Here is a 144,179-nt window from a genome sequence, read left to right as displayed (position 1 = left end):
AAATTTGACGCTGCGTGGGCGAAATTCGACCACCCAGCGGGTGCGGGCCATAGTCCGAAAGAATATGGCACTTTCATCAACCATTCTTTCACGGTTATAAATAAATTAGCATATTTAGCATTAGCTCAGAGGCTGTCCGGACCCGCCGTGGTTGCGAATAGTGGCTATGGCGTTGGCGCTGCTGAGAACGAGGTCGCGGGATCGAATCCCGGCCGCAATTCGACGGGAAGTGAAACGCAAATAAACACCCGTGTTTACCGTGCATTTGGCGCGCGTTAAAGAACCCCGGGTGGTCAAAATTAATCTGGTGTCTCTCTCCCCCTCCCCCTCTACCACGGCGTGCCTCCTAACAAAATCGTGGTTTTGGCACGTAAAAACCCCGGAATTTGATGAATTCATCAAAAAGTGTCAAATTGCTCTCCCATTTCCAACTCGCTAAGAATGAGAGAAAAGACGGGGAATGCGGGAGATGGCATACTCAAGACGAGGAGCAAAACGCGAACAAGGTGAACGCAGGAGCCAACGTTTCGACAAGTGGACTTGTCTTCTTCAAGGCCTTGAAGAAGACAAGGCCTTGAAGAAGACAACTCCACTTGTCGAAACGTTGGCTCCTGCGTTCACCTCGTTCACGTTTTGCTCCTCGCCAAGAATGAGGAACTCGCGCGTCCCGCGCCCTTCCCCACTACTCTGCATACGCCGTCTCGTATCGGTAGCACTGGAACACCAGCGGCAACAACTCCCTGCCCTTATCGCTCATTGTCCTCGTGAACAATGAGTGATGTGCCACTTCGCGCACTGCGTGACATGGGGCCGCGCCGCCAGTACGATGCACTCCAGTTTAGCGCAGCTCTTGTTCTGCGCATCCCGCGCGGATCGGCGAAGGAACGAGGAACTTGTGTCTGGCGTGATATTCGCACGGGTGTGTGCAAGCGCCGATTGCTTTGTCCGTGAGGGTCACGCGGTGCCCCTGAAACAAAGAATCAGCGTCTCCCAATTCAAGGTCGTCAGTGGTGACAAAGTTAAACAACAAATCGTGAGTCGTACGTGCCCCTGTGACGGCGTTCTCGGGGACGGGGTACTACGGGGGCGTGGAGCTGCGCGAAAGGGCGCGACAGGATGTTCCTCGACCCGCCAGCTGGTGCAGTGTCTCTAAACCCGCACCCTCTTTCCGGTATTACCCGTCTCCCTCGTGTCGGCGATTTTAACTCCCTCTGCGGCATCCCCGTGTTGATCGAACATACCTAAACGAATGGAGTTTCTCACTACATTACCTAGAGGGAAATCTGGCGCTGCTGCGCTGTGGTATGCATGGGAATGCCGGTATATTGTGGATTCGGATTGGCATCGTTCTCGGAGAGACAGGACACCTTGAAGACGCGCTTGGCAAGCACCATTCCGTCGGTCACAATATTCATTTTCTGCTAAAACAGCACGTCAAAAGCTGTGTTGGTTTTATTATTACGCGAAAACATGTTTTGTTTAACTATGAGAACTTGTTATTGCGTGTACGATTATATGTTACGTAAAAAGTATCAGCGGGCCGCTAATGTTGGAGGACAGACGGCAAGGTTTGCACTCGCTTTGAAACAGTTTGTCGTCTGTTCTTGCTTTTCTTCGCTTGGTCATGCATTGTAGGTGAGTAAAGACGTAATATGCGTGAATGAAAACATTTTATGAAGATTTTACTTTGAGAACGCGGTATTTGTGTAGCCATATCCACATTTTAGACGAAGCCTCTTACAACACCAGCCAACACGAGCCTCCCAGACACATATGCCGTCATTCCCATCAACGTCCTTAGACATACTTCAGTTTCGCAGCTCCGCTTGGGAGATGGCCGAAGTGGTGGTCACGCGAACTAGCGGCGCTGCGATCGCGTCTTTCGTCACTTTTTGTTTCGTTTTTGATAGAAGTTGCTCCATTTCTGGTAGATTTCCGGTTTAAATTTTGAGTAGTAGTTATATCACAGTTCTGAATTTTGAACCTCTTTGTGAAAATTTGTCATATCTGAGCTGGGTATTGTAAATGCGTTTCTGGTAATGAACTGGAAACATGACTTCTGCTATCACTTCTGGTTTCATGTTGGTTGCGCTGCATCGTCTGTCATTATCGTTCTCCGTTTTGTAGGTGTTGTGTGATGCGTCGTGATTTGCTCTCTTGAAAAGCTTCTTGAAGAAGCGTTTCTGCGTCTCATGACAGCAAGAAGTTCCCTATGCCGTGCTGTTTTGCCCCCGGCTGCACCAGCAGCCTAAGACACGATGCCGCTGGTCACCATGTTTTCGACCCGCCGCAAGACGCTGGAGAGTTTAAAAGTTGGGAACGGATGCTACAGCGAAAAGACAAACGCCTCACAAACAAATCAACAGTGTGTGAACTCCACTTTGAGAACGACGACATTTTGAAATACTACAAGCATGTTATGGGTAACAAAGAAATATTGATTCCTCGCGGGAAATGGATGCTTGTTCCCGGCCCACTTCTTCGGCTCTTTCCTGGGCTGCCTGAGCACATCTCGAAGCCAAAAATGTGAAGCGAAAGCGACGTCCACCAAAAGAACGAACGCAAGTGCCGGCAAGTACATCGGGCGAAGCTTGTAGTGACAGCGCTTCAACTAACCTGCTGTTTGGCTTGGAAGAAGGAACTTGAGAAATATGCGCTACACACATGGTGCTCAACGAGCTCACGAAACGTGACAGCTGCCTTCTGCGCTCTGGAAGTTCGAAATTGTTGAGGACGACACAACACAGAATTAAGCGATGCGGAATATTTTATATAGAGGCAACTGGTAGCCAGGCATCTGCGAGTAATGAAAACTATTGTGCTTGAAGAGGATGGTACGGCTACAGCAAAATTCACAGGAAGCTATTTCGAGCTGCGACTAGCATTGCAAGTGTGGAAAGAATCCTGAGAGAAGCAGAGAGCTTGAACATGTGTGCGGGCGTGGAAGCAGGCCAGCGTGACACGGTGACATCAGATAATATGCACCACAAGCAGTGCAATGTACTTACAAAGCAACTAGTCTGCGCGCGTTGTCTCCGTCTACAGAGGAAACTTCGACTGAGCATTAAGGCTCCGAGCGCAACGCTCAAGCAATATCAGAAGCTACGCATTGCGAAGAAGTGGCTGCCTAGGCCAGCTGCTGCGCATCAAAAGCAAAAGAATGAAATCTTGGCTCTGAAGAAGGCTTTCTGAAATGTCCGATAACAGAATCGAGGAAGCGTCGGCCGAACTTCCTTGCATATGACATCGTTTAAACAGTTGAAAGCAAAGTCTCCTACGTGTGGCGCGCGGTACAATGCGGACTGGCTTCTTAATTGTTTAATGCTGAGGATATTAGCGAGCCCTCGAGCATATAAGCTTCTATCTGACATAAATATGCTGCCCTTGCCCTCCATGAGCCGTGTCACACAAATTCTGAAAGGAATACCATGCAAGTATGGTTTCAATCCTCTCTGTATGGAAGCTATTAGAAAAAATTAAATTATGGGGTTTTACGTGCCAAAACCACTTTCTGATTATGAGGCACGCCGTAGTGGGGGACTCCGGAAATTTCCACCACCTGGGGTTCTTTAACGTGCACCTAAATCTCAGCACACGGGCGAAGCTATTGGAAAACAGCTGGCAACAGAGCAGATGGGAAGAAACTCGGAACACTGATTTTGGATGAAATTAAGTTACGCCAGGCGTACAATTTCAACAATTTCAACAAGTCAACCTCCAAACTTGATGGATTTGTGGACTACGATGGTATTTCAAATGAAGGAACTGACCAACTTGCAGATCATGCGCTCGTGCTGATGTTCGTACCACTTCTGGAGAGCTGGGTGCAACCGCGTACGTGCCACCTATAGCTTTGCCACGAAAGGTGCTGCGCCTGGCAGGATTTTAGCAGAGCTGGTGTTGCAAGAAATAATGCAATTGCATAAACGTGGTGCTGTGGTTATCGCCGTAGTCAGTGACGGAGCTGCGAACAATCGCTCGATGTGGCAGCAGATGGGAATGAGCGGCAGCGTAACCTCACCTTCTCACAAGATTCCACATACATGCCTGCCTGAGCGCGCGTACCTTTATTTCCAGTGTGATGTGCCACATGCCCTGAAGTGTGTACTCAACCATTTGCTGAAGCACAAATTTGGACAGGTGAGCTAGTAGGTTATTTCATATATAACCTGTGCTGATTGGCGTCGATAACTCGCTGACATAGCAGGTGCAAGCAGCCAGAAAGAGGGCAAAATTGCTTTGAGCAAAAGTAGCTCAAAATTACATTTTGTGCACAAAGTAAATAAAAAGTGCCACTGTGTTTGTTGTTTGTTTTGTTCGCCAAAAAGAAAATGAATTAAACTTTGACATAAATATGTTCATAGTATTTAACTTCGTCCTCGTCACTGCTCACAGATCACTTCCAACTCATTTGGACGTCCCATAATATCCGCGGACAACTATAGAAAATACATGTGTCAATTAAATTTATTAGGCGAAGAAGCGTTGACGGGGGTGGATCAATTCACCACAGCGTTATCTCAAGCGACTGCTGCATGGGCGTGATGCGTTAACGTCCCTACGTCTGCACAGGCGCTCGCCGTCTTTAATGAATACACATATTAAGAATAAGCAGCAAAAAACAAAGCCCCCGCTGAAGGGAGCACCGTGGCGCTTTTATAGGGGAAAAAAAAATTGGTTTAAAAGCGGAATCGAAGTGCACGACCTCTCATTTGCGGTGTAGTTGCAGCTTCTAAAGACTAGCTAGACATGTCATTCAAAGGTCCTTGGCATAAAATACTCTTCGGCCAGCCAAAACACAGTCGTCGAAGAGCGAACGGCACAGGCCAGTTGGGGAAAACGACCCACCGCAGAGATGACATCGTAGGAGTAGACGATGCGCGCTGCGTGAGAGATATGTCACTGCAGCGCCGATAGTGCACAGACACCGTGAAGTCCCCGTTACTTACGCCCGGCAGGTTTGTCGCAAAACTTATACTGCGTATCTAAACTACATTTACCGACGGAAAAGCGCCTACAGGCCTGTTGGTGCAAACGACGCATCGCAGCAGGAGCAGACGACGCGCGGCGCATGACGAAAGACCCGACTGCAGCGCCGGTAGTTTCAGTGACAGCCGTTTCGGCCACGTCGGCCAATGGGCTCGCATAGGGAGCTGTGAAACTGAAGTATGTCTAAGAACGTTGATTCCCGTGACGGCACGGTGCCCCCTTAAGAAACTCCCACAGGCGGTGGCGCCAGATTTCCCTCTAGGTGTTATAGTGAGAAACTCTATGCCTAAACGGACATGCTTTCACTCTAAAACATAGTAAAAATTTGGAGGACGCTTAAGCTTCGTCTTTAAAACTGGAACGCGATAGATTTCAAAGATTCGTGGCTACTTGTGACGCTTCCTGGAAACCGCAGCTTTCTTGTGGACGCGCAGAGGCGAGCGCGATGGCGTTCTTGCAAGGAGCCGAGCGGGCCGTCCCGCTCGGAAAATGGGTTTGCGTTTGAGTTTCAGCCTAACAGAATTTTGTTTTCTCGTATATTACAATTACAGTCCGAAGCTATCATGTTTGTAGGTTGTGCTTAGATAGGACTTTACGATTTTTCTGATCTATCTTAATTTGAGGAATTCGTTTAGTTTAGTAATACCTCTGCGCCACACGGAGGGCCTACGTGGTTATAGTCCGGAATGATTTTATAGCTAGCGACGTCTGACGCCGTCATTAATGTTTTTGTGCGACAGGGGGCTATCACGTTAAAAGAGCATTGCCACATTTAACACTTGCAAATAAATAAATAAAATGTGCCACCCCCTACCGTTCTGTGCAATAAGGTCGAAGTGAAAACTGCGTGTGCAGCTAGTTTTGTTTTGATTGGTGCCTACGTATGTGGCTCAACCCACTACACGGGGGTAGGCCATGAGTCGGGCGGCAGTAGGTAAGAAGGGAGGAATACTTAAATAGAATTTGCAATTAAAAATAATAAATGAATCTCGTTATTGTCAGCTGGACGCCATGACATCACTAGAGGTGAACCGACATCGTCGTCCTCATAAAATGCGCATATTTTTCACGCACCCGCCAAAATAAAAACTGGCTGTACCTCCTTCTGTATTGCTTTGAGGGAATGCTAACTTTAGGACGAAAATCTTTTTATTTTTTCATGGCACACTGTAGAATATCAAATCTATTACTCTGATAGTGTATAATAGAACTGGGTAGAATTGCGTAGAATACAATAGAGTAGAGTAGTACAAAGCAGAGCAGAATAGAAGTACAGTAGACTAGAGCAGAGTCGAAGAGAGAGAGAGAGAGAGAGAAACGAAAAAGGAAAGGTAGGGGAGATTAACCAAGGACGTGCCCAGCAGGTTACCCTAAACTTGGGGATGGCGTAAGGGGAAGAGTCGATAAGAAGGAAAGTAGAAAGATAGCTTGTTAGATAATAGACTGCTCTCGGCCACAAAGGTCACAAAAGGCCTTCTGCAATTATTGAAGGCTACTAGACAGTAGGAGCACTTGTGACAGTGGCCATTCCTCTGCGACCGACTCTGTTAAGGACAGAGTAGAATAGAATATGGTAGAGTGGAATATGGCAGAGTGGCGTAGAGTAGAATAAAGGGCAGTAGAAAAGAATAGGGTGAATAAGGTCAATTAGATAGACAGAGAGAGAGAGAGAGAAAACGAATGGAGCAGAGACGAGCGGTGGGCTAAGGTGTTTTCCTCTAAATAGCTACTCGGCGCTGGGAGAAGGTAAAGACAGAAGAACAAGATGAAGTGGCGACTAGGAGCGAGAGAAGAGGCAAAACACGTAACAGCCGCATTCACTCAAAGCCTAGAGTTCAAATTTAGTGAATTTGAACTCTAGGCTTTGAGTGAACGTTCACAATGTTCCGCAACGTCTTGTCTTTTAATAAGCTTTACTTGGTTGGTGTGCGTCTTTCTTTGTCATGTCTCATCCCGACCAGACGGGCTTCCGTCGAACTCTCGATTACGTATTGGGAGCACAGTACACGGTCCATAGTCATTTAGCACGTGGCACTGCTCGCAATCCGAAAACTCAGTGAGTCATAAAAAGCGCAATATCCGCATAGTTTGAAACGTGAACCAGTCAACGGCTAGTTTGCTTTGTTGCGTTTTCTGGCTCGACCGCTTTTCTATTCTTGACTTAATTTAGGTTGAATTTGGTTAGAAACTCTCGGCGGACTGACTGGGCATCGCACTACCACTTAGCTGCGCGTAACACTTGTTCTGATGAGTTTTTTTTTTCTTTCGTAATTGAATTTGTGCTCATGGTGCTCACCAGCCTTTATGCACCGCTCCTAACCTAAGCATTTCAAAACACGAATTGCAATTCTTTGGTTAAGGAGGGCAGGCTTATTAAAGAAAGAAAATTAACAAGAAAAAGAAAAACTAGAAAGAAAGACAACGTTTTCATCTTAAATTCTGGGCCAAAGCTGTGGCTCTCACTGTTTAAATGTGACGTCACTAATGTCATGATATTTCGCACGTATTAGGAGCGTTTTGAAAAGTTTCCAGGTGGCGTCTTGTTTACTCTCGTGTCCTGTGTAATCAATATTAGTACGAGATTAACTAGCGTTGTGCAAAAGCTATTTTATCTATGACGTCTCGCATTGTCGGTTCGGTAATCCTTGGGTGCTGTCGTCATTTGTCTTTCTTTAATGCATTCTTCTGGGCTTTTTAAGCATTCACTCTAGGTAAAATTATCTTTCATTCTTTTTTGGAGGAAAGGGGGGGTGGCTAGAGAGTGTCTACGGAAGAATTATTGCAGCAATCTAGCTAAAAGCGTAAGATATTTATTTCTCTCTGGTATGCCTTTAATGAGATACACCTTAACAAAGAGAGGCTCATTTTTTAGAGTGCAATAAAATATAGGTCCTGCCGCACCTAGCCAATACGTTTCTCCTCCATTAACATTTTTTTCGTGGTTCAACTTTACCTGTAGAAGCTTTGCAGCATGCAAACTACAAACGCGCACGTGAAAGAAAGGAATGAAAAAAAAAAGATACAGAGTTAAAAAAAAGAAGATAGAAACTTTTATGAAACTTCTGAATCGTTAACATGCAAAATTCTAACATAAGTGCAGTGTAATTAAATAATGAAATTATATGAATGAAGAGTGACAATCGTCAACGATTATTACAGTTCAATTTTCTTAACAAAAATGTTTATATCAATTATAGTTTCTCTTTCGCTTTGTGTGATGGTTAAGGGAGATTCTGATTAATTGATTTGAATGAAATTGGAATTCTTGGCAACAATTTCGTCGCTTCTTCTACAGGAAGAGTAAATTGTTAATTGTTACATAATTAAGAAAGAATGAAGTGCTGTAAGTGCTGACGTGATATGAGAAGATTGCGTCAAGAAATCAGTCATATATATATATATATATATATATATATATATATATATATATATATATATATATATATATATATATATATATATATATTCTTTCATATTTAACACAGCGACACTTTCCGTACTTTCTGGGATGGCAGGCATATAATTCTCGTATGGGTTGCAGCCGATCTTGTCTGACCGAGGCGGCGAATGGACTCTTTCCATCTGGCTTGGAAAAATTTTCACATTGTATAACCAAAAATGTATATATTGTATTGCTAACACTGTATAACCAGGAATTCCATGTATGATAACTAGGAACTCCACGCAAGACGTCGCTTTCGTAAATTATCTGGTAACATGTTGCGCATCCAAGAATTTCTCGCGCATTTGTGAATCCCATACCACTCCGCTCTCTGACGCCTTCGGGCCTGCTGGAGGGCGTAAATTAAAGAGTAAAAAAAAAACGATATATAAAATGCAACCTCCGACGATGAACGTCAGTCAACGTGTGCGTCATCGTCGGCCAGCTCCTTGTGTTTCTGCCCGCCTTAAGTTTGCGGCTTCCGCTCTTTCATGTCTTCGATGCGCCGACAACAGCCGTTTCGCGTTTCACGCACGCGTGATTTGTCGGCAAAACATTTGCCGACGCAGTGAGTAACGTGCGTGTGTCCCGGCGTCGGTCGCCGATCTCGTGGCGTCACGCTGCTCGGCGTTCGCAAAGAGACGAGAAAGAATTCGAAACACGCGCCCCGCCACCTCTTTTTCTTTTTTTTGTTTGTAGTCAAACCTTTGCCGCGCCGAGAGATGAGAGTGGGTATTTTCCATAATGTTCCCCGTGTCACAGCTTCTGTGTTGAAAACGTGCCTGGTTCCCAAAGCGAAATAACTTTTTTTTCAAATGCGACGCGTTCTTTTTTTGCCCTCATTCTTGGCACTTTGCCGTGGGTGGGTTCCTGTCTCGCCTCGCTTTGAGTAAAAATTAGACAATGTGTGAACGAGGTGGATGTCGAGCCTCTGTCGTCGAGCCCAACATCCGAGTGCTGTAACCATTAGGTCACGTTTCTTCTTTCTTTCTTTCTTTCTTTCTTTCTTTCTTTCTTTCTTTCTTTCTTTCTTTCTTTCTTTCTTTCTTTCTTTCTTTGCACGCATTGTTCGCTTCGTTCCCAGGCCAGCCAGCTGTTCCAAACACGCGGCGCTTGCGCCCCTTGCCATTTTTGTCGTCTTCTTTCCTCGCAGCAGCTCGCGCTTTGAGGCGCGCCGTGTTAGACTGAACAATCACCGGGACCGGCCCCCTTTGCCCAGTAATTTCCTCGCAACAGCTTACGCTATACTTAGACACCGCGCGACGTTGTACGGACTTCGTGATTGTTCGAGTTAATAATGGTTTTCGACACTTCTTCGCCGGAGCACAAATGTCATTGTCGTTCTAACACGTGCCGCTTCAAATAGCCTTATTTACGCACGATTGTGTAACGCGTAGGCGCCGATGACGTCGCACTCCGTGTTTCTCTGGCTTACGTTCCTCCAGAACCTACGTAGAACGCAACTCGTTCCATTGCCGTCATACGATCGTCTACAACGTGGCTGTTATCGTGCTGTGTGTATAATCCCCATTATCGTGCTGTATGTGTGTATAATCCCCATTTGTAATCTGATTATTATGCAAATAAAGAACTCTCTCGACATCACGCACACGTACGCTCTCGACGCCACAGACACGCAGCTACTCAGTTTACAGGAACACACTTTGGCCCAGCTAGCATGGGTTTGAGGAACCCCGAGCAATGCTGCTTAGCCAGGTACCTGAAGAATGCTTCGCATAACAGCGTTCTTATTTTAAATTACCTTCATGCCTCTAGCGTATAAACTACAGGGTGTTGATAGTATAAGATTTCTCATTTAGGCCGACGACATCACAGAGTGGTCCACTCACGGAAACCTTGAGGTACGACGTAAGCAACTGCAGAACGATCTCGATGTGTCGCGCGAGTACGTGCAGTCCGCTGGACTCTAGACATTTAGGCAGAAATCTCGCTACGCACACGTTGCCAACAAACCGGGAAGAAAGTCAGTTTGCGATAGCGACTTCCATCTCAAGATTGGCTCAACGCTGATTCCACAGACTGAAGAGCCGCGGGTTCTTAGCCTGGGAGTTCACCACTCGGGGTCCAGCGTGAAAAGAATCACGAAGAGAGCAAGACATCAGCGGAAACAGTTCACCTCATTCGCATACTTGCCCCACGGTCCTGGTAGGGCTTGCACTGACGTGGCCCGTTGCCTCGTGCGCTCCGTCCTGCAGCCTGGCATTGCATATCAAGCGCAGTTCGCACGACTGACGGCTCAACAATGGGACAAACTTCAAGTTATCAACAGAAGTGTCATAAGCGCAATTACTGCCTTCGCTCGTCTAACACCTATACCAACGCTACAAGAGCCCGCACAGCTTAACGCCGTTTCTAAGCTCACTGAGCAGCGAAAGCAAGCAAGAAAGCTTAAAAGATGCAACATACCGACAGTCACGGCACTCCATTCCTATTGCTACGCAGATTGTGCCACGACTACGAACTTATCCAATCTTCCACCATGGAAGTATACATCACTAACCAATAACAAGACGACAAAGCTCCGCAGGCAGGTTCAACCGCTTGCAACAAGTGAAACGACCGTACCTACGGGACGCTGTGTGGTGTGAGTAGACACGGCGGTTAACACAAAATGAGAACAAATAGCTTTTTCAAGTTGTACGCACCCTGAGATCCAAGCCCGTCGCAGCTATGCAACGGGCTTTTCAGACCCCGTATTATTTGAGCTGCAGGCTATACAAAATGCGACAGAAACCTTTCGCAACTTGCCTAACATCAATGAAGCCCACATCTATACTGACAGCCTCGATGCAGTTAAGAATCTCAAACAAGTAACCAAAACGCTGCCTATTTGTGAGAATGCAGATACACAAAATTCATAATCATACACGTGCGAGTATTACTGTCCACTGAGTGCAGGCACATGGTCGTGACCACAGCAATGGCCTTGTGGATCTCTCTGCTCACTCCTTCTCGACACCCGTAACTTCTACTCTTTCCCTTCCCTCTGGGCCCGCTCTGTCTTCGTTTCCCGAAAATCAATCTTCAGGCCTGACACCCGTGCCCTCATCCCCTCCCCTTCCCCCCGGATCTTCTCCCTTCCCCACAGTCTTTCCCGAGTGAAGAAACTCTCTCTCCGGAGACTTCGGGCCGGGACGGCCCTTACTCCCGTCATAATTTGTGCTTGGGGCCAACCACACGAAGGCGTTGTCCAGGGTCCGAAGTGCTCCGCCCCTGCGTCTGCGAGAGAAAGACAATTCGGGAAAGTGTGCTCAAAAGTGTAAAATTGAACAGTGATCAAGCTGAACACTATGAAAGATGGGCTATGCACCACACATTTTACGAGTCAGCGTTGCAGTATCTCCACGAAACGGGCCCGCATGCTTATATAAAGCTCGATTATGACGTTATGCCACGTGGAAAGCCAAGTGACAAAACAAAACAGTGATTTCCACAGGGCGTGGCATCTGCGCAATTTTTTCTTGGTGTTTATTTTAGGGAACGAATGACTTTTCAAACAGACAAACAAGCTAATGAGTATCTTCCACTTGCATGGTGACGCACAAATGTAGTGGGAGCCCCATAAAGTTCATATTCGTCCTCGAGACATGCTGCTCAGGTCATAGTCGAGCTTTACAAGAAAAAAACTAAAAGGGTGTGAGTTGGAAGTCACGCATTTCCCAAGTCTATATTTTCAGTCACCGGATCATTGACATAGTACCGTAATCCAGGAATCTTTGTCAATAGTCAAACGTGGCTAACTGACTCGGCGGACTTGACTGACTGACGTGGCTAACTTGACTAACTGGCTGACCGACTGGGTTTACAGTCGAAAAACAGCAGCTCTCTACTGAAAAGCTTGGCAGGCAGGTGTTACATTCTGCTACAGTGCCATATGTTCTCGGTTTTCGGTACGAAAACGACACGGACTTGGTATCACTTGCGTGTATCTTCCCTGCGAGTAACATGGGAAACATATCAGGATGAGTCGTAGGATATATCTCGAGCTACAGGAGCCACCACAGTTGATAACTATGAATTAGTTTTGTCCACGAGTGCATGGTCCTTTTATGACAGTTCTCGCGTGCCCACCTTATCGTAACGCGGCTCCTGCCGCCGGTATCGAACGAAAAACCTCGTTCTCGAAAAAAAAAGAACATAGCTATTAAAATAAAATAAAACATTTTACCAACCAGTATTCACGTGCCACTCAAGTTCACATTGCTAATCCGTGTTGACTGACGTCATTTCGTTCGCAGTTCGGGAGACTATAAATAGCCAAAATGACCATTTCATCGTGCTCAGCAGGGATGGATTGACTTTAAGACTTTGACTCAGAGACGATATGGCCCTACGGACTTTGTTGATCCGGAATTAATCCGGTGAAATTTGGTGTGCTCCAAAACAGGTTATGTTACAGGGGCAGGCATTTGAGCTCTCCGATAATCGCAATCTGACCATGGACGTTCCGCGCTTACTCTGATGAAACGGCCACTTGCCTTACTGATATCGGAAGCCCCGCAGGCTATCGGAACTCTCGAAGGTGGGCTGGGTCACTGCTTACCGGTTTATTTCGGGGCCTACAAGGAGATTTCTAGGAACCTTCTTTGGAGCCTAAGTCGCATCACTGGCGTCCTCTAACTTGCTTGAAAATGCCTTGCGTTGTACGGAAAAGTACTGTTGCGTTACATTTATAAAGCATCATTGTTTTCCAGCTGGTAAAGAGTATTCTCTGCTCGCCTAATGTGTTTAGATGTGTGTGTAATCAGTCGTCTCTGATACATTATTCAGTGATGTTAAAGAATACTTAGTATTATTTAGTTTGAAGCAAGGCTAAATGATTTCGTTGCCTATTATTATTATTATTATTATTATTATTATTATTATTATTATTATTATTATTATTATTGGATGGCTAACTCCACCGAAAAAAATATTACCGCATCAGTTGCACAGTATACTTTGCTGCGAGAATAAAATGGGATTGATTGATTGATTAATTATTTCATTGTTAGCGTACGCGGTATTCTAGTTCTATAGTAGCTCTGGCACGACGTGATCACACTGCTTCAAACAACATTAATGTATATAAGACGCCTCGTGCTTCAATACGTCCATAATTTTGGGTGACATATGGCGCTGTCTTTCACGCTTTCGTTTGCGTAAGCTGCTGAGAATTTCAATGTCAGTGTCAATCAATCAATCAATCAATCAATCAATCAATCAATCAATCAATCAATCAATCAATCAATCAATCAATCAATCAATCAATCAATCAATCAATCAATCAATCAATCAATCAATCAAATATTTAAGCGCCTGGCAACAGCAATGAGACTTTTTGGCGCTCTGAACTATAAGGCATTTTGTACAGTGTATGAAAAAGAATCACAAGTTTTAAATGTATTGAAAATAGTAAACAACACGAAAAAATAAATGCAGCAGCACAGTTACAGAAGCAGGTTTTCGGACTAGTGGCTGTAGGCATTTAGAGCATTTAAACTGCATGTCGGTCATCACAAGACGAGCAACATCAGTACACTGTAGAATACTTGCAAGCCCAGTATGTTTTCAGGATAGTCTCTCGCAAAATCTATCCTGAAGAGCTTCAATAGATTATCAATAATATCGAACTTTGCAGCCTTATTCATTAAGCTTTCTCGAAAGAGTCTAATGAGAAGCTATGGCAAAAGTAATCCACTGGAAAAGAGTTATAATCGGCGTATCCGATTCGGGGGACGCTGCAATGCGAACTCCAGAAAGGAGATTGGACCAACGGAGCTTTCTTTGCAGAAACTTGTGGAGATGCACCATTTCCGCGTTCAAGGGCTTCGATATGAGAATAGGAAGTGAGAACATTGGCCTGGGAGGAAAGACGGTGCGCGTCGACTGTTAAGAATTTTCTTTGCACGTTCCTAATACTGTAATTACTTCCGTTACCAGTACCGTTATATACAACCGAGACGCATTCCAGTACCAGACGACAGACTGTTGTATGCAATTAGAAAAAAAAAGTGTCAGAGCGTCCAAAATGCTTTTTTACAACTGACGGATATTCTGAGGCATCTGAGAGCTAGTTATCTAAAAGCTTCAACGCATGAAGAGAACTTGAGCACGCATTACTCGTCAGAGTGATAGGGAAATGAGAAGTAGAAGGAATGAAAGGAAAGGAAACACAGGAAGGTTAGCGATTGTAAATATCAACTGGCTTGCCTGCGCTGAGGAAAGAAGTAAAAGGAATAAAAGGCGGTAGAAGAACGCAACGAACGAACACAATGCAACCCGTCCCAACGTTTACAGTCGGGGTGCACACGCTCCACATGTCCTCGTGCAGCGGAGCGACGCGTTTGAAGTCTTCCGCGTTGAAGTGTGTCTCGGCCAGTGTCCCAGGATCTTCCAAACCGTCGAGAGGGTCGTCAGAGGTTCTAATTAATGAACTGTATGAAATGTTCAGGCGGTGCAACTGCCGGCTAAGCCCGCCAGGCTTACTCCGCCTGCTGCTACACCACCGCCACCACCACTATCTGACTATGCGCCGCTCTTCAATCACCGTCTTTGTCGCCATCTTGGGTCGCTGGGTAAGTGCCCTTGTTCGACAAACCTATCCGATGCCCATTTGGGTCACTAGTTATGCATCTCTCGGTATGGGCCACGTTTCATAATAATAATTATATAAAGCATATGTCATCGGCAATTACCCGCCAACCACAAGACAGATCGCTGATAGCATTAATGTCGCCAATGATCTCCAAAAGTACAGATGGATGCGCCGCTGATATTTGTTTTTTCAGCTCCTATAGTATCGTGAAAGACCCGCAGCCCCGTGAAAGACGGAGCTGCGGACGTCGATCCAAGCTCCGAACACGCGCGATGCTGAATTCGTTTGATTTCCACAGGGTCAGTGTAAGTTCGCTCAGAGTGGTACAGAGCGGGGCAGAAAATGAAGGTCAAGGTAACGATGTCAAACAGAAAAGCGTCTGGTTGGCTTCCCTGCCGTAAGTTGGGGGGAACAGGGTAATAAAAGAGAAAAGATAAAAGATAAAGGAGTGAGAGAGGAAAGTCGTGGCGAATGTGTGAAAACGCTGTGACAGCACCCCGCAAGCAGACGCTCTAAGGAAAATAAGTGTTAGCAGGGGACTCGGCGCTGGCTTTCATCCAGTTTAAGGCCGAGTCTCTAATGTATGCCCCTTCCTGTTTAGATTAGCTCCTGTCTTTTTTTTTTATTTGCGCGTTTGTTTCTTTTGTTGCGTGTTATACTCGCCGTTTCTTGGCATTCAGTGCGCGTCTTCTGTACTGGCAAGGGGAAGCGACGGGATCGCCCGTAATGTTCGTCGCCTTTTCAGAGCGGAGGCTATATGGATACATGCCGTGATTACCTGTTTGTGTTTTTGGTCGCGGTGGCACCAGACGGCGTGTAAATACAGACAAACAACGTGGAAAGCCGAAGCAGCATCTCGTCCAATACAAGCGTGTGGAGTCTTTAGTTTATTTTTTTTTAATATTTATCATTTGAATGAGCAGTTCTCCATTTGTTCAATGGGGAAAGGGAAGCTATGAAAACATTTTTGAGTGGTGTGTTTTATGTTTCTGTTTTCTGGGAGAGTGGTAGACGTACGGCCAAAGAGAGGACGAAAGTGCATCAATATTCAAAACGTAGGGATTTGATATTTAAATTTTCACGTGGTTTAGCTTAGTACATTCTGAATTTCGAAATGATAGGTGGGACGACGCAAGAAAGAAATTGACGAGGGTGATGGCGTATGATTCCACTCGGTCACGATACTTAGGGTGGTGGAAAGTTTTCGCTTTTTTTCCAAACACAAACAGGGTATGCGAATGGAAATCGCGATGTAGTGTCATGCAAATGTGGACGTATTACGATAAAGTAAAGCTTTGTGCTTAATCTTGAATTGAAGATTCTAGAGCTTCTGTTTTCAAATTCTAACCCAAGTTTTCTTGTCTTGTTGTTTGCTATAGCCTCTTCTAAAGAAATTTTGGGGCGTTTCTTCTGATATTGTAAAATAATATAAAAATATATATAGCCAAAGCTGCTGTCTCTCATACACATACTTGCTTTTTTTCTTTGGATTTTATATTTTGAAGGAAGGACAGTGAAAGAGAATACGTGTGCCGGAGAGACTTTCTTTTTCTTTCTTTTTTCCTAATTTAAAGATTTATCGCAGATGCTTTGCAGTTTTTGGTATCTATTTGTTTCTCACTGCTTCTTTTTAAACACTCGAAATTTTCAAATAATGACTAAACAAACAAATAAATAAATACAAAACTAAGTAAGTAACTCACTCAATAAAATAATAGGTAAATTATTGATGACACCATAGCAATGCCGTTGTGGAAACCAGAAACGTTCTGAATGAACACGGATCTGAAGACATTCAGAATGATAAAGCAAATTTCGGTAGAACCAACGTTGGGTTGATACCTTCGCAAACATTAGTTTTGTAAGGGTTTCTCCGCTTATTATGTTATGTACAAACTGTACAACCTCCCCCTCTCCCTATTATTGTCTTGTACAATAGCTTGCACAAAAATTATCCGTGTGTCCATCGTTTTCTTCTTCCGTCACATTTTTTTCTGATACCTCTTCAATACGGCGCTGTTAATATTGTATTAAGATCCAACGCACATGTTCGTATCAAAGTGAAGCGACGCTTTGTTTATTGGAGATACCTATTTGGTGCTATAAGAAAGACCTGTTTGATTTCGTTTTATGCAGGAATCGTAGCGGGACACGCCGATTCTGGAGGATTTGCCAATAACACACACATCTGCTGGCACATACAGAGTGGTTGTATGAAAGAAAAATTTAATAAATTAAAGAATTTGTTAATTATAATCGGCTATTCTATCAACAGATCGGTGTGCATTAGGCATGCCTGTGAGCCGACGTTGTATGTTGAGGTTTAGTGTAGGAAGCGACCCGCCGTGTTTGTAGAGTGACTGGTGTTTCGGTGCTCAGCGCGAGGTCGCCGTGTCGAATCTCGGCCACGGCGGTCGCATTTCGATGGGGGCGAAATGCAACAACATCCGCGTACTTAGATTTAGGTGCACTTTAAAGAACCCCAGCTGGTCAAAATTAATTCGGAGTCCCCCCACTACGGCATGCCTCATAATGAGGTCGTGAGTTTAGCACGTAAAACCCCATAATTTAATTTCCTTTAAAAGTACGAAGTTGTATTGCTTTGCTACGCAGGGCCGAAGAGGGCAAATCGTTCAGCGTACAAGGATTATATGTATTAGCCCGTCCACTGGTACTTTAATTTGTCGCCTGGTAGCGCCTATAGTGACACCCCGTGTCCCAAGTTGGCAGCGCGCCAAGGACCTTGCATAAGTGTGTTGTAGGGTGCGATAGCGGCATCCTTTTTGCCTGGTCATCACCGCGACTTCGTGCGGTGCCTGTATAGTCCACTATCTCTCCTCGTCTTGCCGCGCTGTTTCGGACTCGGAAAGCACGCGGTGCCAAGCAGCCCAACGTCACTAAGCCAGGTCATTAAACGTGATCATTCAGTGCACAGGCGCGGCCACTGCTAGTGGGAACACGGGAGCTCGTGGCAACCCTCAGTGGAGTGCCACCAACTGCACATCAAGAAGTCTTGGCAGACGACTCGCCATAGCAGACGACTCCATCGCCGGGCGTTTCGTCAATCGCTTTGATTTCGCATGCGCCGCAAGGCTTCACGAGGCGCCGGTGGTGGGGCTCTCCACATAGTGATGCCACGGCTCCCGCGTTCCCGTTAGCAGTGGCCGCAACTGTACACAGTACGACTGTGCCTGTGATTTCCGTGTAGGCGCACACGTCCCACGGCATCACTGCATAATTACGTAAATGCCTTTGCCACGCTATCGTTGTACTTAACCTTCACGAACTTCTATACATTCAACATCGTTGCATATAATGGTACAATTCGTTTATGCGTGACTGGGTGTTTCTGTTCTTCTAAGTAGTATTATGTCGGCGATACCGTGCGGACTATGACATTTCTGCGAAAACGTGCCGTGTGCGTACAGTACTCAGTGATATGTACACGCTATCGTGCGGGTAGCAGCGTGCAGTCATTTCGTCTCGAAATGCTCGCATCGCCTTTTGTTGGAACAAGCTTTTTTCTAAACAGTAAAACGGCCATAAATTGACAATCCGGAAAGGGGGAGGCGAAGCACCTAATAGTTAAAGAAAGCTATAGCTTTAATGAAGCATGAACCACGAGAAGGCCTATCTTTAGGAGAAGTGAAAGGGTCTTGCGGTTTCCGCGTGCAATTCTGCGCCCGTATATGGCCAGCTTCTCCGTCCCGGCGTCGTTCTCTGATAGCTGAAGACAAGCGCGAGCGGACGTGTCGGCTGACGCGTGCTCGGCCCCAGCCCCGTATTGTTTGTACAATTGTTCCGAGGTGTACATGGACAGGGCTATATTTAGTTTCACCAGAAAGGGCTTGCCGCCGAGGAAATGAAGCGGCCCGGCGCAAAAACTGGATGCGTGTCTGGCAGTCCCGGCTTTACACGCCGAAGTAGGAACAATGGAGCATCGAAATGTAGAAGTAGCGAGGAGGCGGTCAACTTGAGAGTGAAAGGAAACGAGCAGGGCCATATATATATATATATATATATATATATATATATATATATATATATAGAGAGAGAGAGAGGGGTCGTGCGTGCGAGTCGCGAGGACGGGATTGATGTCCGTGAACGGTCCCGTGCCGGTGACGTGGCGAGGGATGCCAGGAAGCACGTGGTTGCCGAAAAACGAAAGTATATTGATTAAGAAATTACGGATTGGAAATGTTGGCATCGACCACGATGTGGTCGCTGGCTTTTTTCACGACGTTAAATTGTCAAACGAACAAAGGGCGATTATCGTACGAAACGAAACACTTCCGCAAACTTGCCGTTTGCAGCCAAATGCGGTGCGGTCGGCTTTTTTTTGGCTGAAAAGTCTATCGTCGCGTTCGTGTAAACGCCAGAGCCGACTTCAGTCAAACCTTCTGCGAGTAAGGGGTTGGTTGACTCGCGAAACCCGCCAGAAAAGATCAACGGAAACGCTGTCGGGTCGAGCTGGGTCAGCTCGACGTCTAAGTCCACCCGCTATAACGTCGAGTTCACGTAAACGAAGCTACAGCTCAGCCCGGCCGCGTTTGCAGGTATATTTTCAACCACGAGTAAACCCACCTCTTGAGTCGTATTGACCAAACTCGCCTCGACGCTCGCTCAACCCGAAGACCGGTTTTCAGCGCATCAAGTCGACCCGTTCTCTGTGATCCGTGTGTAAACGTAGCTGTAAATTCACGTGCGTGCTTGTGTGCGCGTGTAGTTGTAAGGGAAAAAGGAAACGTGGTCACCGCTGCTGCCTGTTGAGGCGACGCGGGAAGTGTCGGGCAGCGCGAAAGCAGCTATATAGAGAGAGCGAAAAGAGGAGGCAAGGTGGTCTGAAAGGAGCAAAGACGGGGTGTGGTTCCCAAGAGATATCCAATTCAAGCGCCATGAGAATCGATCACGCTTCGCACGTGCGAAGGGCAAGCCGAAAGGCTCGTTCCGACGGCTCCCTCCCTACTTTCCACGTCTCTTTCCACATCGCGATAGGCACGACATGGAAAGGCCGTGCCTTCAATTACCCCCGTGGAAGACGAAAATAGACCGGCCGAACACCGTACTACACTGCTTGACTCCGTAGATCGCGTTTATCGTCGACATCCTGCGCGAAAGCACTGCCAGGGCCACTTTTGCTTTGGTGAAAGGGCATGCAGTGTGGACGATGCAATTGGACTCTGGCAATGGGTATAAAAAGAGTGGGGAGGAAGTTTTATTTTCTGGGTACACGTTTCGGCTATGGAAGACGAATATAATACTAAAACGTGATGGTGACCAGTGCGGCGGGCCCCACGAAATTTACAAGAATTAACTCTTAAAGAATGTCCCTGTAAGCAAGAAAGAAATAAATCATAATGAGGCATTGTAGAGACCTCGGCACGGTTTCTCCCGAGTGTTTCGCTCTTAAACTTGGAAAATAGAGTGAATGCACTATAACTTTCACTTGCTTTTAGTTGCACAGACTTAAGAAAGTGGGTGTAGTCGTCACGGGACCGGCGTTATATTTATGGCTGGCAATAAGTTAGATGAGATAGATATACGCTGGCGCGTAGAGGGAATGGGCAGTTGAATGGTATAAGAAGTCAAGGTAGTCCAACGTCCTCGTTAACGGCACCTTGCTTCGGAGACTAACACTAATCTAGTAATGATCGTCCTGGACTACTGAGCTCTTTTCAGAGAAGGCGTAAAAAGTGCCCATGAAAGTTGAAGTGACGGGTGTTTTTTGCGCGCTGTCAACGTGTTTTACCGTTGCACTGGTCTCTGGAGCAAGCGGCCGTTCAATAAAACGTTGGACAATCTTATGTGTAGCAGCTTGTATGTAGTGCCAGAGGACGAAGAAGGCGGGTTCGCTGTCTTACTGCATGACCTACTACTTACTGTACAAGACCTGTAGGATGTCATGCAAATCATAGTAACAAGTTTGTATACCGCCATATACGAGTAGTTTATAAAGTTCCGTTTAGCGTTGCGTCGCTATTATGTATGGCAGAATTTTCATTGAACGAAACAGTGATTAACTAAGGGGAAAAAAAACCGATTGTTGTGTGGTGGAACACCGTCTAACCTTTCGACGCGCCGCAGCTGCTGCAGGTGGACACCATGTTACGGTCGAGACGCGGCGTAACTGTATCACGTGCTTAAATCTGACTTCGATCATCTTCAGTAAAAGTGAGCTTTCATGCTTAAATTTTTATCATACGAGAGTGTCAACGTGTATCAATGATTGACAGGTTGGCCCGGCATTCTCTTGAGCATATGCGCAGGTAGTTCTTGTTTATTCCTTCTAGTCCGCTATTGTTGCACCTTTCAGTTTACTGTTGGCGTTTGTATTGTTCTCGTTATTTTTTGTGCCCGTGTGTTTGTGCTCCTCCTGCCTTTCTTTACCACGGATACCGATTACCGTACCAACTTGCTTGGCTTTCTATCGTTCTCGTGTCTTTTTCGGAGCTATGCAGGGTAACCAAAGCACAGAACTTTGCAAAAGGCCCAGTGTTGTGGGGTGGCAGGTGGCCTTGACCTTCTGCTACGGAGCACGAGGTCGGAAGTTCGACTCCCTGCCACTTGCGGCCGCATTCCCGACTGCGAGCTTGGGCAGACTACGAAGATACCTGTGTAAAAAAAAAAAGAAAAAGAAAACTTAGGGTGCACGTTATAGAATCCCTAAGTCTTCGACATATTGTTCCGGAGCCATTTATTACGGTGCCTCTCGTAGCCTCAGCACTTCTATGCTTCGTAAAACCCAGCAATCGGGTCTGTTGTGACGCATCTTTACCAGAAAAACACCGCGAGTACGCGGCAACAGCTAAATGACGTAGAACCGCCCTGAACTCCCGCGTAATTTAGCCCGCACTGTTCCTTCATCGAGAGTAGCCAGCAGCTAAGCCATACGGGACTCCTCCCGCAGTAATGACAGATATGCCAACAGAATGTTGGCATATCTTTTAATTATGCATCGTCAAGTGTACGCGACTTTCACTTTTATTTACGTATTGCCAAGTGTATGTATTGTGGTGGTGCGTAATATCTGCATTAGTTTTATTTGTCCTTATCCCATTTCTTTGTTGCTTTTTTGTTTGTTCCGTTATAGAAAATTCTCTTGAATTGATTGATGATTGTAATTATTATTTATATGTAATGTTCTTTGCGTACGGCTGATTGCGCTACTCACTGCCACCATGTAACACGGGGGCTAAGGGCACCTCAAGCTGCCTCATTGCAGCTTTTATCTTATAGCCTCCATCATTGTATTTTAGCAATGGAAACAAATAAAGAAAGAAAGAAAAGAAAGAAAGAATGACTGAACAATGTGGATCGAACTCCGAGGCGCTCCGCCGCAAGGTAGCATCGAGCCTGTTGCAATTCGATCAGGAGAGAGCAGCTACACGGCTACCGCAGCAACCGAGAAGCCACTCCCCAGTAAAAACCTCGACGGAAACGGCGGCAAGAGCGCGGCAAAAGCGGAACTGTTTTCTCTTCTGACGCACGGCGGCGACCGTATATCGCGCTGTGCGATTCGCACGCACGCACGCGCGCCGGGAGGAGGAGGAGGGAGAGTACGCGAGAGAGGGAAGGGCGCGCCGTTGGGCGCACCTGAGGCGCAACGGTGCAGCAAGCGACGTCGCTGCTCGTGTAAAAGGTACGCACGGGGCAGTAGAGGGAGGAGGCGCCGGAGGCACATCACATCGCCACCTCTGCTCTCTCTCTCTCTCTCTCCCTTTCCACCACGCGCGCGCGCGCGCGCGAGCGAGCGCTCCAGCTTCGTTATAAACGCGTCGCCGCCGCTCCGGACAGCCTAGAAACGTAAGGACGTGCGACAGAGATAGGCGCACCCGGCGGCATCGCGGACGCCTTCGTTTGTTGTTTTGTTTTGCCGCTTCACTCAACCCTTTCGCGCGAACGACGCCGCGGGTCCTGTTAAGTGACTGATCCGCGTACACGGTAGCAGCCACGCTACCAGTTCCCCGGTGCAACGCACCGTCGCCTGCATCCCGACTAAAGTTCCCGAGTGGAAGTGAGCGAACTAAAACTGCGCGACAAAGCGTCGGCTGCGTTTATTGCTTCGTGCGGTCCGTCCCGTGCTGGCCGTTGTTTTCTGAAGACCCCCCGTCCCTTCCGTGAATGCTGGAACGGAAGAGGCTGCCGTCCTTTCCTCCCTCGACGACGAAGACGACCGAGAAAGATCGTTGCCCCCCGACGAATACAACATTTGTGCGCGAGACGACGCGATCGGTGCGGACAGAACGCCTCGTCCTTGTTTAGTGCGTGAGTGAGTGAGTGCGGTGTGATAGGGTGTTCTAGTTCTCTCGCTTTAGAGCGGTGTCCTATATTTTGGGGGAGGCGTTTAAATCCCGCCCTTTGGTTGTGCGTTAAAAAAGAAAATCCGGCATAAAAGTCATCATGGAGGAAACGGCGGGTGACAAGACGTCCTTCAAAAGCGTCAACTTGGAATCGTGGGACATTGTGGTGATCGTCGCGTACTTCGTGGGAGTGATGGTCGTTGGCATCTGGGTGAGTGTGCGATCGTCTCCCCGCATCCTCGTGATTGACGCGTCAAAAGCCGCGCGGAGTGTGAGTGCACTAATAATAACAATAGAAACAAAAGAATAATTGCAGCGACCTTCGAACGCCGTCGGACGGGCTCGCAGACGTGCTTTGCGCACGCTAGGAAGCATGAAAACAAACATGCCGCGATGCCTCCGTAGAACAGGCGCGACAATTGTACAGCCACCGTACCTAACCCGAACAATGCATAGACACATCGATAGCGACTTAAATTTAGCGAACCCGTGAAGTATGGCGCCCAAATCGAATGCTGTGAAAGAAAGACGCGTTAAGCTATAGTATGCGTTCAAGGCTCCTCGCCAGAGTTCTCTGGCACCATCCGTAGCAAACGCATACACACACGAACACACAAGAGGGGGTTTGCGTGAGGTGCGTTTTGATTAAGTATGTCGGCGGCTGTATACGAAAGAACGGACACTCGGATGCCCGTAAACTTCTGTGTCATCCCGTCATTCATTTTGAGTGTGTGCTCGACCTTTGCTCGCGCTCGACTGTTTTGCGCCGCTTTCATCTGTCCTGGTATCACCGCACTACTTCGGTCAAAAAGTTTGACTAAATGTTTCGCGGATTCAATAAAAAAAAAAAAGAGGGGTGAAGAGCGATATCTGCAGCGTGACGTTCCCGATCACGAGTAAAACAGTTTATGAAAATAATTTCCGGTCGTCAATGGGCGTGCGGGTATACTTTCGCGTTTCTTGACATGTCGCGAAGTTGCCGCGTTTTTTTCTCTTCTTCCCTTTGGATTCGGCCAGAGTCGCATTGCACGGTTTATGTGCAACGAAACGCTGTCAGACTTGTTAGTTTACGCGAAATACCCGAGAGTTTGCTCCATCGAGAGAGAGAGAGAGAGAAAAACTTTATTGGTTCTATCAAGGAGGTTAGCGGTGAGCCGTCTTGCGCTTGCTGCCTGGCTTCTCAGCATGGGTGTGCCCCTATTCCAGGGCTCCACTGAGCCTGGCCACTTCGCACGCGTGCTGCACGATCGCCCTTTGGGCGGTGAGCTCGCTGCTGGTGAGCAGGCCCTCCCATTGCTCCGCACTCGGGTTTTTATGTTTATGGAATGTGTAGTTATGCTTACATTCCCATGTTATGTGGTAAAGAGTTGGTATTTCTCCGCACCATGGGCAGGAGTTTCTGTATTGTGTCGGGTACATTTTACTTAATATGTGTAGATTATAGAAAGTTCCGGTTTGTAGCCTTCTCCAGTCGGCTGCTTCCTGTTGTGTAAGTAGTGTGTGTGGCGGAGGATATTTGATTCTCTGCCCTCTATAGTAGTTTAATATTTCCGCACACGTCGGCTCCACCGTTGTAGGGTTCTCGAGAGGCTCTATCTGTCCAGCTCGGTATGTGATCTCGCGAACTAGACTGTCTGCTCTCACGTTCCCTTCTATCCCGGTATGGGCCGGTATCCAGAAAAGTTTGTGTGTCACTTTATTTCCGAGGGTTCCTGCTCCGAGGAGGATTCGCAGGGCCTCTTTACAGACTCTTCCCTGCATGTAATGCCTGCATGCAGCTTTGGAGTCTGTTAATATGGTCAATGATCTGTTACTTCGGTAGCCTTCGGTCGCTGCAAGCGCTATGGCGACCTCTTCCCCCTCCGCTACCGTGCAACTCCATCGAAAGAATTGACGAAGGGACGTAATGGTGGACTTCGCGACCTATGCACGTTATTGTTGCACTTAAATTTAACCGGTCGCGTTGAAGAGTTTACACGTACAGAAACGGCGCCGCATTTGCTACTCTTGCGTGACCTGAGGCTTGACTGTGTCGAGAGCAGCGGCAGGTGAACGTAACGCTGGATCGAGCAGATGCACTACACGTATGACCTCGTGTGTGGGTGTTCCAGTTGGTGTTATATGCTTTGAGAGAGTAGAGGATATTTAAAACTGGAAAGAGTTCTTTTTTCTTTCTTGTTTCCTTACCGGCATGAATGAGAGTGCGGTGAAGACACGGGTTGTATACGTGGCAAGGATAACTGGCATTTAAACAGACAAAGTTTATGATTGTGCATAACTTCTGGAGGCGTGAAAACTGTTCACTTGCAGGTGTGCGTACTCTTAAACTGCGTTTTCCGCTTCCAAATATCTAAATAATTATTTTTGTCGTTTAAAGGGGGTGTTCATTCTCGCCATGGGGCCGGTTCATTCTTTAAGCACTTCTTACCTTCATTTTACTGACAATGTTGTTTCTACAGTTTCCTATGAGCGTTGTTGCAGTTAACGTGGTTTCAAATGACATGACGGCTGCGCGATGAATATGGCGACTATCGTACGTGTATGGCAAAAAAACGTTTGTGCACGTGATGTCCGCTCGAACTGCTCTGCCCTTCTCCCGCATCGAGACATTGGTCGTTTGCCCAAGCATAGGAATAACCCGTGTCCCAATTTCTTATCTTCGTAGTCCAGCCGATTGTTTTCTTTCTCTCCAACAGTGCATGCCTTCCCTTTAGACGCATTCCGTTCTTCGATAGGCAGCCGCATATCTGTCTCACTCGTTACGTGTTCCGTCCAGCCCATTTATTTTTCTTAAGGTTATCGTGAAGGTTACCTACTTGAATTTGAACTCTGAACGATGCCGCTATCTCGTTGTCACTTAGCGTGCGCGATAGTTACGATTGCGAAAAACGACATGACACAGTTGGAATAAGGGTTGTACGTAGAAGGGCTGGAACAATAAAGTTTTCGAAGCGAAATGAATAATGTTCTGGAAAAATTTGGCTCTGAATTCGGAATTTAATATAAAATATATATATATATTTTTCTCTACGTAGCGGGACCAGGATACAATGAATTAAAAAAAAAGAAAGATAACATAGATGCTTTCGTCGGAGGTAAATCAGGGGGAACTCAACTGGCCAGCTCCCGAACGAACGCGATTAATCATGGACGGTTAACGCAATTCGTATATATTCGGGGCGAAGTGCGAAAACACCCGTGTACTTAGATTTAGGTGCACGTTAAAGAACGCCAGGTGGTCGAAATTTCCGGAGTCCTCCACTATACGGCGTGCCTCACAATCAGAAAGTGGTTTTGGCACGTAAAACCCCATAATTTAATCATTTTTTTTTCAATTCGTATAGTTGTAATCGCTCGGGTGTTGATTGCACGAGACAGAAAAAAAAAAAAATCCGGGGCCTCGTTAACAGGCTGTAGTGATTTCATTTGCGTCCGGTGGGCGGCCAAATCGATTACGCGAAAATGTCAAAAGTTTTAACCGAATTGCTCTGCACGAACGTAAAAAAAAAGAAAAAAAAACTAGAACTATCTTGATTCGTGTTTGAGATCACGAACATTCTCCACAGCGCAAGCCGAAAGAGTAGCTATAGTATAGTAGCTATAGTATAGTAGCTATAGTATAGTAGCTATAGTATAGTAGCTATAGTATAGTAGCTATAGCTATAGTAGCTATAGCTATATAGTATAGTATATAGTATATATAGTAGCTATAGCTATAGTATAGTAGCTATAGCCTTCAGTGACGCTTCCTGAAAAAGAGATAGCTTTTCTGAAGCGATAGGGAGGTCGTGATGTCACGATGGGCCATTCTTGGTTGCATCTATTTAAAGTTCTGTTTCTTCAAAAAACATTTAGTTGGAAGTAGCGCCTTGTTTGTCGTACTTGTTATTCTTTCGTCCGCGTCTTCGTAGCGCTCATTTCATCAAGTATGCGTAACCGACTCACCCACATCAAGCTTCTGCTAGCTATAGGGGGTTCGCGTAGGTCGCCAGCACGTACGCAGGGCTGCCGTATCGTTCCCTCCGCCTGCCGCGAGCCACTGTCGAACTGGGCGAGGGCGAAGGGAATCGTGCCTAATGACGCGCACTGACCGCGAAGCCACGCTGCTTAGCCGAAGCGGTGCAATCTTTACAGCCGGCGCACTAAGTGCTCTCGCGGAGAGCGAGGTCGCCCACGTGTCGCGAGCATTGCCCATCGGTTTCGCTTGGTTCGAATCGAGGCAGGAAAAAACAAAGAGCGAAGGAGGAAGAACGTGGGCTGGTGCCTTTGCAACCGATGTTGCCGAGCAGCAAAGGGGTGTGCGACGTGTCTTGGTTGACTCTTGCATGCCTGTGGGAAGCTCTCCTACCGTGCGCCCGTTCCGAGTAGAGGAATTACGCGGTTGCCAATTGTAGATCGGATTATGTCGGTGCGAGGAACCGCGTAGCGTTTGCAAATGTATCGGAATCGCGCTTGGTGATTGTAAACAAGGACTGTAGACACGTCAAGCTGTTGAAGGATAGCTTTCTTATTTACAGTCCCTCCATCTGCAAATGTACAGGAGTGCAAGTAAACAATTTAATTTCATTTCATAGTGTAACGCTGGTTCTCAGGCTTCTAGCGCTTCCATACCTCCTCCTCCTTCTTCCTTTTTTTTTTTACTGCGTAAGGCAGCGAGAACTTCACCTTGGTGCCGTTTGTTTTGTGTTTTGTGTTTTATTTTCTACTGCCAAAACAGGGCGGGGGGTGGGGGTGGGGGTGGAAGCAATGATTGTCATACTAGGTATCGGTTTATCGCGATGATAAAGACCCGCCTCGGTGGCGTTCTGCTGCCGAGCACGAGGTCACGGGTACGATTACCATGCCAACCGCACTCCGATGGAGACGGCATGTAAGGACGCCCGCTCACCGTGCTTTGGAAGGACGTTAAAGAATCTCGTGTGCCCCTAAAAAAAAAGTTAATTCGTAGCCCTCCTCTAAGGCGTCCCGCATAAGCTACTGGGCAGCTTCGGGACGTTCAAGCCCAGAATTTATTTCGGCTAGAGTAGATATAATTTAATTAGATTAGATAACGTGGCGCTAAAGCGAATGTTGGGAGTAGCTCGCCGTTAAACTGTTGTCGTGCGTCGCGCTTTTTTGCGCTCTTGCGTTTCTTGGTTTTGATTTCATTTAATTATTTTTTGAAAGTGCCTAAAAACAGCTTTACGCCTTAATATTGGTGCACTTGTGTTGCGCAAAGAACATAAAACCGGCTTTAGAATGCACGACATGTCACTGTGTATGAGAAAGAGGGGAAGTGCATTTTTTTTTAATGATCGCTAACGAGGTTTCCATCCAACGCGAAGCGATCCAAGGGGGAAGGTCGTACCGTTTGTGTTGAATAATGCATTTTAGTTTATCCGTACACAGAACACGCGTACAGCGTGTAGAAGCGCGGTGTGTAAAGTATATCGCCAAGAAGCCCGGTGCAACCTTGTGTGTTCTTGGCAAGCTTATTTTGTGTTTCATCGCGTAGCTCTGTTGGCTAGAATGATAATGCATTACACCTGAGTGGCTACAACCGGAAAAATATGGTGTGAACCTCGCGAGACAGAATGAGAGCTTTAATGACTGGAAAAGAAGCGGTGAGCTTGGTTTGAGCCGGTTTGTTCTATTCTAGGCAACTATACTCGCAGTCAGAATAAAGGGGGAGATCAAAATAAGATTGAAATGAAGGAAAGGACGATGAAGGCGTTTAGGAAGGAAACGATTTTGATGCACGTGAATGAAGAAGAAAGCTGGAATCACTTTTTACAGTCCGAAATGAAGCTCACCGTCAGAAAAGCCTCAGTGGCCTTCATGGGGTGGGTGGCAGAAGAAGACTCCGTGTCGGGTTCACGTGTCCGCGTCGTGGTGTCAGGATCACGGGAAAACCCGTTATCGATATAACTTCGAGAACCAAACAGTCTTTACAGCCGACAGTGTCAGAGAAAAAAAAGTGAAAGTGGCACCAAGTGGTTGAGCCGTTCTTGCTGGAGAGTGTTAACAACTACAAACACTGAAAAGCAACGTCGCACTGTGGTCTTCTTTTTTTTCTCTTTCTTTTTGGGGACTCCGATGCGCTGAAGTCACGTGCTTTCCCACCACAAGAGAACACGTGGGAAAGTTTAAACAGGATCTGTAAACTACCCTTTGCAGGTGTTTACTTTCATTTCTTGTTCGTTCGTTCGTCGACACTTTTGCTTCTATGAATCTTTGACGGTCGTAAGTATCTACTCGGCCACGAGTGCACTTAGCTCTTGTCTTCTATCAATGCCAGTGGTATTTGCATATGATCTCCATTATTGAGGTCTTGTCAGCCTAGTAAATCAACGCCGAAACCTAATTACAATGTAGCCACTCGGTGAAGCTGAAGGGTTCTGTGACGGAGACCTGTTATCTTTAGCGATGACGATCTTGCCATCATGGAAGAGGAAGTATAACATCACGTAAACTATGTGCACTTGTTTCCCCACTAAAAAAACGTTTCTTAACATTTTCTGCTCTGAATCTGAGAGGCGGGACACCAGCATCAGGGTCGGCAGGCATCCCGTGTTTTTCTTCTCATTGTGCCCGATGCCCTCAGCTTGACAAAATTGAGAACCACGATTTGCTTTCTTAAGAAAGCAACGAACAAAAACAAACCCTACCAGGACGCTTATCTCACCACAATTGAAGGAAGACTTTTGCACGGCAGACCGGGCGTCCACAGCTGCCAGTGTCCCAGTCGTGTCCACAAGGCCGGGCCAGAACACCGGTTCGAGCATCACATTAGATGAGCTCTTGAGAACTGCGAACTACTTGCCTATTGTCATCACTTCGCAAACTTTAAAACGCTTCGAGCATCATGCAGCATACACTATACTCCGTCGAAGTGCCATTAAAATATCTTGCTCTTACAGAAACTGTGAATTAGTTTGTATGTTTCCGCGCTGACAGCGACATGGTCCACTGGACTGGTTCGGCTAACGAGTGTTCTACGACCCTGCGCGACGGCATGCCGTGTGTAAAGAACGGGTTCTCTGCAACGACTCGATAACGAGGCCACGGCGATCAAAGTTTGCATGCGTCGGTGGTCGCCCTTTTCTCGGCGCCGCGATGTTCCCACGGGAAAGCATTTGAATTCAAGGCCACTGCATCACGACTTGGATGAAACACTAACGTGTGCATTACTGTTTGATTCAATATGACAAAGACAAGCATAGCCTGCTTTTCTTCTCCTCGTGTAAGAGCGGATTCTCGTCATTCACCGCTCGTTCGTTAGTCTTTCCGACAAGTTATTGCTTGTGCCTTGTTTTCCGAAATTGAAGTTATACAAACCTTCTTTCAGCCGTCCTGGAAAGATTCGAATGCGGCTGTCAACAACTGAGATTTTGCAAACTCCTGGTAGTTGGCTGCCCGGCAGAGAACCGCTATGACAGGGAGCTTTCGTCCACGTTAGTTTCTTTATATTAAAAGGTGCTTTCTGTAAGCAGTCTGTTAATATGTATGATTTCAGTTCTGAACTGTCAAGACCCTAAGGCCTTTGCCCAGGCAAATGTGCCCAGCATACTTTAAAGGACGTCTGCCTCCGTCGGACGCCTGCTTACGACCAGACGATAATTGTGGCATTGGAATTCTGACGAGAGCAACAGAAGACAGACTGCATGACCACGGTGCCAGCACTGCACTCTATCGACCGTTCGCGTAGGGCGGCGCGCCATGCTGCAACCGCCAGACGCACTCGTCCTTTTCGTCTCCATTCTCTTCGTCCTTTGCTGCCGCAATGACGTGAGTGATTACGAGTCTGCAGCCGCTCTGTCATATCTTGGGGCAGCGTGTCTTCTTTTTTTCTTTTTTCTTACGCCTGCGACAGCCTTTCAAGGCAGCTTCCACCGCCTCGCGTCTCGCTGCCTATCGCACCTTGTTATCAGTGTGGGCATAAGCGCTATCGGGATCGTGCTCGTCATTCTGGCAGTAGGGCTCTTTTGTTTTTAACGAACAAGGTCTCATTTGTGGCAGGGAGAACCTGCGCTCACCAGCGCTCAAGTATTACGGGAAGTTCAAAAGATAATGTCGTCGTACCTTGCTCTTCAGGCCCAAGCCTCCCGCGTAAGCCCATCGGGACACTATCTGTAGATCTTTAACTTGGCCGGTTGGGCGTGGGTTGGCACGAAAAATATGTTTGGCTTACCCATCGCAATGGATGGACTTCTTGTGGTTACTGAAACTACAGCTTAATTGAGGCGTCGAACTACCGCACCCGGCAAGCCTCTGGGGTGCACATTATCTGCTGCCAAATTCGACGACAGCATGTCGTTGTCTGCGGCAGGCTGTTGAAGTTTGCGTTTATACCCACCTGTATCAGAAGGTTACTGAGCGCTGGATACTAATTCCGGCTGCCTCAGCTCCCGATTTGGAATTCGGATTGTACAGGTTGCTTACTAAAACAGATTACCTTAGGTAATGTAGATTAATAGGTATATAGATAATACTTATTGCTATATTACCTTATCCTTTGATCATTTGGAGTGTCCAATTAGTTCAGGTCTGCTATTAGACTTGACCGTAAAAGAAAGCTTGCTTTAAGAGGAAGCTTTAGCTCGAGTGCTCCTATCTAAATACATGTAAAAGGAGAATTCGTTTTTCTCGGCAACCACTGCACTAAATTTGACGAGGTTTGTTGCATTTAAAAGACACACTTAAAATCTAGTGACTGTTGGTTTTGAATTTTCGAGTTAGGTCGTCAATTTTTTATTAAAAATTGGCAAAAATCGTAAATTTTGAGAAAACGAAACTATCAAGTTTACAACTCTGTAACTCAACGACTAAAAATGATAATACAATTCTGTGAATTGCATCTAATAGTACATCTAAAGCGGACAAAATTGATTTGTTACACATGAATATAAAAAATTTAATCATAGGGAAATAAAACTTTTGCAAAACCCTTGTAACCAACGTAACAAATTCACGTAAGATGTAAAATGACATATTGAATTTGTCCGCTTTAAATGATCTAATAGATGCCGTTTACAGAACCGCGATATCAGTTCTTGATGCAGAGCTATGAATTTGTAAACTTCGTGCTTCTATTTTTTTCAAACGGTCAAATATTTGAGAATCGATTTAAGAAAATTCAAGCCCCAAATCGAAATTCCGCTTCCAACAGTCACTAGAATTTAACTTTCTCTTTCAAATGCAACAAATGTTATCAATATCGGTGCAGGGGTTATCTCATAAAAACGTTTTTGCGTTTTACATGTATTTGAATAGGCCGCGTCGGAGTTGGGCCCGAGCTAAAGCTTCCTCTTAACGAGGAGTGCGGAAGAATAGTCAGTTTCTAGTAACCGCACCAATTATAGGAGCAAGCTTTACACAGTTTCTTATTATACGCACTATGTCCAGTATATCCACGCTGTCACATACACGCAGAGTGTTCAATGCTATCGTTACACCCCGACCAGCGCAGAGCGGCTGGTTTCACAATGTGGAAAAACAGGACACGTTCCCTAACTATGGCTATCTGAGATGATCGCCGCGTGAATAACGTTGCGCAGGACGGGTGCGCGAGGGCGCATGCGCACACACCAGTTTCCCTTACGCGGAATGCGCAAGAATGAAAAGTGGGGGAACGTCCTGGCATTCGATTAACCTCTACACACGGATCCTAAGATGCACGTCGGATCCGCATTTTTTTTTTGCGCCTCAAATTAGCGTTTTCAGCACTAGTTCGAAACGAGCTGGTTGTTCAAGTGTGTTACTCGCTAACTTAAAGCGAGTTTTACACAAGGAATTTCAAAATTTCATTAAATTTTATTCTTTGGTAGCGCCGCTCCATGTGATCTTCTCGAGAAGAACTCGTGAAATGAATATTTCCTTTTGGCGGGGGCTCATCGGTCTTTAAAGAAGCAACGTTCTTACTCTGAAATGAAAAAAAAAAGAAACCGAAACCAATAAGTCGTCCTTATTGAGTTCTGAAGGAAGTCCTTTCATTTTTTGCATCGCGTTTACCAAATAACGTCGAAAACGTGCTTCCCGCGTGTCACAGAAGACGTAAATGTTGATGTGAGCCAATAGTTCAACTAACACAGCCACTTCGCTGAGGGAATAACGTACGCAGCCAATCGTAACTAAAGCACCGTTCTCAATTAAAGGCACTGCGAAACTGCATCTTAATCTCTCATATAGGATTTACTTATTAATGAAAGGAAAATAAGACATCCAGTCAAACGTAGCTAAGTGATTTATTTACCACACGGAAATTAGACTGTACACTTCCTTATGATTTCTTTTCATGCCAATAGAGGGCTTGCACATGAAATTTCAGACCTCATGTTCGTCTTCGAGTGCGCTTGTGTAGATGGGTGAGCCTGAAACAAGCAGATTAAGCGTAGCCTTTTGCCATACTGGTAGTACTCCCAACATCGCTGCTGCGACTCCGAAGTGAGACATTATGCCAAGGTCTTCGCAGAATAACTTACCTTGCGTTTATTTTGCATGAGGTTGATGCCCGGTTGAACCATTTTCTATCTACAAAAAGAAATTAAAGTTCTCTGCAACTTGTGACACCACGCTGAAGGAGGAGAGAAAACATGAGGTGAAAGGCAGAGAGCTTACCCAGATAAAGTGTCTGGTTTGCTACCCTACACAGGGATATGGGGTAAGGACAGGAAATATAATAAAACAGGAGAAGACAAGTAAAAAAAGAATGCATCAGTTCGCACATTCTACAGTTTTTCAATGAGTCCCGTTTCTTTTAAAAGGCACACTAGGGATTTTAAAGCAGTTAGAGCCGATGTAGGCGGGGACTAGGGTCCAAAACTTCTGGCTTCCATAAGGGGATGGTTGTGAATCTCGTCGAGCGCGGTGCTGATGACCTTTCTTTCTGAATTGAAACGACGATAGCTACACAGAAAGTGCGCCCTAGCGTCTAAATGCACCCGCATACTTCACATTCTGGACTTGTGGCCATTCCGATCAGGTAGAAGTACGCATTAGTAAAGGCTACTCGAAGCGACAGATGACAAATGAGTTACCTCCAGTCGTGGCACGCGACGTGGAAGGCATAGCTTCAGATCCAGGGAACAAAGGTCCTGGCTATAAGAGCCTGCCGAATTTCCCCGGGCCAACTTAAGCTCGCAAGCGAGGGCACGGAGCTTTCCAGCTGCGTCTGTTCTTCACAACTGGATAGCGGCGCAAACGCCACTGTTATGTGAGGACCGAGCGTCTGAGTCTGCTGGCTCGTTTCCAAGGATACCGCCATGGCAATGGAAACTATTTAAATACGATGTCATATCCTTTTTGAACTGCCAGATGGTAAATTTCTCGTGTTTCCGCGCTGACTCTTTTGTGGAGTCCACTGCGTAATGCAGAGAGCGAACTCTGGAGGGCGACCTTGTGTCACAAAAACCCTACACTTGTCGCTCGCCGATCCGGCTGCCAGGCGCAAGCCGACGGAGCACAGGGGGTCCGCTTTACGCTTCGCCCCGGCCTACAAGCGAGAGGTCTTTGCACAACATTTATTTATTCAGGGTTGGTCAGCCCGAGCAAGACGCCCGTGTATCGGTGCGTCGGCAATCACGAAGCAACTCGTTTAAGGGGGATAACAAGCATTTAATCATACACAAAACTGATCACGGACAATAAGGTAACAAAGAACTCAAAGTAAGAACGAACAGAATTGGCGAGAAGTACAGACAATTGGGAACACGACAAGAACACACAATAATCAGGCAGGGTTACAACAACAGTAAACCAATGAGTTTAGAGGCAAACGAGTCGTTTATAGTTAACAGAAAAGAAGAAGAGGACAAGCCGGCGGACAGACCATATCGGAGCTCAGCGAAGAACGGGGACGGCTCGTGTGGCAGTCGTTGCGGCGATGGCTCGAAGGCGGCGGGCCCGGTGCGATGAAACGCGCGCCTCGCCGTCAGGAATTCGGCCCCGCACGCCGCAAGGACTCACACAACCTTCTTCACTGCCTGTCTCCAACCGACTGTGCCCCTTCCCACCGAACTGCCAACGAGCTGGCGGAGGGAAGACGCTGGTGAAAGGCAGTGCTGTGCCCATCGGTTATTTACGGGCGTTTTTTTCTCGGCGCCACCGAAGACAGCATGCGCACTGTCGATTTATGGCCCCGGTCGTCTCCGCGATCCCGACCAGCGGAAGCGACCGAACAGTGGACACAGGGCGCACAACTCTCTTCGCCGTGCGCTCTGCCTGCTCCACTCTGGTAATTTTACACCGCGGCCAAACCCCGACTCCGTCGAAGGGGACAGCGAAGCCGCCTCTGAAGACAGCCGCTTGCGCGGCTCACAAAGCCGACCGTCTCCAGATGCCCCTCGACCCCGGGCAGTCCTCTCCGCCCTCTCTCGCGGCCTCCTCCCGTAGCCTCTGACGGGATGCCCGAAAACGCACTCTAAAGAAATATATATATATATATAACATGGTTCGCGCCGGCCTGTGACACCTTGGAATCGCAGAAGTCGGACCATTTCTGGGGCGTTTCCTGATTGATCAATTCAATTTCGGCACTCAGAGCTGCAAGTTCGATGCCCGTCGTTGATGTCAAGTGCGATTTCCTGAATTTTATCCCTGGAGATTTTTCTGGGACAAATACTGCAACTGCTGAACTAGAGTGCACGACCGACCCATGGGCCTAAACATGTGAGCGGTCACTGTGGACTTCCTGCAGTGGCAATAGTGCTACTACAATAATGCTACTAGTAGCAAAATGCCTCCTTCAGTGCTGCTGGCGACATTTGCGCCTTCTTCTTGGTGCCTGGAATGGTAAGGCACAGTCCAGGCGAATGCAGAAATCCCAGTGGCAACGAAGGCCATGCTGCTGGGACGTAATTCGATACTAGTGATGCTCCGCGAGTAGTCTGGAGACGGCTAGGATTCGTATGGGCCTAGTTGTTGACAGTCAAGCAAGATGGGGAAAGAGTATCCTTGCGACATACCCAATTTGTCGAATAGCAGGTGTGCAATATCAGGCAGCTTGGTTTCGTACATGGCAGTCGACGCTCTAAGAGACCACGCTGCCGGATATTATACATCTGCTATGTTGTTACCACCACTGATTTATTCTTTGCAGGCCTATGGTTACGGCACGAAAACTGCCTGGCAACCGATTGCGTAAGGTTGTGTCGCCATAAGTTTCGCGTGAATTTTACTTATTTTTTATAGGAAAGCGTTCGGGCTTATTTCCTACTCGCAGCATCTTATATCGTGCTTTGAAGCCATGCAACGACTTTGCATTTGGAAATTTTCCAGCTGTGCCCGAGGGCTTTTCCATCCGTTTGCGTTCTTGCTGTTTACGCACACGCAGACACATTTCTCCCAGATCTATCTGACAGAGGACAGATATAAGATGAAATAAGATGAATTCTATAACGCTTACATCATGGTTATTCTACATTCAGTTTACTGCGTTTGCTTCTTCCAACTTCAGCGTTTTATTCATTCCTTTCCTTCTTTTCTATTCTTTTTTTACGACACTATTGCGAGGAATCCTCACCACAGTTCTCGTTTATATGCATGACTGCTCCGAAACGGGACGTTTTGCTTTTTCTACCCGTTCCTTCGCGCTGCAGAGAGCAAGACATGCTCGTTGATATTGTAACTCGCAGCTGACAAGGACGAGTTTGATTACACTTTAGCGCTACATTTTTCGGGCGGCAAAGCAGCGAAACAAACAGAAATAAAGAACGTGTGTGAACAAGAGGACTCGCACCTATATCTGCTACTTGCTCAGAGAGCAGACTCCGTTCCCGAGCAAGCCGCATATGATGTGAATATTTCGTCGCCGTATTGCAGAAGCGTTGCTTCAGAAATAGCTGCATTCGTTTGCTCGCATCTCAAATGCCCTTGGTATGCGATGGAAATCTTGGAAGTGGTTTCGCACTCGGCTTTGGCTCTGCTGAATGCGCATTGCTCTAACGGACCACAAGCCTTAATTAAGCGATCTAGCATATGCGCTACCTGTACTCCCTATGTTGAGAAAAGAGGACCTTTGTGGTCGAAATGCGGTGAGATAAAATTTTTAATGACTGAAGAGGTTAAGTTGGCCGCAGGCTCTCTAGATAAGCATATCGAAAGAAGTTGAGAAAACTATAACGATAAAAAAAAGATAATTGACCCGTCCATACAATCTGAGGCGTATGCAGACACTCACGCAGGCAATCTACAAGACACGCACCTGAGATATCTTACGCAAGACGTGGTTGAGGTCTGTGGCGACAGTGCGGACGCAGTGCCATGGCCCAAGAAAATCCCGTAGTTGAAGGCCTTTTCCACTGTTAGCGCAAAGAATACGAATAAATTCAAGAAAATAAAGGCAATGGGCAAAAAAGGAAACAGGATAGCGATCATCCTGTCTCTCTCCTGTCACTTTTCATCTTTCGTAGCGTTGAAAACGTGGATGCTGATCGACAGCACCAACTGGCCCAACAAGATGCTCTTGGACCACGGGTAGTGGCTAGCAGGGCTTGTTGGTGCGAACACATTCTTTAGTGTGCCTCTTTTCTGTATCCCGTTATTCGTGCTGTTTAGTGCTAAAGAAAGCTCTTACAACTGACAGCTCGTGTTCTGAGGTTTATTCAAACAATGTTTAAAAGGTCCCTTGGAATGACGGGGGCTTCGTATATGTACCGCGCATTGAAAATCTGCACCCGTGACCATTGATGCTCGCTTTTTTCTTTTTTTCGCGAGAATTACAACAGGCTGCGCAGAAATCGCTGAGGCTGCACCATTCTTGCACGTCCGATCTGCTTCGTCACCTGATTCGCCGCGTGACGTCAGTACGAGCTTTTCCGCAGTCGTTCTCCGATGCCGCTCCCTCTCGCCCCTGCGGAAAGGGCGGGGTGTTTGCATCCGATGAGAGATACTTGACGTCTATCCATTGTCTGCTTGCGGCTTCCGCGAAGCAGCAAGCTGTGCTTCGTAGAAGAGAGAGGGAAAGAGATCATAAAGGAAGCACATTGAAGACACGAGGCGTAATATTCTTTTCTGTTTTACTGTTCTTGAAAGGTCATTGGGATCGGGCAGCTGGAGATGGACTTCAGAAAAAAAGAAGAGGAGTCGATCATTGTAGCATACCGCTCGCTTTTTTAGCATGATGAGAACGTCAGGGTTTGGAGGAACAGGGAAGAGCTGCGGTTACTGGCAGCTGAGGCAGAGATTGGTGTAGCTACCAAATAAGTTTGAAGAAAAGGAAGATTAGGACCACGTTTTCTTATAAGTTACTTTCTCGTTGTGAATACATGTTGTCGTTTGCATGTGACATTGCATGTTTGCATGTGACATTTGCATTGACATTGGGCTCAGCAACATCTCAGCTTAGGAGCGGGCAGTTCAACGTGCCACGACAAGCTAGCATCTGAAAGGGGGGGAACGATCACCAGGGAACCGGGCCAGATATGACGTGGAAGAACAATAACTGATATGCACACACACATGTTATTTCAAGTGACACAGGGAAAATGTAGGGGACAGCACACCTGTAAGGAAAAAAAAAAAGACGTATTCGACGGTAAGCATTGAAAAGTGTCATTTTCGTCAAGGTGTCACTAAATTGGTCTATTGTCGGAGGGCGAGATAGGAAACGTGAGATTGCGTTTCATGGCTTTGTTTATTCTTGCTCTGTGCAGAAAAAAAACCTGGCAGGTTCACTTGCTGATGTTACATGCGACTGTGCCATTATTGCAACGAGTAACGCATCTTGTCGTAAGTCCGTTGATAAACTAGCGCCCCAACAACGATTTGTAGGGGGCAACGGTACTACATTTCTGCGTTCCACGACCAAGACGGAGCGTCTAGTCATGTCCACTGTCTCGGCTAGGTCGACGTCGTCTAGATCACGTCACTGCCTGCGAGCGACATTTCACTTTAGTTCCTATGTACCATCAAACGTCGCATTCCCACAAGCGAACGGTATAAAAGACTCTTCGGGGGCGTACGCCAGGCATATGCATGATTGAACCGTGCAGCCGGTGTCTGTACATCGGCGACGCAAAAGCTTTTTTCCGAGCTGCTATAGAGCCCGCGAAACTCTCCATGTTGCCCAAGGCCACCCAGCGCTGTAGAAGCAGGAAATATTTGCCAGAGCAGACGTGGTCTGTATCAGCGAGAGCTTACGCCAAGTGGCATTGCAGAGGAAAAAGAAAAAAAAAGAAAGAAAATCGCGATGGACTGAAACTGACCGTCTGTCGTGTGGTGTTTCCGACTGGGAGGTAATTGGTGATAGCAGAAAGGCTCAGGTGGGGCTGGACCCGTATAGGACACTTGAGCTGTCTATCGACGGTTTTTTTTTTCCCTTATCAGGTGTTGACGAATATGTTGATAAGAGAGGGAATGAAGCCACTTCAGAGATTGCGGGAAGGGTGACCTCACTGCCGCTTCAATGGTGACGAATTCGAAAGACTGCCCGCCGCACCACGAGAATAGCGTGCGACCTTTGCGCTCAGTTGCCGTGGTGTAACCAGTCTATCACGCTGTTCCTGCCATCCAGGCGTTACAGCGCTTGAACGCGATTCTGAACGCTACGATCTCGCCACACTTTAGAAAAAATGCCGCACTCGTGTCGTTCTCCTCTGTCAGCTTTGACGGCGGGCAAAGTTTTCTGCAAGCAATGCACCCCTACCCACGACGCTTCTAGAAATTCTGAAAATAAATGGTTTGAAAACTTCTATAATTCGCAACCTAAGCAGGCATGTAGCCTACAGAAGAAGGGGGAGAGGGAACGGGGGGGGGGGTGTAATAAGGAATATATTCTGGAATTAAGTACGGAATCCTATGCTTTGTATACGTTGTATAATTTGTATACGTCGTAACCTTAAAGCTACACTAAGAAAAATCACTAAATCGGTTTCTAATGACACAGCATCCTTTAAAAATTTTATTTTTGTAAATTTCCCGGCAAGACTTTCATTATTATTAGGAGACAAAATGAAGGACAAACTACCACTTTTCAAATTTCGCGTAGCGAGCTCAGTGTCGGCACGTCAGTGCAACGTCAGAGATCTCAGTTTTCTTTTTTCGCTGTATTTGCGTCGATCCGACGCAGTGAATGTTCACGGAACTTGCTAATTACAGTCCTTGGCTGTTTGAAGTTTCAGTGAAGCGTTTATATACCCATAACAAATTCAACAGGCCGAAGCCGGCGTAGTCGAAATCCGTGACGTCACGCCACGCCGTTGCGGAAACTTCAAGGCGCCATCGCCAACTGTCTTTTGTCATTGCGTCCATACTGGCTTACCAAGTATTTTCGCATGTGCCTAAACGAGGTTTCTTCTTTTGGTATTGTAGAAAAGCATAATTTACTGAGAGACGCGAAGAGAGCGGTGTGTATCAGAGAACAAACAAGGATAGCCGATATTTTAATTGACATTAAGAGAAGAATATGGAGCTGGACAGGCCATGTACTGCATAGGATAGATAACCAATGGATCATAAGAGTTACAGAATGGGTGACGAGAGAAGGGAAGTGCAGTCGAGAGAGAGCAAGGACAGGAAAGGCAGGGAGGTCAGCCACACGAGCACCCGGTTTGCTACCCTACAGTGGGGGTGGGGGAAGGGGGAATAGAAAGACTAAAAGAGGGAGAGAGTGAGGATGGCATGAAACTAAGTGGGGCGACGAAATGACGAGATACGCACGCGCAAGTTGGAATCGGTTGACGCAGGACAGTGGTAATTGGAAATCGCAGGAGGAGGCATTCGTCCTGCAGCGGACGTAAAGAATAGGTTGATGATGATGGCGATAATTTAGTAATACAGCTCGAATACTTTCTTTCTCTTTAGTGCCCTTCTAATAATGCAAGCGTCTCAGGCACTTCTAAATTCTCGGGTTCCGAAAAGTCACTCAGGCCACACAAATGAGACGGAGCTCTAATCGCCAAGCCGACGCCTTCGTCTTGTCAACCAATCGAAATAGATTGCGGTGCGAGACGATCAGCTCGTTTGCCCCTTTTTCTTTTTCTTAACCGCGCGCTGAGCTGCGCGAACGCATGTCGACAGCACTCGTCGCCGCCGGCGTTGACGCTGTTCTTTTGCGTTTCTGCATTCGCTGCCGTGCCTTCGCACGAGGCTCAAGAACGAGAAAGGTTGCGCACAGAGCTCGAAGGACAATCGTTTCCTTCTTTTCTTTCTTTCTTTCTTTCTTTCTTTCTTTCTTTCTTTCTTTCTTTCTTTCTTTCTTTCTTCCTTTCTTTCTTTCTTTCTTTCTTTCTTTCTTTCTTTTTTTTGGCGCTACGATTTCGCCACTTGGAGCCTTGCCTCTCCGAGTTAGACTTTCCTTCCGAGCGCCGCTGCACCGCTCGGAAGCGCGCCCTTCGCGGAGCGCCCGTGGCTGCGGCGAGAAAATAAATATTCGGAGGTCGGACCCGTCGACTTGGACCTTGCCCGGCGTGAGCTTACGGCGCTGCTTTCGGCGGCCGCCGCTCAAGGCCACGTGCTTCTCTTTCGCGGTCGAAAGTTTTCGCCCGGAGGTGTGCGCCAAGTATTAATTGTTTCGAGCTATAGTTGGCGATTGCTATACGTCGCCGCATGTTGTGTAAACCTAGATTTATTTTCCCGTTGATTAAGGATGCCCGGGCGGTCCAAATAGATGCCGAGTCACCCGCACTACGGCGCGCGTCCTAATAAGATCGCGGTTCTGGTGTTTTAAGAGGAAGCTTTAACTCGGGTCCAACTGCGACGCGGCCAATCCAAGTACATGTAAAACGCAGAAACGTTTTTCTGATGTAACCCCTGAACCAATTTTAGTGAAACTTGCGGCATTTGAAAGAGAAAGCTAAATTATATTGACCTTTTGAAATGGAACTTCGATCAAGGGCCTAAATTTCATTAAGAAGATATTCAGAAATTCGAAAGTCTGAAATATATAGAAGCACGATGTTTACAAATTAGTGATTCTGCATCAAAACCAGATATCGCTGTTTTGCAAACGGTATCCATGAGATCACTGAAAGCGGAAAAATTCGATAGGTCATTTTATATCTTACATGAATTTGTTACGTTGTGTACAAGGGTTCTGCAAAAGCTGTATTTCCATATTACTAAATTTTTTGAGATTCATGAGTCCCATATCTACTTTGTTCGCTGCAGGTGTACTACTATATGTAATTCATAGAATTGTGATGTCATTTTTCACTGCTGAGTTACACAGTCGTAGACTCGATACTGTCGTTTTCTGAAAATGTTCGATATCGCCACATTTTACGAAAAATTGACGACCGAAATCAAAAATTCAAAACGAACAGTCACTAGATCTGCAATCTTCCTCTTAAAACTAACAAACCTTGCCAAATTTGGTGCCGTGGTTGCCGAGAAAAACTAATTCTCCTTTTACATGTATTTAGATAGGAGCACCCAAGCTAAAACTTCGTCTTAAAACCCCCAGAAATGAACATTAATTTTCGAAAGCAGGACAGCGCCATTGTTCACAGACCGTTGAACGAGAGTAAAACCTCCCGCACCCAACGAAACGCGCTACCTTCCTGTATTACAATGCACTAGCGCACCACTCACAACCGCTTTGTGCTTCTTCGTTGTTCTGTTCAGCTGTCTAAGTTTGGCAATGCCCGGTAAGCGGCAAACAGCGGAGGCGCCTTCTGGTGTTGACACGCAGCATAAAATCCGTTGGGACTCTCTCTGCTAGCCGGTTAACCCACACACCAGACGGCTCGTCCTGTTATCGTTTCTTTATTGCACGGAGTTATATTACGGTGGCGATATTACACAATAAGCGACGGCGACGTAAAGAAGTAAACAAGAGCTGCTTACGAACCGCCGCGCGAGATGCGTCAGGAGAAGCGATGTCTCTTCCCTCTGCTGAGGGGCACCGCTTCTACTTCTCCGCTAGACGGTGCGACCCAGACTTTACCTTCAGGCACATACTGCTCTCAAGGTCTTCTCCGCCTTCCATTGCCTCGTAGGCTTAGCCAGGACTACAACTCAACTGTCGAGCTCTGCTAAGAAAAAAACAAAAAAAAAAACTTGAAACGGGCCGGGGTGCTACCCGGGGGCAATGCCAATGCCAATGGCTCCGTGCACGCCCGTGTCTCAGTGGCGGGCACGCGAAGATTAGCTGTGATTACGGCGCATTACGCCCAAAGTCATTCGCCGCGCGCACTGACAACAGGCGTCTCAGGTGTACGTACAGTCGACAGACGGCGCGTCGCCCGGCTAATGGCCGGCAATTTCCTCCTCTCTCTCTCTCTCTCTGTTCGGGCTCTCCAGCCACGAGCCTTCTTCCATCGCTCGGCTCACCGGCAATTCCGTCGAAATAGCGTTTCGTGCCCGGCGTACGGAATGACGACCGCGAGGGGGTCTCGCGTGTCCGACTTGCTGTGGCGGCGCGGCTAAACCCTTCGGGCACGTCTGGCAGCACGGCTGGGCCTCGCGGCGTTCACTGTCCGAGGGAGAGGAGGGGGGCTGCCCCGCGTTGCTCGGGCGTTCGATGCAGAAGCTGAAACTCCCGAGTTGCCGTGAGTGAGGTCGAAGAGGGGCACTGAAAATGCGCAGTGAAGGCGGGGGAAGTTGGGGAAGGGGGGGGGTGCCCACGTGCGTTCTGCCTTTGTCATACTTTCCGGCCAAAAGTTACCTGCATGTCACTTGTGAAGGGATGACGCCTCGTCCGGTTGCTGACGCCGTCGTTTCGGTATTTTTCTGTTGCAACTCCGAGTTTACGGGGAGGAAACAGTTACGTCTAACCGCAAACGTGGCGTGGTAAAAAAAAAAAAAACGCTAGAACGTTTAGTTATGTGCGTTGGCGTATAGGCAATAAGTTCTAAAAAACCACTGGTTTAATTTCTAAATGAGGAGGCCCAACATGCTTTCCCTTGAACATCGCTGTATGACGTAGGACAAGATGTTCGAGTCAACAACAAGAAAGAAGCCCGCTGCTCGAACATAGGGTCAGAAAAAGTAGTTTTCTTTGATGAAGGACGATTGGCATACGATGCAACAGCACATTAGCAATGACGACGACGACAACTTTCGCGGTAGAAGGTCTGCAAACGGCTCAAGTCGTACTCGTCCAACTGTACCATGCAGTGCGGTGAAAACGAAAAAATAAAATCAAAATAAAACGCACGCCCAAGTGCCCTGCCACGTTTCGTAATGGGTACGACGCATGTCATCAACTGAAGCGGTGCTTTCAGCCAGGAGTTAGGACCGAAGAAACGCGCTAGTTGTGAGATGTGCAGGAGGTGCACGCGAGTAAGTCAACAACATGAAGACGTACAGATCGCAATCCTTAGTTTCCCTACGGAGAACCCTCATACCAGCACTGGATCGCTTGCCGTAGTGGAATGCAACGGAGCTTCGGTACCGACGTTGCTTTAGCTCTTCAACAATGTAGCGAAGTGGTACAAAAGCGCTCGGCTTAACGCCGTCGAAACTATAGGAATTTCTCGCATTGCGGCTTAGTGACTCCGTTCTCCATAAAAGAGAAAGCAACGATGAAGATTCCCGGAACAAAAAATTCAGCGGCGGTTTTGCGGTAAATGCGCGAAGCGCGTTAGCATTACGTCGGACATCATTGAGGTCCCGGATCCATGATTGAAATCGCCTTCACCACATTGCAAAGTGTTGTTCAGGTGCTCACTCGATGCATGCCCTGCCTTTTCGAAGAGTGAAGTGTCACTGACCGGGGTCCGGAGCAAATATTATATATATATATATATATATATATATATATATATATATATATATATATATATATATATATATATATATATATATATATATATATATATATATATATATATATATATATATCTACCCGTACACTTCTTCGCACACTTCTCACACATACATTATTTTTTCCCACTTTGGCACTCCTAATACTAACACATTAAAAGTGAACAACGTACCCCCTTCTAAATTTTTGAAGCTGCAAGCAACAGGGACGGGAAATGGTTCTCTATAGTATTTAGCTTCAAGGTCTAAACCTTCTAATTGCGTAAAATTACACGTTGCTCAAACAACACGGGCGTGCTCAGTACTCCGCCCACGGCGCTACGTACCGATGATTCACGCATTACATAATCAGCGCTGTGCCAGTTCGTGTTATTACACGAACTGGCACAGCGCCGCCAACACAGGCGTAGTAACCGCCCTGTACCGGTGCAGTACAGGGCGGTTACTACGCCTGTGTTGTTAATCTGCAGGAGGGGAAGATGTGATTTGCCTTGCGTAAGATGCGAATCCACTGGAGCGCGACTACGTCTGACAAAATTTTATCACACAATTGTGCGACAAAAAGTCTCTTCGTACTATACGAGCTAGCCAGCCGTTCCCGGGGAGCTGTCGCTCGATTTTCTCAGACCTCTATATTTTCACACCCAACTCGTCTTTTACATAGCAAACCCCCTTTATATGCAACTGCCTAATACAGTGAACTCTCACTCGAGTGAACTTCAACTGACCGAAGGAAATAGTTAATTGAAGTGAAAGTTAGCTAAACTGAATATTCACTAGAAAATAAAGAGCGTAGCACACAACAGACAACAAGTCAACAGTGTGAATTGAAATTTATCGAGTTATGTAGTACATCAATATATACGAAATACGTAACAGTTACGTTGCTGCCTATCACATTTTGAAAAAAAAAAAACGAGTCTAATTTCCCTGTGCACTGGTGCTATTAAAGCGCAAGAAGTAGCACAGCTGTCCAGAGAGTCTGTGTTGTTGCGCACTTCCTCTGGCCCAGTTTGTTGCTGATTCATGAAGTCTGGCAACATTCCAAGGCATAACACATCCTCGACTAGAGTTGCAGTATTTGAATCCGACTCTGTCATTGCATCTTCCTCTTCGCACTCGTCTTCGGGGCGAGCACTGGAAACAATTTCCAGATCTAGTAGTCCATCACACTTAACGAGCTCACTGTCACTGCACATAGTCTTCAAAACAAGTGTTGCTGTCAAGTTGAAACTGGTCACAGACCTCTGTCCACATCCCGGGGTCGATCACCTCGTCGCGTTGTTCCTCTTGCTCGCTTTCACCACACAGCGGGAAAGGCCAAATTTGTGCCAGCAGTTTCAAATCGTAGCCGGTTTTACTGTCCACCAAGAGCCTTAAGTTCTTTCAACTGAAATATTTGCTATAAAAATTAAATTATGGGGTTTTACGTGCCAAAACCACTGTCTGACTATGAGGCACGACGTAGTGGGGGACTCCGGAGATTTGGACCACCCGGAGTTCTTTAACGTGCACCTAAATCTGAGTGCACGGGTGTTCTCGCATTTTGCTCACATCGAAATGCGGCCGCCGTGGCCGGGATTCGATCCCGCGACCTCGTGCTTAGCGGCCCAACACCATAGCCGCTAAGCAATCACGGCGGGTAAATATTTGCTATTCAGAAATTCGTTTGACTGAAAGATTTTGGTACAGAATGTATAGGAAACCCCCTGGGGGACTTTCTAAAAGTTCGTTATTCTGAAACATTCGTTAAACCTACGTTCGTACAACTGAGAGCCTACTCTACATATAGATCTGAATATGCAAGCAAGTACTCGGGTTACCGTGTTTCGGCGTCTGTTTGTGCTCTGCGTGGCCGAGAATACACAACGCACGCCTTTTGAAAACCCGTCGGCAAAAGAACGATTGCTCGGCGCGTTGTTCACATCACGACGCGCACAGATTCCCACACGCTCTTTTCCAAGGTCGCGTGATCATTAGGGCTTTACGAGCACGGTGACCGCCTCAACGTCGAGTGAAAACAAAACGCCCCCATCTCCTGCTCGTCGAGACAAACAAAAGCGGCGCAGCCACAAATAAAAACGGTGACGAAAACGTAAGAGGATTAAAAGAGCGGAAAATAGCGAACGATCAAAGAGGGGGGGGGGGGGAGAAAGAAAGAGAGGGATAACTGCACCAGAGGGAGACCCAAAGAGCAATGAGGGGAGAGAGAAAGAGAGAGAGGATAACTGCACCAAAGGGAGACCCAAACGCGCAGAGGGAGAGAAAGAGGGAGAAGGCGATAACTGCACCGGAGGGAGACCCGTAGCGAGCCGACTTCACCTGTTTTAGAGCTGTTGCCGGACGCCAGTCGAGCAAGAAAGAAAGAAAAAGCGCGTGTAGCGTGAATCCGGTTCTGAGAGAAGGGTTGCGTGAATGCCGGCGTGTTACCCGTTCGTCTCTATCCGTCCGCACGTGGCGAGGTCCTTTAAGTGTTGTTTTGGCTGCACCGAAGGTGGTTTGGCCCTGCGGGCCATACGCATCGGTAGACTGTAAGCTGGACGGTCGGCGTTTCGCGGTGGTCGCCCGCTTGCGTGCTCTTGCCTGCACGGCTTGCAACGTGGATGACGTCGGCCTGCAGGGCTAACGACATTCCGCCGCTCGCGTGCGCCGGCATTGATGCCGGCCCGTTTTTTATACCGTGCCGTGTTTTCCTTTTCTTTTTTTTTATTTTGACGCGGCACAGACACGTGCGCTGCTTGTCGCTGAACCGTGATCGGAATGAATGAAGCTCGTTGTCGGTGACGAAAACGGCGTGGCTTCTTCGCGCTCTGTAAGGTAATGGAAGACTGAGCATGTGCTGGTGGGATAGTTGGTTAAGCATGATTACAAAGACGGCGCCGAATAAAACGACACACGAAGAAAGGAGACACGCCTACGTGCTTGTCTCGTGTCTCCTTTCTTCGCGTGTTGCTTTATTCGGCGCCGTCTTTGCAATAATGGAAGACTATTTTACCCCCGCCCGGACAGGAAGAACGGAAAAAGATTATCAGGCAGTAGACAAGAATTTGCATTATTGTTCATTCAGACTGACTTTCAAAGGAAACGGGATCACTCCGCTCGACTTTCTTTTCATTTACTTGAACATCTTGATGGGGCAGCGCAATATGACGAAGACAGAAGGCAGGAACACCTAGAACAGTGCTGACAGTAGTCTTCTTACGTTTTCTTCACACGTTTTTATTTGTGGCTGGTCCACTTTTGTTTGTGTGTTCCTGCCTGCTGTCTTCGTAATATTGCGCTGCCCCTTCAAGATGTTCAACCAGTACCAACTCGCCCAATTGTCGATCCTTCTTTCATTTCTTTGTCGTAATTACGTATTTGTAAATTCTCATTTGTCCGATACAATTATGAAATCTGCCCCGACTCTCGACCAGACCCTCCGAGTCGACAAGCGCTGCTGCCTTTAATTAAGGGCGTCATCATCAGTGCACGGATCAGATAAAAATCTTCAAAGATGGCTCGAAGGCCGTTTGTGGGAGGTCGACCGCAACAGAGCAAAGACGGTGATCAACAAGCGTTCGATGCATTCGTGCCTTGGATACGAACGTACATCCCAGCTTGCGCGTTGTGGGTTTCTGCCCGTTCGCGGCAGGATTTGCACGTCTAGGCAGGTCTGTGTACAGCGTGTGTCCTAAGTTTTGCGAGGAGGGGTGGCGGCTCCAGCCGATATAATAATAATATTTGGGGTTTTACGTGCCAAAACCACTTTCTGATTATGAGGCACGCCGTAGTGAAGGACTCCGGAAATTTTGACCACCTGGGGTTCTTTAACGTGCACCTAAATCTAAGCACACGGGTGTTTTCTCATTTCGCCCCCATCGAAATGCGGCCGCCGTGGCCGGGATTCGATCCCGCGACCTCGTGTTCAGCAGCCCATCACCATAGCCACTGAGCAACCACGGCGGGTGGCTCCAGCCGAGTCGATGTCGTTGTATTTAACATTTGCACAGCGTTGCGGTTTATTTTTATATCTTTCAACGAGTTACGCCACTGAGCCTTTCTCATAAAACTTGAATTAATTCTGCGCCGAAATGAATATGGCAACATATAGTACCTAAGCAATGCGTACATTATTTCGTTGCTAATTAACATTTGAGCAAGTAAAGAGAAGCGAGTAATGCTCGATAAATAGATAACAAGGCAGCGCAACCGTTCCAATAACCGGACGGCTGATGCGCATCTCTATAGGCTCGAACATTCGATTGCGACATGTGCGGAAAACACGCTTATTCAATCGAGTGCAGAAGTCCAAAAACGTTGACAAAATATTCTCAATAAATTCCATTTCATCCGCTTCAGCCTGCGAGTACTTTTTTTGAAGGCCTTGCGTATCTCTGCAACGCCTGTTCGCTTTGTGAATAATTGAGAAGCTTGAAGTTTGCTTGCTTTCCAAGAGTTGGAGAGGCCAAGAAAACGAACAACCAAGCTCGAAACGAAAGCAGCTCCGAAACACGCTGCCCTCGGCGACAACGTACGGCATTTGGTATAGCTTGGAGCTGCCGTCTTATTACTGCCGAGAGCACAGACAGACATACAAAAAACCGAGGCAGAGGAAATTACGCGGATCGGACACCACATTATTTGCAGAATGTGCATCTGCTTTCATCCAGTGTTGTCCAACAGCAAAGATAATATTCGCTAGGGGAACACGGCTTTTAAACGTGCGTTTTGGCTAGCACAGAGCTGGTCTTTAGAAAAAGAAAAAAATATGTAACTTGAATACAGGTACCTGCGATGCAGGGAGTTGGAAATGGGCAAAAAGCGTGCGAGGATATGACTGGTAGCTGAAAGGTTAAAAAAACAAAAAACGAATTACCAAAATGGAAAGTGACACTTAACGCATGGAAAAGCGTTGGTAACGTCCATTTCCTAATAATGATTCACCACCGTTACCATTGTGTAATTGCTAGTGTCCTCCTTGCGTTATTAACCATTACGAATGAATTATCGGGTTTGACGCGTCTCCGAACACTCACTGCGGGTTGCGTCATTACGAGAGAAGCCGTAGTAAAGGGTTCCCGCCATCATTTCAGACCGTATGGGGTTCTCCAACGGGCACCTAAATGCTCACTACTAGGCACTTGAGACGCGACACTCGGGACCGCATGGCGGCCAAATGCAGTCACAACGCATCGCAAAGGCTCTCGCTTTCATACGGTACAGAAACGCACCGGTTCGGAGTCCCCGGTGCCCACTGCTGGCGCAACCGATGCCGGGTGGGGGTGGTGGTGGTGAAAACTTTTATTCAACAGAGAGGGGGAAGCTCGTTGGCTCCACAAAACTAGGTGTCGTCCTTAGTCCGGGACGTCATTGGTCGAAGCCGACGCTCGAGCCCGTTGGACCAGAGCTCGTTAATTGTTCTTCTAGTCCGGAGCTACTGAGCAGCGTCGACTCCCAGTCCTCTCGAGTGGGGTGAGACATAGGGAATTGCTTGGGATTCTGTTGGCAGGCCCAGACCACGTGACATGTCCGGGAGCCACGGGCTCCGAGCGGCGCTTTCGATCTTCGAACGCTGTATACGTCTAAGCAAACGAGCGCTTTATTATTATTTTTTTCCGCACGTCGGCCCGCCTCTAAATGCGGCCGGAAATCGAAGCCGTGACCTCGTGCTCGGCAGCACGACGTCATGTAGCCACCGAGCCAGCCCCGGAGCGTCCACAAAAGCATGCATAATTGCACGCAATGAAAAGCGCGACAGCGCAACGGTCCCTTTGATACAACGAATGGGTGCAGGAAACTCGATCGTCGGCGTACGCGACGCAATTAAGGCAGCGGAATTTCGACGATGCCGGCATGTTGCACGAGCGGGCTGCAACGCATGGACACGCAGATCAAATCGGTCGCGCCACGACCTCGTTCGTCCCTAACGCGAACCGCCACCCCTTTTCTTTGTTTTCTTTTTTTTTTTCTCTCTTTCGCACCATGTCGGGCTTCCTTCCTCTTTCGCTAGTAAACAGCCGTTCGTACGCAAGAAAAAACCCGTCTATCACGCGTTGTTCTTCCTTTCTCTCCTTCTTTCTTCCCTCTCTCTCTCCGTCTTTCTATTTTTTTTTTATTTCGATCCGAGCTCCCGAAGTGTGAGTTGCACTGCCAGTTGAAAGGCATCGCTGGGGAAAGCGTGGTTGCAGGATTAGCTTGGCCACGCGGAAGGGTGAGCTCGCAATAGCGCTGACAGCGACATGATGTAGGCGTCCAGGTAAAAACCATCTCGGGCGCTATTTGCGCGGGAAAACACAAGCGCAATCCTTTCCAAAGGCGCGCGGTGACGATGTGTTACTTTTCTATTTATACATCCAGGCGACAGGTCAGCGCTATATTATGGAATCTAAGGCCGCCATTATTGCCACTATAGCTTCGGCTATTACGGTCACCGGTCGCGCTGTCTATATATTGGGACTGCTCGAGCTTGCGTCCTTGTTGCAGAACGATCAGGAAATCGGCCGGCCACCGAATGGGCCGAGCAGCGATGTTTTTCTCGTGTCTCTCGTCGCGTGCTATTAATAGCGGGTCGTGTTAGTTACCTATATGGCGCGAATTTATTCCGAGGGCACATCGAAACACACGGATGAATTGACTTACTCCAAAAGAGTACGCATTTGGGCTGGTTGGTTCATGATTACGAGCAATAAAAACAGCGCTAAACGACGGGGCGAGTGAAAGGACAGAGACAACTGCGCTGACTAACAACCAAAGTGTGTTTATTCCGTCAGTCAGCATATATATGCTCCACCGCTATCTGAACCACAGAATCTAGAGAATAGGGCATGCGCAGGGGGAATTGCAATTAATGTGATAAGAAGGCAATCTCCTTCGGAAGGAGAGAAATGGACGGAAGGCTTACACATGCTTCGCCACTAACGTGAATGTGGAAGGCTTCGGATATAAGGCGTGCGCGGTCATCACGATATTTTGACAGATAGGTTACACCTTCGAAAAATGCTGACTGACGGAATAAACACACTTTGGCTGTTAGTCAGCGCAGTTGTCTGTGTCCTTTCACTCGTCCCATTGTTTAGCGCTGTTTTTATTGCTCGGGACTTACTCCACTCCTTCGGTTGTCCTATACTCCTCCGGTTTGCGTGGCTATTCGTGGCCCGTAGCCGTCATCGGTTCTCAACTTATGCGGACGCGTTATTGTCGCGCTGGCACATGGTTTCGCTGCGTTCGCTCTATCTTGTCTCGTCGTCGTATTTGCTACCATTTACTGTGTAATTTCTCTGTCGTTGTTGATCTTCATTATACATACGCAAAATTTCCTGAAAAGAAAGAGTAATTTGAGCGGTGTGTGTCACAAAGAAAAAAGAATATGGCTCTATACTATGTGACTGTGTTTAGAGACGACAACGTGCTTTCCCGAGTCATTCTGCCTAAGGTAAAGCCTTCGTTGTCCTGCATTTGCAGCCGCCAGGAGAGGCTCCCTTTCTTTCAACTCAGGAGTTGGACGTGTACAGTAGGTAGAGTCAACCACGGAATTTCACGCAATACGAGATCTCAGAAAAAAGCTGCACATCTGCGCAGCTTGACAACGCAGCCTAGTATTCGCATTTACAACTTCTACCAGTATATGTAAACAACATTGTGATGTTCGGTTTTACTGAGTATACTGTCACAGGCTGGCTCAGCAATTGGACGTTTTCTAAGATCCAGTCGACTGTAACCCTTTTGTGGTCTTGAATGGTAGCGCGAAGTGACACAGACAGAGACTAGAAGCAGACAGGACGAGCGCTTGTCCTGTCTACTTCTAGTCTCACTCTGTGTCATTTCGCGCTACAATTCACGATCATTTTACCGTACCAACTCGCCCAACTTTCTATCCGGTTGTGGCAGACTGTACGTTTTATGCTACTGAGCACGACGAGGTTTCCATTGACGCGACGTTAGCGGCGCATCGATGCTATTCGCATAGTCGCTTCATGCCCTCTTACTTTTCGACATAGCAGCGGGCGGACCTCCCGGTCTTGCGAGATATTTGCGGTATCTACTGTTCGTGTCTCGACCTCTGTGGCGAAACGTTGGCAAAAAGCACTGACAAGAGTCACAGCATTTCCATTCCTTAGGCCATCGACGATGCGTTCGTTTAATAGCACGCGGTCAAGGTGAAGGACAGTGTTGCGCGCTCGAAGGACAATAAGGAAGAAGAGAGAGCGCGCCAAGGAAAGAAATGGCTTTTGAGTGCCGGTACACAACGACTAGGAAGCACACAAAATCTAGAAAAAAAAATAATCGAAGCATGGGGTTCCTACGCGTTTACGACTCTGCTAGGAGATAAGTCTCGCGTGAACGCTGCACCGTGTGCTGTTAAAGGCGTTTCAGCGTTGAGGAAGCTAGAGCTAATTAAGAGCCGAATGCGCGGTACGTATGGCCTGCGCGTAAGAATACTTTACGATTGACCTGCGGCCTATGAGCTGGCGAGTCGCAAACGGACAACGGACAGTAATGCGTCGCCCAATTACACAGACTTGTTTGGCGTGGGTGCAGCTTGGCGACCTCAGCTGGTCCTTGACTAAATTACGCGTTAGGGCTCTGGCCAATCACTTTGACGGGTGAATTAATCGAGAGGCAAGGCGCCAGTCTATCAAGGACTGTCATTTTGCTCAAGAAGCTTTGTTGTTGCAGTTATTATTTGGTTGACACTTCAGGCATATTGCAAATCAGTTTGTATCAAGTGCAATGACAATGTTCAGGGCGAGAATATCGGCTTCGGTGGCCGATCGAACTTGGACGCTTGACATTCAGTCAAAACTGAAATTATTAGTTGTATAATCATTATTACTAGTGTAGGCTGAACACGTCTATCGGTGGATACAAACTATTGTATTGTGGTACAAACTGGCCATGTCAGTGTTGACTCATATGGGTGAATAGCGCAAAAATGAAAAAAGAAGAGAAAAGATAGCGGACTAAAGAACAGGTCTATTCGTTCGTTTCGTCCATCGTGAGTCTTTTGCGCCATTCACCAATCTCAAGTTGCCTTTGCACCCCTCGTGAACTAAGCTTTCCCTAGATCTGGAAATTTCATGCTCTTGTCATACCCATGGTCCTTCAATCCCTCCACCTCTCCTGTCCTCCCGTCGTCTACATCGTTTCTTTTCTTTCGCATTGATTATGTTACTCTGACGGGGTGCCGGATCTCTGTTACACGCTTAATATGAGCCGCGATCAAGTCCACTTTTTTTTGCATAATCGCAGTTGGAACGTCACCCATCCGTGCTCGATTCGTGATCCATACTATACTAACAGCGTTCCTTAACTACTTAATGGGCTTTCCGTTCTTTAGAGCTGCCTCTCCCTTATTTCCTTAGATACGATACGGGTGTGCTGTGAACACCGTCGAAACGTACCGTCTTTCTACGTCTATCTCACAGTTCCGCGTATCATTTCTATTTTCTTTCCATAGCTCCTTGCGTGACCCTTGCCTTTCATTTTGAGCCTCCAGTCTTCTCGTACTTGCAGAATGCCGTGATCATATATTTTGTTTTCAAGGATATATCCGCGAGCCTTTCATTTTCAGCTTCCAATCTCCCAGTACTTGAAGAATGCCGTGATTATATCATTTCCTTTCAAGGATACCCGCGAGCCTGTCCGCTCATGACTCGCAGCTTGCCGATGGTATACGAACAGAAATGTTCATGCTCGCGTCTTTATGAATTTGGCAACCCCTCATGTATGCTACCCTGACGCCATCCTTTAGCTCTCGCCCCGCTGCGCGCCCTTTCTGCGACCGAACGCATATCCTTTCACGGATCGCGCGAACGGGAAAGTTTTTCTGCGCGAACGCGAACTGCCCGCATACATCACCGTCGTCGGGTTATAATTACAACGGTGCAACGTCTCCTGGCCGCCTCTGCCGTTGTTATCCTTCGGCCTGCGAGGAAAATTACGCCGCGCGCGCGCGAGGGTGGCGATAACGCATGCAAAAGGATGCACCCACTGAATGCGAACGACGTGGTGTGTCACGCATAGCGTGTCCCACTATAGATAAACAAAGTGACGAGAGTTGGGCAAGAAACGTTAACCGTCGTGGCAGTGCTGCAACGCAGTCGTGACTCAGTAAGGCTTGTTTGCTGGACTGGTTGGTTCGTTATGATGGAGGAGAGATGCGGCACGGCAAGGACAAACAAAGCGAAAGAACATGCAGCCCGTGTTTGTCCCTTCGTTCGCCACTTTCTGTGTTCTACTGCGTGTTTCTATCAGCCTTACGAAACGTTTCTGTAAATCCCAGCTTACGGTCCAGCAAAACACGACAAAAATAAATAAATAAATTGGTCTCATGCATCGTTTCAATAACGTTTGAATTGAAATGAGGAAGGAGAAGACAAAAAATAAGTTTATGCGCTCGACGTTTTTTGAAGCTTGTATGAAAGTAGAATGGGGGATGGGACACGAATACTGTAGTTACCCGATTCGTTGCCCATCCCCCATTGTGGGTACGTGCCATGTTTTGAAGGCGTAACAGTGAGCGTGAATTTCTCCAACACTTCTTTTTGCCACGTCACCGGTTTATAATTCACGGAAAAGGTTTGAAGGAGAACCCTTCCAAAACCTTGGCTTCAATTTGACTCTTCGGATAATTTTTTCTTTGGTTCTGCCTCGCTATGATATAGCCGCAGGAATGGAGCGAAGGCCTCTGCAACTTTCTGCGCGATATAGAAATAAGTGCATGCTAAAATTGCTAATTTTACTTCTTATGCTCACATAATTTTTAGTGCAATATTTAGATATTTAATGATTCATTTCTGTAACGGTAGATAGTTTGATTCACATGTACAAGACCTTTCATTCATTTCAGGTTATCTTTGTAAAGAAATTGATAACAGTATTTTCACCGCCCGATTCATGGCCGATTTCTCAGAGTAGGTTGCGCCAATTCAGTAAGGAACAAGAACAACAACGTCAGCCGACTAATTATTGGTCGTTCCTAACTAGTGGGCACGTGTCCGATTTGAATCCCAGGAAGATAATTTGGCCACTCCCCTGGCGTGGGTATGTACTATGCTGATGTTTGCAACTTAAGGTTACTTAATTTATTTTTTGCTCCAGTCGTATGTTTTTCCAATCTTTTTTTGCTTCCTCCGACTCTCCGGTCCTACGCGCATTCCTCGTAGTGGATTGCGCCGTTAGACTCGGGTCCAATTAACCTCGGCAACGTTCACGTGATACGTTAGGTAATACGCAATCGGGCGTTGTGTAAATAGACAAGTCTTAAACGTTCGGGGAACTCGCAAGTGACCAGGGAGCTGACGTATAAGAGTCGCCAAGAAGACAGGTGATTGCTATTAAGTGGTTAACGTGGGCCGGGATCTTCTTCGCGGTAATAGGTAAGGTGCAGCACGGCCTTGCTGCCAAGCTATGTCGTCGCGGTGACGTTGTGACATAGGCTCGTCTCGCAGACTCATTAATTCCTAGCTTGACGTGTGACATGCCATCAAGAACAGCTAGTCTGACCGCGTAAAACAAAAGAAGAGAAAAAACAAACAACAACCCTCTCATACCGCAGAGTGTCAAGCCGCTAACAGGCTAATCGTTTGGTTCTCGCGAGAGACTCGTCTATCTGACACTGTTCTGCTCTCGACCTTGGACGACTGCGCGGCAATTTGCGCATGCAACCCAGCCAAACTAGACTGAAACGATAAGAAAGAAAATAGCTGGGGCGTGGCGTGTGTTTTTCTTCAAGGGCTGACTGGACTGAAAGACTGGGCATATAGCCATTAAAATTCCTGTCCCACAAAGCGCTGTTGGCACCTTCCTCGCTGTATCCACTTTAGCGTAAGGCTTGCTCAAGTCTAGGCACATCGCACTCTAATCAGGCAAGGGTTACGCTTGCAGTGCCCGGTGGCTTTGCGTAACAAAGCTTACATTGTTCCTTGACGTAATAGTTCTGCGGAATCCCGCACGATGGAGAGAAGTAGTTAATGAAAGGAAAATGAGACATCCACCCAGACGTAGCTAAGTGCTACAAAGGAAACCCATACGGGTTCCTTAAAAGGAAAGCTTCGCACTTGAGGAAAAATTAGTCCTGGTCCGGGACTCGAACCCGGGACCACCACCTTTCCGGCGCAGCCTCTCTCCTATCTGAGCTAACCACGCGGCTAGCAGATGGCAGGCGAAGTCGAATTTAACAACTCAAATACAAACAATTTATCGCAATTTATCAGTTGATAAATTCGACTTCGCCTGCCATCTGCTAGCCCCCTGGTTAGCTCAGGTGGTAGAGCGGCTGCCCCGGAAAGGCGGAGGTCCCCAGGTTCGAGTCCCGGACCAGGACGAATTTTTCCTCAACTGCGAAGCTCTTCTCTCGAGGAACCCGAATGGGTTTCCTATGTAGGACTTAGCTACGTCTGGGTGGATGGCTCATTTTCCCTTTATTAATTACATTGTTCCTTCTTGCTGCATATATCATACAGGTTTTACCATTGCATTTACCGCTGCCGCAAAGATTCGTTGGTAGCTCTTAACGTACTGAAAGGCCGAAACTATATGATGATAGGGGGTGTAGTGGTGTTTGTTACATGGTGACGGAAACTGATAAGAACTTCGTTGGCAACGCGACCGACTAAACGGTGTGTCATTTCGCCGATGCATCGGTCGCAGCACAACAAAACGAACCTTCAGAAGCGCTCCGTGACATCTGTGCTTTAAGAGCATAAAACTAATTACTGCACCGACGAAAGTGGGCAGTGCGGCTGTCCAGAATAGCAAGATCAAAGTTCCTTCTATTAAGCCTACCGGCGATACTGTGTTCATACAGGCACGGTGAAACCCACGGGTGAGCGGTGTGAATGTTGTTCGTGTCACTCTCGCCACAAATGTCGTCAGACAGCCGCGTGTCCTCATCGCACCTCAGCAATGTAACTCTCTTGCCGCTACATCAGAGTGACATATACATTAAGCCAGTATGCGCGCTGTGTATCCTCCCATTTGAAATGTAAACTCAGATTTCAATGCTTGGTCTCTCTTCTTGCGCAGTCCTCATGGAGAAGCAGCCGGGGTTCTATGAGCGGCTACTTCCTGGCTAGCAGGAGCATGCACTGGATACCGGTAAGTACCAGTTCGGAGTAGCCAGGCTAACCCGCAGTATGCTTAACGTAGTGGATGCGACATACGAAGTGCCCGCCTCACAAGAACATGATCACCTCCGCTTCAAGTTGTTAGTGCAAAGGTGTGGAACAGGTTCTTCATATACGTAACTGGCCTTGCCACGCGTGAAAGAAAAAAAAAAGAAAGAAAAAATTGGCCAAATGATATATATTTAATTTACGTTAACACAACTTTGCCGGTTTACTTCGTTTCTCTTTTATTGGAAACTGTAAGACCTGAGGTCGAAAAACTTGGTCATCTGCACGTGTCAGCAGTATGTCATAGCATTAAAATTGCGAACTAGACAGACAGGCACGAACAGACGGAACATCAGTGACGCAAGCGGTCATGTCGTGCTTTCTCTCTTTTTTCTTAAGTTCTCATTCCTGTTTTCTCGTCATGACGCCTGAGTTGAAGGGGCCACAGGAAACGAGCGTATTAAACGGGAATTTGCAGTCAGGAATGAATGTAGCTTTGACTAAATGTGCACCGTGGCACACAGTGGACTAATGACCATGGGAATGACGATCGAGTTTCATCAGATAGTTGCCTACCGCATACGGTAAAAAAAAAAAGAAAGTTGCCCGACAGCTTTAAATGCACAGCGCCTGCTGATACACTTTCGCTGGCCTTTGAAATATATGCACGAGGCCCCACGTTTCAGGGCTTTGATAACCTTTATTTGTTTCTTGTTTTGTTACGACAGGTTGGTGCTTCGCTCTTCGCCAGCAACATCGGAAGCGGCCACTTTGTTGGGCTGGCCGGATCTGGCGCCGCTACGGGAATCGGCATCGCGGGTTTTGAGCTGAACGTACGTATGCGGATCTGCTGTAAACCGTCACCATTACGACGAACGTTGATGTAACGTGAACCATTGGGCCTGTAAACCTTCGCATATATCGTTTGTGCAAATGCTATATAGAAAAAAAAATCGGCAACTGAGAGAAACTGTTCATTTGCACACGAAGATGCGAGAGAGACGATTGAATCAGCTCCGGTTATGCCCGAGCTAACTTCTGAAACTGGCGTCTCGCGGTTTGCATGCGGGTGCGTGAGGTGTGGTCGAGACTCACGGTTGCTTTGTTTGTAAGTGTACTTCTCCTGCAGCATTTTCTTACTCGTCCCAATAATTCCGCTCACGTTGCGCTGCTAAGCACGAGGTCGCGCGATCGAGTCCCTGCCACGGCGGCCGCATTTCGTTGCGGGGGTGGCGAAATGCAACAAACACCCGCCCGCTTAGATTTAGATGCACAATAAAGAACCCCAGGGGGTCAAAATTAACCCGGTGTCCCCCACTACGGCATGCATCATAATCAGATCGTGGTTTTTGCACGTAAAAAGACCCCTACTTCAATTTAATTTGTAATTAATAATTCCACGCTTAATTACCACGTTATGCTTGCGGAAGCAATGCCAAAGCCGCATATGTTTCACAGAGTTGCCATAATAGTGACAGAGAAACCGTACGGTATTACAAGACGATGCGTGGAAACGCTTCGGTAACGATGGAGCCAGATAGCTACATCCTGCAGCTTCCATTCATTTGTTGACGTGCGTGTCTTGGGGCCCGTTTGTGCGTCCGTGTGTGGTCTTGGCTTGATATGCAGGGTACGAAATGAGGACGAGTCGCAATTAAGTCCAATTAGAAACAAAAAAATCACAAGACGTAGGAGTGGGCGCTAAGTTCGACTGGCTTTAATGGGTCACACCGAGGCGCAATCTATGCGATGTACAAAAACGCCGACGGGCAACCTTCAGTAACCCAGACATAATTTTGACTGCTGGCGTACTGTCAATAAAAGAAACCACGTTCGTTCTTTTTTTTTTCCTTTCAGGTAACAAATCCATTTGAAGCCGAGCGCCAACTAAAGGGCGCTTATGCAATTTGTCTTCATTAGTGGAGTTACCCGAAAAAAAAAGATATGTTTTATATTGAGAAATAAAACTCCCATTCTGAGCTCAAAAACTGCCTCTTGAAAGCGCTCACATACTGACAAACAGAGTTACGGCTGTCACTTTGCTCAGTGATGAGTTACATTTTCATATAACCTGTTTTTTTTTTTTCGCAGGCTGTCTGGGTCCTCATGCTCCTGGGATGGATCTTTGTGCCTGTCTACGTGGCTTCAGGAGTAAGCTTCTTTTTTTTTTTAGTGTCACCCATATCATAGAATTACTCTTACGAAAAAAAAAAACAGTTGGCGTGCGGCAGTAATCTGGTGCATCTAAAGTCATCTTAAGAAAAGGGACTGTAACACATTGTTTGGAGCGTAGCGGTGTGTATCGGCACACTACAGATAGATTTAGGGAGAGCGTACGTTTCGTCAGCACCCACCTCTCCAATCAATATAGGAACGAGAAAAATAAAAATGGAAAAGCAATAAAAGGTGCTAACAATCATGATGCACGTTGGGGCAGCTGCGATAACTGATAGACTGTGAACACGGCCTCCGAGAGCGGGCGGTGTCTGTGTGTCAGTGGTGTGATCTCAGAGGCAATCTTCACGATTCTGGTCTCGGGGGCTAAATTGTGCGAAAAGAACGTAAGGTGATGTAACCTGAAAGAGATAAACCACACCTTTTTTGTTTTAGAAAAAAAAAACAAGCCTACAGTATTGAGGAGACCACGACGGTCGCACAGTGTAGTGACACACTTGTGTTCGGACGCACGTTCGAAACTGCAGTAAAGTTAAAACACGAAAGGTTTGCTGTAACGCTTACGTCGGTTGGAGCCTTACATTTAACCGCGTTTGGCTTGTTGTGCAGGTGTACACGATGCCGGAGTACCTGCGAAAGAGGTTCGGCGGCCAGCGGATACGAGTGTACCTGTCCGTGCTCGCCCTTCTCCTGTCCATCTTCACGAAGATCTCGGTGAGTGGTCGTTATTCGCCTGTACTGTGTCCGGTGACTGATAGGAAGAAAAAAAAAATGCAAGGAACAGCCATGTGCTGGCAGGAAGATTGTGTTCAGGGAAGTCGGTGAGCAACACAGTACTTTCCAGTGTTTTCGGGCGTTTGGTGCAGTCACTTTGAGGCCGCAGTATGCCTGTAGTTATGGAAGAATTTCGGCGCACGAAGTGTCCCAGTTGATCTTTGTAATGCATTGTGGGGGTCAGTGAATAAATTAATGCGGCAACATGCCATGGCTTGACAGCGCGATACGGAGCTTTGGTGGCTCGTGGAGGCACAGGTGAAAGAAAGAGTCGGTCAAAGGAAAACTGCGCACTTAGCCGCGTTAGGTACTTAAATTTTCGTCTCTAGGTACTTGTGACACTGATTGATGACCGGTCTGGTCACTTACTCTTTAACATCAGTCTGATCAGTCACTCTGTACGTTAGTCATTCGGCGAAGCCAGTCAGGTGAGCCTGCACCTAATGGATACGTTCGGCTATAAATAATTTCGCTTGGCAAACCCCTTGTGTCTTCTACTCTGAAAATAACACTAAACGTGGCGAAGATGATTTTGGGAAGGAACGGAACCGTTCTACTCGAAGTGGAACCCCTGCTTATGTTTTTTTTTTTTCAGGCGGATCTCTTTGCCGGGGCCATATTCATCAAACAAGCTCTGGACTGGAACCTGTACATGTCCGTCTGTGTACTCCTGGCCATCGCCTGCATATTCACCGTCGCTGGTAAGCGCCACAATTGCGTCATTCTTTGTCCTTGTGCTTTCATTTCACGCCCTTCATTGACTCTGTTGTCGGGGGAGAGGCGCTTCAATGCGACTCAGGGGTGGCGCGTCGTATGTTCAGCTTTGCTACCTTGAGCCTCCAGCCACAAAATAAAAACAAAATGCCAGAGACGCCGGCCTCTTCTTTTTTCTGACATCCTTTTTTTTCTTCTTTTTTAAACATTTCGCAGGTGGTCTTAGCGCTGTGATTTGGACAGACTTTGTCCAGACGATCCTCATGGTTGTCGGAGCCTTTGCTCTCATGGTGCTGAGTAAGTACGACTTCCAAAGCGCATTTCTTCTTTTTTTTTTCTTTTGCTGCTTCGTTGCTTTGTCCGCATTTTTTTTCTCTCTCTTTGCTTGGAGACGAGGTCACATGGCGAAATAGCGTCGTGCTTGATTGAGCACGCGAACAATGCTGACACACGAGCAAGCAAACATTGTGAAATCGGCGCCTCGGCAATTTCTGTTCTCGGAAAAAAATCAAAGGTAGGAAAAAAAAGAAACGCGAGGGAAAGACATAATTCACGTAGACTCTGCGTAAATATTGGAAGAGTGAGTTATGAGCCACCTAGAATGCTGGCGGTCGCCATATGCGGGCGCATCAGAACGAACGTAGACGCAAGGGCGAAAAAAAAAGAAAACAAAGATGCAGAAAGGAAAGCGTTCGCACATGCGCAGTCATTCGAAGACGAAAACTGAAAAAAAAACAAGTACTAGTAGAAACAACAATGCTGAGCTTTTTTTCTTTTTTTCCATTCCGAGTTTTCCTCATCCCGTTTCTACGCACCCGTATCACTAGTTTGTCAATATCGCAGTAACTACAATGGTGCATGTGTCTTTCTGAGAATCGGTCATCCCCGAAAGATATTTGTGTCAACACTGTGATTGCGAATGCGCGGGCAGCTTGACGAGATCGCTTGGTTAGTTGCGATAGTGGAATGCATCATCAGAGTTTGCTTGGTTAAACCTTGAGACATATCCACTATGTTGGAGAGCTTGACGTAGATGAATGCGAGAAGTATATACTTCTCGATGAAAAAGCGATGAAATATGTTATAACTGACACCTGTTGCACATTGGCGATGCCAAACTGCATTATTTCTTGTTTTTTTTTTATTGCTGCGTTGATTAGTTGTAGGAGTGCAATGCAACTAACGAAAAAACAAACTTCCGAACTCCCGTTCGAATGCACGTGAAATGTATAAATACTCGCGTTATAGACGGGCTCCCAGACTGAATTGACTGAAATTCCTTTCAAATGAAAGGCGCTAGTGCAGCTGTGTAGCCGAAATTTGCGTGACGACTTGCGACCTCGCCTCCGAGACCTCCGGCGTGGAACAACCAAACCTCCTTTGGAACAACGCACTGGGGTTTCTTGGAAAAATTACTAGGCGGAACTCCGGTGTCCGCGGGGGCTTCCAATATTGACGTTTCGGCTAGATTGGGAATGATGGTTAGTACACGTATTTCCCGAAGCTTCGTCGTGAATAGTTTCGAACTAACTTTGCAGCTTTGGAAATGTATCGTTGCCGGCAAGACGTTGCGTTATACATGCAAGAATACGCGATGATCTTGCATGGGATCTTGCAAAGGATTGGTTTGAAATTTAGGCCAGATATATCCAGACGAAGCGTATTAAGTAACGCAAGAAAATCGTCTGATGTCACAAGCACGTAGATGAGACAAATCCATATTTATTTATTTATTTATTTATTTGTTTGTTTGTTTGTTTATTCCAAATCTCGAATGCCCCATTGAAGGGTTACTGCACGAGGGGTGGGGCTAACCCTAACCTAACTTAGCCAAACATAACGGGACCATCATTCCCAACGTGCAAGGACGTTCGCAGCACCGGGGTACCCATCAGCAATCTTCGTAAATCTATAGTAAGTCGAGCGTGGGTTGCACCACATTAACTTTGTGGGGCTACGAGTTGCGCCGGGAATCTTGGAGGCACGCGAGTCGCGCCAGTCTCGCCTATAGATGTATTGGAGCTCGACGTCTGACGGCTGAGATAAAAAGACGCTCCCAAACGCGACGGGCCGTCGCGGTCGTGAAATTAGTGACGGATTTCAGAATATGCAGGATCGGGAGTGAGTCAGAGCACCACCCGAGAAATGCGAGAAGAGGGAAATGATGATGCTGCGTCTCTGATGCTGTGTTTGCTGAATTCTGGGCACAGGGGGCCGTACAACTACTTTACTGCTATTCCTTTCTACCATACACTTTCGAAGAGTGGAACCAACTTCGTACACTGACCGCAGATGTTTTGTTTTGTTTTATTTTGCTTCGTTTTTGTGCAGCTTTTCCGGCGGCAAAACTGTACACTTTAATAAAGGCACTGAGGTTTTCCTCATGCAGAAGTTTCGATAGTGGCTTATTGCGAACTTGGCGTTCATGAACAAACTTTCAAGTATGCTGTAACTGTCTGAGCCTGTCTCTGCTTGTTTTCGATATCCTTACTTACATGCTTGTTGTTTACCCGTATATGCTGTGGGCATGTCTGTTCTTCTAGTATTTCATATTTCTGCTTTGTCTTTTGGGCCTTAATTTCAGTAATTCTGCTGTAATGTGTTTAGTGTATTGATCGTCAGTTTCCCAAGTTGTATTATTGTTTCAATGACCGACTACGTGACATTTTCTTGTTTCTTTCGTACTGACCACCCCCCCTCGGTTAAGTTCTTGCTTTGAGGCTGTAATGGATGAATAGATCAATCAATCAATTAATACTAAATAAGTGAATAAATGAAAAGAAGATCAATGAAAGTACAGAATAATGGATTTTGTGGGCAAGTGAAAGGTTGCCAGAGGACTCGCATACGCACATTGAATTAGAATATTAGAATCACATATTCTTTCAGGAACGGTAACACGATCTCCAATGTGTGCGCGGCGCAGGTTTCATCAGGGTGGGCGGCTACGAGAAGCTGATGCGAGACTTCGCCTTCGCCGAGCCCACCAACAGCAGCTTCGTGCAGTTCGACGCGGACAACAGGTCCTGCTCTAAGGTGCCCGACAACTACAACCACCTGCTGCGCACAGCCTCTGACCCGCAGCTACCGTGGACGGGAATGGTGTTCGGTCTGACCATCTCGGCCATCTGGTACTGGTGCTCGGACCAGGTGAGCTGCCAGGGACGAGCTCTCGAATCACATTTCGACGAAGGTTAAAAACAAAGTTGCGCAGGGGTTAGAGTCCAAGTTTAGCGATTGATTAGTATGTGCATTTCATATGTTAGCACCGGTAGAAGGGAAAACACAATCGTTGCACTCCTTCGCTCCCATCATGCTGGGCACGAACTTGGAGGTTGACAAAATAGCTTGAGAAGTTAAGGACCACGTAACGAGAGATGGAACAAGAGGGATGATAGGCGTGACGTTAATAGACGGGAAGACAGAGGTGTGGATTACAGAGGAAACAGAGGTAGCTGATATTCCAGGCGACTTTAATTAGACATGGAGTTCGGCAGGACATGTTGCGTAAGTGGTCTATTAACCGGTGGTCTATTAGAGTTACACAGCGGGCACAAAGGGAATGGTAGCGATATGCAGGGAATCAGGTGGTGGTACGAAAATAGTAAACTTGCAGACATACGATCCTGTCAGCTGGCGCACGGCAGGAGTAACCTGAGATCGCTGGGAGAGGCGTTGGCGCTGCAGTGGACATAAAAAGGCTGATGATGATTGTGTTACAACCTCGAATGCGTTAGGAGGTCCCAAAGCGAATACTACTGTCTTGGGCACCTCCTGTCAATAATGGGGAATGTTAGTATCGTACGTGTAGCAGGCAATGGAAGTACAAACATATGGAGGCAAGGAAAACTAAACCGAATGCAAAGAAGCGCAAAAAAATGAAGGTGCAGTAAGGTACTGACTAGCTATAGCACGGAAATAAAGCGGGAATCGGAACGGTGACGCAGATAAATTTCAAGTAGAATATAATAGGGTAATTTCTCACACTGCATAAAGGTATGATAAAATCATCACAAAATATCTGTGCCTAATTGTTTTTACCGTAACTGAAAAAAATTGGGATCTTCACACAACGAACGAAGCATTGAAAGCAATCGCAAAAGCATAGCGTTGCGCTGAACACCCTCGTAAAGAAAAAAAAAAAAGTAAAGGAAAACGGGCGATTACCAGCAGCAGACTGCCTTTTCATTTTATATATATATATATATATATATATATATATATATATATATATATATATATATATATATATATATATATATATATATATATATATATATATATGTGGCGCTTAATGGTAAGTATTTCTTTGATGCGTATGATAGTCATGACAATAAAAGGATTATGCCCGAAGCAGAACTCAATTCGGCAAATCTGCACTTCTTGTGAAATACTAAGAGTCAAAGAACATTGCAAATTAACTTGCATAGGAAACTAGGAAAGCTGCGGAGGTTATACAGAGTAATATTCTGGGGGCACTGCGTAACGAATGCCTTCATTCGCAATTCACAACTGCGGAAATAGCTGCCTTTTAATAAACATAATATATTTTTTAGACGCTTCGTAAACGGCGTTCGCGCCTTCTGGGGTGCTATCTCTGGGAGTTGTAAAGGTCCGCTATGTTGTGGACTTCACTATCTTGTGCAGCTCTCATTGGCCACGGGGGCTGCTACGACCTCTCAGTCTGAGTGGCATAAAAATGACTCCATTGCAGAATTTGGCAAGATTGCGGAGTTTCACGATGTCCAAAATACAACGCCCAGGCACAGCATATTCGGTGTTACTGGTGCATTCAATAAATTTCATCGACTCATGGTCTCTCACGGGCGCATTGTCAGAAGGCTACTCGCTTACTTTGACAATTATATTCGATGGTTTTTGCGTCATTCTTTAACGTTTAGGTGGTCTTGTTGGAAATTCACTAGTAAATTTCTACAAAATTCACGACACAGAGGTTAAAAAGGAAACACGATATCAAGCCGCTAGTGCCTTCTGTTTCTTTGCTCCTCCGTGTGTTATCAGTCATTTTCAGATATCAGTCATTTTCGCAACTGCCACGTGTTTATTTTCGTAGTTTGCTTTGAGTAATCGTGGGGTTATGTAACACTACTTCTACTCGTTATGAAAACAACATTTCTGTTCACATTGCAGGATGCACGACGGTCGCTGTCAAAGTTCTGTGTTCTTTTTCTTCAGTCCACGATATGTTTCCCGACAAAATGTTTTTCTTTATAGTCAGTCTAACTATATGATGACATGCGCTTGGGTAGCGTGAAAATTATTCCCGGATCTACTTGTTGGAGAGAAAACAACACTCGCGGAGCGATTCTTGAGAAAGAAAGAAAGGAAGGAAGAAAGAAATACTAAAACTACAAACCGTAAGCAGCGTTTATTTCCACAGAAGCCTGGCAGTCGAATCAACCAGTGCTGTTGCGCCATCTCGCAGCGCTCGAGAGAAGCACGTTGTGATAAGGAATGTAGAAAGAACAAAAGTTCCCAAGGCTTGCGCTTTCTTCGTTTGTGTCGCAAGATGGGGGGACTAGAGCGCTTTGCGCGTCGTTTTTCACGGGCGATGTGCATTTTTCGCGTGTTTTCGAGGCAATCTAAAAGCAGCTGAGTTGTTTGTGACACATGTAAATTGCGGAACACTATAAATAGACGCAATAGCCATCTGCTGAAGCGTTTTGTACGATGTCTCTTTCATATATATATATTCAGCGTGAAATGGCGGCTGGAGAGGTGGGCGGCAGTGAACAGACGACAAAAAAGAATCTATTCTTCGCCAGATTAAAGCTTGCGAAAAAGGAATTTTTCTAAGCAAAATGTGTGTGCAATGTGATGATACCTTGTGGAGTTCACTGACTTCAGTAACTACTACAAACGTAACAAGAAAGTGTGCTTTCTTTTTGTTTTGTAGTCTTCGCGTGACGATGAAACTGCATTAGGCGACCTTTGACGATTATGCTTATTAAGCACGTTAGTATTTGTGACAGTGGTTTCTTCTTGACCATTCAACACACCGCGGAAATCAGTAGATCACTTATTGGAACGCTCAGGAGAAAAAGACATCAGTCGCAATGATGCAGACCACAATACTTTCATTCTTCGACGACAATTGAAATGCGCTAAGAATTTACAGGGTTAATTAGCACTCTGTGATTTCAGTTCACCGATTTAGGTGTTTCAACAGGTAGATTTGTATAAATTTGAACTTACCTTTAAGTACAATGTGGACGTGACTTAATTACTTCATTTACTTCTTTCCTCCCCTCCTTCCTGTCTTCCATTTCTGTATTGCTGTCACTTCCCTTCAGAAGAGTAGGCAGGCGTTGTGCCCCTTCCGGTGGCAGTTGCCAGCCTTCTCCTCGCTTTCCCTTTCCTGTTAACTGTGTATGTGTGTTCAAAACAAATAATAATAATGATAATAATATAATACTTCTAACAGTGAGGCCACTGCAGTGAATAGAGGCTACTGAACTGTAGACAAACGCAAGGTTGTCACATGAGAGTGGATTATCATCAAGGTAAAAATTTGTTGAAGTGCTGTCCATTTTGGTCAAAAATTACTGAAGCGATTTCTGGAGGCGCTGTTAGCATATCGCGTGAATTGTCGACACGAGGACCCACCCACCTACAATTTCTAACGCGTGACACCTCGCTCTTTGCAGGTTATCGTCCAGAGGGCCCTTTCTGCGAAGAACATGGTTCACGCCAAGGCTGGTTGCATCCTTGCCGGCTACCTCAAACTTCTCCCCCTGTACCTCCTTGTCCTGCCCGGCATGGCCGCCCGTGTCCTGTACCCAGGTTAGTAGCCACTATACTCTCTTCAATGGGAAGTTAAACTTCAATTTAACGAAGTAGACGGGACCCGGAGATGATTTCGTTAAACCGAGAATATCGTTAAATATAACGCACTGGAACCATTTGAGCGAACGTTGCAGATCTTTATTCGAGAGAAATGAACATGATATGTTTGCCTGTGTACACACTTTGTCTACTGGGCCTTCATGGGAGTCGCGAAATTTCTGAACAAGTTAGTGGTGTCCGTCATATGGACGGAAAGCAGGTGCAGCTATATTTTACCCTTAGGCCCCCCTCCCCCTCCACGCCCCCCCCCCTCGCTAAAGAACGAAAACCGTCAAACCGGCCGAGACGTTGAGTTCGCTTTGTTGCTTCAATGTTTTCAACGCAATGGGCTACATCAACATGTGTTTGAGAAACGAAAACACTTCGTTAAACCAAAAATTTCGTAAAATAGAGGTTTAGGTAAAATGGAGTTTCTACGCGCGCTAGCGGTAGCAATAGTTGAAGGGGGAGGGGGATGTGCACTGGAATGAAACATATTAGTTTTGTTGAAGTCAGTGAGTTGTCCTAGTTTTTGAGCTGAAATCAGTAAAGTGCCAAAGAGTAAACCTTTGAATATTTATCGTAAACCATCTGTGGGCATTAATTAGAAGCACTGAAACAGTTTAGATTGATAAAGTATCCCCAAGGTACTCTACCTGCGCTGATTTCACGGTAACCGGTTGATTATCAAAGGAGAAGGGGGGTCAGTTTCACTTTTTTTTTATTTCGCATCGAAACTCCATGACCAGTACGTCACTGTGACGTCATGAATGGCAAAGTATTTTTGCGCACTTCAGCCATTATTGTTCAAGTAAAAGTTCATAACATATTCTAAGTTGAGTCTCTCGCTTTTTTAGAATACAAGGTAATTTATTTTTACCGATAAACGCCTAACTAGACCCGAAGAGACGCCGCCAAACTTCATAATGTGAAGTTTGGCCAAACTTCATAATGTGAAGGCTCCCTGGTGCGGGAATTTCAAGGCGGCGTCATCCCCGGTATTTTGCTCTTGTGTCTCTTTTGGCTTTGCCAAGGAGTCTTCTAGCGGTACGAGTGGCTGTTTAATATTATGGGCAGGTTAATTTACTAACAAAGCTCAAATTATTTTAATCCTGTAGTGTGCGTTTAATGTCCCGAGACAACAAACTTGCTGCCAGAAAGGCTACAGTTGGGTGCTCCATATTAATTTCGTTCAGCAGGTTGTTGTTTTTTTACGTGCAGCTAAAACAGGGAAGTGGGTCCCTGTTGTAAAGAACGGCATTTTATTTAAGATCTGTGCAACAAAAGATAATATCTTGAATGTAGCAATACGACAGTTCCGTTGGTTTTGCCGTTCTTCGTGAACGTTGACGTTTCGAGAACTGTTTGCACGGTCACGTCGTAAGACGTGCGAGAGAAAGCTGCAGTCTTAGTGCAGCAAGAATTGATAACTTGATGACGACGCGGTAATGTCGTCGTAAATCGCACGTAAAGAGAAACTGAAGATCGCCGCTTCACGCTTCTTTTTTTTTTCTTTCTCGTCGCGAACAGACCTCGTCGGCTGCTCGAACCCTGATCGTTGCCGTGAAATCTGTGGCAGCGAAAATGGCTGCACCAATATCGCCTACCCGCTGCTCGTCGTCAAGCTCATGCCCGTCGGTAAGTGAACGTCAAATAGAAGCACGTGAAGCGAGAAGGAACCAATCGCTTCGCACGCAGTCTGTTCTTTTCAAAAACTGTGCAGACGCATAGGAAGCGGATAATGAACTCTGGCCTCCTCACTCTCCTTACCCCTATCTATATCCTAACATGATCGTTCTCTTCAATGAGCCTTCATACTTTCCGGCATTCACCTGTAGTGTAAATAGGCAGGCGTTTCTCGCTATTCATTTGTTTGGCGCCTCGAGTCCGTGTGCGCTGTTGGATCCATGTGTTTAACTTCTATCTCTTTGGCGGTTTTTCGGTAATGCACTGCAACATTTGCTTGTTTTCTTTTTGTTTTGTTTTTGGATCCTGACGAAATGACCCACCACACGAAAAAAAGTGGAATCGTCGGTGCTTTTCTCACGGGAATAAGGTTTTTCTGCGAATGTTAGCAAAGTACAGCAACCGCAGCAGCATTATCAGAATCTTTGTTAATAAAGACATGCCAAGTGTTGCAGTTGCGTTCAGTCTTGCGACATCTCATTGTAAGCTGGTCGCGTTAACCATGCTGTCTCGCTCTCTCGTTCCTCATGCTTTTACTTCCTTCTATCTTTCTCTCAGCTACTTTCTGAAGAGTAAGCAGGCGTTGTGCCCCTTCCGGTGGCAGTTACCAGCCTGCTTCTCGCTTTCTCTTTCCTGTGATATGTGTATATGTTTTCAAAGCAAATACTAATATTAATAATTCGTTTGTTTTTTCTTGTGCGCTCCATTTGCTTGCACTAAACTGAAGTTAATATTTCCTAGATACGGCCATTTTTTGTCGCTTGTTCCACTGACTCCCATTACCACACGCGGATTTCGAAGTTTCACGTGTATTCTTTCTTGTCACTGCGAAATTGCATACATCTTTACGAAGAACATTATACACAGCAGTTGCCGTCTCTGCTTAGGCCTGTTATCTTTTCCAATTCGCTATTATAGGTGCAATTTCAACCGATCAAATTGTAACAATGCGCATAACTAAGGGTTTATCCAGCTTGGTGGCGTGGAAATCTTTAAAGTACCAGTTGTAGTAAGAGCCGCCAAATGTTCTTAGTTGCCCTACAAATGGCATTTCACATCTAACAACACTGCGCCTTGAACTCTTCACTAGCCTTGAATATGGTCGCGTTCTTTACTAAGCTGTTCATTTAGGTTGTTAAACGATAGCGCAGTTTCCCCGATTAAAGTTGTTTTCTTGAATAGTGTAACAGACTTCTTGGTGTAGCTATAATTCTTGTCTGTTATTTTAGGCTGCTGTCTTATTATAAAGAAATGACGCACCTCTTTGTTAATGTTTTCATCCTTTAGCTAAGCCCGTAAAAGAATGTCTCACTTTGGACCAGCCACTAGCTTCTCAAGCCATCGGTGCAAACAGCGCATGTGTGTACTTGCAGCTCTTTCAAGAAAGCGAAGCCACACACAGAAAAAAAGAAGGAAGGAAGGAAAAAGTGGAAAAGGAAAGGCAGGGAGGTTAACCAGTTTAACTTAACCGGTTTGCTAGCCTACACATGGGAGCGGGATGGGGGGATGAAAGATAGGGAAAGAAGAAAAAAAAAACTGGCTGTGGCTTAGCTAAGGTTAAGCCCAGGATGCGAAGCATACTAGCCTCTATTTTAACGCGACAGTGTTAAGGAGCTCGTGTCGCAGAAAAGCTGGTGTCGTCGGCGTCGGCTCAAGCGTGCGGCGCTTGCTCAGGCGCACATTTCGTTGTCGCGCCGAACGCTGCGTTGCTCGACGCTCACCGCGTCCGATGCGGGGCGCGTAGTCGCTGCGCCGTAGCAAAGCCACCTAGAAACAGGCTCTGTAGCACGCTGCAACCTTCGCTTCTCATTCCAACGAGCCGCTCTGTCTCCAGTAGGCATCTCACCTCGTGAGTGTCTAGCAGAGGCAAGCGCAGCTGCTTATATACCGCCGCGACGCCGCGAGCGACGGCGCGAGTTGGAGCCCCGTTTCTCCTCTGTCGTGACGTCACGGTGTCACATGGTATTGAAGGCGACACCGCCGCGCCTGAGGAGCTGAGTTGAGCTCTAGTAATATGCTTCGCATAAAAAGCGCTCTGCGAACGGTGTGTTTCAATCCCCCGCACTTATGTTCCTCGGCATTTGCAGGTGCTCGCGGCATGATGCTGTCCGTGATGCTGGCCGCCCTCATGTCGTCGCTGACGTCCATATTCAACAGCTCGTCCACCATCTTCACCATCGACATCTGGAAGAAGTTCCGCAAGCACGCCTCCGACGTGGAGCTCCTCATCGTGGGCCGCTCCTTCGTCGTCGTGCTCGTGGGGCTGAGCATCGTCTGGATCCCCATCATCGAGCACTTCCCGAGCAGCCAGCTCTTCCACTACATCCAGAGCGTCACCAGCTACCTGGCCCCGCCCGTGTGCGCCGTCTACGTGATGGCCATCTCCTGGAAGCGAGTCAACGAACCCGTGAGTCCATCCTCTGCGTGCCTCTATGCTCTTCCCTTCGAATGCAATCATTTTTTTCTCCCCCGACGTGATTGCTCACGTGTCTAGACATGTTATATTCTGCACGAGCATCGACAGTCGCACTACGCCTGTATAGCATTGTCCATAACACGTTCCATAAATCGATGTGCATACGCTTTGTTTCTTGCTTCTGCGCCAATTCTGCGCCGCTTTGTTCCTTGCTTCAGCGCCAATAATTGGCGCCAATTCTGCCCCAATAATCTGGTTTACGGATTACTGACTGGACCGAATCAAACATTTTGTCCGTGCTTCAACATTTTTTAAACATACCAGTTTCAGAAATATTCGCAAAACATCACAGGCTATAAATAAAGATATATACTTCCTAGAGTCACTAGAATTTAGCTCTCACTGTCTCAAATATGCAATAAATTTTATCCAAATTGGTCGGGTGGTTGTCTCGTACAAGTTTTGCTGCATTTTCGATTGCAAAATTTGTATAGGAATTATGTTGCGTTTCTATTCAGTTTTTGTTTACTCTTAGTAGTCTTTCAGTTGAAGTGCAATTGAACTTCGTGTATAACTTTTGCAAGGGTTACTTGAATAAATAACTTCGGTAATATGGCTGTTTGGGCCTGGTGGTACGCCATATTGCTGAACTGCAGCGCAAATATACACAAGGACAGACGACAGACGAGAAGCGCTCGTCTGTCATCCCACCTCTTCTGTCCCTGCGTAGGATGCGTGGTTCAAGTTCACCAATTTGAATAAGGAAATCGCAGTTGGCTCCGAGCTAAATATTACTCTTAAATGTTCGAAACCGGGTTTTCTATGCTCGCCTATATTTTCATTCCTTTACGCCGGTTGTCAGATGGTGACGGTTGCCACGTCGCCGTGGTCATCAGGCCACTGGGGTTCGAACTCACGGGAGCCTCGAGAGAGAGAGAGAGAGAGAGAGAGAGAGAGAGAGAGAGAGAGAGAGAGAGAGAGAGTAGAATTCAGGAAGGCAGGGATGTTAACCAGTCAATAGTCTGGTTGGCTACCCTACGCTGGGGCAAGGGAGAAGGGGAAGAGAAAGAAGGGAGAGAGAAGGTGTAGATACATGTACGGACAGCACTCCAGTTAAAGTCGCTCGAGCAAACCAGAAGTTCTGACGGGAGCCTCGAATTCCTCTGTCGCAGGGCGCCTTCTGGGGACTGATGATCGGCTTGGCTGTCGGCATTGCTCGCTTTGCCTGGGAGTTCTCGTACGCGGTGCCCACCTGCGGCAGCGGGGAAGTCGACCCCAGGCCCGCAATCATCTCGCAAGTGCACTACTTGCACTTCGGATCGATACTGTTCGTCATTTCGCTCGTCTCCACGGCCGTCATCAGCCTGCTCACGCCGCCCATCGACGAGAGACATGTGAGTACACTAAACGTTACAGTTTGTCTCATGCGTTCTGACCACGGTAGCTTAGGGCAAAGCGGTGGACACACACACGTGCACCTACGCACACACACGCACTCACTCACACGCACACACAAAAACAAAACAAAACAAAGAAGACAAGGGCGGGTGCTACTGTGAAGTTTATTCCCAGGTCACTCAAATGTACATATACTAAATTATCGCATCGCTGTGATACAATCATGGCATAAAAGTCGTTCACGCTGGTCAAAGAGCGGCTTGCGTAAATTGGAACTCGGATGATCGAATGCAGGATTATGACATATTCTATGATGCGGGTTGAGGCATTCTTCTTGTTTAAAAAGAAAAAGCAAAGGCTCCAAGGCCAGTCGATACGTATACAGCTCTTGCTCCTGACTAGAGATCTTTGTCTCCCGAAGTCGTGCTTCACAATCGTGTGCTGTAAAGTGCGCGTCCAAATGTGCGTACTTGTCCCCTGTCTTCCTTTGCTTTTCGGGCGTGCTCCCTACAAGGAAGGCAGGCAACACTGCGGAAGCCACGCATGTAGTCCGGTCATAGAAGTCTCACTCCGCGCGGCTCACAGCACAGCTTTTTTTTTTTTTATCTTCGACTCCTTCTTACGGAATAAACACTTCATATATTGCAACTACACAGCTTGTGGACGCAAGGATTACGTAAAAGTTGTGTAACATTTGTGCACCGTCGTGCTTTTAGCAACCGACACACTTGCTTTTCTGGCCGTTAGCGCAAGCGGAAGTGTGCTGTGCCCGCTGGTCCCAGAAACGTGTCACTTCCGCTTGTTCCGTGCCAGAGAAGTTTAAATGTGCGACGCCTTCTATGTAACAAACATGTCTTATTTGGAGAAAAAATGGTGTCGAACTCAACGTTACGTCGAAATACATGACAGCTACCCATATATGTTTGTTTCGTATGCGACGCACCATTTTCGAACGCGAATGCGAGCAGTACGAGAAGTCTTTCTTGCCCTTGTTGTGTTGCCTGCTATGCATGGCTTGCAGCACAGAAACGGTACTTACGAGTCCACATTTCGATTTGAGCATCGCGCAGAAGACGAGGAGACAAAATGAAGAGGACCCGCCGTGGTTGCTCAGTGGCTATGGTGTTGGGCTGCTGAGCACGACGTCGCGGGATCGAATCCCGGCCACGGCGGCCGCATTTCGGCGGGGGCGAAATGCGAAAACGCCCGTGTACTTATATTTAGGTGCACGTTAAAGAACTCCAGGTAGTCGAAATTTCCGGAGTCCTCCACTACGGCGTGCCTCATAATCAGAAAGTGGTTTTGGTACGTGAGACCCCATAATTTAATTAAAATGAAGAGGACGGCGCACCGTTGCACTCGCAACGAAAGTTGATTTGAAGTTTTAAACACAAACCGGATTCCGTGCGCTTACCGCAACCAAGCTTACGTATAGGGGAAGCCGGCGAGTTTGATTGTAGACCTAAGCAGCATTGCTGTGATGTTGGGAAAATAAATTGATCGACAACATGCTATCGGCTGATCACGCTGACACTTCCTTTGGCCATACTACTGACCGGACAACACACGCGTCACCGATACTGAGCGCTACCGGATAGCACGTCTTCATCTATAATCATTCCACATTCAAACGACGGCGCATGCGCTCGATCGCAGTGACTGCATACTTCCAACAGCTTTCAGGCGCTGTTTGCGCCGCCTATTTTAGATTTATATTGCATGCAAGCTTAACTTGTTGCCATTGCGAACAACGCTCCCGTTGTAAGCAACGTTTGCAAGACACAAAACGTCAACGTTCGCAAGACAAACGTCAACGTTCTCAAGACAAAAAACGGCTACGTTTGCAAGACAGAACGGCAACGTTAGCAATAAAAAAAAAAAACGGAAACGTTCACAAAAAAAATAAAACGACGTTTCGGCTCCCCTACGAGGTGTCGTTTTTTTTCTTCTTTTAAGCTTTTACTTCTGTAGTGTGTGTTCGTTTTACTGCGCCAAGTTTAGCGAACATATTTGCCGCTAGCGCTTCTTTCTTTTGTTTGGTTTTGCTTTGTGCCAGTGAACCGTTTGTTACCGGCCTATCACTGCTATCGAGTTATCGTTCGGCGTAGGAAGCGTCTTCTGTATAAGGAAATTTTTGAACGTTGTCGCCGATTATGTCTTGTCAAATCACGTTGAACGTGCGACGCGAGTATTGTTGCACATTCTCTAATGCACGCGAGCAACAGTGGTCACTCTGGAATTTACTGCGATAAACGTATAAATAAAGGATCGACGTGACCCGACAGCTCAGATTCGACGACCGAGGACTGTGCTCCTCGCTATATATCGTTAGAAGTTGAGTGTCGCTTGTTTTTCTGGGCACAAGTTCGCCGAACAGAGAGTTAGATTCTAACTCAGACTTTCCACAGTGCCCCGTTCGCTACACCGTCAACTACAACGTGATAATATGCTACACACATTGCTACGCATGACAGAAAATGTACTATAGATATCACGCGAACATCTGGACATGAAGCAAACAGTAATCACGCTACATTCTCCGGATACCACTATTCCTCTAGTAGGTAGACGCTGCTTTAGGGGCCGCAGAGTTATTTGTTTATTTATTTGTAAGATACCTTACAAGGCCCCTACATGGGGATTGAGTAAGGGGGGCATACAATCAAGTACATACAATCTAGTAACAGCAATAATGAAAGAAAACAGCAGCCATGTGCACAGCCTAAAAGTCAGAGAAACATATTAGCTACATAAAGCTGCATATGAGTACCATTATCAATAATGACACATTGTTATGATGTTACTGTGTTACCAGTGACCAGGCCAACCACTGATTTGAGCCCCTCTATGCACATAACGGGCAATGGAATAAAAAAGGACCCCGTCACTGCAGCCACTTCACTGTTGTGATGGGCCCCGCCAGCGTAGCGAGCATAGAAGAAGGAACAAGAAAGGAGGGAGCAGACCGCAACGTGATCGGAGACAAACCCGGTGGTCGAACACGTGATCGCACGTCAAAGTGCGCGTTTGGTTTTAGTGTTCCCGCTCCGCAGGCAGAGCCACGGCAGGGTAGCTGAACAAGCGGGCACGAAATAAAAACTACTGGCATAGCTACTGGGAACCAAACCTCTCGGCGAATCTCGATCTTTGCTCCGCGATCTCGATGCAAGAAGTCACGTGCTGGGCCACCATTGTGGCTTCACTGAGCGTTCGCTTGCCAAGGCCCGCTGCATGACGTAATGCTCACTCTTATATTTTTCCTTCCTCCACGGTAGTGAGCGTCTACCCTATAGTGCCTAGCTATCATAAGCCATCGCAGCAGAGGGCGACGAGGGCACTGTTGCGGTTTTTGAGGGCGACAGAACTGGACAGGCGGCTGTAGCCTGAACAGATGTTGATAGTGCAGCAAGTGTCACTGTGCTGTGCGATGACAGTGTTCGGTGACAGTGACCGATTGTGATTGTGTGTCTATGCTCCTTCCTTTCCTTATCTCTACTTTGTTACCACTTTACCTCCCCCTCCCCTCTCTCCCCAGCGTAGGGTAGCCAACCGGATTTTTTTCCCTGTTTAACCTCCCTGCCTTTCCCCTTTCCTCTCTCTCTCTCTCTCTCTCTCTGTAGGAGTGTCGGTGGGGTTACTAAAAAATGCTGTCGCATTTGGTATAGCATTTAGGATCTGTCTTATTACAGTGATAATGGGCTGGCTTTGGAGGCGCATCATTTTGATAGGTGGCCCGCTATACGAAGGTGAAGTATTTCGACAACATGCCTAGTACATTAGGTTGTGCCGAGGACAGAAGCCCAGCCGTTCTCACAGTGCGTGGGGGTAGTAGGCAAGGAAATGCGCTGGAACGTAAACATCATAAAGCACAACTTTGATGTCTTTCCTGTTGTAAGTTGCTCGTATTCTGTCGTCCGTGCAGCTCTATCGGTTGACCTACTCGACGAGGTTCAGCACCGAGGTGAGGGAAGAACTGGACAGGCCACAGAAGAAGGTGCCGCCCACGGTCACCGGCGGTGCTGACAACCTGGCCTACAACAAGAGCGCGGACAATCTGGCGTCCAACGACGTGCCCATGACTATTCTGGGCCACACGTCGCCGCACGAAGTGATGCAAGCCCCACGGAAAGGTACCGTGTTTCTCGATAGACGTTCGTAGATATAGCGAAGTTTTGCACGCAGCAGATAGGCAAATGGTCAGTTAAAGCTGCATCTTGCGGACACCGACATTTAGGTCCTTTCGAGCTTTGCATTTCATATTTCTTTAACGTCTCCTTTCGGGAGATTTTCCAATTCACACCAGTCTTATCCTCTGGGAGTTCGTCTCTTCGCGCCAGTGTGCGCGACAACGATTAGCTACATGAAAAACTAAAAGATGTATTGCAATCAAACTTTGCAGGAACCAAGTAGACTTTGTACAGACACCGATGGATGTCTTAAGAGTTAGCTAGATTTATCGGGAAAGCTGTACATTACTAGGTTGTATTTAAGTTGCGCAGTCGAACGGTTCCGCATATAGCACACGTATGTGCGCGATATTATAATCGATGATCCGCTGCAGTAGCTCAGTGGCAGGTTCCGGGTTCGGTTCCTGTACGGAACTGGCGAGCCACGTGACTCACCCCGAAATGATTCTCGAGTACCAATGTGGGCTATGCGCAGGCACGGCTGACGCTGCACTATATGAGTGGCTTCTAGGAAGTTGCACATATCTGTCAAGGTTTAACGAAGGTTCAATCTCAATGGAGGGCTCGGCTGAGTTCTTGCGTGAGTCTAGTCGGTGACTTCCCCCAGGTCCCCTGTCCTGAGCTCGAGCGTTATTTATTAATTCTTACCAACGTGGCCAAATCTCCCTGCTTGCTACACTTGTACACTTGCGTAAAGTTCACTGCTAAGGCACTGTGGGAACCACATTGCTTAAGCGACGCGTGCATCGCAAGACAGGCAGAAACGGCGCGCATTTGTTTAGTTTCAACGCTGAGTCCAGATAAGCCAATCTATCTAGATAAGAATCAATCAATCAATCAATCAATGAATCAGTGAATCAATCAATCAGTCGTTTATTTTTGCAATTTCGCACACGTCAAAATAGCGACCAGACCAACTATAGCGTGGAGGTCTGTTCACCGTTAAGCGTTTCATTCTTGGTTCTTCCGCTTTCGCAGAACTGCGTGGGTTCAAGAAGGCGCTGTTCTGCCTCTGCGGCGTCACGTCCACGCACGAGGAAGAACAGGCGATGGCGGCCAACCAGCCGCCGCCCGTGAGTCCCGAGCAGGAGGCAGAGGATGCGGTCAAGGCCCTGGACGAGCACCGCGTGTGGGGCCCCGTCTGTACGATCAACGCCGTCGTAATCATCTCCGTGTGCGCGTTCATCTGGGGCTTCTACGCCTGAGCAGCAACACTTCAGTGGCCAACTACCGAGCGAGGAATTCACCGTGCGACGCCGCTCTCAATCCACTCGACGCGAACTTGTGTTTCGGGACGCCATCGTTAAGACAGTGGAAGTGACTACGATTCCGACTGTGCCTCATTGTTTCTATACTCCCTTCCATACATAGCTGTCAACGCTGTGGAGGCTAGAGAGACTTCTTGCAGTGGCTGCGCTCGCACTTGGACATAGTTCGACGTCTTTTCGACCTTAATTGTGCGCAATTGTGCGCTACTGTTTTTCTTTTTTATATAGGCTGAGTGTTTAATGAAACAAGTCTTAATTCTTAGAATCGAACACAATGCGGTATACGGCTGCTAATTCGTTGTTTTAGATCATTCTTTTTATTTTTGTTGTTCTTTTCGGGTTTTAATTTTCATTTGCAACCCGTCGCGAGGAGCCCTACGTGCATGCTCGCGCGAGCGAACGCTGTTGGTGTGCAGCAAAGCATGGACGGAACGTGCGAAGGTTTACCTTTTCTTGACCGAACTTCTTGGGTAGGTTCCACAGCGTTGATTGATACGTATGGAACGGGGCATAGAGCCGTCGGCAGTGCTAGAGCACTGGACTGGAAAGCTTTAATGTGGTCCTGCAGGACGCGTTTAGCGCGTAGCGGGCGTCTCCCACGTGTGGAAGGACAGGGTATACCTGGCGGCCGCTTCGCAGGCCTACTGGACGGCCCGTTGCTGGTCGACGAATAGTGAGCTTCTGAGGGACTTCTCCCACTTGTCCGAAGCGGAGTCGGGAAGAGCGTCCCTAGCCTCCCAGAGCATGTGTGCGAGCATCACCGTGTCTTCGCACGAGGGGGAACGTATCGCTGGGGTACGCGTTGGGACAGCAGCGCCACATCAATTTGGGACAGCGCCTCACCTGACGATCGCCTCGATGGCGTGACATTTGTTCCACGCACCATAGGGCGTTGTCCGATCATTAGTGTTTCAGCGTAGAGGAGACTTACTATAGCCCCACATGCGAAATACCGGAACTCTTCTACGGGAACAGCAGTGCTGGTGGCGGCGACATCTTGCGAGGCTCGGTTTAACCACACGCACTCGGCTTAACCCTGATTGCACTGGAAATGACTATTCGGCCTGCCGGATTTTGCAAACGTGTCGGTAGTGACCTAATCGTTACGAAGCTATTTAAGTATATTCTGTATCGAGATGCTGCGCAACACTATGACGTTTCCAACACGACGAGCTTGATCATTGCGTCACGAGACGTAACCAGCCGTGCTATTCGTGAACGCTTCTGTTATTCCGATGAACGTGTGCAATAGTACGTCTCCGCTACGCAAAAGAAAAAAAAAGGCTGTTTCTTAACTGGTAGCTACCGGTACTCGCCCGGGTGACGGAAACTCGCAATGTTACCTCCCTGCGTCAGAAGGCGTGACACTATGCGGAACGCGTCAACTCATACTTGTGGAGTCTGTGATAGCAAGCCGCATACGTTGCAGAGAGACTGCTGATCCGTGGTTCAGCGTCTGTGTCTGTGTGTGTGTGTTTGTGTATTGCCTGTGCGGCAACGCTGTACCTTTTCTTTTGTATAGCTTCTCTTTTACAACGTAGGACACTTGCCAGTTTTAGAGTTGAAAGCATGGGCCAGATGTGTCCGTGGCTTTCTATATACTCGCCCCACGAACGCTATGGTTCACCCCTTCGAGTTCAGTGCATGCACTGAACATCCCGACGCTGTCAGAATGACACAAAAGTTTCTGCACACAAAGTGGGGTCACGTTGCCACAGGAACCTCGGGTGAGATTGACTCACGACATCGATAACTTGGACTATATTGCGCATCATCAAATAGCGAACAAAAGAAAGAAAAACAAACAGAGCCAACATCAAGAACAAAGCAAAGATGGCAAACGCGAGCGCTGCTTTTACTTGGCCCGTACTCATTCAAGTGAAGTCAACTCTGTTTATTCGCTTTCCCTACGTCACTCTTGTTTACGGTGCGCGTTTGGGCTCTGTATCACTGTGGTTGAGTTAACAGTTCGAGGTTTCTCAGCTGCATTCAGTAGTTGCGGGAACGGGCGGCTGTCCACCGCGGTGCTCAAATGTTCCTGAAATCAACAGCGGGGATTTTGTGAACCAAAGAACAGCGGCAGCGTTTTCATTTTTTTTATGCGTACACAGTGCACGGTGTATAGGGGAAAACTACAGGTGGGAAGGTATACGGGCCTCAGTTAGGTCTGGTTGCCTTATTTTACTGCAATCAACTCTATATGTTGCCCGAGGAGCAATGTTCCTTTAATAAGTGACTTAGATAAATGCAACTAGAAGCGCCCACCGTCTTTCACCACCGCAGTACACTCGTCCTTTTTATCTGCATGCACAGTTCATGCGAACCCAGCATGAACTTGGCGGTAAAGTCTGAAGTTGAGACAACAAAAGACGATGTCAACACTGAGCTGTACACTACTGGTGACATTGCTTGCGTAGTGTACATATATTCTAGTGAGTGGCTGTCCTCTCTTGCCATGCTCTGAGGTCAAGTCTAGACAATCAACAGGTCCGGTTTCTTCCAACGTAATTACACAATCACTGTTAAAGATGCCGGTATCTTCAAATATCAGCGAGTCTTTCACTTTGCTTTGCCGTCTAGAAATAAAAAGAAAAGAGAAAGGCCAGCAATGTCCGCGTTGGCTGAACTGCGTTGCTCCATGACTGCATAGCCATGGAATACTGCAGGAACTGGGTTTCAATCGAGTTATCGTAGGTACGGGTGGTGAAGTTCATTGTTTTGTGATCGGGCCACTCAGGCTTGAATGCAAATGTTTGTTTGTGTGTATGTGTGTGTGTGTGTGTTTGCATATTGGGCGTGCCACATGCGAGCTTTAAAGACAATTCATTTCATACACTTGGCACCTTGATGGGGTTCAACTTTGTAAATATGTTTCTAGCAAGGGTGTTTCAGCATGTGCTAAGTGTACACTTTTGAACTCCGCATATGCGAGAAGAGCGGACGAAGTTTATTTCACATGAAGCTATGCCTGTCAATTTTAGAGATGCTAGATAACTCACTTCCAAAAGGAGTGCGACGTATCGTTGCTGCGTTTACTGCATGCTATTACCAATATTTATTCAGTACTGAACGAAGGCAAACAACACTGAACTGTTTTAATTGCTTTAACGTTTTCATCTCAGATGCATTAGTTGTGTTGTAGAATTTCATTGTGTGCCCTGCTGATTCCTTTAGCAAAATTTAAGAGTTGGTCTTTATTGATTACATCTAGGAAACGATTTACATGTGTCTAGGATGCCAAGCAGCTAGGCGATGAAAAAAGTACTCTTCTAGGTTATACGTCAACAAAAAGCATGCTAGTCTTTTCTGTGGTAAATTGTCTGATGCGTTATCCTTATGTTTCGACGGACGTCACGTCAGACTACGTGGATAGAAAACTATTGCCCCCAGAAACTTTTCTTTAAACGTAACGCCAAACCAATTTGTCTTTGTACGGGGTGTATTACCGGTCTATGCGGGCAACATGCTTTAGCATCTTTTTAATATTGACTGTAGCGTTCTGCCAACTCTGCCTAGCCTGGAGAAAAAGTACACGGTGCGTATGACTTAAAGCCACGTTTTTTTATGGTTTGGAAACGTGGTTGCGGTACTTAACGGCATGTAGCAATCGTTACTTCCGGGGTGCCAGTAAGTAATTTGCTCGCTGGCACAGCAATGGTCCACAAACCATAATTTTTAAAAGAGAGTGCTTATTGCTTAGATCGTTGGACTGGAGATTATTGTGTGCCGCTTGTAAGGGCCATGGAGTCACATAAACGTGATGAGCTGGTATTTAGTGATTTTGTTCTCTTTCCATGTTCATTTGTCGAGAGCAGTAGTAGGAAAATGTGTGTTGTTTGTGAAGTGATACACGCTCGTTTTAATGTGTGTGCAATCGCTGTACTTTGTTGATCAGTGATTTATGCGATTTTTATCATACAACTCAAGACGCCGTGCATCTGTTTTAAGCTGCGCGTTTGGATCAAGCCACTGGGTTTTTTTTTACATGTTTGTCGTGCGTTTGTACAAAATAAACAGAATAAAAGCAATTGCGCATTACTTGTACTTCGTATGCTTTGTAATTTCTAATGAAAGTCAAATGACGCTACTATCTCGTGATATGCGACTAATGCAAGAAAAAAAAAAGAACTCGTTTAAGGTGATACAATAAAGAGCAGCGCATGCAGAAAGGTACTTGCGCAGCTCTGCGCAAATACTAACGTTATAGAATTCTGCAGTGCGCGATATATGAAAGTTCTTATCGGTATCTTACCTTACTTACCACCCCAACAAGGAGACTAATGTGAAGGGCGCCGTGTGTGTGGGGGCGGGGCATGAGACGCGTAGGTGCCCTAGCAAACTGATCGCTGCCAAACACGTGAACACGATTCACCAGTCTCGGTCGCGAGAGCGGTCGGCAAAGAACGCTAAAGAGACACCGGTGCGCTGGTTCGAGTCGACGGAGGAGGAGGACCTCTGACGAAGCCGATCGAGATCCAGATCACCACACGGAAGCAGAGCGAACAGCAATACACGATCGAGGGGCTCCTTCAGCTGCAGGGCTTCGCAGAGGTCGAAGTCACCGCTGCCTAAAAAAACAGCGGGTGAGCTGGGCGAGGCTTGTTTCTCCCGCTGCTCCAAAACAGAATACCGGTGAAAATGGTAAACGCGTTAAGGAAAGGGAAAAGGAAAACGTGCGACTGAGAGAAGAGCCCTTGGAACAAGAACGCAAACAAAAATCACTGGAAAAAAATTGTCACAGTTAGACGCGCGTCTCAATAACAAAATGCAACAGCTGCGCCCGCTGCGTCGGTCGAAAGAAACAGCCAAAACGAAGGCGGTGGCAGATATAACCTCGGACTCTGCGCTGTATCCGACAACACCAGTCTCAAGTAACGCGCACACAACTCTAGCGCAAATCCAAACAGTGATCACGGAAAAAACATCAAGATATTTATGCAAGAATTGATTATGACAGTCAATCAAAGCTTACGGAACTTCCACAACTATATGCAAGAACGACTTAGAAAAACATAAGGGATTGGTGGCGGAACAACTCAAGGCAGTCATGAAGGCCCTTCCGACCAGAAAACGCGAAAATTTGATTAGGAGCGGGTACGGAAAAAGCTAAAATAAGCCACCGCGTTGCACAATCCGACGGCTCTGACACGGAAGCGTCACGGGCATAAAATAAGAGTGGGCAACAGGGCTAATCACACTGAGAAACCACAGCGAATACCAAATTCGGAACGACTGGAGGTCTAGCAATGTAACATGCCGCTCCTTCCCCCGGAAAGCGGAAGCTCTCCGACAGTTTATCAAAAACTCTGCAATCACCCCGGACGTACGTGATATGTCTGCAGGAGGTCGGGGCCAAGCCGGTAAAAATGCAGGGATATCCCACCTTTGGCGTTCTCCAAAATTCGAAGGTCGCCACGCTGGTGAGCAAGTCGATAAACGCAGAAATATTAACGCTTCCACAACTTGAGGGATACACTAATTCCATAGTTATGTGATGCCAAAGATGATAATGTGATGCCAAAGGAGCGAAGTGAGACACAGACAATAATCACAAACGTGTACACTCCCCCTAAAACAAAAGGGGACGACCTACCCAAAATTCTCTCGGCAACAAAATAATCAATGGGCACCAGGGATAAGGCGATGATAGTGGGCGACTTTAACCCACCCCACATTATGTGGGGATACGCGATTACCTCGCCCTACCCGCCGTCGTTGCTCAGTGGCTATGGTGTTGGGCTGCTGAGCACGAGGTCGCGGGATCGAATCCCGGCCGCGGCGGCCGCATTTCGATGGGGCTGAAAACACCCGTGTACTTAGATTTAGGTGCACCTTAAAGAACCCCTGGTGGTCGAAATTTCCGGAGTCCTCCCCTACGGCGTGCCTCATAATCAGAAAGTGCTTTTGGCACGTTAAACCCCATAATTTAATTTTTTTAATTACCTCGCCCAAAGGGTTCCTACTTGAGCGCACCGCCATCACCTTGGACTTACGGGCAATCCATCAAATCGGCAGACAGACGCGCACGGGTAGCAGTATAAGCAAAGACACGGCGCCCGATCGCCCATTTAACATTAACGTCAGAGACGCACAATGGGTTTCCCTGGAAGAAAACTAGGGCAGCGATTACGGCATCATCAGAATGGCGCTTTCCGCGCCCAACATTAGGCGAGCAATAGGAACCACTACACCAACCGACCGGCCTCGTTATAGACAACTCCAAAGGGCGCTGTAGGAGTCGGGGACAGCCCCACCAACATGCGGGAATGGACTCAATTTCTTCAAGAAGTGCACGGGGACACCAACGAAGCCATTGAACGCACAGCGGAGGCGCCGGTCATAGGCTCTCAGCTGGTCCGTTAATGGGAAGAGAGTCGGAAACTGGCCAAGATACGGAAAAGACGGCGTCTGAACGAACACCTGAGACAGCGCGTCGCCGTCTTGGCAGAGCAAGCCCAAGGCCACGCCAACGAGCTAGCTAACAGCGAGTGGGCGATGTTCTGCGGAACGCTGTCAGGGACTCTGGAGAACGACCAGTACGTAGCGAATACTGCGGAACATGCTAGACCCGATGAGCACGCGTACTGAGAATGACAAGAAGCTCCAAATTATGGTGGACAACGTCGAGGGTACAGACCAATAAGTACTCGACGCCCTTCGGAACAAATACATAGGACCCTCACCCGCGACTGCATCGTGCTACACGACGAGATCATACGCGAGAGAAGCTAACCCTATATCAGACGAAGACATAACGTAAGCGGATGTATACGAGGCGGCACTAGCCGCAGTTAAAAACTCCGCACCGGGACCAGCCTTGATCACAAACTCAATGATTCGAAACATGGATTTGTTTTTTAGCGGTGGAGAAGTTTTCCCGAGGGAGCGGGCTGAAATGCGTGCCCGACAAATCTGAGGTCATCCGGATACACGCGATATGATACAAATCCAGAGAGTCGATTAACATTGTGGTTGAGGGCCACATGGTCCGAGAGGTACCCACGATGCGAATCCTGGGTTTGTGGCTTCAGAGCGACGGGAGAGCAGCACAGACGTTCAAAAGCCTCAAATTCACAACTAGCAACGTGGCCCAAATGATACGTCGAGTGACGTATCGAAAGGTGGGCATGCGAGAAGACGATACCCTGAGGCTAGTACAGGCATTAGCAATTAGTCGAATCACGTTTGGCTTGCGTTACCAAATCCTGAACAGGGAAGAGGAAAGGCTGGCCAACACGATAATTCGGACCGCTTTCAAGGCGGCTCTGGGCCCGCCTAAATGCACCTCCACGGAGCGCATGCTAACTTTGCGAGTGCGTAATACTTTCGATAAACTCGGGCAGGCCACTCCGGTTCGACAGAGGGAACGCCTCAGCTTCCCAAAACCTTGTAGGGCAATATTGGCTCGACTCAATATCCCACCATACCCCATCTATCTCTCCGAACAGGCCGTACCTCTGCCTCCTTCCGTGAGATCCAAAATTACAGTAGCTCCAATTCGGAAGAACATGGATCCCGCGTACAACAAGGAAAGGCGCAAAGGACGCGCACAACATATTCAATCGATGTGCTCTATTAAACCCAGGTGCTATACGTACTACACGGACACAGCTGCTTATGCAGAGGCGACTGGGCAGCGCCACCAAAGGAGGTACGCCCTGGCAGTCGTGACCGCGATATGCCAGCAGCAGATAACAGCGTCGCCACGGCGGGATTCCCCACCTCAGCCGAAATGTTAGCAGTGGCGATCGCCCTCGCTCACGCAGGGCGTTCGCAAAGGGTCGTGGTCACGGACTCCCGGGAGAGATGCCGCATGTTTCTTAAGGGGCACGTGACTGCGGCTAGCCTCGCGAAAATCCCTGAATTGTTCAACCACCGTCATCGCCTACTCAGGTGCATGGTACACGCGGGGGTACAAGGGAACGCGCAAACTAAGGCATTAGCTCGAGGGTCTACTAATCTAGCAATGACGTCCTCTTCTAACCCCAGCCCTTCACGCTATCTCTCACAAAATCCCATAAATATAAATGCCAAAGATGCCCTTGCTCATCAGCGTGAAGTCCGCAGGAAATACCCGCCGCCTCATCCACAACTTAGCGGGGAAGGTGCCACCGATTGGCGCAAAAAACAGACCAGGGTGTTCGCTCATCTAAAAATGTGACCAAAATCAATCCGGAGTTGCCAATTATGGCGTGCCTCATAATGAAATCGCGGTTTCGGCACGTAAAACTCCAGAATTCAATTAAAGCGTAAAGTTTTAAGTTTGCTCGAAACAAAATTTAAAAACCGTAAACAAATATCGGATACAGCCATCGATCATGGAGATAAGCTGACGATATTGTGCGTGTTGCAAGAAGGAACGAAGAGCAGAGCCTAGTCACTTGGGCTTCTGATGTTTGTCGAAAACGATATAAAATCAGCAGAGCTCCCAGCAGCAGTTCCGGCTCTGAAATCTCACAGCGATAGCAGAGGCTGTCGTCCTTCTAGAACAAGTTTTTGATGATAACGATGATCGTTCCTTAAACAGTTGCACCAACGCACTATTAACAAAATAAGGGTAGTATTATGATAACAAAAATGTACACGAAAATATGAAAGAAACCGATCATTGTTGTTACGTCAAAGCACCATCCTCGCGGTACACACAACGTGGTTGCACGATACAGTCGCTGTCGTCTCCGGAATAGATGGACAAAGGCAACATCTCTCACAAGCGGTGTGGCACACGAAATCCTGCACAAACTGTTACACGCCAAAGTTACCCGATGAAGCTGTGATTAGTACACGTACGTTTGAGGGGACCATTTTCAGAGTGGCATGAGCTGGGCCCCAGCCCTTTCAGTCACGAATTATGATCGACTGCTGATAAGTGTGTGAACTTCGCATAATTTTATGCCGAGACAGTGGAGACTTCATCGAAAGTAAGTCAAAGTGGTACAATGACTGGTTGTACATATTGTAGTGAGTGATTATAATAAGAAAGTAATAATGTATACACTGACTGTAGAGTCAGTCATGCCACGTTTCTCCATCAAAAGGTTTGAATCACCCGCTCGAACTGCATGCACGAAATATTTATTGGCTGTAAGCATTACCATAAAGGAAAAAAAATATTTCAAAATGTCTACTGAAACGCCCTACGTTGAGCGTGCGGTCAAACACGGTAGTGTGTTCACCAAAGCAGTCGTCTGTAGTAATGCACTTCACTAAGATGTAAAATGGAGGTAGTTTAGGTAGACAAAATGTTCAATTTACCCTTAGCTTAATGTTAGTGCTCCATTCCTTGCCATCCCTGCATAAAAATGACAAAAATAAGTCTCGTACACAGATGTGTGCACCGTGACTGAAGGCGCTAGTAGCGGTAGTGGTCGAAATACGAAGAATGGGTTCGTGGCGCAAATGCGTGAAGAAGGAAGTCTTCCAACTCGACTAGTCTTGCTTTTCCCTCCATGTACTTGCTCTACGGTCATCTCTTTAGTAATGGAAATAACAAACTCAAACTGCTACAATGGCAGTGAGGCCGAGAATGTGAAGGTGGCCTGATGACCCCGTAACGAAAAGGACGGACACAACCAACAGATTGGATTGGACAAGCTTTTATAAAGGTCCTGCAGGACGCACGTCAGCGCGCAGTGGGCGTCTCCCACGCAGGCACCGACAGGGAATACCTGGCGGCCGCTGCGCGAGCCTGCTGGACGGCCCATTGCTGGTCTTGAAGCCCGCTCCTACAAGAAAACAAATATAGTTTCGAGCTTTTAACGGTCGTCGCAGCACATTTGCCACACTGCGTCTCATTATGGTTGTTATCCCAAAACAACAAACGCCGAGCTTTGCTTGTGTTACAGTGTACTAGAATATAAGGGTAGTGGGCCCAGCGGCACCGACGTCAACTTGAAAGCGGAGCTATACATTGAAATCAACGGTGCGGCGCCTGGTGTGCCTCATGGAAGGCGCACATTGCTACACATGCAAGGAAGAGACGCGTCGTACGGTCGAGATCAATGTAGCGTTGGCGACCGCGTTCGCACCCTTTCCGCTTGTGCTTCGACGCTGCGGATGGCTGTGGTGCTCGCTGTGCAAGTTCTCGGCGTCTCTTCTTTGCATATGTAGCAATAGGCACGTTCCCTGAGGCACAGCAGGCATTGCAGCGTCGATATGAATGTATAGCTCCGTTTCTAAGTTGATATCGGCAGCTTCATCTCTCCCCATTGCCACTATTGCGCAGTGAGCACACTACTACCCTTTATATTCTAAGTACACTGCACTTAAGTCAAAGAAAGTTCTTTCTTTGGAAACGAAACATGCAACCTCTGAAATTAAGAAAATAGTGGAATAGCAAAGTGACCATGTGACTTTACTCGTGATAAGCTTTGCCGCGAGTTATAAAGGCAAAAAAAAAAAAGGCAAATGGGTCAGTCTCCAGGGGCGTACAGACGTAGTGCGAGTCACGGGATACGCATGCAAGACATGTGTTGACATCACATTGTCACGTAGTGGTGGCGGTGCCCATGCAGAAACATAGCGAGGCGAAGATTTGTGCGACAACAACTTGGTAGCGGCGGTGAGGGCAAGCGCAATCGGCGTCCATCGATCGAATGACACATTACTCGCCGGTTCATTATTTATACATACGTCGGCTAACTTTCTCGCCACAGCACTGGTGATCAAGTAGTTTTTAGGACGTGCTACAATCGTCTCGGGGCATGCCTATAAAGTGATATGGCGGGCCAGCTATTCTAGAAATGGCGAGAACGCTCAGGACGCGGGCATTACCTCCTAGCGCCTCGTGGCATAAAAAAAGTAGAAAAGAAAGAAAAGCGATTACAAAGGGTACTGCCATAGCACACGATTAACCTATGAAATAAACGCACATGGCAATATATTAGACTCGCTATTGACCAAATGAAGCTCAAGCAGGGCAAGGGCCTTTACCAGGAATGTCCAGCAAATCCTGCATACACGTCCAGCGAACGCCCGCTGCCACCGGAAAACTTCTATATCTTGTGAGCCTGTGTCATTCTCGTGGGTTCTCCAGCTGTTCTTTCTTTCTTCTTGGCATTCTTTCTATGCAGATAGTTCTTACTGCTGAACACTCCTCGATAGTCTTGTACATCGAAAAAACGACAGCGCTACAGAACATGATACTCAAGGAGGCAGTCATTGTAAAGGACGTGTCACCACATCTGGATAGCCCAAAAAGGTAAGGCAGTGATAACCGCCTGGGCGCAAGAAAAGTACAGCGTTCAAGGTTCAACAGTATGGACGCAAGAAAAAAAAAACAGAAAGACGCAAAGCTGGAGTGAATAATTTAATAAAGGATATTGGAAACCTTTGATGTTACGCATAGTTTTGGGGGGCCTTTTGCCAGAAAAGTTCAGGAGCACCTCATTCAACTTAGTTTTTAAAGCAACACCTTAAGCTTTGCCGTGCGCGATGGCCGAAGCGAAGAAGACGAGGGAGCGGCGATTCGCGCGCTCGGGCACGCGTGCGCACGAGATTCGAACCCCGAGCGCTGCGATCGAGTGAGCCCGACCCGCGTAGCAACAAGCAGCAGCAGCCATGTTCGAAGGGTCGCAGGCGTCCTTGATGCGGGCCGAGGGCGGCGGCCAGCCGCAGAACAGGAACAAGCCGCTGCTCTCCATACAGAGCATGTACATATGCGTCGGCGTCGGCATCATCGTCGGCATCGGCCTTGTCATCGTCATCGGCTTCATCCTCGTTCAGCGGCGGCTCGTCTACTGACTTGTCGCCGTCCGTCCACCACCGAGGCAACGCCGTCACCGGGGCCTGCACCACCGAGGACGAGGAGTCAGACTCGAGGTTCGCCTCACAACGAGACTCGAGGTTTGCCTCACAGCTGTGCTGCGTCTTCCATCAGTTCACCAGCTGCCTCGCGGGTCTCGAAGAGGTGCGCCCACTGCTTCGCGGAGGATGGAGCCTACTCTTGGCCCTGGCGTCTCCCTGCGTCTCCACCTACCGAAAAGGCGAGCCGTCCTTGGTCTGAAGATGATCGCGAAGTACCTTACCAGTCTCGTATGTCACAGACCTGCGGTTAAGTCTAGGACTGCGCTATCACCTGGCCTCCGCTAGGCCAAGAACTGCTTACTGAACGAATGCGCGTCCTTCGTCCGGAATCGCCGCGAGAAGTTGACATCATCGTGCGTCGCACGCTGCAGAGTCAAGAAATGCCTTCGCTTGCGCGGATCTTCGACCCCACTCCTGAAAAAAAAAAGGCTATATCGCTGAATGAAGGCTTACCTAGACAAAGATGTCTTTAACCCGGTATCAGCCCGAAACCATCCGGTGCCCTTCATCAGTCGCCTTCAAGCTGGACTCGTGAAGTTCGGCTTCCAGCGGTGAGCATGGACCCAACGACAGGACAATGCCAACGCAGCTGGTCGACAAGGAGACGCTTGCCTATCGGTGAACCCCGTCACTTTTGTCCAGACTCTACCCCTTTGTGAAACGGCGTGCGAACACTCTGCAAGGAGACTCCGAGGTATGGTTGTCGATGCCGTGGTCCCCGCTCCCTTCGTCGAGTCTACTGCTCGACGGCCTTTTTGTATTCCCCGTGGCCAGCTGATGATCTCGCCTGCTCGGTCGTGCGTGCCTCGGTGACGACAATGACTTCGAATCCATGTTTTAATTTTTTTTTGTTTTACAGTGAGTGTGTATGTGTGCAATTAAACATTTTGCCACTTGCAGGAGAGCTTTGTTTTGTCTAGCGCTTTCTTCTCGACATTTATGAACATAAGCACCTGCCTTGAGAGAGGTTAACGGTTCAATTGAGCAACTTGAAAGGACTTAATACAAAGAGGCACAGGAAGATAATACCAGGAAGACTAACACAGCGCATGGTCGTATTTATTTCTTGGCTTTGTATTAACTGTTATCGCGCTGATCTCGTAAAGAATGGAACGGCAACGCGTTCAGCAAGCAGTCCTTCTGACGATATCGGTGCAGTGCAAACAAGGTCAAGGAATGGACAGATGCTTGTCTCCATAACATCAGCTGATTGGCAAGCTTACGTAGGTGAAGAATGAGGTCAGGGCAATCTATCTTGTCCAGCCGTCAGTCAGCTTGGGTGTTGCAGGAAAAAACTTGCGAGTGCTGGCTGGTTCAGGCGGGACGAGGCACTGCCACCTTTAAAAGAGCGAGCAATCGCCACCTGCTACTTTGGCCGATTGTTTAGGCGGTATTACAGCGAAACTGTACAGGGCTAGGTTTCCATGCATTTTTGTTCTCCATGAACAAAAACTATCATCATCAATGGCTCATACCCCCGTAAGCATTCATGCTCCCATAAGCAAGCAAAAAAATGCAATGGCTCATAGTCCCGTAAGGCAGAGGCTACAAGCACTCAGCAAAGTGAAGCGAAAAGTCCTTAAATTATTTCTAATCACGCATGTAACATACAAAACAGCATGTCGAAACTGTCATCATCAATGGCTCTTACCCCCGTACGCAAGCGAAAAATTTAACGACGATCGACGATGCCGTGACCGCGGGAGTACCACCGGCCGCTGCAACGCTAGTGAGACGAAACCTCACCGTGGCGCAACGCGAACTCAAGAACGTCAGAATACCTCACGTACTGATCGAGCTTATTCCGACGAAAGGGCGCGGCCTGTTTGTATTGAACGTGCACAGTAGACCCAAAGGCAAACACCGCTTTAGCACGTTACTGCGAAAGGCGAGCGAGGCAGCCGGCGACGGGGCCTTAATAATAATTTTTCGCTCACGGCCAACGCCACCGCCGCCAACGCCGATGACACCGGCTTTTCTGCGACACGAGCTCCTTAACGCTGTCACTTTAAAAGATAGCGATACCCACACCTATTCGCGAGCGCATCGTCGTTTCGCCGTTGCTCAAGAACCCGACGCGTCACGTCGGCCGGCGCAACAGGCGCACGCGAGACTTGCAAAATAAATACGTCAGCAGCAAAGAAACCGTTTACGAAGATGCGGCCCTTCAGAGACATTCAGAGACTTTCAGAGACATCCCGCAACACTACAGATTGAACAGATGTAAATACCCACCACCACACGCCAAACTAAAGAAGAAACAGGTGGTTGCCTGGAAGTGATTGCAAGCACGCACATATCCGAATCCGGCCTTCCTTTACCTCTGCCACCCCGACATGCATTCGTCCAACGACTGTAAAGTGTACGGAGCCAGAGCCACGCTGCAGCACATGCTGTGGGCATGCAGAGCAGCTGGAGTCCCCGAAGAACTGGGTAGACATGGCAGTCTCGAACAGATTGGCGCATTGGGACGCGGCCCTGCTCAGCCGCGACCTCGCTGATCAACTGTGGGCCGTCCGACACGCCGAGGAAGCCGCCCGTGTCCAAGGACTCGAGGCCGACACCTAGGCTGGGGTGCTTACGGCCCCACCCCACCCAAATCGCCGTACATTTAGAATAAAGTTTTCACTCACTCACTCATAGTCCCGTGAGGTTCGTGGCTACTCACTTTCTGTACTCACGTCTGTAATTTCAATGTGGATGTGTCGGTACCGAAATGGGAGAGGTTTACCCCTTCCATGTTGCAGACATATCCCTTGCAATGCCACACCGTTCTGACCGAACCAACCACCCAGCGGCGTACGTGCATCGATTTGACATTATCAAAGAATGTGTTTGCAGTTGCGAAGGAAATAATGACCGCCAATCAAGACAATAAAGGAGTGTGCGTACCTTTCGTCACGATGACCCCCCATCAAGACAATGAGTTCGTACCTTTGTTCAAAATGATTTGTCACCTCCGTGTCGTGTGCTAAAAAGCTTCGCCGGTCAACCACTTCCACATAGTGGAATGGCTCATGAATTTTTTTTGGATGAAATTGTAGATGGTTCACTTGACTGGTGCTTGCTGTCACTGCTTTTCTAATAAGGAACAGTTCATGCTTTATGACATCACGCAGGTCGTTTGTGGTTCTGCTCTGAGGCAGAAAGTTACACATGTCAATTCATGAATGTCAACGCTGCCAAAAGCTGCTGCGCTTGTTCGGTGCCCCGAGCCGTAGTGGGACCGCCTAGGAAGCCACACAGAACCCGAGAGTGGTGGCGTAGGTGCATGTATGTGGTGCACATATTAAAGCGGACGAAAGTACCTCTGTGGGCATAGCGAAAATGACAAGTTCTTGACAAGACGGCAGTGCTCCCTTTGATAACGCGTTCGTTGTCGCAGAAAATGCGTCTAGAGCTCTTAGAATCACTGCAGTTTTTTGGAAAGCATTACTTTCTTGGCACCAGTCTACGTAAGCTCTTTCTGGTCGTGACCTTTCAGTTCCGCAACAGTTGTGAAATTTAGTTGGCAAACACCGACATGCGCGTCATGTTTTAAATTACGCTGGTATCTCCGAAAATCGAGATACAACTCTACTATGCAAAAACGCAGCTATACCTCGCAATTCGGGCATTGTTCAGGCGCGGTAACATGTAAGTTAAACTTGTTCATTAAAAAGAAACGGCTTTAAATCTATAGCGACCACAACAACTAGTCTTTTTTTTTAGTATTTAGGCGCCGTATTTCGGGTAAATTCTAGGGAGGCGTCGCCGCCAGCCTTTCCTGGTCACTTAATTTGTGGGCATACCAAAGCTCCTTTCACAGCAAGAGTGAGCAGTTCGCTATTGCAATAGCGTTATTTACCAACTCAGCTCAACTTACCGTACTGCATTACCGCTGAGCTGCCTACCTCTCGGCATTGCTACCTCAAAGGCAAACGGTTGCTACCGAATACCTTTTGGGCAGGTACACACCGAATGTCAGTCCCGAACAATAGAAGATACCTATACGAGAGCAACAAGCACATACGAGAACACTTTCACTTACCAGGAAGTGAGCGCTTGCGCAAGTAAAAGGATGACAACGCACCAGTCTGTCTTTGGCACAACGTCACACCAAGGCGTGGCTTCGCACCAACGTCGTGCCATCAGCGTGATGCCACAGAAGAAAGACACAGACAACGGGTGTTTTTTTTTCAATCTTTTCTGTGAGAAAAATTGATTTGTTAAAGACTTTTGAAAATACATACATTCTATCACGCCTCTATTGCAGCGCTGTCTTGGCAAAAAGAAAAAGAAAAGAGGAAATAGCGTCGCAAGTGAAGTTAGCATGTATTGTTTCTTTTCTTTTTTGTCCCGAACTGAACAGGGTCAAAACGCTATAGAGAGAGCCGTGCCAAGTGGGCGCGGTCTTAAAGAGCGACGATAAGAAGGAGGAGATTTGAAAGACAACGAAAAATAAACAAATTAAAAAAAAGTCAATTAGCTGCCTTCCTCGGTTCGCAATAGCTCGGCTATATCCCTTATCCCCGTAAATATACTCTCCGTGGTGAACACCGTCCGGAACCGCAAGGTCCCAACAACGAGCTATTATCTTCCTCTTTTATCTTGTTTCTGTGTCTGTGTACAGCGCGTGTGTATTTGAATGAAGGCACTGGATGTGAGTGTGGATGAGGTGCGCTCGTCTTTGAAGCGGCGACGAAAATGAGATAAAAGTTCAGCGTAAACAAACGAGAACGTAAGCCCCCCGAGTGGGACATCCCGCAAGCGTAGCAACGGTAATTCTAAGCTCCCCTAGAAAAATAAAAGCTATGCGAAGCCAACGAATCACGCTAAATATATATATAGATATATGTATATATATGTGTGTCTCTCTCTACTGTACATGATAAATATATTTAAGCCTTTTCAGTTTTCCCGGGCACTGACTTCGCGGCGAGATGCGCTCGAAGCCTCCAGCCACCGCGATTTCACAACGGCTTCAACATTAAAGCAGTTCTATTTTTTTTTAAATTATTCGCTCGCTTTAACTGAATAACCTTTCTTTTACGTGTGATAGCGAAAAACATGCGGATGCGAACCCCCCTTGTCCGCGATGCGGTTTGGTTAACCTCATCCCCGAGTATTATCCTGGTTCCCGTGTGAAAGTCTGTTTGGTGGTATAGCAGGTCACATCGATATTCGAATTATTGCCGTAGTGAAACTTGAGATCAACATTAGTCACCCGTGAACCGGCAGTTGGGAGCGATTCGGTGCGTCGCCTTTGCACTGTCTTACGAACGAGTGTTATTTTAACCTTATCCGTCTCGTCTATAGTGACGTCAGCGAACACTGAGGGGGCGAAATCCTTTCGTGTAGGGACAGCATAGACCGCGCTGGTTGTTGCTTCTATCTATCCGATGGCGTAATCATGAGCGATGAGGGTGACATCTTCACACCATTAGCGTCCTATTCTTCTAAACGCAATGCAGTATCGTTCTCTTTCTCTCTATGTTTAGGACTAGACTCCTCGAACGCCCTGTCCCACCTTCCCCTCTCTCTCTCTTTCAACGTAACATCGGATCAGCAATGGCAGCATGGAATGCAGACTCGTCACGGTAAGCACACGAATACCTAAACACAACATCAACACACGTTTGATTGTTCAGAATCGGGTGGACCGGTGCATTCATTGCGCGCCGGCCACGCCGAGAAAAAGCACAGCACGCGTCAAAGCGCTTACGTGGTCACGTGGTTGTGGTTATTGCGTTGAACTGCGCACTCGCTGTCGCCACATTCCGCCGCTCGTGAACTGGCTGCGCTTCTTAAGGTTTTAATGGACAAGCAACTCTGGCTCCGTCGTCCGCAATATGATGACGGCGTTAGAAGATGGTACTGACGTAATCAGCGAGTGAAGCTAAGGGTCAATGCTGTGCTCGGTATAATACGGTAACATCGCGTTTAATATGTTGAGAATTTCACGGAACGAAACTAACCGCGCTCTAGACAACCGATTCTGACCGTTCGTGAAGAAGCGTGCTGATCATATACTGCCGACCATATATACTGACCATACAAAGTCATGCTCACCGTACAAATGGGGCCACAGATTTCGTTCAGTTTGCCCGCTCCGAAATCTAACCGCGCTCTAGACAACCGATTGTGACCATTCATGAAGAAGCGTGCTGATCGTACAGAGCCGACCACACTGACGGCACAAAGTCATGCTCACCATACAAATGGTGCCGCAAATTTCGTTCAGTTTGCCCGCTCCGAAAAATCGCGCGACGCACCACGGTTTTCACCCCCATGTGATAAAGTTTAATTTCCCGCGTCAGCGTAAACAGCGAAGTAGATCCTTGTCTGACCAGTCGATTAGTTAGTTGTCTGATCAGTCGATTGGAATAGTTGACGGGGCCTCCATGAGTCTTACAAATGAAATATACGGTACGGAAGCTCAGTAGGTATAATATACGTGGCCGACGCCGCTAGTTCTGCTACATGGATATCAGGTCACACACGCGTTCATTGAGGTGGCACAAGTTCATATGGTAGAGGCCATAAATTAGTTCGAGCGCCGTGATGCGGCTTAGAGAACGCCACGGAGACCATTTATCTTCGACGCACTTTGCAAAATTTTGAGAGTTGTCAAGACTCGGAATTTTCGCAAGCGTAAAGTGCGGCGCTATTCGCTTCTTTTCGGCTCGTTTGAGGCGGCGGGATTAGCCTCAGCTAATAAGCATTAGAAAAGAAATAAAGGAAAGAAATAATAGAAATTGGAATATGGGGAATGCAAAATAAATGAAAAGAATGATTGTGTTTCGTTTTAAGGATTTATCCCCATCGACACAATGGCTGCCGTTCTCCCACAAATCCTTTTAAAGAAGTGGAAGCGTTTAACTCGTCAGGCGTTGCGAGCGGCGTTTTCTACGAGGAAAACCTAAATAAAGGGCTCCCTATTTGCAATTCATTAAAGGCCAATATCGCAATTCCCGCGAGCACAAACAAACAAAACGAAAAGAAAGAAACTGCTCGGAATTCTTTGTTCAGTAAAGAGATTGTTCGAATTAAATATGTGTTTTAGGATAAGGAAAATATTGTACAAGAAAATTTCCCGATGATACGAAGGTTTGCACACGCATAAATTAAGAAATAAAAGAAGGGACACTGGTCGGCCAAACTTTCAGCGTTACTCGCATCGTATTGCATTTACTGTAGCTCGCATCGCAGGGATTAGCGGCCAGCACTTTGACCAGCACTCTTCCTTGCATGGAATGATTTATATGCGCTCTCGTGCGTTAGTTTGGAGTATTGCTTTCACCTGTGAAATAACTTTGTTAACAACACATTTCACAGATCTCCGCGTGCGCCTTTTAAACATTGCTATCAACGTATATCCTCCAGACGCTTCTAGGAAGCAGACACTAAAAGGACTCGAGAAACATTTTAAAAGAAGCCCGCTGGAAGATGTGTTGGGTGCCCAAACAACACATCTAAAATCCACATAACGGCCTACTTTCGTTAGAAATTCTATAGAATTTTACAAAACCGACTTGTTAGACACCATGTTTCTTTAAATAGCTATAGAATGTCTATACAATAACAGCAACTTAACGCTCAATTTTCAAAGGTACGGGGGCCAGTTCACACGGCTGCACGTTACCTTCGCGTGTATTTGCCCGCATCTGGTTTGTGCTGCTTGTCATTTGCCACGCTTATACTTTAAGACATTGAACAACAAGAAAAGTTGATCGATCGCAAATTAATGGACCAGAGTTTCACCAGGGATAACGGTAGTGCCGTGACAGCATGCGGTGGAGTTCACACGTACAGAAGAAAAAACTTGGCCCTTCACCAAAGTCGAAACACTTCCAAACATCGCCTAGCACTGACCTCTTTCGAAAGAAAGTACAAAAAAAGGATATACCTTACAAAAGCCTCCACAATATGGGTTGTTTTTGTTGGGCTTTCTTTTTCTTGCCTTTAGTAGACACCCTGTTCAGATGCAACTGTTTATTCAAGATCATGTTTGCAAATGATAGAACCTAATACTTTACAACTTCAAATGACAGTGAATATTATCTCTGATGCGTATCCTTTAGTAAGGCCATAATTTACCCTATGAAGCTTTCCTGTGAATGTTTTTTTTTCTTTTTTGTTTTGTCGTTTCTTTTGAGCAACAGTCTAAATACTTCTTTCTTGCGTCGCACACATAACACTACTTACACTGCGTACATTGTCACTGTGTGCTGATGTTGTGTGTTTCTTGTTTCATTGCGTTTGCCGCCTTTACCACGCCGATTTTGGTACCTCCTGCTCTAGTGATCCACGGGTGAATGTAGCTGTGGCCGTAAGCAAAACAATAATAATTAAACACGCACACACACAAAAAAACGAAGACAACTTGTACGTGTGAACCTGTTTCTGGGATGGAGTATGACAGTTTTTTCGCGGTCTACACCTGGGGCCGAAGACAACGCGGTACGACACTGGCTATTACGCGCGGAATCAAACACACACGCACACACACACACAATTGCACACGCAGGGACAGCGACAACTCTCGGCCGACACAACGCCGCTAACGCCGTGGCCACTGTCCGGCGAGATCCACGCATACTCTCGCCGCGTCACGGATACAAACGGGACACTTCCTACGTCACACGGCTACGCGCATGCGTGCACGGGCACGCGCGACGGCTACGTTTAATGATGGTCTACGCACTGCTTTGAAACGCACAGTGACGTGAAACGTCGTTCTCTCTCTATCTCTCTCTAGGAAAAAAAGAAACGTCGTATACGAGAATGAAAGAAGAGGAGCTGAACTTTGCAGGCTAATATGTGTAGATGTTTTTTTCTTCTTCGACGGTCTCTTACTTGGTAACAAGAAAGGCGGCTGAAAGGAAAAGAGGACGAAGGTATCCCTGAAAAGGGACACGCTGCAAACTGCTCATATCAGCCGCAGGAACGCGTGCGATTAAACGAAATGTTTTAATTTGAGTTTTAATTAAACGATGCGTTTGCCTACCTGACGTACGGCCCCGACACAGGAGCCTTGTTCACAACTGAACAATTGTGATCAAGGCTCCCGTGTCGAGGCCGAAACGTCAGTTAAGGGGGAAAAAAAATTTGGCCTTGGTCGGCGCCTGTTTCCTGTTCTTCCCACGATTCTTCCAGAGCAGACAAGATTTCGTCAGACCTTCGATTTCATCCTTTTCTTAATCTGTCCTTTTATCCCTGTCGCCGTTTATAGCGTTCAATGGCCACACTTCCCACTTTATGCTAAATCAGTTTGCTTAGTGCTGGATACTTTTTGCATTAGTTCCAGTTTACACTACTGGTCGAGCAAGTACAACGGAAAGCTCTTTTACTTCTCCCTTTCTGTGTCTGTAAGCGAACATGCAAAGTTACTTTCTATTTTATAGTGCCAACCGCCAAGAGAGGGTCAAGACAGACAACCCCGTGGTGGCACCTTTATGCCAGAGAGCCGTACATATCGCGCCAACACTGAGTTCACAACGAGAAATCGTTTACTTGAACACTCTTGTACCTTGCGCTTACGAAGCCTATACATACGAAGCAAGACGGAGTTACGCTGGCTCTGCCAAAACGTCGGGCGGTTCAAGCGGCTAAAGAAATATTAGATAAAAAGAAAATGCGCATCTGCACTATGGCGCACGAACGAACGGCTTAAGGCAGCCAACGCAAGGCTCGAACGACTCGCTAATGAAAGTCTAGTACCGGGAAGGGGAACGGACAGCGTCTGCATGCGAAAGACGGCTGAACTGAACTTCACATGCACGTTTTGTACTTGTGGTGACTCTAAAGTGATCCTAAGCTTTATACGGGAGCACTCGGCTGCGGCTACACGTTGAGACGAAGGTCACGGTACACACACTACGTCACTATGCACACGTAGACACGAAAATTTTCCAGAGCGCGCCACGCCCGTTGGTTTCCTCTCGCGCGGAGAACGGAGAAGCGAACGTTCACTCCGCGTTCAAACTGCGGTGGAAGCGCTAAATGTGAATAAGCCTAAGAAGACTTGTGGCGTAGAGTTTTGCAAAAGCTACGGAACAACGCGATCTGCGAGGGACGCCTCCGTGACGGAGGAAAGCGGAGGCGTCCCTCCGTCAACCCCTCCGTCAACCCCTCCCCCCCCCCCCCAAAAAAAAAAGAATGTTTGAGTGTGCGAGCGACATCTAGGCAACCTTGTTTGTTTTAAGTCAAGGTTCTTACTATAAAGAATGGTGCGAGTCGAACCGCAAGCAACTAGCTTTATGAATTCATCTAACGCGCACGCTTGGACACTATTTCTGAATTTATTTTCCCAGATCTTAATTTCCTCCAACTTTCCTTCTTGCGTTCATTCCGGTTCCAACAAAGTCGTTCTATCACCCACTGCGCATTGACGGGAAGACCATTTCAAAAATATTATAAAACGAGGGCTCCGAATTTCGTGATGGGAGCTGCACGTTTCCTCTGTGGCGTTAATCCTAGACCTTAATTCCTGTTGGAGCGCTGGCATACAGGAAGGCGACATCACTTCCAAGAAGGGACTATTAGTGATGTTTGGCGCCTGGGCGTTAGATCAACAGGCTCGCACGATGTTGCGATGCCTATGCAAAGAGTGTAAACGCCGAGGCAGCATATAACAGTTATTTGTATAGTTAGGTTTTCGAATTTCTCGAATATTATTTAAATGGCGGCTCTCTCGTGAAACGAAAGCGCCAACTCGTTTGCATTGCTAAAATCTTGAAACCAACACTGGCGTCGCCCTCTGGTCACTTTGAGAAAGGTCACGGCACTACTACGTCATCCCTGGTGGAACAGTGATCTCGGAAGGATAGTGGAAAAAAAAAAGAAAGAAACCACTGCACCGCAACAGACGGTTACATAAATTGAGCGCGTAGTGTGATTCCCGAGATCACCAGCTGTGAAGAAAGAAAGGAATTATCGTACCACTTAGACGACCCTTATTTACTGGTATAACGTTGTACTACATTTAATTTATGATATTATTTCGTGCTATCCACTCGATTATCGGTGAATTTTTTTAGAGTAGTGGATGTTAAACATGGGCTTAAATGGCAACAACAAGAGCAATCACCGACCGAGACAACTGCAGGCGAGCCAGCACTGCCCGACCCACGCGAAAATTTTGCACTCACTTAGAAGGAATGAATTGCCGTCAAATGTGAGGCATCGAGCCAGAGGAGGTTGCTTTAAAGGTATGCAACAACACCGTATATGTTGCCCAGTTGTCACGGGACTGACAGCGCAGAATCGAAGTCGGGGAGAAGTCTCGTTATCATGCCTCTCGCTTCACGGAAGGTCAGCAATTATTCGGATGCTTAATTCCCGCGAAGCAAATCACTGATTGAAACAAACGCAGGGATGAAGCGATACGCACAACATTCGACGTTTGACTAGGAAGCAATAGTTCTATACTGTGACACCATGGATCGATCGCTGGCTAACGTGGTCTCACGCTACACGAATCGCATTCGAATACGCACTGAACCAAAAATTCACATATATTTGATCAACAGCGGTCCACATCTTGCTGTGAACCTTTTTTCTTAGCTAACACTAATGCAATTTAGAAGCGCGAATTGGTGTCTCGAAAAGATTGGTTTTTATAGAAAGTGGGCTCTGTGATACTAATTATATGCAACGGAAAGAATAGGAATGGCGTCTGGCCTTCCAACACTGGCCAGTAACACGAGTAGGCCCCCAAGAGAAGCTGATAGTACCTCGCGAGCCGCATTAACGACGCCCTATCCTTGATACCCTATTCAGATACACTATTCCAATATTGACAGTGTTAATAATCCGAAGCACCAGCACCATGGATCAACGGCAGGGAACGTGGTCAACAACCCGACATTCGGACAATATCATGACGAAACGATGTCGTGACAACGTTGCTTCGACAAAAGCACATTCTGCGTACTGAACACACTGCAGAGCAATACTGAGGTACTCCGCGACAATCAGACGCGGATGCACTCGTTAGGCAGTACGCCACGTCTTGTCTCTCACCCTTAACATACATATCTTCTGAAAAGACTCAGCCTATGCCAGCGCGAAATAGCCCGCGTGCCCGCTTAAGCAGCGGAGTATATGTTACATTACAGCAGTTTCTTGAGCTGGTAAATATACGGTTCGCTTAGTAAGATTGCCTATCTGGTCCATTCATGTGATACTCGTGCCACGCGCGCACTTTCAAGTACGATTGAAATTGCCGACAAATAAAGCCTGCAATCTCACCTGATTCCATCGCCGCTGGATGAGCAATTTGAATTATCTTAGATATTTTGATCTGCATAACGCAGGGCAGCGGTATATATATCACCGGGATAAAGATTTGTTCAAGAAAAGGCTTTTATTTTGAAAAAAGGTATTGGTTTACGCCTTACGTATTTGATGTTACATATTACGCTAAGATGGTATCCGTAGTCTTCATCAAATGCTAATGCAAAAGGTATTAGAGCAACGAGGGAAAGGCAGCGTGCGACATATTCATGGGCAACACTACGCTTCAGCGAGGTTTTCTGTACCTCCGTCTATCGAGACATTGACAATCGAATCAATTGTCGTTAAAGGCAATGTAGTAGTAGAGAGATATTGTCGCAGAGTTATATGGTCGTTGGTTTGAATGGCCATTGAAAATGCGCCTGTGGCACGGGGTTAACCGTGCTGTATCGTAACGATGTTACTGCTACTGCAAAATGGTACAACCAGTTGACAATATGGTAAGAAATCGCAAGACATGTTCAACGAATACAAAAGGTAAGCTTCTCGACAGTACAACGTTGCGCAAATAATTACGACCTAAAGATACAAAACGAAGGTTGCGAATGACGCGTTAAATAATGGACGAAGCGACAGCCTCAACGAATGACCAAAGCTCGCCCCGTTCGTAGACTCGAAAACCTCGACCGGGACAGAAACACGACACCGTGCACGACATCGTGACTCGGAACGACCAAGCACACTGAATCAAAGGCCATGCATGCGCTCAAGCGCCGGTTCCCTTCTAGCGTTCTTTAGGAGCGATTTCCGAACCGAGGAAGGTCTCTACGTATTCTCTCTACTGTGTGTCTGTGTGTCAGTGTTTTCTTTTTCTTACAGCGCTAGGGTAAACTCCAGATGGGTTCCGTGTCAGGTATAGATATCGCTACGCTGTCGGCCTTGCCCTGCACCGCCGAGACGGTCGTCAGTCCTCCCGTCGATCTCGCGACCGTCTCGGTCATTGCCACAGTCGTCCGCGTAGAAGAAGAAATGCATTGCTGTTGCTGCTGCTGCTGCTGCCTCTGTTGTGGGCTCAACGCCGGCTCTTGTATCGTCGTCTCCGTCGAGTCGTTCGAAGACGACGTGCCCCCACCGCCGCTAGACGAGCTTCGTCTCGTCAGGGACAGCTGCGTCGCCGCTCCCACGTCGGCGTCGGTGAGACAGTTCTCGCTGTAGCTCCGAGAGCCACTCGAAGAGAGCTTGAGAGCTTTGGTCAAGTCATGGCGCCCGCTTCCCCCGGCACCGGCGGCCCCTCCCGTGTCCTCCTTGATGGTCGGCAGGCACGGAGTGGACGGCCAGCCGGCGATGTGCGAGCTGAAGGACGACGACACCGAGGACGCGCTGGACGCCTGCTTCACGAGCGCCGCGGCGGGCTGAGGGCGCGCGGGACTCGGAGGCCAGAGGCACTCGTTGGAGAAGGACGTCTCCTGGAGTCGCCGGCGGTCGTCCTCGGGCGGTTCGCACTCCTCGTCCAGACTGCGCCAGGCGCCGAGCAGCCTCTGCTTGTCGTTGGCGAGCCCCGACGAGCTCGGCTGGCCGGCGAAAAACGTGTTGTGCCGCTGCCTGGACTGCCAGAAGGCCCGCCGCTTGAGCGCCGCGCCTCGGGACGAGCTAGATCTAAGGTGGTCGCCGGAGCTGCTCTCGGGAAATGCCCCGGTCTCACCGGGCTCGTCCCCGTAGTGGTTCGGCAGCGGGTGTTGCTTCTGCTGCTGGCGGTGGTACCGAGGCATGTCCAGCGAGGCGAACCGGGTCAGCTTGGGTCTGGCGTCCGCCGCCGGGGCCTGGCGGCCGGCCAGGCACCGCAGCAGGCGGTCGTCTCGCAGGCTGTGCTTGCGTCGCAGGCGCCGCCTTCGCCCTTCCTCCTGGGAGCCGAAGGGCGATGACGTGGAGGTCGCGTGTCGCTTGTGGTGCGGCTCGGCGGCCACGTAGGTCAGGTTGCGCGACAGCGCTCGGCTCCAGGACAGCGGCTCGCAGCTCGAGTGGCGGCGGCTGCCGCACTGCTCCTCCTGGACTTTCTTCTCGAACTCCTCGACGAGCATCTGCACCTCCCAGTCGTCCGAGTTGGCCAACGTCGGCGGTCGCGGATAGGTGAGCAGCGGCGAGGTCGCGCTGCCCGACCTCGCGGGCGGGCTGTACGGCTGCGGCACCGCGAGGTCCGGCAGCGTGGTGCAGCTGCCGCCGCTGCTCATCTTACTCGTGCTCAGGCTCAAGTCGATGCTGGTCGCCTTGGATTGGTCCTGGCTCGGCGGGAACTCCAGTTTCCACAGGTCTTCGGGCTTTAGCCTGGCAGCTGCCACCTGCCGCCAGACGCAAGGCAACGCGACCCAATCACGAAATGATGATGTCGCAGCCTAATTCACGCTTCAATTCTCAAGCAAGAAGCGAGCGCACTGACATGCAGCGAGCAAGGAACAGAGACGACTGCATACAAAGGCACAACCCTGTTTAACTAGTGTTTTTAGCAAAGAACAGAGACGACTGCATACAAAGGCCCAACTCTGTTTAACTAGTGTTTTTCTTCAAAATCTTATCAGCTGTTTTGGCATGTTTTGTGTTGCACTTCGAGCTGTATTAAATGATTGGTTAGGAAGGGTTAGTAAGATGTTAACATGGATGGATGGATGCTATGAACATCCCCTTTGAAACGGGGGACACTCAAAGAAATAAAATAAGCACAAAAAAGCATGCTGTTATTAAAGATGACACATAGTTGTGCAGTATTTTTGCAATATCCAAAGCAGTTTGGCAGTGCAGCGATAAGCTGAGGGACAATGTAAGCAATACGACCGAAAAAGTATTAGCTACTCTATTGTACCTGATATAACGAGCCAGAAAGCAAGGAGGAGGAAGATATGCACTTACACAATATCGAAGAAACAAAACAGGTGAACAAGTGTATGAGAAAGAACAACTAAATCAGGTCAGTGCTACATGCGGCCACAGTGGTGTCATATTTTTGCTCGTTGCGTCTGTGTTACTTCGTTTCCTTAGCTAAATAAGAGAAATGAGAAAGATGTAGGTTTATTACTTTGAATGATTTAGCGAAAAACTCGATTTAGAAAGCATATTATAATATGATGTGTCGTGTGTCTTGGTGAATTGTTCAATGCTGTTTAGATTTAGATAAAGATAAAAGACATGAGGGGCGAGACACTAACATCAAGCAGCAGTTTTAGGTGTTGTGTGGTGTTAAGCACATGCAGGGCGTAACCAGCTGTTGAGGATTGCGTGGTTGTCCGGCCCAGCAGAGATTTAGTTAACATTTAACATGAACAGTGCATTCATTCAACTCGAGCTCTTGTCTTTTATGACGTACAAATTTTAAACAAGTTTGTACCCTTGAAAACGCTCTGCTGAAGTCGCAAAGAACTCTCGGTGAGATGTATCCTTGTTTGAGGTACTTACCAGGTTTGCATCTTCTCGTGACCAAGCAACTTGCTCAACAGAGACTACAGCAGGTGCCTACCTACATTCTACGCTACGGTCCCGAGCAACGCTATGTCGGACTAAGGTCAGGGGAAGTCCTAAGCTTCAGGCTTCAATCAATGTTTGCTACAGGTCATGCAGGTATTCTGATCAAACTAGAGTATTATAATATTCCGTCACAGCATAATAGTTTTGGGTTTCTTTCAGCCCCATTTACCACGAGGCACGCCTTGACTAAAAGAATACGCTACGTACAAAGAAAATAGTGTCAAAAGCCGCCTTAGTTCGATCGCTAAGCTGTCCAACGATCTGCTGTCCATATAGCCGGATTTTTGCCGCAGCTATTCGACGAATCCTGGACCTCGAAATAGATTTCACAGCAACTCATCATGTGACAATGATGTGATGTTTTGGCACGAAGTGATGCCTTGGCTTAGCTATCAATTACTTCCATTCAATCGCTCAAGAACAAGAGAAGCTCTTGCAAAGCCGAAGGGAGGCTCGCGAGCGTGACGTTAAACTCACGTTGGTTTCAAGCGCTGTCAGGCTTTAAATTAAGATAATAATGACAGTCACAAATCACATGATTAAATATCAATACACGTGCCATGTTCTATTAATCCTAGGCTCACATTCTAAGTTTCTTACGCATTAATTAACCAATATATCAATGTTTTGTCATCTGCTGCGCGTTTTACTTTGCTATGCCCATACAATTCTTCAATTAGATAAGCTACACCGTTAGTACCACAAAGTCCTGAGTTAACGATTTGTTTTATAGGTATATTAGTAAACTACTTAGCGTTGCTAAGACTGAAAAGATGCCAGTGAAAAGGTAATGAAAGTATCAGTGAACAAGTACCAGTCAACAAATTCTGAAGTATGAGCTGCAACGTGGGGTAACCTACTGACAAAAGGCCCAGGCCTGACAGCGCCATGGGCAGCACTGAGTTTGATCCGGTCTGGCACTTGACTGCATTAAGAGAGATGCTCGAGAGACACGCCTTGGAGAAGAGTCATACGAATAGGTAAGCGAATCAACGAACATGTGACGCTGATCATTAACCAAAGAGCTGGCTGAGGTCTTCACGATAAAAAGCCTGAACGCAGACCATTCGACGGGCGCATGCAAGCCTATGCGGTTGGTGATAGGAGCCGCAACATTTATCTTAATTTACGCCGTAATACTTTCCGACAAGTAAAAATTTGCGAAATAAAGTTGTGCCTTTTATTGTTGTGCACTTTGCGCCTGCTTAGGCTGTAGACATCCTCCACTAGCCTACGCGACAACGTCACGCGTCGAGCCCCCTTTCAGCTGGTCTCTGATTGTGAGATAACTTGTCCTGAGACGTGTTAGATAGATTTGCTTCACTGACACTGGCAATAGTTCTTTCAAAGGCAACAATGAGGTGATTGATACGGTGTGTGCACTGCAAGCATGTATGCTGCAACGGTGAAGAGGGGAAACAACACAACAAGGTAGGCTTTTGTGTGTGTGTGGAAGATGACGCGCGCACTCCAAGAAAAAATATTGGGCAAGTAGCTTTCTTGTCGAGCATGGATTTTCGGTGTAGAAGACAGTTGGAGTAGACCAAGCTGATCGCTACCGAATGAAGCCACTACACCTTGTATCCAGCTAACGTGCCCATACGCCATGGCCTACTCTATTATGATACGTTTAGAGAAGTCTCGAAGACACTTTGAGTGGGCAAGGAAAAACGCCCAGTGCTAACGGTAGGTTGGCTTCGACATCTCTCCTGGTTATCAATACATAAAAAGATGAATTTATGCTCATCAACACGTTACAGCATCCTTTTGCCTTTGAAAACGCCACTACTACAAGTCGTAAATGAGGGAACTCGCAAAATAAAAGCTTGGCCGAATCCAACGAGAGGTGAACACAGCGGACGAACAATGTTGTTGGCGCGCAAATGAAAACGATAGGTAAGTGCGGGTACGATCTTCCCTGCAATATGGTACGTGAAGCTCACTTCGGAGCGCAAAAGAAAAGAAGCTGTGAGGATGCTAAGCTGAAAGCTCGACCTTGTGTACCTGTGCGTTTCCTTGAACGTCTCTTGAAGATGGTTCTCGTGTGGAGCGGCTAACTATGTCAAAGCATCGAGAAAGAAAGACATCTAAAGATCGAATTTCTGTTTTGTCAAATTTGTCAGAAATGCGCAGGAAACATTGGAAGACACGGGACGGGTGCCCGAGTTCGATGTCACTGTTTCTACAAGAAGGGCGTCTTCGCCTTGAGGAAGACCGCTCATCGAAATTTTGGCACGGGAGTCGGGCATACTGTCCCATTGCTCTTCCAGACTTTCTGCAGAACTCACCATCCGCCGAGAAGCCTATTGACCCGCCCACAAGAGTCGGTTGGTTGAACGGGCTAGCACTTGTTCTACCGCAGATATACGTAAACCAGCCTGCCTCGAACGACGTGAACCCGCCGTGGTTGCTCAGTGGCTATGGTGTTAGGCTGCTGAGCACGAGGTCGCGGGATCGAATCCCGGCCACGGCGGCCGCATTTCGGTGGGGGCGAAATGCGAAAACACCTGCGTACTTAGATTTAGGTGCACGTTAAAGAACCTCAGGTGGTCGAAATTTCCGTAGTCCTCCACTACGGCGTGCCTCATAATCAGAAAGTGGTTTTGGCACGTAAAACTCCAAATCTAATCTAATCGAACCACGTGAGCGCGTAGCACACGCCAGAAGCTACGAGAGTGATAGCAGGGAGGGGGGGGGGGACGTTTCGTTTTTCTTGGAGTGCGCGCGTGCGGAGCACACCGCGGCTAGAGCGATGGCGAGCCAGCAGGTGTGGGCCCCGCGGCGACGCCCGCCGCACGTACCCCACACAGTGCGGAGTCGGAGGCCGAGGCCAGTGCCGAGAGTGAAGGCTCATGCCACGACGAGCTGTGGGGCGTGCGGTGTCGGTGGTGCGAACGCGCGTTGGGGAGGCTGGCCCGGGGCCACGAGTAGAGGAAGGGTCGCCCCCCTCCGCGTGCCGAGGAGGCGACCTGCTCGGCGGTGGTCTGCGCGGCCAGGCGCTGCTGCCGGGCTCGACCCCGCTCGCCCCCATCCTCCTCTTCCTCTTCCTCCTCCTCCTCGAGGAGGGGATCGGCTCGTGCACTATCCACGGACTCGTTCTGTTGGGCAGGGCGGGGTTTGGGGGAGAGGGAGGGGGAGGAGGTACGAAGGCACAGCGTGCCACGGTACACCCGCGCAGGGCTCAGACACTTGCAGCAGAGAGAGAGAGAGAGAGGGCTACTACTTGCAACTACATCAGTTCACAACTATAGCAGCTACTTGTGCGGCGTAACCGGGTATTCTTTTCGGGACGTGGGGAGGTGGTGATTGCGCGCACTGTGCAAGCCGCACGAAGTGTACCTGGTAAGTGCGCCTTTTGTTCTTCCCGCCGAACCGCGGTTCAATTGGTGAGCAATTTAAGCGTCGGATACAGCTAACAGCACCACATTCACTGATTGCGGTGCTCGCTGCGTAGTATTGTGCTAAACCTGGCCTTTAGACTGCGCACGAAATTTATGATGCTTGTGTGAAAACAATCGTTGAATGCCTATAATGGCAGGTGGCCCGCCTACGGCAGCTATCAAGTAGGTGAGCTATACAACCTGCGTAGTTGTCTCAGGTTCATTAGGCTATACGCTTAAATGTTGCTTGATACGCTGCACAGTGTTCAGGAACGCGCTACTTTAAGCACTCTTCTAATGCGCGTTATGACGTAATCACGCATCTTTACTGGCTGACTGCAAACTGATCAATGTTTAGCAAAAGCCAGGGCGGGCTCGTTGCCACGAAATATTCGCACGGACTCACTGCCATTCCTTAAGCGCACGTTGGGGGTTTCTTGTATTGGTGACGTTAGGCAACTTCAAACAGAATTCGCAGAGTGGGCTGTATTGCAAAGCGTTGCATTCTTTCTGCGGGTACGAATAGCGGGACGTATTCCGTCATATGTCGCTCAACGCTAATTTCAAGTGCAACACTGTAAGGAATGACATGGAGTACGTTGCCGAAACGGTAATAGCTGGAGCCTATAATAAATGCAAACACTCCAATTTTATGTGCTCATCATCTGGCGTCTGTCTTGTATAGCTCGTACTTTTACCTGGTTGCGGAAACCGTTGCAATTCGAAGTTTTGTTTTAGTATTTCGTTCGCTTGACGCGCATTGGTGTTCAGTAATTGAAATTACGACAACGGCAAAGCCCTGTATCTTGTTCCTCAAAGTGCGCGGGTTCTTTCATGCGCTTCTCTACGTTGGGTCAAGGGGCCACCAAAATGCGAAATCGTTGGTCGTGATGTGATGCATTGTCAGTGCAAAAATGAAGTGTCGTGCACACTGCTTATTTACTATGTGGACTACTATAGACATGCATTTACAATGAGCATTCCTCGATGCAGGCCTACGATGGAGGCTGTAGGTTAAACTTTTTTCTTGCTAACTAGAGAGGGCTTCTCGTTATTCAGAATATAACACTACGCTTTAGCCTTATAGTAGTAGACTGCCATTCCAATCTATGTCACTGTTTTGTTACCATCAAGATAACAAACCAATCTTGACAGTCACGCCCTTCTTCGTAGTGAAATGGTCGTGTGTGGAACAAGGGCAGCCTCAGCGTGGAGTAAATGTTTTGATTCAATGTTTTGATTCAATGTTTTGATTGAATGAGTAAATGTACTGCCCTAACGAAAACAAGTCCTCTTTTTCACACGAGGACTCCGGAATGAGGCTTGCTTCGTACGCCCATTGACGATCACTTCGAAATTTCAACTCCCTTTAAAATATCATACTGTGAAATGCAAGTTTGTACACCCTAAACACAATATAGATAGCTTCATTTCTTGCTGTTGGTTGCTACAATGTATTTCGCGTGCGTCAGTGTTTTGCCAACAACTCAAGTAATACGCCGTAGACTCATCGGAATTGGAACATCGCTCCATGGGTGCATGCAACAAAGAATGCTCACATGTTTCATTTCCTTAAGTTATAGAGGTGTGTGGTCATTCGGGATGGTGAAGGTCCTACTGTGAACTCGTAACTATGATCGAGGTGAAGGACACGTAAATCAAGTCATGCATTGAAAAAAAAAATCTGTCCATGCAATTGAGGTTTAGTTTAATGGTTTCGCGTTTTAGAATTAGTCTTGCCTTTTGTCGTGTAGTCTTTGGTGAAATGTTGACCGCCTTACAACGAAGGCATAGAGAAGGCAACAACGCAAAAAGCCGGTTAGAAGTGATTTAGCGACATGTGGATAATTTGAGACATCTTACGTTACTTTTAGTACTCCTGCATCACACGCACTGAAAGAAATCGCCTCCAGTCAAGAAAGTGTGTGGTTTCGCAGAGCAGATCGTTTGCACGAAAAAATGCGACGAATCAGTATTCCCAGCAATAGCTGGGCTGTCACGATGTTTCTGGAAACGAAAGTGATGACCTGCGACGAGCAGTTTTTGCAAACGAAATGCTTTGCGAGACCACGACTGCAAGGGCAGCAGAATACACTTATTTTAGATATGCTTATTGACCAACATTAAGAGTAATTCGCTACAATGGAGACACAATATTTCAGTGTTGAATATATGCTGACGAAGAAGCCAAAGAAGTCATACAAATTTGAAGTAAGGAAAGCAGATTTTGCAGACTAATCTCACCGTCAATACGAGGTCCTCTTCGTCGGACCAGGTCAAACTAGTGTCGCTTAGACTGCTCACTTCTTCGAGGTAGCTGACTTCCCGCTCCAAGCGACTGAGTTCTTGTTCCTGGCGAATAAGGTCGGGTCAGAATTAGGAAGGGCCATTAAAGTCAGATCCACATGCCAGCCATGGATGTGTTCGCACGTGTGAAACGCTGTGTATAATTTGAATCTAAGGAAATTCAAGGGGCGTTGGAAAATGTGCAAGCACCTTATCACCAAAATTTTATTCTCACGTCCCTGGCTTTACTTTGTGTTCCTGGCCATTGTCAGCATCTTGTCTGATTACATTGTGCTCACCTTTATAAGCAGCTTCCTCTGAAGGTCGCATATCACAGCATCCTTTCGCTTGAGGTCGTCTTCTAGAAGAGCTACCTTATTACGTAGTTCGTCTTGGGTCTCATGCTATGTGAGGAAAAAAGAAAGAAGAAAGATGTTTGTGGGCTGGTGCTGTATGATAGCATAAAAATACTTAGTTTCACTGATGGAAGCCTTCGAAAGTATCTTGGTAGGCTGACAATAGATCCTTAGCATAATTTGATTATTTTCTCGTTTCAAGCAAAAAAAGACATTTCTTCATCAGGGTGGGCCATGACGACGCATGACGCTGCCTGGCCGTAATGACGACAAGCCCACTTGTCAAAATGTCACCTGGTCCCTGGCGATAAGTCACCTCTTGAACCACCGGCTCCAAGTTGAAGCTTACATTTTGCCTACCATTGGCTACCTCAAGTTTCTGTATTCATGTGACCTATCTCTTTTCTTTGGAAGCGCACAACATGTATCTCAAGTGCACGCCTCATTGATGATAACACAGAAGTTGACTTCACAGACATGTTGCCTCATAGATAAATTAATTTGATTCATTACATTTCATGAACGTTCCTGCACGGACAGCTTGAATCAGATATGTAACGGTTACGACCTCAACACAGAAGATAGTTACACGGACGCCCAGCAAAATTCTGACTGGACAGTGCGCATAAGTCTACTTCAAAAGGGGAGAATAACCCCAAGAAGTCTACGACCACATGAGCAGGAAAAGCCAATAGTGATTTTCGTTCTCGCTAACTGATCACTACTTAGCCTTGCAGTTGCATGGTGGCAGAGAAGAACCATAGGAAGCACCACAAACCAGGTATGTCTTGAAGGCAATTTTGATGTGCTTCATGGCGGCTGCCACGTACTGCTCGATACCGTCCTCCTGCGTGAGCAGCTCGGAGACAAGGCACTGCTCCAGGCCGTTCTCCGGTGACGGCCTTTCGATGATCACCTTCCGAATGCGACCCCTGAGATGCTCTCCGCCGTTGCCCTGAGCTCGGGCCGTCGTCCGTGGCGACGGCGGTCGCCTGGACGGTGGCGCCTGGTACGACCCGGCGTCCGTCGACTCGAGTTCGACGGCCTCCATTCTTTGTAGCAAAGTGCGCCTTGCCGCGTGTCCTTCCATCGTGTTTCGGCTCCATAGTCGGCTCCTGAAGGACTGCTGAGAGTGCTGAGAGTGGGTAGTCGTCCCGGGCGCTGCCGGGGGAGCTAGTCGCGCCATGGCGTCAGACTGCTGTTGTTGCGTCTGCGACTGCTGTTGCGGCTCCCGCAGGATGTCTAGGCTTCCCGAGTCGGCCGAGCTGTGCTGTGCTTCTTCTAGTGTGTCCAAGGCGCCACGCCGCGACATGCTCATCACGCTTACTTGCGGTAAAAGAATGGCAGAGTTGGCGGATGTCACCGGTGGTCCCGAGGAGATCGTCGTAGCAAAGCCGCCGCTCCGCCGGGCGCCTGCACCGCTAACGGCGCGCCCGCCACCTACACCGTCGTGGGTTAGTCTTGGTTTACTCTCGCACGGTTCTGACACCGGGCTGGGACTGCGAAACACCTCGTCTTCCAGTTCAAACTTAGGCGACAGCATCTGCAGAGGTCCGCTATCGGAACCCGACTCGGCGCTCGCAGGTGCCGGCTGGGTCCGCCGCAGGGACACTTGAGCGGATGACGTTGCCGGTGGCGCAGATTCCCGCTGCGGGCTCAAAGAAAGCGTGTCCGGTCGCGGAGGTGAGAGCTTTGTAGACACAACATTACTACTTGAGGCACTTGGTTTGTCTGCCGACGCCGATGGCGCTGACGCCGCGGCTGCGGTTGCGGTGGTCTGAAGCTTAGATTCTTTTTCCTTCTTATCTTCCATGGCTTTCAGTAGGAGGACTCGCTTGAGGAGCGGAATGTTTTGGTTTGCCACCGCCTCGGCGGCCGGGTCGCTGGGTGGAGGCGGGTGAACCTGGAGCGTGACGGTCGGTGTTTGCTGTTTGTGGCTCGTCGAGTCGCCGCCGGGCTTGAGCCGATGTAGGACGTCGGCGATGCTCTTGCGGGACGGCGCCGCCGCCGGCGCCGCCTTCTCGACCGTTGATGACCTGCCGGCCGACGTCACTTCCGTTGACGCCAAGGACATGCTTGCCTGGAGCCGCGACAGCCTTCGCCGTTCGAGCAAGCTCGAGTGCGTTGTCGGTTCGAGACGCGAAATCTGGTTCGATGCGCGGTCTTGCTGTGCGTACGACTCGCGGCGAGCGTGGACGCCACCTCCTGCAGCGCCGGTCGAAATCGACAAGTGTTTGGGAGCGGCGTCGCTGGGAGCCGAAGACTTTGCGGCCTTCTCTGCGTCCCGGAGCATTTTGATGCGCGTCAGCAGAGGAAGCCCCGCGCCGATGGGCTGCACGGGACTGGTGCCGCTGGACTCCTGGTTGGTAGATGTCCCCAAAGATGGGCCCATGCTCTTGAGAGCCGATGGTCTCTTGGCAAGGTCGGCCAGCTCTTCTTCGCCCTTGATGCATGATATGCTGGTGACAAGGCCTGCGGTACGTGCAGAGAACTTGAGACAAATTGTGACGCGCCCACCTTTACCAGCTCATCGGAAAGCACAGGCACAAGAAGCGAAGCGTAATATTGTTCAAAGGGTCGCTCCTCATGAGGGGCCACCCTAGAACTCAGGCCTGCCAGATCATAACTGAACAGAATCTCAATATAGTTGTTACCACCACCTTACATGTTGGCACATAATAACCAACGACACGGGACATTTAAGAGGATAAGTGAAGTGAAGCCCGAAGAAAAGCGAGATCTACATTTATTGATTTGTGGACTCGTGTGCAAAGCATTCTACGTGATAAAACATTTCGAATGTGCCAAGTTTCTTGCTGAGCATTTTGTTCTTGTTCTACACGTTACGTGGGGTAGCTGCGGTGCCGCCTGAGGGCGCCAACATCTACTTTAACATAATTCAAATAGAGGACGATAATCAATTCTCTAAAAGACACTCCTATGATCTAGCATTCATTTTATACAAATGAGGCGTGCGTCTCGCGTTGATGTAGTGCTGTGTCAGGACTGTCACGATCTGTGCTTCGATTGAATAGACAGGAAATGTTACCAAGCGCTTTTGTTATTTTATTCAATCTTTGGCGCAATAATTTATCAGTATGTTTTAATTACAACGAAGTGAGGATCTTCTTATATGCTACTGTCTATAGAAAGCATTCTTACCTTTGAGTGCTTGGCCTCCTTGAGAGTCCTGGCGGGTTTGGAACCGCCTGAAAGGCAACGTGAAATTAGGCAAAATATTCGAGAGCACTACTTCTCATCTCTCTCGCTGATGTTGCCGTTATAATTGCCACTGCAGCTTGATTTGTTTTTTGCTCATATTAATGTAAACACATTCTGAGGTCTACTTATTTGTCAGTCTTGTTTTCTTGCAACGAAACAAATTAATTGGTAATGAAATTATGTACTGCAGGCACATGGTTCACGATAATTTCTGGCTGCCGGATCCGGTGAACTTGAAAGACGTACATGCATACGATGCCGCAAACGGTTTTGTAAGGAAACGAGGCAAGCAACGCAATACAAGCAAGCACTGACTGAGCCAATCGGCTGACCTTAGCAGCTTGTGTAAGGACTTGGTGACCGGTGTCGACGGAGTGGCCGCGTCGCTGTCCTCTTGGTGATCATCCATTGAGGACAGGACGGGGTCCATTTCAAGCTGTATATCGGGTGGTTTCTGGGTGCTGAAAATAAATAGAACCAGAAGAGTGACGCGATTACCGGGTACGGGGAAATGAAAACATTACTGGGATTTTGACACCGGTACAGTAAGGGCTATGCGGGTCCAACATGAAATAGATATGTGCAAGTGCCTCCACAGATGTTTTCTACGAGTTTGTGTCTCTCGACATTTTATGGATAAACGGTAAACGTGGATCTCGACTACACAGCGTCGCTGTTCATTTATAAACGGAGAAACCTTACATCTCGCATCCACATCATAAAGAGTACTGCAGACGTATGACCTGAACCATGAGGTTTATCCAACATTCGAATGATTCAGACGAGCATGGTTCAGCAGTAGGGAGTTCGCCTTTGTGTGAATTTCATCATTTCATTGTACGGATTTGCGAGCGCAGCTGGAACGTGTGCTGACGAAGAAAAAAAAAAGGAAAGGGGCGCCATCAACACATGTGATGTGCTCAACGAGGACAGATTTCAGCATATGTGACGGCTCAGTGCATTAGTCGCATTGTCCACCACTGTTGCCTAAGGGCCCCTAAACCAAAGTAAACGTCCTGATAGACTTGAGGGCAGTATGGCACAGCCTGGAGTCTCATGGCTTAGCTGCTTCGTGCTTTAGTCGGCTTTTCCGCCTCCAATATACATAATCTCCAATGACTGTCAGGCTGAAGTTTTACTGATTGACTGACTGACCGCCTCATTGAACTAAATTTTATCATTGATGACTTCTCTCTATCCTGTCTTATTTACTCGTCACTGGACAATGCATTGACTTCTGAGAGATGTATGAGGGCGCTGACGCAAAGAGGAAAAATAAGGCTAACAGACCGAAGGTAGTCGCGGTTTCTCACCACTTGAGATGAACCTCGACAGAGCATACGACATCAGCTTACACGCTGCCTCGGCTGCGGGTCTCAAGACAACGCGCTTCCATTTCTATCGTTTAGAACACACCAAGATTGATGACCAACGGAGAGCGTGCTCACGTGGTGTTGGTGCGGCTCCTGAGAAGCTGCCTGATGTTCTTGACGTCCTTGCGCAGTCTACGCATGGCGTCCATGGAGCGCGGTCCCCTCGAGTGCACCGAGCCCTGCGGGGAAGCCGAGCCGTCGCCGGCGCCCGCCGCCGATCCCGGCAGGGCGCCGGCCACGGTGCCTCCGCCGACGGTGCTGCGCGAGATGATGTCGTCCGCTTTCTTCACGGACGCCGCCAGGCGCGCCTCCATGAGCCGCTTCCGACCCATCGCCTGCAGGATCTCCTGCGGGACGGAAGGGGAAGAGGAGGGTGCGCGAAACGGCTTGCCCCTGCTCATTGTACCAACCCTACGATCACTGTTTCGATAAGGCCAGAAACGTGTGTTTACCTTTGTCGTGGCATCTGGTATTCTAAGGCCCGGGTCGCTATAACGTGTAAAGCTGCTCCAAACTGTTTCTATATTACGTTTCCGCAGTCAACATACCACGAATGGTAAACTATAATACGGGTCACCCCACTTCGCCCGTCTGTCACGTAGCGCCGTGAAAACCACGGATACTGCCCATCTGATGTGACGCGTGCACGCTGATTATGCGTGACTAGAACGAAGAAAAGAAAAATAATTATTTCCGATGCTACACCTTTCTTGTCATTAGCCCCCCACTATTGGTGAAAAGTTTTCGGGGTGCACCCATTTCGCCTGTCTGTCACGCAACGTCACAAAACTGCAACATTGACCATGTCAAGTTGACGTGCACGAATTAAAATGCATTAATATGCCGAACAAGACGGAGTTTCTTTATTTAGGAGTAGGCGGTGACTGCCCCGTTCCGAAAGGAATAGAAGATGTCTGCCTATACCGATCACGTTAAAAATCCTAAGAACGTGGCGTCGTTACAGTCAATCCAACGTCCCCCGAGAACTTCAGAGACAATGAGCAGACGTCGTAAGACTAGAGTATGCTAGTATCATCTAGAATGATAAGGGGCAGCAGTGACACCCCGTAATGCAATCACACTCTCGTAATGATAAGCACCGTTCATTGGAAAATGCATCTTGCCGTTTTTGTTGCTGTAGTGCATTGGCGAATCACAGCGATACAGCAGTTCGATTCTGCAGACCTTCATGTGACTGTCCTGTATAGTTACCTTGCGGGTACGCCGCTTCTGATGAAAAACTTCACAATTATGTGCGCACATTCCAAGGTGCGTGGTATTGTTTAGGTATGTAATTCGCATCTTCTCCTTTAAACAAGTACAAGGACAACGTAGGTCCGGTGATGATCACAACGCTCGCACCAGGTTTCCACGTGTGTAACAATTACAAATCCCTAAGTAAAGATCATGTTACACTCACTCATTTAGTTCCGAGTAGTGCTCCTCGAAACGTCATTACGCCATTTCAGGCGCCTGTGCACATCGGTCATAAACGTAAGCTTGACAGTACGTGCTGTTTTACCATTCCTTGAAAGTCTTGTGCTGGCTCGCAAGTTCAGTCCGATATCTCGAGCTTCATTGAAATTCCACCGTATGCTTTTCATACGATATTCATCGTGCGCTACATTATCTGCAAGTCATAATTTATCCTGTCCTAAGATTACAATGTCGTAATTTCCGCTTTCTAATGATTTCCTGTGAGCGTTGTTGACAGTGGTGCGTTAGAAGGCGATTCTTGTCTTTGTCTCGTCGTTTATACTTCAAGCTTGTGAAACCCATAAGAACACCATCTCAACGGTGCATCGAAGACAGATGAGTAATGCTCACTGCACCTTCTCCAATTGTGTCCACTCGATACATTTAAGAAGAGGTCGCTGTATTTACTGATTATTTGTCACAGAATTCACTACCTTGGTATTACTCACGTTAATATTGTTGTTAGAGATACTGCACAAAAAAAGGTAATCCATGGCATCAATGAGTATGCCAGTTTTCAAATGCTTTTACGACCACTGGATACAGTTTCTAGCCTATAACGCATTTATCGGACCCACTTTGGAATGTGCCAGAACGGTTTATAGGCAAGAAAAATTGTAACCGATGGTGCTAACTGCGTTTGTTTTGGTAGCTGAGAGCTATTAGTAACAGTGACTTGCTTGTTTAGACAGTAGTGTTACTAACTCTATACAGTTACCAACTGCACGTATACCAAGGTAGTGAATGCTGTGACGACTATATAGCTAGTAACTACGACACAGTGTAGACCATGTGGCCAGGCCAAAGATAGGCACTGCACATGATCGTTTGCCCTGCGTGTTTTGCAGCTTTCCTGTAAGTCCTCAAAAAGGCGCAAGACAGCCCGGTTAAGCCTAACAGCATTCCTCTCGGATCGCCTTTCTCGCGAAGAAAAAGACAGCTGCTAACGCGCTTAGAGGATAAAGGTGAAGAGACAACCTTTTTTTCCTTCTCTGGTACGGCAGCAGATAACACGCGTGTTTGGTCGACCTTTTTATTCGTCACGACAACTTAGTCATATTACGTAGCTGCTTTGGAGGCGCGCGCTGACTCCATGCTTGACATTTCACTCCATTGTTCATGAAGGGTTTCATATATGACGGGGCCTTCATCGCTACTTGCTCAGGACCACGAGAATATTCGACATTGAAGATGACAGGTCACTTCAAAAAATAAGGAACACTGAAGCCACGCACATTTCTAACGTCACTAAGAAAGTAATTAAGCGCCCCATTAGATAGTAAAAAAAAAAAACTAGAATCAATATAGCACGAAAATAGTCATATGCTGCGCGTGTGTGAGATAGAAAGAGTAACGTAGACATTTGTGTTAGAAGATCCCCTATAATTTAAAGAAAGAGGCAACCAACGAGTCACACAGACAAAAAAAGATAGCCATGGATAACAAGAGCCGTTATGAACTTTGTGTAAGCGTGGTAAGACATCGCAGCCCTCATTTTGGAATAATTACACGGCTTACGCACTCGTTCCTGCTTCAGCCATCGTGGAAATGTCCCCACGAATCTGAAATTACCTCTTCTCATCACCGTCCCTCTGTGCCTTGTTACCTTGCCGATACGCGAAGCCCGACTGCAGCTCTCTCTCTTTAGCGTTCTGACATTCGCCTCGGTAGGCTTTCTCGAACTCAGTCTTTCTTTATCGGCGCCTTGTCCCACGTCCTATCTAAGTACGCCTGCTGCGTCACTGATCTCTTGGCCAGCCCGCATTCAACCTACACCTCCCTATGGCCTTTTTGCTATTGGCTCCCAATTAGTTCTTGCTTCTCCAGCGCCTTGTTCTTTTTCTGTTTCTTCGTCTACCGATGCTTTCTTTCACGTCAATTTGACTATATATTCCTCCTAGCGGTGCTTAGGGCTTCACCGTCGTTCGAACTGAGTCCTTTACTCGCACCTTCTCAGACATTACCCATTGGCAGGCAGCTACTTTGACACAACGACCTACACCTCCCTATGGCCTTTTTGCTATTGGCTCCCAATTAGTTCTTGCTTCTCCAGCGCCTTGTTCTTTTTCTGTTTCTTCGTCTACCGATGCTTTCTTTCACGTCAATTTGACTATATATTCCTCCTAGCGGTGCTTAGGGCTTCACCGTCGTTCGAACTGAGTCCTTTACTCGCACCTTCTCAGACATTACCCATTGGCAGGCAGCTTACTTTCGTTCGTCGGACCCGTATAGTTGTTTTTATTCTGCCCTTTCTTTCCCTCTTCTTGTACTCGGGTTACGGCAAGGTTTTCCGACCACAAGTTAATCCGCTTACGGCCACTTCCTGCACTCTTGACCCTTTTTTCAACCCCTGATGTTTCAGCGCATTAGGAGCTCCAGCCCGGAAGCGTACTGGGCGAACCAAAGCAATGTCGACGTCTTCCGGCAACGGAAAAAAAAAGCAGTGGCAGAGGATCGCTCGGCCGGGCATGCCGTATGCTTCATGGGCCAGCAACAACGCACCCATGCTTTATTTCGCTTTCAGGAGGAGGGGTATATATATATATAACCCCTCCTCCTTAAAGGGAAATAAAGAAGCATGGGTGCGTTGTTGGTGGCCCATGAATCCCATATATATATATATATATATATATATATATATATATATAAATGCAAACACAACAAATCTTATTTCGACGTTGCCTCCGGGTACCACCTCCATCCCATGTCCCTCGTCAGTGCTCCACTGAACCCTACATTAACTCATAGACATTCATTTGTGCCAATGGCTGAGTAAGATAGACGGAGAAAGACTTAACAGGGAAGTATAGATAGATGAGATAATACGTGAAAGGCAGGGAAGAGAGAAGAGGCAGTTACCTCAGCTTCGGGATAGTCCTTCATGGCAGAGAGAACGTCTTCCCTAGAGAGACTGAACAGTTCCGAGTAGCCTACAGATCGGACGTCAGCCGTTCGCCTGTTTCGTCCAGGACGAGAGGAAGGAAAGAGTGGAGAAAGAGAGAGAGAGAGAAAGAAAACGAAGAAAATTGACAGAGGATAGTGGTTTCCTGACCTTGCCGGCTGAACATAGCAATTGAGGTTTCCAGCAGAAAACACTGCCATGGACAGATGCGAAGACCATTGTGTCCGTGTCAGTGCTTTTTGTTGGAAATCGTTATTGCAAAGTTGAAAGAGATCAATAAATATCGCCAGTGGTATGGCTCACATTATAATACCAAAGATCTCTGAACTAACCTTAAATTTCACTGAGCCCTGAGATGTGTCCGCCTGTATCGGGAACGCTAAGTTTACCTTGTTCGAAAGGGAATATAACACCGGTTATTACAACTTTGACACAACGATAAAGACTTTAGAATTTCGCTGTTAACACACGAATTTGACCCGGATTGTGTTTTCGTGCTCCTTACAGATGGAAATCACGAATAGTATCTCCGAACATGAAACATGGGGGATTTAGCCGTAGAGTACGTGCGCACGAATGGAAGTTGCCACTGTCTTTTTTTTTATTCGAAGAGCTACCAATGGCAGAGATGATGCAATGACCAACGTCAACTTACCTATTAAATCCATCCAGATTTAAGATGCCGATTTCACCGAAGAAGTCACCGGCCTTCATTTGAGTGAGCACTTTTCCAGTTTCGCTGGAAGAAAGAGCGAACAAATGAACCATCAGCCATGAACCGGCGTCCATTTCCGAGCTGCAAGCTATTAGTAGCCTTGAATGCATCTAGAAACGAGAACTTCATCGGCGGGTGAGTTGCCAGTCAAAAAATGCGATGCGTCAAGGCTACATTCAGCTGCGCCGTTACAAAACATGTGCATACGAGCATGCCACCCGCTGCTACAGACATACAGGCTCTCACGCATAAAATACGGTCACGAACACGTGCACATACGCGCACGCGCACGAGAATGCGCGTGCGCGCGCGAACTCGCATACATGCCAATGCACACTGCACACCGCTATCGTTATCATACCCCCCTCTTCACTCACTTTAAGAGGGAGCTTTAGCTCGAGGCTAACTCCAATTTTAGAGCGCAGCTTTTAGGCGCCCGTTGCTGCGGCGAGCGCAGGCTTCGGCTTCCCACCTATTAACCGAGCGAACGAGCATAGCGAAAGATAAGAGTGAATGCGGAGCGCAGCAGGAGATTAAAAACGGGGATAGTGAAGAGAGTGCGAGGAGGAAAACGCAGGAGGAAAGTGCAGTGGAACCACGAGGCGGAAAGCGGAGGATGAGGCTATGGCGGAAGTGTGAGAAGAAAAGCGTAGTGCCGCGCAAGACGGGCTTTGCGGCGACGATGGATACGAGATGGAGCCAGAGTGGCGCGCGTCGTCTGTATGGACACAAAGCGCTGCATGGGCAGAGGTCTGTCTGCGGCGGCTGCTGTGTATCGTGCCCGTGCGTCACGATTTGCTCATTTCGCGCATCAAATTTTGCTCCGTTTGCAACGTGCCGCACCAGACATATTATCCGCGCCACGCAATACATTACGAAATGAAAATACGTATAAAGCTGCGCTCAATCATCGCATTAGGGAGTATCTTAATCGTTGGCAAATTAAAAAAGAGATATGTGTGTCATTCACACGAATACCAACTCCGGCAGCGGTAACCAAGCGCCCAAAGCCAGCGAGCGAGCTGTGTGACCAGTCATTACTGCAGCGTCCATACTGTTCATCACATAATCATGATAGTAGTTTCGATTTTGACCACGCTATTTCTCGATTGTATACTTTAGTTTACGACGCCACCACTACACTGATTTCAGTTCCATGGTGGAAGGTACAACTTGCGTTTTCTAGGTACCTTGTGTGTTCTGTGGCCTGGCCAAGAGGTTTTTTTAAAACCTGCTTGGGCCTGGCTATAAGACCAACGCTGTTCGAACACAACGCGACTGTCAGTGGTCATTCACTACTCCTGAGCCGAATTCTCAAGGGAAACACTGTTTCGAAGCCATAACAAAGAACCCTTTGACGTGCTCTAAGTAATATTCTCAATTTCGATCAACGTTCTTTTTGTTAGTGCTTGCGACAATTGTTAAGCTTAAGTAGCATTCATAACAAGTTCAATACTAAGGATGCTTCTTTTTACCTAATAATAACTGCATTCTTGCTGGAGACAAGATATGTCAAATAGTAGGATAATATCTTGAACAGTGTTTCGTTTCGGAAAAGCTACATTTTAGAGCACAACTCTTCGGTACCCGTTCCTTCGGCGAGCGTCGGCGTCGGTCTCGGCGTAACCAAGCGAGCGAGCACTACACTGAAGGATGAAAGAAAGAACATGGAGCGGCAGATGAAAAAAGAGTCGAACCGCTAACGGCGGCTCCAATGAATGCAGCCCCTTCAGTGACGTGCGCGCGGGAAACTGGTTTCATGAGGACTCGCCCTACCGCTCGATGCGTACTCGTATCTGGTGTCAGCCAGACCGCTAGTGTCGCACTATCGTCTGCTAGCGCCAGCTCTCGTTCGCGCTTGTTCGGTTTGGTCTCTTTCGCGCTTGTTTCAATTGTTATGGTTTGCGATTGCTTTGCAATCTAATTGTATCGCGACGAGAATTGTAGATAATTTTCTGGAAGCCAAGGGGTTGATCGAGGGGCCCTTTTTTATTAGTCTATCATAAGAAGCTAACAAACACTGACACCGAGGACAACATAGAGGAAGTTACTTGTGCTTAATAAATGAAATAAAGAAACGATAAATTAGTGGAAATGAAAGTGGATGGAAAAACAGCTTGCCGCAGGTGGGGAACGATCTCACAACCTTCGCATTTCACGTGCGATGCTTTACCAATTGAGCTACTGCGGCGCCGTTTTCCCATCCACCTTCTTGGATATTTATGTTTCCTAGTAGAACACCGGGAGTGTTAACTAGCGCCACCAATTACAAACCTTGGCGGCGGATGTGGAACACCCTTTCTGCCGCATGCGTCACGAGAACGTAACCTTTTTTGGTGAAAGCAACCGGCCAATAATCCCACACAAGCTACCTGAAGGCATCAATGTTGCCGGATTCGAGACCCTCGTCTTAGTGGCATATTTGAGCAGGTGATGTGAACGTTGTGGGATCTTTCCCCACCTGCGCAAGTTGTTTCTTTCTCCACTTTCATTTCCATTAATTTATCGTTCCCTTATTTCATTTATTAAGCACGAGTAATTTCCCCTATTTTGTCCGATTCTTTGTCCCGCATCAGAGAAAACTGGCGACAGAGGGAACACGAGTCGTTAGATTAAGAACGTGTTCGCGCACTAATAATTGAAGCCCACCTGGGCCCGACTTTGAGCCCGTGACAGCATTATCCAGAGCCAAAGCCTGGGAATCACAAGGGCGGGTATTCAAGGCGAGATGGCTTCACATTTCTAAGCCTCGAATTTTCAAAACCCAGAATTGCGGCGCAGTAACATTTGCGACTCAAGATAGCAGTACTAGCACCGGTAGGAACCTCCCCCCCCTCGCCCCCCCCCCCTAAGTATAAAGACCCTCTCGTTCTCCCCCTACGAGTGAAGAAAGCAATGGTAAAGGAAACAGTCAGCGTACACAAAATTGGGCATTCGATTCCCAATTGTAGTGGCGGATTTCTAATGGGTGCTGACTCCAGAAGACGCTCGTATGTAGTTAAATGGGTCGAAATTCGAGTGGTCAAAATTATGTGGCAACCGACAACTACGGCGCTCCTTGAAAGCCCTTGTTGAACTTTGGGACGTCAAGCATCCGTGGTGAGAGGGATCCCCACTCGCTCAGCGCTCTTTCATCCAAGTAACTCTTTATAAAAATGAAAGCGCCGAAAATTACCGCAGTGCCATCCACAAAGGTACGTTCCTCTGCAGAAACGTATGCCAGACTCACACCTCAGAAACTTTCGTTTGGTTCAAACCTTTTCTCTGCGTTCACCCGCAAGGAGCACAGGGAAGTGCCCGCACTGTGAGGAAAAATCTTCGGACATTTTCCACATGGTGTGGGCGTGCCAATCAATCCCTCACCTTCCCCCTGTACCCAACCCTACCCGGGAGGACTGGGAGGCGGCCCTGCTCGGCTGCTCCGACCTGGCGAGACAGAAGGCCCTGGTCGGCTGGGCCCAAGCCGCGGCTACAGCCAATGGGCTCCTGTAATGAGGTGCCCACCTAGTCTATATAAGGAACGGCCCCTTAAGGACTGCTCCACACGCTCCCTTAAATACTTCGAACAATAAAGTTTTTCAGTCAGTCAGTCAGCCGCAAGGAAGGCTGAGTATCGATCACCGAAAATGTAGGGCCAAATAGTAGGTATGTAACATGTACGCCCTTGGTTTTCGATTGATGAGTCCTGGGAATGCCACAATAACTTTCGACTCCTTGTTAAGTGAGTATATTTTTAATAGAGTCGGAACTCTCTGCACATTTTACGTAGGTCTTAAGTGACAAGCCAGCTCATCATTCGCAAGAACCCTTTTCGTGCATCGGGCTGATGAAAGAGTGTTCAATGACTATTCGGCTGTTGGCAACTGTAGGAGTAGCATGCTATGACAGTAGACAAGTAGCTTATCCTCCACTAAATTGGAAGCTGTCGCCATGCGACATCTGCAGCGACGTTTTTATTTTCCTGCTCTTTGGGAGGCGTTCTTTTTGACTAACCTGCAATTTCTTGGTAATGGGACAAATTAGTGCTTACTCGGAAAAATGTGCTGCGTGGTGGGCCCGCGGGGCGAACACCCTGTCGTCGCAGCAACGACCGACCGACCGACAGTATCGACCATTAATTAACACCGGGGCTCGTGTGTCACGTTCCGACCGCGTTATCGGTCAATAAATGCGAGTAAACGAACTAGTAGGAGGTGTCATTAGCGCGAGGCTTGAAATCTGAACGACGATGGTAACAAAATCAGTGGGGTTTAAGACACAGAAGATTTGCTACTGTTTACTTGATAGAATCTGTAAAAAAAAAAAGCGATTCGTTGAACACATTAGCCTGCGGCTCGCTCTCCGTTATCGAGGCCCTGCACGCGCGCGAGAATTTCCTGCGAGGACGCGTCATTAGTTTCGGCATCCGGTGTCCGCCTTTCGAGGATGTGTGCGCGCGATTCGCGCTCTCAAATTGACACGCGCCAGCGCAAACTCTCTCTCTCTTTTCGATTTATTCCCTCGAATATCATTAACCTCGTGACGCCCATTATTAGGGATCTGAATGCGGTGGCATCCATTAAAGCTTCTAATAGCTCGCCGTTTTCTTCTTTCCTTCTTTTTTGCTCGTGCAGTTCTACTACTGTTGCTGCTCGTCGCTTTACGGTGAGGACAGATACCCGCACGACGCTTTTCTTTAAAGCATATGACCTAGCTCGTGGTAGATCGATGCGAGTTCAGGACGCACGTCAGCAGCACAATCACAATGGCGCCACCTAAGAACGTGGCTCGCAAGAGTGATGGTAGCAAGCGGACACACACACAAACACACCCACACACATGTACGCACGCACGTCAACAGATAGACAGACTATTCAACCCCACAGCCAATAAAGAAAGCAATGATCGGAACGAAAAAAAATCATCGATAAGGAAACGAAGTGACATCCACACGTGATATCCACCTGATCACTTCGAGTATGCCATCGGCGATGATGAACATCTCTCGCGCGACCTCTCCCTTGCGGCAGATCAGATCCCCGGGGGTGAAGATGTAGGCACGCATCTTGAGCACTAGGTCGTGCAGGAACTCGGGCTGGCACTCTTGGAAGATCGTTACCTGCGATGACAGGGGAGAAGGGGGAGCCGACGGGAAGATGTCGGCGGCGAGAGGTCAGGGAAGGCCAACCACGGAAATTTGGTTGCCACGTCATGAGACGGAGAGAGCCAATCGAAAAGTGGCAAAGATACCAGATACTAAGGCACACGATAAAGAAAGCAATAGCGAGACTGGGGGCATGTACAATTGCAGTGTTTTACAAGGAATCTTAGATAGTTATCATCATAATCGCCGTCGTCATCGTTGTCTTCATCATTATTATCGTCAGTTATAGCCGGGTGCAGGAGGACGAATGAGTGGGCCAACCCAAAACTTCCGCAATTAGCGCCATTATGGAGCAGTACTGCAGAGAAAGATACTTATGCGTCCCTAGCAGCGAACGCGATTACAAAGTACTCGCCTTCTCATCATATCTGATGTCGAGGTAGGAAAGCAAGCAGAACGGGTGGCCCAATCGTGCAAGAACACCACTTGTCGAAAGGGAGAACGTTTTGTTGTTGCCAGGATAGCCACCACAGGGTGTGACCATTGGCCAATTGAACAAAGATGAGCTTACTCAGACGAATAGAAAATTCTTAGGGTGACCTCAAGATTTCTTTGTGCCAGATCCTTGCGTAGGGTTTCGGTAAATTTTACGTTTGCTCAGAGAATATGCAGCCTCGAATGCAGCAGAGCAGGCCATCATATTCACTGAGCCACTGTAACCGCCTGTATGGGTGAAATGCAGGCACGTGTCTTGTTCTATCGTGTCGATGGCCCACAAGTTTAGCCTCTAGAAACGCATGTCCGAGCTCCGTGGGAGCATACCTTTTTTAGCGTCTTGAGATTGACGTGGAGTGCCAGCTCGGTCTTGAGCTTGTCCGGCAGGCAGCCAAGGGCCGAGTTGATATCACCTCCGCCCTGCATCCTTCCTCTGCAAGAGGCAAATGAGATAGAATTTAGATATCGTGAATAATCCATATCAAGGGAAACGGAAGCTACTGAATGATTTCTAGCTTTAATCGCTCAGCAATAGCAAGTTTCGCTATGGTGGCGGCTTGTTGCCAAGAAAGTTGAAAGTTGCTTTCGCATGGCAACATGCGGCGACTTGAATGTGTCCGAGGCCCGGCGAAGCAAACAAGGTAAATGGACGGCAAGCAAAGGGCAACATAGTAGCGATGTTTCTGTACGACATTATTGTTTAAACAAATCGCATAAAGCCACTTCTGCATGTAAGTGCCTTCGTACAATGATGTATTGTAACGAAATTATGCAAGTAAGCTATTACTAGGTGAATAATACCAATATATCATTTTACTGAGGCAATAAAAACAATAAGAGGCACCCATTGAATTATTTATTTGATGAATTACGACTCAAAGTGTTGTAAATGCGTATTACCACTTCGAAAATCACAAGTTTGACTGTGACGAATGAAAGAAATAGAAATGTGCGAAGTCGCGTTGACAAAGAAGATCCTAATATACGAAATAGGCACTGCTGGTGCAAGAGGAAAGGCTAGACTCGAACATTGTCCTAGCTCAATTTCTGGTCATGGAGAAAAGTACATAAAGAAGACAGAAGATAACACGCACAGATAAAGAACGGCTTTGCCTGCGCCGAAGCTGCCTCGCGTTTTTTGAATAACTGTTAGACGAAATTGAAGAGACGGCTTTCGGACAATAACGAAGCTGGTATGTAGTAGTATGAAGGGAGCTATGCGAAAGTATATTCTAAAGTCTCATAATAAGCTCGAATAATACGGAAGAGAAAGAGACGCAGATTCACCTTTCCGCGCTGTTTCATTCAACATAGAACTCAGTAAAGTGGAAAGTTGGGCTAGTTGGTGTGTGATCATGATACCTTGCTGGTGAAGCAGCGCACAGACACGGACACAGTGAAGAGAAACAGGAAAAGCGAGTGTCGTTTTTTCCTGTTTCTCTTCACTGTGTCCGTGTCTGTGCGCTGCTTCACCAGCAAGGTATCATGAACATAGAACTCACTTAATTGCAGAAAAAGCAACGCTGAGATCAGATCCTTGGACGCGAATCATGCATACATATCGTCCTAATTACCAGTACAGCTGTCCTCGCGCAAATTTTTACATCTTCCGCTCCTAGTGTACCCCACCTCTTCCTCTATAGACTTCAGAAGGACTGATCGTTGCGCTGGTTGGTCTATCAAGTTCACCGAAAAACAGCGCGCGATGTTTGTACAAACACACGCACACACACAGGCAACAGACAAGGACCAAGCGTTTGGCTTAGTCTGCTCCCTATGTCCGAATCAAAATTTTCCAGTCTTCACAAACGCCGTTTGCAAATAAAGTTGATCTCTCTCACTCACTTCCTCTCTCTCTCTTTCTCTCTCCTAAAAGCACTACATAGACTTTAAACTGAGCTATGTCACCTCCCCTTCGTGTTTGGAAGCGCCATCGCGACCGATAAATAAATAGATAAATAGTCTCGCGACCGAGCGAGACTATTTTATGTAAGCTTAGCCTCACGAAGCGTTCGGCTTATAGAAGTCGCGCTCAGTGTTCATTGCCACCCTGTTGTAACATGCGACAACGTAACCAACCACGATCGCGTCATGATACTATCACCTTGCCATACTTACTTGGCTTACTATAATATGACTACCTAAACTATCATTACCGAATTGATTACTGTTAAAATTGCGCGCCACATATAACAGCGCGATTGGCGAAGGTGGGTCGACGGGCGATCGCACGCAATGGGTCGACAACTAATCGACGGATTTAAAAGCCACGGGAGTGCAGCAGGAACCGGCGCGGGGCATCTGCTCGGAGAGAAGGGCAGGTCCTTCTCGCCCTCTCGTTTCCGGGCAGAAGACACTTCCGCGTTAAGCCTTGGCAATCCATCCCCGTCTGAGAGTAAGAGGTGTCAACGACCTCTGCGGCGGTAACAGACCACTCTGGCGGAATGGATTTCCTCAGGATTACGCTGGCAGCGAAGTTATCGCGTGACAAGGGCCAGAAGCACTTCTCTCTTGTAGAGAGGAACGATTAGAACGAGAAACCTTCACTTCTTGCAATTTTTTGTTAGCTTTATATTGAAATAAGCTGAACTAAGGGAGAGAGAGAGAGGGAGAGAGGGAGGGAGAGGGAGAAGCATTAATAGATAAGTCAAAAAGTCGCAAAGGAAAGGAAAGAGAAAAATAACTGGGTGTAAAGAAATGGGTAGATAAAAAAAAAATCAACGTTCATATGTGATATACTGTAGATCGTCGAAGAGCGACACACGGCGTAGTGAAAGGACAGAGGCGAGCGACATTGTTCCCGTAGGCATACACAGTGCGTTGAACTGCGAGGCTGACAGAGGAGGCCGGTTATATACCCTAGTGGCAGGTCGTTTCGGGAGGAGAGTAGTAGGAAGGGTTCAACGGCAAGTACAAAGATAAGGTCAGCACGTGAGCAGGCATAAGGCCGGCGGTGGTGGAAAGGGAGGAGGGAGGTGCTGAGGTTGGCCAGCACTTCAAGTCCGGACAGGCATCAGTGGAGCCGAGCCGGAGAATCGCGGGGCGTCACCATCGCCGCAAAGGGGTGGTGTTCGGCTCTCGGCGGCGAGTAAATGACAGTCCCTCTACTCGGCCGGCGAAGCGCAGCCGCCGTCCATTTTGGGGATTTGCGCGATCATCCACTATTAAAGCGGACACTGGCGTCAAAGACCCCTCCCGGCCGAGGCACGGCTCGGGCAGATTCTGGGCTCCTATACGCGTCTGGCTTGCCTTCTGGTTCATTCGAATGCATAGCGAGTAGCTCTCCTCTCTTTCCAGGACTTTCGACACAGACAGAAGGAAAAGGCGCGGGGCAAAGAATTGCGAGGATGCCTTGGAACTAAAGAGAAAAAGAAAAAGAAAAAGAGAGAGGTCACTGGTCTTAAGATGTGGCGGCAAAAACTAAAGGGAGACGGGGGAAAGAATCGCGAGGATAACTTGGAAGGAAGAGAGTGTGTCAGAAATTGAGAAATGGCTTGCGAGATGCAGTGGCAAACAAGAAAGAAGATAAGGGTATTACCACGCAGACGGAACTGCCTTCCTACTGCATTCTAACGGAGAAACCGAGGATGAGGTCACAGCAAGTTACAGACAGGGCCAGCAGAACCCAAGGGCACAGATGTTACAATTGCTTTTAAACTTAGTAGCCCGCGGCGGTCGTCTGCGCCTACGAGTTGTCGAAGATAGCGTGGGTAGCATAGGGCTGTTTCAAGAGGCGAGCTGCGAGTTAAGGGGTAGAGAAGCCCAGAAAGTAAAAACATGGTCAATGTCTCTGAAAGTGGTCAGCTGTACACTTCGAACTCGAACAGTTACTGCCACTCCGACCTTTCAATACCTGTTCCCTAAATTTCCTTCGCTTTAAAATATAAAATTGTCCTTCTCCTCGTGTTGTATTATGGTACAGTGCTACTTCGGTTTGTCGATTCCATCGTGAAATTATGACGAATTTTAAGTTGTTTTGTGATGTCAAGATACCGCAATAGTGTCCGAAGACTAACAAATGAATGCAGAAAAACTTGTAAAGCATGCTTCTCTGCGATAATACATCCCTAGTGGCAAAGCCATTTTTTTGTGTCTCAGCAAGTGGTTTTCGTATGAACAGTTGGCCGGAAGCCAACCTAAGGCCGATTAAAGAGCAAAGGCAGAAGAGGAGGCAGGGGGGGGGAGGGGAGGGCACTGGACACATCCTCTCTCTTCTCTCTTCCTTTCTCTCACGCCTTCCCGGTCAAGTGTGTGTCCTTCTCTCCCCTACCTGAAAGAAGATTCCTGGCTACACCACAGCGCTTACTCAAAGTATATCTATTTTATTATCGCTATAGAAATGACACGTTGTGTTAGATGACAGCAACCGCTGAAGAAGACGAAGAGTACATATTGCATCTTCCACTAGTCCCAGACGTAGAAACTCTTGTAGCACCAATCAAACATAGCATATCGTATCTACAAAGTTATCTGCTAGAGATTTCATTTGTGTGAACGGGCGTAGGAGAGCTTAAAGCACTTAAGCACCATACACGACATGCACGCATGCATACCCATTACATTACTACGCCAGGGCTTTCTTGTCACTTAATCCGCTGCAAACTGTCAAAGGGCGATGAGGAACAAATACAAGAATAAGAAATTCAAAGACAGCAAGCGATACTGTAGTTGCTAAGGAACAAGTAATATGAAGGCTGCCATATATTCGTGCGGCTCTTTCCCCATCAAAATTTTCAATAATCAAGCCTAGAGAATTTAGCTTCGAAAGTTACCCGCTGACAGCACCGCCGGATGGTGCAAAATACCGGATGGATGTTTGTATAAACGTAGGCTTATTTGAATGGCCTCATTATGCAAGAATGCACTTAGTAAGGATGCAAAATAAGCTGCGCATTAGAAATCAAAGGCGTTTTGCAAGTTCGCAAGGTAGATAGGTAGGTGGAGGTGATATTGTTAGGCTTACACGGCAAGTCTATGTCTTGCGGTAACCAGAATCCTCTGTTAAAACGCAGCGCTAAACAAGAACATAAATGGCAGAGTTATTAGTTGCAATGGTTGAAGAAGCTTGTCGAAAATTCAACTTGTAGAGCACAGAAGCGCAAGACACAATAAGGGGACAACCAATCACAGCTAACAACGTCTCTTTATTCTTTCTTCCTACACGACGTTTCGGAGGCTTCGTTAAAGATAATTGTCATACACCTAGCGCTAAACACGCGTGCGCACTCTGTCTGTACCACGTTTTCAACAACGCGACCAATTTTAAGTTGCACAGCATCTTCGGTTTGTATAACAAAATCGCACAGGCCTGCCGATGGAAGTTTTTCGGCACCTCAACGCTCTCATTACGATGAAAAAAAGAAAAAAAAAACAGGAATAGGGACATATCATGCACGTGCTACCATGTGCTGCTGAAACTATTTGAAAAAATCGCATGACCAGGAAAGTAGATGCGTAAGATCTCAAGAAACCAAAGTGCACAGACCGGGGACAAAGAAAGTAAGGAAAGGAGGTTGTGGAACACAAGATCATTATGACGTTCTTTAGGTTCGTATACCGCATTTCCAGCAAATAAGAATGGTCAGAAAAAGAGATAAACGTAAGCATTGAAACATCAAAAAGAAGAACAAAAAGAAAAAAAAACACAAGCCGAGGACCAAGATCGACCAGCTTGTTCCTCGCACCCTAGGGGGCACGCTACACCACCCCCTGCGGCGTAATTCCGGCGCCACTGGATGTTCCGGCGGGGCTACACGTTAGCTGTGGGGCGCAGCAAGTGTGTAGCGCCCGGGGACTCTGTGCCGCAGTGATCACGACAAACGGCTAAGAAACACACAGCGTGATGTCCGGACAGCGAGCGCATTTGTGTTGAGGTGGAGGGGATTCGTCCCACACGGGCGACGAACAATAGGCCCCCGGGCGTCTGCGAAGACGAATGAAAGGCCGGTCTACCGCGGACGGTCCCGCGAGGCATCATTCCGCCAGGCATCGCCAGGTCGTCGAGGTCGTCGGGCCTAGCAAGATCCGAGGAAGGCCGTGCATTCTGAGCGCGACAGCCGGCCGGTCCGAGCTTTGACCTTTGATGCCCAAAGAAATTACCGGTCACGTGTCTTATCAATCTACTGAGCCGGAGTAAAACAAAATTATGCTTATTTAGGTTGTTTAGATGTGCGGGAAGTTGCGCTCCTTAGGTCCAGGTTGCGGGTTCAATCCCGGCTGCTACGGCTGCGTTTCGATGCGAGCGAAATGAAAAAAAAAAAAATGTTCCTGTACTTGAACTTGGGCACCCGTTAAAGAAGGCTAGGTGACCAGAATTGACCAAGAGCCCCTCAATACGGCGTGTCTCATAACCAGGTCGCGGTTCTGGAATGTAAAATTCCAGAATTTAGTTTGTGCGCAAAGTCTCCTTTTTTTTTATTTGCAGATCTTTTTTAAGGATGACGCCTATTACCTGAAGACTAACGCCTATAATTCTTCTTGTATAACTTAGCGGAAGGGCGACTTACAAAATTGGGATTTTATGCAAAAAAAAAAACTTGTCCGATAATTCGCGGGCTTCTGCACTCTTGTGGCACGCCCAACCAGATTTAGCGGGATACGTCAGTGTGCAACACCGCGAGCCGTTCTGGGCCTATTTTTATGAGCATGCGATTATGAGCATGCGATGAAAAAGCGCTGTATTACGCATTCATAAACGGTCATCTAAGTTATTATAACACACCATGGAATAATTCATATTCAGTTCACATTTGGCCTCTCATGGTAATACGAAAGCAAGCCAAGCTACTTATTACTTCCGCTCTTCGACTGACGCCACCACATCATATTTTCGTCCAGCTTAACATACTACAAAACTCTGAACTATCTATTTACAGTATGTGTGTTTTCTCTTTTTTTAGGTTTTTCATCGCATGCTCATAATCGACGTTTTCCTCCCGTCATGTCATCTAATCCTAACAGAACTAGGTTTGCTGTCCATAATGACCTTTTGCTGCCTAAAATACATACTAATTATGGAAAAATGAGCATTGTTTTCTCATTCATTTCTTTATGGAACTCACTCAAACTGAAAGAACTAATGTCTACGTATTTAGGCGGAAGCTAAAAATGTTTTTATTCAATGTGTAACTGTTGCGTTCCGCTAACTTAGTTAACTCTGTGTGTTACATGATTTTCCACGTTATCACTTAAACATTTGACGCTGTCTTTTATCAAAGCAACATTCCTAAATTGTTTTTTATTATTGTATCTTCGCTTTATCAGTTCTCTAATGCATTAACATAGCAGGTCCCGCCTGCGGTTTGTAACCTTAGGACCTCCTTCTGCACGTTTACCTGTACTGTATATATGCTCTTATTTCACCACTAATAAAGATGAAGATTCAGATTCAGACTGAGTCTTATCAATGAAATGAACAATGGCAGGTGGCACCACTGGTCATTTCACTGAGACGTCGTGAATGATTGTTTGATACAACATGGGCGACTCCTGCTCCTGGGCTTATCATTAGGCAAAATGCACCGCGCACGTTTTATCTGTGCCCAATTTGAAAACAATCGAGATAGACCTGTTTGCACCCGTTTCTTTCCCTTTAACTCACTGCATTCAGCCCTAGTCACCTCACAGAATATTGTCAACAACATTACAACGGCGTCGTCACGTTTATGTTGTGTCGCAAAATGACCAATTATGGTTATCCACGACCCCGATAACCAGTCCTGGTCGGAATGAAGAACCATCGAATGTCTTATTCGATCGATAAGCCGACGGAACCAATTCGATTGATAAGGGCTGCGCCCCAAATCTAGTCAGCGTTGTAGACAGTGTTACGTTGACAACTAAAAAAAAAAAAAGAACGCCTTCGAGCCCAAGCCATGGAATGCATCTGGATCGAACTGTCTGGAAGACGTCTCTGCGACGTGAAGCCAGCTCGCACCGACAGGAAAAAAAAGCTACTTTGCGTTTGGGAACCAAAGAAAACACGACGTCGCTTACATTAAGCACTTAAGAACGCATGACTACGTTCTCCTGTGGCCAGACAAACTTTCCCATCCGAGCATTTCCAATTTTCCTGCTCAGCCGCCATCTTGTCGTTTGGACATCCAAGTAGCCAACATCACTTTATTTTTACTTCATTACTGTCTTCGCGAAGCTGTCTTCTTTTACCGGCTTCGCCAGAATTGGAGCGAGACTGGAGGTGTTACAGTGAACTCGCCATTACAGCGTCAGGGAAGGGGGGGAGGGGGGAGGGAGGCGTGACCTGGCCGCACCACTTCGTGAATGCTCAAAAAACTCGTCATGCCGTCACCACTTAGTCCAGCAATGCATGACCAAAAGGAAAGCGGATCAGTCATTAGTCTCACATACAGTCTGGCAACTCGAAGGAAATCGCACCAAGACGATCGCAGCAAAGCACACCTGGAGCAGGGTTTGGGTGCGGGCTAGTTGGCATTCCATTGCAAACATCACTTACAGCGTGGCGTGTGCACAGACAGAGGGACCAAAAGAACGACGAAGACAAGCGTTGACTTCCAAATGATCTTTATATTGAGTAATCAGGACACCAAGACAAAAGCCTCCCCACCCCCCCACCCCCCCCCCCCCGCCCCACCTTCCAGTGCACGAACCGGCATGAATCCGCATTCAAAATTCAAAGGAACCATGAACGCCTCCTTGAGATGAACAAGCACGCATGTGGGACCTCAGAAAAGCAAGTTCTTTATCTGCTAATGCAATTGACGGCTCACTAACCAAGTCACCTTCAGCGATCGCGGCTGCTTCAATGATAAGTCTGGTGTTTTCGTTAGGATGCCTAGCTAAGATACTGTCTTTTTCGAACAGCGGAATACAGCCGAATTGTGCGCAATGGACACCTAGAAACCCTTCCCGCCCTTTGCGCACTTTAGTGCAATGTTCTTGCAATCTAACATTTAGACATCTACCTGTCTGTCCTACATAAGACCGACCGCATTTCAGGGATATCTTGTAAACCACACCTTTCGAACAATAGCTGTATACTTTTTTCTGTGATTGATGCTGCAAGACCTATGTCCCTTAGCAACAGGAATAGTTCTGACGAAAAGCTGTGCAAGTTTTCTAGGTGCAGAGAAAACAGCATCAATACCTGCTCTTTGTCCTATTTTCTTAAATTTGTAAAAGATCCCATGAACGTACGGAATAACAGCTGTTCTGTTTATTTGATCATGTACCTGAGGCTCAGTGCTGTGAGGATGAGTGCTTAACCTACTACGCAACTTCTCCGAGACTGAGACAAGAAGGTTGTTAGGGTATCCTACCACCATTTTCATTTCCAGTCTATTTTTGATTGCCAGAGATTCTCCGACAGCCTGTGCCACCATAAAAAGAAAAAAAATTTTACCGCTTTTTTGCGCATTCTTTCTTCTAGATTTGAGTTCTGCTTAGTTTCTTCCCTACACTTCCAGTCATATCATGGTGTTTAATATCAATTGCGCTACTCTCATGTTATTGTATACGTATTTTGATGGCTCGCATTATTATTTGGCAAGTATTCTATAATTATGTCTCATTTCTGTTGTATATTATTAGGAGTTAACTGAATCAAATATTCCCTTATTTATGAACTCCCGCGCTGCCCTTAGCAGATTCGCACGCAGTGAGATTGATTGTCCAGTTGGGCACAGCATTAATGGAAACAAAAATTTCACGACGTGAGACATCTCTTTGCTCAATGGATACCTTCACACGTAGAAATCGCCGGAAATTAAGAGGCTGGTCGGCTGGCCCAAACTTGCGTCCATGACAACTGTGCCTGCACTGAAATTATGTGCAAGCCTTATCACGCTCGTCTGCTGATTCGCCGCCACCTACTCAAGCAGCATCCAGACCAGCGTGTCGCAAATAAAACGTTCCCGCCCCGTGTTCGCGGTCGAGGCTTGCCTCGTCGCGCTAGAGCACAACTGCTCAAGCTGAGGGTTGGATGTGTGAACGTGTGCGGACGTTTATAGAAACAAGGACTTGTGGTTCGTCCATCGTATACGTCTTGCAGTTGCTGCGAGACACTTAAGCCCCCGTCAGCAGCGAGACTGACTGGGCAGCCTGGCTCAGTTCCGGGGACGTCGACCGACAACTTGAACTGGTGGACTGGGCGAAAAGGCCAAGCAGGCCCAGGGCCTTACTTGAGCCCTAACCCTCAGCCACGTCCCTCTTTACCCTTCCCTCTTTCAATAAAGTTTATCACCACCCCCACCTGATATTGGAGTGTCCCGCTTTCAGTGCGCAGTGCCCACATCGCTAGTGAGGCACTATCATCTCCTTGGCCTGCGGCGTACGACACTCGACGTATGCTTGCACTACAGTGGGTGTGCGTCTCGATGTGATCAGGCTCATTGCTCTCTGCTCGCTTTTCTAGAATTAACTAACTTAAGTTCACGTTTTTAGCTCGGACAATATTTCTTCTATTTAACATTCTGCAGTAGCGTGACCTGCAGTGACCGGCCCTACTGTGCGTTACCTGTACTGTGTCTTCTACTTTATTCTTTTAGATCTGTCATCTTGCTCTTTCTTCCACTTCTTCCTATCTTCCATTTCTATGTTTCTCTCAACTCCTTTCTGAAGAGTAGGCAGGCCTTGTGCCCCTGGAGATGGATGTTGCCAGCCTGCTCCTCGCTTTCCTTTTCCTGTCAACTGTATATATGTTTTCAAAACAAATAAGATTGATAATAAATAAAGTATTTAATTTTGCGTCTCATCTTGCTGATACGGTATTGAAACCTTCCACCTACTGACACGTAAATAAATAAATAAATAAATAAATAAATAAATAAATAATAATGAAATATCAATGAATGAATTAAGCTGAGTACAAGGAGATTTATTATTATAGTCAAACGAGCCAGAATATTTTGCTTCAGAAACGCTGTCCCCTTTTTTCTTTCTCATTTTAACTAAGCATCTACGAAATAAACCGCATTAACGCACACACCAATGCACCAGTAGCGGCGACCATGGTAACTGGCGAAGTAACCGAGCTCTGTCTCACTTTACTCAAACAGTGGAGGACGTTGGTGTGGAAGGAGAGCATTGCGACAGCACCAAGAGCAGCAGTAGCCAGGGAGTGGAACTTAAAATAGCGTGCGCGCGCGCAATCTAGGTCAGGCGACAGGGCAGAGTAGAAAAACGAAAACAAAAAAATCCAGGCACCTTATTAGTCTTCTAGCATGTTCTTCTATGTTCTTCTAGCACAAATCGCCAAAAAGCCACCCGCTATTGCACGCCAACGGACTCAGCTCGTTCCCAGGAACAAGTGGATACCGAAAACCAGGTGGGATTCCCATTTTTCAAGCCTCTACGACAATATTTTGGCCGGACCTCGTGGCGGCAGAGCCGCGAGGCCACGCGCCGGAGCCGGCTTCCTCAACATTTGCCGATCATTTTCTCAAAGATCTAAGTCACCGTAGAGGGGCGCAGCATATCCCAGGAAGAAATGGATACAAGCAAGGGATGGAAGGAGGTCAGACACAAAAGATCAGACCGGCGAACCTCCCAACATCGCGAGAGCACCTTGTCGCCGACGCGGCTCGACAAGCGCAACAATAACCCATGGAAAGGCCGGCTAGAGCAAATACGCAAGGCGAGCAGAATGCCACATTTGCCAAGAGGTGATTACAAGGTTGTGATCAGACCACGTGGAGGACTCAAATTATCCGAGCACGGTATAGTTCCCCTCACAGCTGCGGTACAAGATGCGGCAGGTATTCCTCGAGACGAAAGGGAGGAGGACATTGTCTGCCCCAACAATTATCAAAATATCCTCATCGTCAGTACCTCGGATCAAGAGCGGGCAAACAAATATCAGGAAGTAGCACGTATCAAGATTCAAGACAAGTTTTACGAGACCAATGCTTACGAGACAGCGCCTGACATGACGGCCAAAGGAGTCATCAGAGGAATCCCACTCGACGAGGGCCCAAGAGACATCACAGCAGCGGTGGTTACGAGTAAAAACCCAACGGCGATAGCAGCAAAAAGACTCAGTAACACTACCACAGTGATTGTGCTCTTTGAAGGACACAAAGTGCCCACGTACGTCCGATACAGGGCAGCGCTACTCCCTTGCTCCCTGTACAGGAAACAAGTGGATTTCTGTCATCAATGCAACAGACTTGGACATAGAGGAGATGTATGTCCCAACCCTGACAACAAGATTTGTGCGGGATGTGGAACATCAAACCCAGATAAAGACCACAGGTGCCAACCTAAATGTCAGTTATGCGGCGAGGACCATCCGACCGCAGACAAGACGTGCAAAGCCAAATTCAAGAAGCCCTTCATCGTTAAACAGAGACAATGGCACAGACTGCAACGAGAACGACAAGAAGAACATGAAGACGCTATCTCAAGAGAAGACAGAGCAGAGTCTCGCGGAACGCTTGGCCTCCTAAACGCCAGGGAACGACGCTCCAGATCGAGAACAAGGTCTCCATCCACCACCAGATCCTTATCCCGGTCCGGCTCCAGGACACCGGGTACACGATCCAGATCCAGGTCCAGAACTAGGCCATCCTCTTCAGCAAACCAGACTAACACGGTGAGCTGGGCAGACGTGGTCGATGGCGTGCGCCCGGGGGCTGGTGGGGAGACTGCCATTAATAACGAGATCAAGCAACTAAAACACGAGAACGCACAGTTGAGGATTTTGCTAGCACGTATGAGCGATGAAATCAAAATTCTCAAGGAAGGAAAAAACCAAATAAATCAGGTAACTCCCGCTCCACAGGCGAGCACGAAAGAGCCATTTGAAATTCCGGACAATAAGATGGACGAAGGGGATGACCCCCCTCCACTCAAACGCAAGGCGCAAGCCATCAGTGATAAACAAGATAACGCAATGGAAGATAAAGCATTAGCCGATATTCAAAAGAGCCTAGGAGAAATACAAAAGTCAAATGAAAAACGGGACGAATTGATGAATCAAATGGCTAAGGCAATAGCAGCAATTATGAGTAGATTAGACATCCTAGAGGCAAACCACTCACCAGGTAATGGACTCCCCTCCGTTGCGTCAGAAGCACCACAATCCTTACCTACTTCACAACCACATAATTATATAACATCAGCTTCTCTCCAACCTCCCGTCTCCCTCCCATGGTCGCACCCGAAATGAGGCGCGCTAAAGAAGGGTTCAGGATATGGCAATGGAATTGTAGAAGTTACGAAAACAAAAAGTCAGTTTTGCAGCAGTATTTGAAAGACAAGGATACACCGGACGTCATAATTCTGCAGGAAACACACGGGATTGCGAAGCTAGCAGGATACAGATCTTTTGGCTATGCCGAAGGGGACACCAGGGCATTAACTACGCTGGTAAAAAGAAACATAACTTGCATGCAGCACAACACAGGAATAACGCACATTGACAATATTCTATTGGAACTCATCCCACAAAAAAAGACAGGACATAGCTTATTTATTCTCAATATTTATAGTAACCCCATGCTACATAAGCACAAATTCAAGAACCTATTCCAGAAAACACTCAGACTTGCTGGAGAAAATCCGGTAGTTATAGGAGGAGACTTCAATGCCCCACACACCACGTGGGGATACTTATATACCAGAGCAAAAGGAAGGGACTTATGGAACGACTCGCAAGAATTAGGCCTCACGCTCGTCACAGACCCCGCCACTCCAACCAGAGTAGGCACGGCGCTAAACAGGGACACAACCCCAGACCTAACCTTTACCAAGAATATTGAAAAGGCGACGTGGCACAACACACTGGAAGATTTGGGTAGTGACCACCGCATATTAGAGTTACACGTCAGAGAAGGGCCGAATAGACCCAAGGAACGACAGATTAAATTAGTAGACTGGGAACTATTTCGTAGAACGCGAGAGAAGACACAGCAAAGATCAATCGCAGACATAGAACAATGGACTAAGGAGCTCAGTGATGACGTCAAAGCTGCCACAAAAATAGCACCACCTGAATCTAACTTGGATAAATGCGACAGCAGACTTCTCCACATGTGGGAAGCTAAGCAGTCGCTTCAGAATAGACTTAACGGTCAGAAGCATAACAGAAAGTTAAGAAAGCGCATAGCACTCCTCAACAAAAAAATAGAAGAACATGCTAAGCAATTGACCAAACAACAATGGGACGAGATATGTAATTCCATGGATGGACAATTAAGCACCGGCAAAACGTGGCACATGCTCAGGTTCCTGCTTGACCATGACAATAACAAGAAAAATCACATGCAAGCCATTAATAAGTTAATACACGCATATGAGGGTACAGAAGAGGAATTTCTCAATGAATTACAGCAGAAATACTTAAAACAGGCACCCCCTTGCATCTATCCTATCTACAGCGGGAATACAAACGCAAAATTAGACGAGGAACTCACGGAGGCAGAAATCCGCGCGGCCCTACAAAAGTTAAACACCAAATCCGCCCCAGGCCCAGACGGTATAACCAACAAGACTCTCAGGAACCTGGATGATGAATCGATAGCCAAACTAACAGAATACATAAACGAGTGTTGGGTAAAGGGAGAAGTGCCAGCTCAATGGAAGAAAGCGACGATAACGCTTATTCCAAAACCTGGTAAGAAGCTTGAGATAGACAACCTCAGACCAATCTCCCTAACATCCTGCGTCGGAAAATTAATGGAACATGTCATTTTAAACAGAGTAGACAACTTCTTAGAGGATAATAACATATACCCAGATACAATGATAGGATTTCGCAAAAATCTTTCGACACAAGATGCCATGCTCCAACTTAAGCATCAGATAATCGATTATAACACGCGCTCGACAAGGGCCATCTTGGGCCTTGATCTTAAAAAAGCTTTCGATAATGCCAACCACGCAACCATATTGGAAAACATCGAGCGAATAGGACTAGGGCAACGGACGTATAACTACATCAAGAGCTTCCTATCAGACAGGAAAGCAGTCATCTCCGTCGGAGGGCTCAAGTCGCCCGAGATCGACATAGGCGGGGCCGGCACGCCGCAAGGCGCTGTCATTTCGCCGATGCTGTTTAATCTCGTCTTGATGGGACTCCCCGAAAAATTAAATCACATAGAGTCCCTGAATCACACAATCTACGCGGACGATATTACTATCTGGACCTGTGATGGCAGCGACGGATCAATAGAACAACGACTCCAAACTGCAATTAACGCAGTAGAGGAACACCTCATAGGAACAGGCCTCACATGCTCTGCAGAGAAATCTGAACTTCTATTGTACCGCCCCACACGTAGAGGCAGGCCTCCCAAAGGATACGACAGAAACAAGGCTCATGAGGAAATCAAGCTACACACCAAGAACGGGCGGAATATCCCAATAGTCAACCAGCTCAAAGTGCTGGGTCTGGTAATCGAGAACAAAGGCACAAATAGGGAAACCGTAAAGAAATTAGACACAAAGGTAGCAAACACCATGAGATTAATCAAACGAATTACTAACAAGCACCAAGGTATGAAGGAAGAAAGTATCATACGGCTTATACAATCATTCGTAATCAGTCAGATCACATACATAGCAGCCTTCCACAATTGGTTTGCAGCTGAAAAGCGTAAAATTAACAACATGATAAAAAAAGCATACAAACTAGCTCTAGGGATTCCCATCAGTACGAGCACGGATCTCTTGCTAAAGTTAGGACTCCACAACACACTGGACGAACTCATAGAAGCACAACAAACATCTCAAGCAGAGAGACTAACCAAAACCAAAACGGGACGGCATATACTAAGCAAACTAGGAATGAATTATCACAATCTATAC

The 144,179-nt window shown here is 47.3% G+C and overlaps 2 protein-coding genes across 2 annotated transcripts in view; one reads left to right on the top strand and one right to left on the bottom strand.

Annotated features, from left to right (window-relative positions):
• Positions 1-22,813: 22,813 nt before the first annotated feature.
• LOC139056255 (sodium/glucose cotransporter 4-like) lies at positions 22,814-83,609 on the top strand. Its single transcript, XM_070534329.1, has 14 exons — positions 22,814-23,540; positions 58,019-58,090; positions 58,836-58,940; positions 60,199-60,258; positions 60,892-60,996; positions 61,652-61,757; positions 61,987-62,067; positions 64,697-64,920; positions 68,439-68,574; positions 70,147-70,254; positions 72,390-72,709; positions 73,891-74,112; positions 78,039-78,246; positions 79,282-83,609. Exons 1-14 carry the CDS (start codon positions 23,430-23,432, stop codon positions 79,506-79,508), a joined length of 2,085 nt encoding a protein of 694 aa, XP_070390430.1. The 5' UTR covers positions 22,814-23,429; the 3' UTR covers positions 79,509-83,609.
• Positions 83,610-103,545: 19,936 nt separating this feature from the next.
• The window catches only part of LOC139056253 (uncharacterized), a 642,331-nt gene continuing 601,697 nt past the window's right edge, over positions 103,546-144,179 (bottom strand). Inside the window, exons 11-22 of the mRNA XM_070534328.1 lie at positions 128,724-128,829; positions 127,762-127,916; positions 122,759-122,842; positions 122,061-122,157; positions 117,801-118,072; positions 116,685-116,813; positions 116,293-116,339; positions 113,909-115,602; positions 113,074-113,178; positions 112,733-112,840; positions 109,910-110,206; positions 103,546-105,931 (exon numbers count right to left, since the gene is read on the bottom strand). Of these exons, the coding sequence (XP_070390429.1) occupies positions 104,477-105,931; positions 109,910-110,206; positions 112,733-112,840; positions 113,074-113,178; positions 113,909-115,602; positions 116,293-116,339; positions 116,685-116,813; positions 117,801-118,072; positions 122,061-122,157; positions 122,759-122,842; positions 127,762-127,916; positions 128,724-128,829 (4,549 nt within the window). The 3' untranslated portion in view covers positions 103,546-104,476. The remainder of the gene's footprint in view (positions 105,932-109,909; positions 110,207-112,732; positions 112,841-113,073; positions 113,179-113,908; positions 115,603-116,292; positions 116,340-116,684; positions 116,814-117,800; positions 118,073-122,060; positions 122,158-122,758; positions 122,843-127,761; positions 127,917-128,723; positions 128,830-144,179) is intronic.

Source organism: Dermacentor albipictus, chromosome 2, assembly GCF_038994185.2.
Source record: "Dermacentor albipictus isolate Rhodes 1998 colony chromosome 2, USDA_Dalb.pri_finalv2, whole genome shotgun sequence".
Lineage (NCBI taxonomy): Eukaryota > Metazoa > Arthropoda > Arachnida > Ixodida > Ixodidae > Dermacentor > Dermacentor albipictus.
This window is presented reverse-complemented; position numbering and strand designations above follow the sequence as displayed.

Excerpts from the sequence above, each read along its gene's own strand:
- LOC139056255 (XM_070534329.1), top strand. The coding sequence starts at position 23,430 with ATGGAGGAAACGGCGGGTGACAAGACGTCCTTCAAAAGCGTCAACTTG. Across the intron at positions 58,941-60,198 it reads TCGCGGGTTTTGAGCTGAAC|GCTGTCTGGGTCCTCATGCT; the intron begins GTACGTATGCGG and ends TTTTTTTCGCAG. Across the intron at positions 74,113-78,038 it reads CGCCCATCGACGAGAGACAT|CTCTATCGGTTGACCTACTC; the intron begins GTGAGTACACTA and ends TCGTCCGTGCAG.